The sequence below is a fragment of the Lynx canadensis genome, chromosome C1 (assembly GCF_007474595.2).
Source record: "Lynx canadensis isolate LIC74 chromosome C1, mLynCan4.pri.v2, whole genome shotgun sequence".
Classification (NCBI taxonomy): Eukaryota; Metazoa; Chordata; class Mammalia; order Carnivora; family Felidae; genus Lynx; species Lynx canadensis.
In genome coordinates, this window is record NC_044310.1 from 135,117,268 (window position 1) to 135,261,446 (window position 144,179).

The 144,179-nt window shown below is 39.2% G+C and overlaps 1 protein-coding gene, 1 long non-coding RNA gene and 1 pseudogene across 2 annotated transcripts; 1 reads left to right on the forward strand and 2 right to left on the reverse strand.

The window, feature by feature from the left end:
* Nucleotides 1-4,465: 4,465 nt before the first annotated feature.
* LOC115519837 lies at nucleotides 4,466-5,076 on the reverse strand (annotated as a pseudogene).
* Nucleotides 5,077-29,279: 24,203 nt separating this feature from the next.
* On the forward strand, nucleotides 29,280-114,856 carry LOC115521798. The gene is made up of 7 exons (XR_003971174.1): nucleotides 29,280-29,485; nucleotides 93,062-93,211; nucleotides 98,717-98,891; nucleotides 104,179-104,405; nucleotides 105,377-105,464; nucleotides 112,403-112,503; nucleotides 113,417-114,856. It is a non-coding gene; the product is annotated as an uncharacterized LOC115521798 (long non-coding RNA).
* Nucleotides 76,792-77,004, reverse strand: LOC115521797 (60S ribosomal protein L38-like). The gene has a single exon (XM_032594405.1). It carries the CDS (start codon nucleotides 77,002-77,004, stop codon nucleotides 76,792-76,794), a length of 213 nt encoding a protein of 70 aa, XP_032450296.1.
* Nucleotides 114,857-144,179: the final 29,323 nt, after the last annotated feature.

The window sequence follows — 144,179 nt, forward strand, 5'->3', positions numbered from 1 at the left end:
TACATTCCTGACCCCTTTGTCATAAATTAATTGACCATACATGCATGAGTTTATTTCTGGACTCTCTATTATATTCCAGAGGTCTATGTGTCTATTTTTATGCCAATACATATTGTTTCAATTACTGTGGCTTTATATTAGAGTTTGAAATCACAGAGCCTGATACTTCTGGATTTGTTCTTCTCAAGATTGTCTTGGTTCTTCGGAGTCTTTTGAGGTTCCATGTAAATTTTGTAATTATTTGTTTAAGTTCTGTGAATAATGCCATTAGAATTTGATAGAGATTGCATTGAATCTGTATTGCTTCAGGTAGTATGGATAATTTTACAATATTAATTCTTCCAATCCATGATCATGGAATATCATTCCACTTATTTATGTCTTCTTCAATTTCTTTCACCAATGTCTTATAGTTGTACCTCAGGGTACAGGTCTTTCACCTCCTTGGTTAAATTTATTCCTAGGTATTTTGTTCCTTTTGATGCAGTTGTATATGGAATTGTATTCTTGATTTCTGTTGGTTATAGTTCAATATTAGTGTATGGAAGTGTAACAGATTTTTGTATATTAATTTTGTATCCTTCAGCTTTACCAAATTCATTTATTAGCTCTAACCATTTTTAGTGGAGTCCTTAGGGTTATCTAAACATAGTACCATGTCATCCACAACAAGTAACAAATACTTTTCCTTTCCAGTTTGGATGAATTTCTTTCTTTCTTTCTTTCTTTCTTTCTTTCTTTCTTTCTGTATGTCTGCCTTCCTTCCTGACATTCCTTATCATTACGTCCTACAGTTCCGTTCTTCTATCTCTCTCTCTTCTCTTTTCATTTCTCTGGCTTTCTTTCTTATTTCTTTTCTTTCTTCTTTCTTATTTCTTTCTTTCTTTCTTTCTTTCTTTTTCTCTGCCTAATTGCTGTGGTAGGACTTCCAATATTATGTGGAGTAAAAGTGAGGATGCGATGCCTGGCTGGCTCAGTCAGTAGAGTGTGTGACTCTTGAGGGGTTGGGAGTTCAAGCCCCATGTTAGGTATCAAGATTACTTACAAATAAAATCTTTTTTTTTTTTAAAGTGAAGATACTGGGCATTGCTATTTTATTTCTGATCTGCAGATGTTGAACCATCCTTGCGTCATTAGAATAAATCCCACTTTGATCATGGTGTATGATCTTTAAAAAAAATTTTTTTTAATTTTTATTTTTGAGAGAGACAGAGCGTGAGCAGGGGAGGGGCAGAGAGAGAGGGAGACACAGAATCTGAAGCAGGCTCCAGGCTCCGAGCTGTCAGCACAGAGCCCGATGTGGAGCTTGCACTCATGAATCTTGAGATCATGACCTGAGATGAAGTTGGACGCTTAACCAACTGAGCATCCAGGTGCCCCATGGTGTATGATCTTTTTAATGTGTTCTTGGATTCCATTTGCTAACATTTTGTTGAAGATTTTTGTATATATTTTTAATATCCCAGTACAAGGATCTTGGCCTATAATTTTCTTTTTTTGTATGATGTCTTTGTCTGGTTTTGGTATCAGTATAATGCTGGCTTCAGAGAAAGTGTTTGGAAGGCATTCCCTCCTCTTCAATTTTGTGGAGAAGTTTGAAAAAGGTAAGTATTAAATCTTCTTGAGTGTTTGGTAGAATTCACCAGAAAGCCATCTGATCCTGGACTTTTGTATGTTGGGAGGTTTCTGATTACTCATTCAATCTCTTTATTTGATCTATTCAGAATCTATTTTTTCATGAGTCAGTCTTGGAAGATTGTATATTTCCAGGTATTTATTCATGTCTTCTAGGTTGTCCAGTTTGTGGGCATAGAATTGTTTATCGTAGACTCATAATCCTTTGTGTGTCTGTGGTACCATTTGTTGTTTCACTTGTCTTATTTCTGATTTTATTTAATTGAGCCTTCTCATTTTCTTGGTGAGTCTAGCTCAACGTTTGTTAATTTTGTCTATCTTTTCAAAGAAACAGCTCTTAGTTTTGTTGACCTTTTCTATTTGTTTTTTTAGTCTCTATTTCATTTATTTCTGCTCTGATTTTTATTATTTCTTTCCTTCTACTAACTGTGAGTTTTGTTTGTTCTTTTTATGGTTCCTTCGGTTGTAAAGTTACATTGTTTATTTGAGATTTTTCCTATTTCTTGACTTAGGCTTGTTACTGGTATGAACTTCCCTTTTATATCCTCCTTTGCTACATCCTTAGGTTTTGGTATGCCATATTTCTGCTTTCATTTGTCTCTAGATATTTTTTGATTTCTCTTTGATTTCTTTGATGACCTGTTGGTTGTTCAGTAGCATGCTGTTTCGTTTTCACGTTTTTGTAACTTTTCCAGTTTTTCTAGTTTTATACCATTGTGGTTGGAAAATATACTTGATATGACTTCATTCTTCTTGAGATTTGTTTTGTGGCCTAATGTGATCTATACTGGAGAATGTTCCATCTGCTCTTCAGAGAAATTTGTATTCTTCTGTTTTCAGATAGAATGTTCTGTGTATGTCTATTAATAAAGTGATCTAGTCTAATGTGTCATTTAAGGCTGATGTTTCCTTATTGATTTTCTGTCTGGGTGATCTATCCAATTGATATAAGTGGGGTGTTAAACTCCCCCACTCTTATTGTGTTGCTGTCAATTTCTCCCTTTAGGTCCGTTAATCTTTGCTTTATATATTTTATTGCCTCTATGTTGGGTATGTGTATATTTATAAATGTTAAGCATTCTTGCTGGATTGACTCCTTTATCATTATGCAATGTCTTTCTTTATATATTATTTTAGTTTTTGTTTTTAAAACCTTTTCATTTGATATAAATGTAGCTACATCAGCTTTTTAAAAATTTCAATTTGTTTGCCTATCTTTTTCCATCCCTTCACTTTCAGTCTGTGTGTATACTTCTGAAGTGAGTCCCTTGTAGGCAACATAGAGAGGCATCTTGTTTTTTATCCATTTAGGCACAGTGCGTGTCTTTTGATTGGAGAATTTAATCTGTTTACATTTAAAGTAATTATTGATAGGTATAACTTGTTGCCGTTTTGTTAATTGTTTTCGGGCCATTTTTGTAGTTCCTCTCCATTCCTTTTCTCTTCTCTTTCTCTTTTCCATTGTGGTTTGATGGCTTTCTTTAGTATTATGTTTTGTCTTCCAGCTTGCTGATTAGTTCTGCTTTATTCAGTCTACTTTTGAACCTGTAGTATATTTTTTAGTTCAATTATTATGTTCTTCAGCTCTGTGACTTCTGTTTGGTACTTTTTAATATTTTATATCTACTTGTTGAAGTTCTGTGTTCATCTGTTCTTCTCCCAAGTTTGGCGAGCATCTTTATGACCATTACTTGAACTTTATCAGATAGATTACTTATCTTCACTTCACTAAGGTCTTTTTCTGAGGCTTTGTCTTGATCTTTCTTTTAGAATGCATTCCTCTGTCTCTTCACTTTGACTGATTCTCTGTGCTTGTTTCTATAAGGTGAAACAGTTACCTCTCCCAATCTTGAAGGAGTGGCCTTGTGTAGAAGGTGAGCCACTGGGCCCAGAAATGCAATCCCCTCTGGCCACCAGAGCCAGGGCTCAAGCGGCATTCCCTGTGTAAGTTGCACATGGCTGCTGATGGTTATGGCTGGGCCAGGGCTGTAGCATTGGGTATGTGGGGTGCCTGGCTGGCTGGCTGCCTATGGTATGGCTGTGGTGTGTGCGGGGGGAGGGTGTGCTCACGCGTACCAGCAGGTTAGAGGGAGATTGCCAAAGTGGCACCTGCCAGTGCTGACATTAACAAGGTAGAATGAGATCCAAGAGTGGTGCCTGCCAGAACTTCCATCCCCAGAGACAGTTCCATTGGTTTTCCAGCTCTCCAGCACTTGCTTTAAGATTGGTAAGTAGATCTCCTTCATATGTGATATAGGTGCTTTTCTAACTGCTGCTCTTGTGCTAGGTCCTGGGGTGAGAGAGTTTGCAGGTGTGAGTCCTTTAAGGGCAGGTTCTCTGTTTCCTATAGTTCTTTGGTTCTCTTGGGCATAATCCCCATTGGTTTTAGATTTGGGGGGCTCATCTTTCTGATGCAGGACCCAAGAGTTGGGATGCCTGATGTGGAGACATGAATCTCTTGGTCCTCAAGGAAAAGTTTCATGTTGTTGAGGTCCCTGCTGATTGTGGGTTGCTGGGGCTGAGGTGGGATTTTAGCAGGAGCACATCTCTGCCTCTTCTACCTATCTTGATGTGGCTCTTTTATCTTTTGTTGTGGAGGCATTGTTCATCGAGTTTTCAGAACTTCTTCAGAGAAAATTATTCAATATGTAGCTGTAGATTTGTTATGTCTATGGGAGAAGATGACTTCAGGATCTTCCTAGGTTGCCATCTTGAACCTGAGCTCTCTTTGTGAGTCCTTTTCTTTCTTTCTTTCTTTCTTTCTTTCTTTCTTTCTTTCTTTCTTTCCCTTTCCTTTCTTTCTTTCCTTCTTTTCTTCCCTTTTTCTTTCTTAGCATCCTGATTTTTCCAAGGAGTTTATTTGGGCAAACTTGGGGACAGGGAGGCTCTGCATCTGCAAGAAAGTTTTGGGCCTCTTGGTGGTTAAGCATGGCTTGTGCTGCTGATGTAGGACCTGGTGAGGCAGTGGGAATTTGATCTTGAAGTCATGCAACTGCTTGACTGCCACTCAGCGGCACTTGCTGGCTGCAATCTCCTACATCTTCATGATCTGGATTGAATGTGCCCAGGCACTTGGGCTGGGTGCCCATGTTTCAGTAGCACTGGGTGACAACACCTGCAGTGGGGAGGTTCCAGGACTTCCAGTACATGTTGTAGGTGCTGCTGCAGAAGTCCTAGCACAGCTAGATGCTGCAGTTCTTCACCTTCCAGGGAGGTTTCTCAAACACCTGTCCACAGTAGACCATTTCCTCTGAAGACTTACTCATCTTCTTTAGCTAAGAGACAAAAGCAGAAGCAGAACTTGGTGATAATAGGATTAGGTAGAAAGGTTCACATGCAATAGAGGGGCAGAGTGCAGCATTTGGAGGTGGGCAGGCAGCGCAAGGCACTCTCACAGTGTGCCCAAGACCTTCGTGGCGCACTCTCCACACTTGCCACCATTCAAGAAAGGGATCCCTTTACTTTCAGTGAAATATTTTATGGTAAGCAGACAGGCAACTTGGAAAGCAATGGATCCGATCCTTAAGTACCCAATATGTGGTAGCCAACCCGAATGAGGAAAAGGTAAGAATTTGACCTTGTATGAATAATACTGTGCAGTGCATCTTGTGATATATGCTTTTATGTTAAAATGCTTAAAATTGGTTTAATCTGTACAGTCAGGAGATGTGCTCTTTGTTTTCCAGTTGACTACATGCCTTTGGTATAACTTGCAAGTTAGGGAAAGAAGATGACAATTCTAGTTTCAGTTAGAGGGGTTGTAAATGAATGTAGAACTCTCTCTGGGGCAGAGTTATTTCTTAGTATGCTCTGAACTTTGATAATGTAAAATGACTATTATTTTGATTTTTTACTCCTTACATAACCATACTGTTTGCACATCAACAGATAAGAGTACATGGGTGCTTCCATTTCAGGCCAGTCCTAACTATGTTTTTAACATTCTAGAAGGGCTGTATTTGTAATTTGGTGAGTCCTTCAGTGCAAGCCATAAAATGTTATTGATACAGTTGTCTAGTGTTTAGGTAGAATAAATTGTTCATTTTTAAATTTTTTTATTATATTTTTATTATATTTTATTATTTTAAATTATTTTTTATTATCCTGTTGTCTTCTTCTTCTTCTTCTGATTTTTGTTTAGTAATCTCTTCATACAAACTCTACACTCGAACTCATGACCCCTAGATCAAGAGTCACATGCTCTACCAACTGAGCCAGCCAGGTGCCCGTCATTATCTTGTATTCTTAGCCACAAGTTTTTAATTATGACAGACACTCAGGCGTACTTATGTAATAATAATTTAAGGGTCCATTTTATCAACATGCATATATTATTTTTATTTTTTAAAGTTGATTTATTTATTTTGAGAGAGTGTGGGGGGGAGGGGCAGAAAGAGAGAGGGAAAGAAAGAAAATCCCACGCAGGCAGCCACAGGGCTCAAACTCACAAACTGTGACATCAGAACCTGAGCTGAAATTAAGAGTCGAACGCTTAACTGACTGAGCCTCCCAGGCACCCCCAAGATGGACACATTTTAGAGGTAATACTTCCATAGTGTTTTTAGCTTTCATAACTTACTCTTTTTAATCTTTCACAGTATGTTATGATGTATTTGTTGCATATTAATTTCATTCTTGATAGATGAGACAACCAAAGGCATGGACTACTGAAATGAATCGCAAGGCCACAGTCTTTAGTTAATCCCAAGGAAGGGCTGCTCTCCAGATTCCCAGGTGAATCCTTCCACAGCCTTTCGGAAAAAGAGGTAGGATGTAGGGTTTTAGTTATTAGTTCTCCAGCTCAATGCTTTTTTCTTGAGTTGTGTAAATTAAGAGCATCTTCAGGTAGAGGGTAACCGACAAGCTTTGTTAGGAAGGGGCACCGTGAGTCTTGTCCAGCTATGCTTCCCGGGCACGTCACCATAATAATTACTAATAGACACTGGTCAACTCAATGACTGAGTGAATAAAAGAGTGGGAGTAACGGCTCCTAACAGGAGTTTGCCAGCGGCAACTGGAGCTCTCTGCAAAGCCCGGGAATGGTGGGCCTGTCTGTATCTGACCAATGAACTGACACAACCTGTGAGCACACCACTGTCGAACTGGCTCTCTTGGCCTGGCTTTGCTCTGCCCACTTCACTCATTCTCCTCAGGCCAACTTGAGACTGAGTCTCGTGCAGAGACTACCAGCTTCGATCTGTTCTTCGTCAGAAGAGGTTAGGAGATGTGCCTTGTGTTCAGATGGAGCGAGCGAGTGGAAGGGGACTAAATACCTCCAGTGGACACGGGTTGGGTGTCCTAGCAAAGATGTTATGGGAATTAGCATTAGTGTTGAATTTATGCAGGGCTTTCACACCCTCACATTCGGCATGCTATCCCCAAAGAACTGCCATGACTAAATGCTGCGACCTGGCACTAACAAACGGTGCATTAAATAACCATATGCAGCGCATTGCTCTGCAGGCTGGCAGCATACTGTCGAGGTGACGCTTCCTTGTTCTGTGCTATGCCTTCTCGAGGAGGGCCACAGGGACAAATTTCTCTATGGTCTCAGAACCAGGAATAATTGCGTCCTGCCGAGCAAATGGCATATTCTTTGTGTTAGGGACACTCCGATCCATGCAGTGAATCATATTTCCCTCTTCATGTGGCCTGTCTGAAAGCTCCAGTTCAAATTTATAGATACTGCTGGTAAGTACGTAAGACTTCCTTGCAATAATTTTGTCTTTTAATTTCATTGTAGTTTCCCTTAGACTCATTTTATTCGTCAATTTTAAATTTAGTTTATCTTATTATCAGATGTGTTTTGCGTTGTTTTTGTTTGTTTGATAAATCATCTTAAATCCTTTTGGGAAAAAAATAAAAAGAAATACCAGTATATTCATGCAACACTTTTACTTTACATTTAAAAAAAATGTTTATTTTGAGAGGAGGGGAGGGGCAGAGAGAGGGGGACAGAGGATCTGGGCTTGGGTTGGGGGGGGGGCTCTGCACTGACAGCAGAGAGCCCAATGCAAGGCTTAAACTCAGGAGCCGTGAGATCACCCCTGGGCCAAAGTCAGCCGCTTAACCAACTGAGCCACCCAGGCATCCCTCAACACCTTTACTTTAGTTTTTTTTCAATTCCCCAGGCCTTCATTTTATACCTTTTCTTCTGTAATCTATTGAGAAGAAGAAAATTCGCCACTGTCTAGTGGTATAATCCTTTCTGGGTTAGTTGTAGGTTTTTTTTTTTTGTTTGTTTTCTAGTTTTTGTTTGTTTCTTTTGTTTTTTAAGAGGAATTTGACCATTATATTAAAAGTAAGGTGTTGATAGCTGAGCCCTACAGCTGTTACTTTCTAGCCATGTGAATTTAACTAAATTACTTAATCTTTCTTACTTATAAGAAGAGTAACACTATTTTTTTCTGTGAAGGTTGTGAGGATTATATGAAATACTGTATGTACAGTACATAGTACTGTATTTGACACATAGTAGGCTTTTTGTTTAAAGTCTTCAAGTGGAGGAGTGCCTGGATGGCTCAGTTGGTTAAGTGTGACTCTTGATTTCGGCTCAGGTCATGACCTTCCCGTTTCGTGAATTTGAGCCCAGGTCTGGTCCGGGTCCATGCTGACAATGCGGATCCTGTTTGGGATTCTTTCTTCTCCCCCTCTCTCTGCCTCTCTCTCTGCCCCTCCCCCACGTGCATCCATGCACGTGCTCTCTCTCTCAAAATAAATATATAAACTTAAAAAAAGACTAAAAAAAATAAAAGTAAAAGTCTTCCAAGTGGAAAATGCACTGGACTTGCAGTAAAGTCTCTCTTTTTCTGCTCATTAGCTTATGAACTTGGGCAAATCATTTTACTTCTTTAGACCATATTTTTCTTCTATATAGTTTCATGGCACGACCTACAGTGTCCTTAGGATTCTAGCTTTGCTATTCTTGGATACTTAGGCTTGTCCTGAGTAAGATGTGAGAGTGGGTCCTCACTCTGTTTACACTAGGAATAGCATGAATCTATTCACCTGGGCATAGAGAGGTCTAGGGGAAGAGGATCCGGATCTGAAGCAGGGAAATGAAAAGGCCCATTGTGTTGGCCATTATGTTCTTCACTGATGTTGATTATGGTAATTTGCAGAGGTAGTAGCGTCTTCTGGAATACCCTGAATTGCTAGTGATTATAGTCCTGAATTCAAGTGGATTTCAAAAGACTTGCCATTATGGATGCTGTTCTCTGTAGTGAATGGTTTATAACGGGCTGCTTGGTGAATACTTGGAGTGGTAGCTGTGGGACAAAGGGAGCTGCTGCTGCTGCTGGTCAATGACCTTGTTCACCATTGACCACATTTAGTTCAGTCGTGGAGTCAATCAGAACAAGTGTCTGTGTCCAAGACATGGTTTCTATTCAGGAACTATTGGGCAATAGGAGACCCCCAAAGCAGGAGGAAGCTCACTTATCAAGAAGATAAATAAGGGTTTATAATGGATGATGCAGATGAAGAATCTGCACTGAAATTCACACTCGTAGCAATTCATCAAGATGCAGGGGTAGCTTTGTGGTTAAGGGCACAGCCTTTTTTAGTGTGTGGTTTCAGCCAAGTTATTTAATCTCTCAAGGCCTCAGTTTCCTCATATCTTAGAGGGATAGTGACACCTCATATAGTTGTTCCAAGGAGATAATGTAAATGCTGAGATACTAGTTATTATATTATTATTAAAACTATTAGTGTTGTTATAAACTGCAAATTCACAGTGGGCTTTAAGGTTCTGCCCTAATCTAATAAACTGTACAGACTATAAGAATGAATGTTAACAACAAACCATTAGATGATCAAATGATTGGAGAAGAGTACATAGCAGAGAAAAAAATTCTAATAAATTTTTGAGTCAGTGCATCATGCCCATTAACTTTCTTCCTACCATTTATTCCTGGGAACTTACTTTCAAAACGTAGCCATCTACCTTTGCTTTTGATTGATTTCATTCTTTTTACATGGAGGTGGGATTATAAATTAAAGACACTAGTTTCTATTAACTTCCTTCATTACTCTGTAATTCCTTTTGCCTACTTATTGTGAAGTTTCTGTCTCCTGCCTTTCTGTGGGATGAATATAAATTTGCTCACCCTGTTCAAAGAGAAAGCATTATGACCCTGAATCCTAAAAAGTCTTTATTTTATCATATAATTTTTTAAAAGATGATTAAAAAGAAATGGGTACCTGGGTCGCTAAGTCAGTTAAGCATCCAACTCTTGATTTCAGCCCAGGTCATGATCCCAGGGTTGTGGGATTGAGCATCTCATTGGGCTCTGCACTAAGTGTGGAACCTGCTTGGGATTCTCTCTCTCTCTCTCTCTCTCTCTCTCTCTCTCTGCCCTTCTTCCCTGCTCTCTCTCTGTCTCTGAAAAAATAATAAAGTAAATCAATAAATAATGGTAAAAAATTAACCAGAGTAAAATGTAAAACAAACAAACAAACAAACAAACAAAAAACCCAGGAGAAAGTGAGTGTTAAGATATTGTGAAATTATTGTTACAAAAACAGAGAAACCACTAAAAATTAGTCTGGTTTAGGTTCGAGTATTTTTGTCTGAATGGACTTCAGCTTTTGCTTGGTCCACTGAAATTCATTGAATTCAGTTAAAATTTGAGATTTCGAATGGTAACAATGTGTAGTAACAGAACACAGCACCTGGGAGTGGTGGTTTTCTTGTGTTTCACTCTTTGAATCTTTCAGAAGAGAAGTGAAATTCTATAATCCAAATTTCATTGATTTATTTAGTTTTGACATGCATTTTCATGTGCAGTTTCTCTTATATCATGTCATATGTAAGTCCATTTGGATTTGAAAACTTTACAGATAATCTTGCAGTCAGTATATTCATAGAAAAGAAGTTTGGACTAAAATCCAGGATCTTGGCTGCCTAACACCTAAAAATAAGGATATCCTTAATTCAGTTTTTAAAAGATGTTCTGTAATCGTTCGTTTATTATTGAATTAATGCACTAGTTTTTTTTCAAGCAGTTTTACTACATTATTTTATTTAAACATTTTTTTAACTGTGGTAAAAAAATAACATGAGATTTGCCATCTTAACCATTTTGAGTTAACTGCAGTTCTGCAGTGGTAAGTAGATTCACATTGTTATGCAATAGAACTCCAGAACTTTCTCATCTTGCAAAACTGAAACTCTACACTCATTAAACAAGAACTCCCCATTTTCTCCTCCCCCAAGCTCCTGCTCCATTCAGTTTCTAAGTGAAGTATGTATATGTTTTGTGATTATAGTTTGATGAGGCCAGAGGTCATTCAGGTGGATGCAAACTGTAGGGCACTGTGCTCTTACTTGAAAGTAGGAAACAAAGGTTCATAGTTAGCATTTTTATTAGTTGAACTATAGGATACTACTTAATGGCACATATGAAGTACTTGAAAAGCAGGCATCACACATAATTTTTTTAAAGTTTATTTTTGAGAGAGAGAGAGACAGAGAGAGAGGAAGAGAGGAAGAGAGAGAAAATCCTAAGCAGGTTCTGCACTGGCACGTTGTTCACTGCAGAGCCCAATGTGGGGCTAGGTCTCATAACCCTGAGATCATGACCTGAGCTGAAATCAAGAGTTGGACACTTAACCAGCGGAGTCCCATCACTCATCCAGGCACCCCATCACTCATGATTTTGAGTAGTAAAGTTGAAAATCAAAATCAAAACCAAAACTGGAATAAGGCAGAAAACCTCGATAATGAAGGAGGGTAACTTTTGAAATATAAAAATAATTGAGAAGTTGCAAAATTATTTTCTGTTGAGATTTTTAGAAAGGCAAATATTCATTTGAATATTGTGGTTTTGTGGAGGTACTACCAGCATGCGAAGGAATATGTTAATAGGTCCTGAGCTAGCCCCCCTTTCCTGGACTTTTCAAAGCTATGCTTAAGGAGTCTGATGTGGCCACAGTATAAGGCAAAATCTAGAAGGAGGAAATGTTGGAATGTGGGTAGTGATATATTAGAGCTCTAATTTGCTTGACTGAAAGCAATTTTTAAATACTCAAAGTCCGGGTTGGGAAACGAATATGATGGAAGAGGTAGGTTTAAGTGCCAGAGAGAGTGAGGCCCCAACACCCTGCTGCAATTCTCCATAGTGATGAGATGTCATCTTATTGGCTACCTACTAGCATCATCTTCATAGCCTCCATGCTCTAAAATGATGGGCACAATATGGGAAGTTAATGATATTGATGATGATGATGATGATGATGATGGTGATGATAATGATGGTGATGATGGCATTGGTGTGATCCTGAGAATAGCGGTCACCCAAACTCATGGATGCTCTATTCTTACCTAAGGTATCTTGCCTGATACGTCCCAGATTTTGGGAACTCAATGTTTGATGACGCTCCTTAAGCCTCTAAAGGATTAAATTTATAGATCTCATGGCTCACAGTTGTTTAAAACTTGGTTCTAGTGTGTTTCAGGTACATTTTACATTAAACAGGTTTTTATGTGTCAATCTGGGAACTTAATTATCATTTATAAACTTGTTTCCTTGCTAAAAATGTATTTTGAGTCCAAAACAAATAAATTAAAATTTTTAAGGAAACGACCCTTTTTAAGTAGGAAATTGTTTCAATTTGTTCTTGTAATTCTATATCAGCATTTAATAAAATATTTTAATTTGGTTTTGGAATGAAAGCTATAGCTTAATTTTAATAATGGAGGAGAACAGTAGGGTAGCTAAAAAATGAACAGTATTACATATATTAAGCTCTTGATACATATTGGTTGAATTAATTAAATACAAAGTCATTTGTATTTAGTTATTTGACTTTGAAATGCAGGATAAGAGTTTTTAAACTTCAATGGAATTTTATAATGATACTTTTCTTATTTCTATATTAACATGAATTTTCACATTTCTGAACTCACATGTTTTGCCTACTCTGGCCTTATTCTGTGTAGTGGGGAGAGTTAACCTAAAATTATAAGTATGCTTCAAGCAGTCTACAGATCCAAGCATAGATCATCAAATATAAATGATGTTAATACTATTTAGGTAGTAATAAGCTACAGGAAAATGTGATAGAGAGGAATAAGTGTTTATAGTGAGTCACTTAACCAGATCTTGGTTGCCAATATGCTGTTGAGATTTTTTTTAAGGTTCTTCCTATGGTTGAATGTATAGACATAACCCCACTATTAATTATAACATACTGGCAGGGCACCTGGGGGGTTCGGTCAGTTATGTGTTTGACTCTTGATTTTGGCTCAGGTCACAGTTTGCGAGACTGAGCCCTGCATCACATAGACAGTGTGGAACTTGCTTGGGGTTCTCTTTCTCCCTCTCTCTATCCCTTTCCCACGCTTGTGCTCTCCCTCCCCCCCCCCCTCTCTCTCTCTCTGTCTCTCTCAAAATAAATAAACTTAAAAAAAAGACTAAATATTTTGGTATATGAAATAAAACTATATGTTACATCTCCTACCTCGTTTCTTGCTTTAAGTGATCAGCTGATGTGGTGTGTAGGCCTGGGCTTTTTCCTTTCTCAAAGTCCCATTTGATTTTCTCTCTCTCTCACGGTTGCTAGAAACAGGCTTCCTGGTTGGATGAAGACCATTTTTAAGGCAAGTACATGTGCATGGCTACACTCCTCTATTAGGACCTACACAGAGTTAATACAGTGAGGACACTCTTTCACCCAAATGGTCATATATCCCTTGGGGACATTAAACAGTGTGGAAAGGGTCCAGGGAACACTACAAATGGCACCAGATTAGAACCCTAGAGACCTTGTGGATAGGTATAAGGAAACGATAATAATTTCATCAATATTTACAAATAATTAAATGTTTTCCATGTGCCAGGTGCTATATGCATCATCTTGTTCAGTCCTCACAAAACCTTGTAAGGTAAATCTTCTGATTAATCCCATTTTAAGATAAAAATAACCAGCAGAGAAACTCAGAGGTTTAGAGAAGTTAAATCATATTCCTCAAGCTAATGCAGAAAAGAGAATAGACCCAGAGTTCACCCGAAGATTGTCAGACCCCAACACATATATGTCAGTTATTCTGCTGGTGTTTGCTACCGTGGTGGTGGTGGGGGGGGTTTGAGAAGACAAGGTTACTGTTCTTTGGGTGAACGTTTTGCCCAGTTATTGCCAATTAATTAGGTGTGAAGTTCTTTGCGTTTTCTCACTTGTTCTGTTTTCTTCTTCTTTTTCACCTCTGGTCGTTTTCTCCCCACTTCCCATGTCACTTCCAAGTTGGTAGTGGAGGTCATGATTCCTGTCCATTCTCTCCTCTCACCACAGAACCTGGATTCATCTGGGCAAAGGAGCCAAAAACATGGTAGTCAGTCAGTTTCTCTTTCTACGTGCTTTAGCCTAGTTCTCAGGGTGAATTTAGATGAGGCATACTCGAGGATATCCATGAGTAATAACTATAAGCTTTGTCATAGATATCTGTATCGGGTGTGTTTAAATGTACAACTCTGTTTTTCTATTATTATGTGATATTTCACGTTGACTTGTCAAACTGAAAAATACCCATATTGATTTTGCAGAAAGCTTCACATGTGAGATAAATGCACTCAGAGACTCCTCACAAGTAGCTCTTTGGAGCTTCAGATGTGAAATGGATCATTCCTCAATCTGTAATAGACCCTTCTGTGAAGCTCTTCAATCAAACCTGAGAATTCAAGGTGAAATGGAGGGGAGAACGGGAAACCCCTACAGGGGGATTTGAGCAAACTTGCTGAGAAAGGAACCCGGCGGTGTTCGCTGCCTCTTTTTTTTTTTCAGTTTTTTTTCTTGAGAGTGGGAAGGCTGTCAATCAATTTGTGACCTTACCCACTGCTTGTGTGCAATACCTGGGCACAAGGAGACAAGCTGTGGAGGTGCTTGGATAGGTGCTGTCACATACACCTTTGATTTCTTTCCACCTGTCCTTTTTCTCTGACAGTATTCAGATTATTTTTAAAGCGGCTATTTGATACAGATTTATTACACAGAGTTTCTCTTTCCCCAAAATTACTTATATCATTATATTTGAGAGGGTGAAAATTTTCTTGTGAGAACAGCATTCGTAATCTTTTTAAAAAAGTTAGTGATGTATAATAACCAGTTTAGTTGGAAAGAATTGTCATAGTTTGTGAAGTAGTAGTCCTGGTAAGTGCATCTTATTTAGGAATCGCGTTTGCAGATCATGTAATGACTTTTAATTAGTTTCTTGCCAGTAAAGCAGTAAGACAAGAGTCACCCCTAGTAAGGAAAACAGCATCTTCTGAAATGAGTTTTTGTGCCACATTTAAAAAAATGTATTTGGGGGCACATTTGCAGTTGGACATTTCTAGGTTAATTAAAAACAAAACAAAACAAAACAAAAAAAAACAAAAAAAACAACCCTGAAGAATTTTCAATGGGGAGCAGGGAGTCCTGACACCAAACTTAGAAAAACTATGCTTTGGAATTTATGTTCAAATACAGAATATGTTTGATAACAGTTTCTGATGCTCAAGCTGCTAGGAAATGATTGCTATCCCCTCACTGTATCAGAGTTTTCCTAAGCCATCGAGACGGTGTTGTTTGTAAAGCTCGCATATTAGTATAATCTTAAGAGCATATTAATTGCCCGGGAGGTTTATGTATCTGTTCTGCACATGTGATTAAAGATCACGGCAGCTTATACAGCATAATTTTAGAGATGGAGAAAACGACTATTGTAATACTTGCTACTCTCAGTTTCCTCTACAGCAATGCCCTTACACCTTTCTTTTTCAGGCGTTTTGTAGCATCCTAAACAGAAGGATATTGAAGGGAGCTGATTCTGCTTTGATCCTTGTGCTTGTTGTCAAAGCGCTTGGGATTGAAGAGACTGTTGGCTACAATTGACTGTGACAATTAGGAGATGATCAGAGCCCTAGAGTGGAGCACTTAAAGGGTAATTTACATGTCAGTTTGTCGAATAAAAAAAAAAAGATATTCAGCTAAGATTTTTTTTTTTCCCCTCAGAGCCTTGTAAACTGCAATTTGTGCTCTGGTAAGAAAAACCTGGCAGAGGAGTTAGGATAGCCATTACCATTTGAAAAGAAGCAATCATAAGGCCGCTGCTGAGCCCTTTGTCCACTAAAAATGCTGATTTGCAGGCAGTGAGTGAAAAAGTGGAACCATCACTAAATAAAACCTTGAGCTAGGTAACTACCCCCATGGCTTTTGGGGGCTTTTATTGTTGGTTAAAGGTGTTTTTAAAAAACGTATCTTAAATCCTATACTTATGATCATTATAACATTGTTATTGGTCATGAATGTCCTTTCCTAAAAAAATAACATAAAGGATACATTGAGGAAGTGGTAGGTGGAACACAGGCCAACAGTGAATTTAAAGGCTGATGCTGGCTATCGGTTGTATCTGACTCTCACCCCTTTGTACAGCACCACGATTTTCCTCCAGTCAATCCTTTACACTCTATTTTCCCCCTGCCGTATCAGTGTGCTCCTAGATTTTCCCAGTTTTATTTATACTCCAATTTTAATGTGGGAACTGCATTTCTAACCATCACATAGTTAGCCTATTTGGGTGTACTTGGCTGAAAATACAATGTACTTTCACTCGTGATTTGCTATTTATGTGGTCATCTCTACACTCTTCTGTTAGGTAATCCATATGCACAAGTAAAAAAGAAATAGCTACAAAGTGAAAAGAGTATAATTGCCACTAAATATGATGATAGCAATTACACATCACCCATTTAATTGTCAAATAAGAAAAATTAGTTATTTCAAAAATTTTTGAGTCTTCCCCCTTCCCTGGAAATCATTAATAAGAATAATAGTAATAATAATTAATGGTCACATGTAATTGCAAAAGTTTCATTTGGAAAGTTATCTAAAAAAGAAGTTAATGTGCTCGAGCGTCTGGGTGGCTCGGTTGAGCGTCTCTTGATCCAGGGTCATGATCAGGTCATGATCCCAGGGTCATGGGATCAAGTCCCACATTGGGGTCTGCACTGAGAGTGAAACCTTGAGATTCTCCGTCTCTCTCTCTCTCTCTCTCTCTCTCTCTCTCTCTCTCTCTCCCTCTGTCCCCTGCCCTGCTTCTGCTCTCTCTCTCTCTCTCTCTAAAAATTAAAAAAAAAAAGAATTTCTAAAAAAAAAATTAAAAAGAAGTTAATATATCAACCCAACCATCCTGTGCAGACTTTCTCAAATTTGGTGTGTGTATTTAATTCAGAGATACACATTAACTTTCAATGGCAGATACATTTTATATTCCATTTTTTGGATACTTAGCTACGGTGAAGGGCATTTGAAGAAAGGCAGCCGGTTAGAAATGAGTTTGTCTTTCTCCTGAAACATCAGGCTTTATTCTGAGAGCTAACGGCACACATGGCCTTCAAAAGCCAAACTTTCCAACAGCCTACTGATGTTGGCTTAACGTCCTTCATCTGGACACTCATGTCCGGTTTTAAGGCTATCCTGTCATTAAAGACACTCACGTCTCCAAATAAGAGGGCTTCATTTCTCTTCATTTAGGTCTGAGACCTTAACAAGAATTTTTTTTCCCCCTAAGGGATGCCTTACAAAAGGACTGGCGTTCTACTTGCGGAGGTTTCTGAAAATCACAAAAGTCAGTGTGGAACTGATTGAGAGAAGTCAGTAATTCATACACAGACACTGGCGCCTCCTCTGACTGCTTTACTGGAAGTCCCTGAACTTCTTATCCAGTTGTTTTAACTCTACTTTTCCTTGTGTGCATGCCCCCCTTGCAAAGAAGAACACACAAGCAAGGAAAAACTAAGAATGAATAGATTAGTAAGTGCAAAGAGGATAATGAGAGAGGGAGTCAGGAAAGGTTTGGGCTTCCTTTGCCTGTGTCTGCGGAATGCAGGCAATGGTAAATCTGTATCAAAAATCAGGCACAGCAGGAGGTGTTCGTCTCCCAGGTAATGGGTAAATGATGAGCAGATGAGCCGTCCTTGTATCGATTTAAGCATTTTGTTCCAGCCAGTCACAATTAACTTTGATTTGTTTTTACTTTCCTCTTATAGGTTTGCATTTAAAACGCTCTTGGAGCACTAATTGTATGAAATTCTGGTAGCTGCACATTCTCTTTTTGGAGAGGTAATGAGTGAATGAATGAAAAGGCAGGGATCATTTGCCATTCTAAGAGCGGGGATTGTCAGAATATTTCTACTTGACTGAAATTGTTTTGGAAGGTGAGCTGGAACAAGAATCTTGCAACTAAAATGACGTGACTCTGCATGTGGTTTTGGGATGTTTCTCTTCTCTGCAGAGCTGTTCTGGGACTTGGAAGTTGACTTAGATTTTATTTATAAGGTGAATCCTGTGAAAACATTTTAAAGTACGCATCTTTGAGTCTTAACAAGTAGGCGGGAGTCTTTGGAAAGCTCATTTGGAATTATTTGAAAAGACTTTTCCTGTTACTATCACAGTGTTTTTTCAATATACAGATTGCCAGGTTGTGACAAAATAAATTATTGAAAGCTTTGAAAAGTTTTTAGAAATGTGCCCAAGGAAACAATATGCAAATCGTTAGAGTTAATTCACATGTCAATTTATTGAAATGTTGCTACTACTGAGGAGTCCAAGAACCTTTAGCACAACATTCCAGAACATTTACAGTCTTGTTTTAATGAGTAGCTCTTTCTTTGTACTTGTTTGGACGAAGCAATAGAGTTGCCAGATAGAGCAAATAAAAATAAAGAATTCCTAGTTAAATTTGAATTTCTGATAAATAATGAATATTTTTTCAGATGAGTTGTGTCCCATGCAATGTTCCCATTTTATCAGGGAGCCCTAGGTGGCACTCTGATTGGATAGAAATTGCAACCATGCATTGAATGGACAATCTAATTATTTATAAATTATAAATTGTCACTTATAAATCATTTTACCTTTCACTGTCAGATTAGATAGGCCAACGAGCTTGCCCCTTTCAAACAGAAACAAAAAGGCTTTTTAACTCATTAATGCTGAGTTTAATTTTCTCCATCACATTCCCTGCACAAGCTGTGACTCGTCATTTCAAGTATATAGTAATTTCTGCCTGACTAATACAATGGAGACTTCAGAGGACGTGGCTGAGGAGTCTGGCTTAGCCACATTGGTCAGGCTTTGACTGGAGTGTTTCCTGGTTACGGGGCTAGAGAATGGATGATGCAGTGAGAATATCTTATCTTTGAGCAGCCACATCTTTCCTTTTGTGGCAATAGTATGACTACATAGGTAACCAAGTTTGGGATTCCTGTGACTCTGATCCTAGTAGCATCTTCTGGGAAAGGAAGGATTCTGTATCCTTGAACTGTTATTTTATTGTATTTAACTTGATTTGCTATAATCTGGTTGCCATGGAAGAAGCTAAGCTAGGGGTGCCTGGGTGGCGCAGTCAGTTAAGCATCCAACTCTTGGTTTTGGCTCAGGTCATGATCTCAGGGTTCATGAGATGGAGCCCATCATCGGGCTCTGTGCTGGAGCCTGCTTGGGTTGTCCCTCCCTCCCTCTCTCTCTGTCAAAAAAAATATATAAACTTAAATTTTAATGTTTATTTATTCTTGAGAGGGAGAGAGACAAGCAGGGGAGGGGCAGAGAGAGAGGGAGGCACAGAATTGGAAGCAGGCTCCAGGCTATGAGCTGTCAGCACAGAGCCCGACGCTGGGCTTCAACCCACAAACCACGAGATCGTGACCTGAGCCGAAGTCGGATGCTTAACCGACTGAGCCACCCAGGCGCCCCTAAATATGTAAACTTTTAAAACAAAATAGGAAAGAAGCTAAGCTAGAACTGAGAGAAAATCATATATCTGCTTTCTCTTTGAACCCAGCATTCAATTCTGTCACAGTTTGAGCTGTTATAACAAAGTATCATAGACTGTGTGGTTTATAAACAATAGACATTTATTTCTCACAGTTCTGGAGGCTGGAAGTTTCAGGTCAGAGTGTGGACACGCCAGGCCATAAGGAGAGCCCTCTTCCACATTTGCAGGTGTCCATCTCTGTGTGGCCTCAGACAGTGAAGGGCAGGAACTCTGATCTCTTTAGTCCCTGATAAGGGCACTAATCTCACTGCAGACACTCCACCCTCATGACCTTACTGTCATGTTCCAGAGGTCCCACCTCCCCATACCATCACATTAAAGGTCAGGATTTCAACAAATGGATTTTGGGGGGATGCAGACATTCAGTCTGTAATAATTTTTCACTGTCTTGATGCTTTTCATGGTCTGTCAGTAAGACTGTGGGGCGCCTGGGTGGCTTGGTCAGTTAAGTGTCTGACTCTTGATTTTGGCTCAGGTCATGGTCTCATGGTTTGTGACATCGAGCCCCGTGTTGGGCTCTGCACTGACAGCGTGGAGCCTGCTTGGGTCTCTCTCTCTCTCTTTCTCTCTCTCTCTGCCCCTCTGTAGCTCACACTCTCTCTCTTTCTCAAAATAAATGAATAAAGTGTTTGTTTTTTTTTTTTAAAGAAAGACTATTTGTGCAGAAAAGTTTGCAGTCCTGTCTCTCATCCTCTAAGCCCTCTTTGATTTCAGTTGTAGCTTCGGTGGATATTTCCTCCTAAGTGCAGTCCTCCAGAACATTGTTGGAGTCTTCCTAATTTCTGCCTCAGAGTCTCTTCCAGAACTGCAGAAGCCTGCTCAATGCTTCTTCAAGTTTAGCATGGAAATGCGTGGGAGAGTTAACACCCTCAAGGGCAGCCCAAACTGGGGGGGAGACAGGAGCCTGGGGATCAATGTTTCAGCCACCTACCTTTCAGACAAGGCAGTTCTGAGAAGCACTCGGCATGGTCCTCAGAGGTGCTTTCTCCAACAGCAGGAATCTTAGGTTCCCTTATGGTACGTTGTTTGGATTTTCCACCAACCCTACTTTATTCTCTCCATGCTCTCGAATTCCTTGTCACAGGCTCTGTTTCAGGGCAACCCCAGCTCAGACACCCCTGATGCTACCTCCTTCCCAGCACCATGGCCCTCTCCTTGCTCTGGGTCTAGATACTTTGCTTCCTTAGTTCCATTAAGGTTTCCTTTTCTTATTATTAGAGGAAGACAGTTCTGCCACTGTCCCTTCTATTAAAATAGAGTCATATTGCAATCACATCATGCATATTCACCTCACCCAAGGTCCATTACAATTAAAGTCACTTTTAATTGAACACATACCCCATGTGAGGGCATACGCTAAGGGACCCATGAATATTGTTTCATTTAGTCCTTAGCACATCACCAAGAAAGAATCAGTATTTCTATTTCACAGATGAAGAAACTGAGGCTCAGAAAGACTAAGAGGTTTCTTTCTTTCTTTTTTTTAATGTTTATTTTTGAGAGAGAGAGAGAGCACAGGCAGGGGAGGGGCAGAGAGAGAAGGAGACACAGAATCCAAAGCAGGCTCGAACTTATGAACGTGGGGCTCGAACTCACAATCCTTGAGACTGTGACCTGAGCCGAAGTTGGACACACAACCGACTGAGCCACCCGGCTGCCCCGAGAGATTTCTTTCAAGACCACAAAGCTAATGGGTGGTAGAATAAGCATTAAGTTCTGACCTATCTACCTCCAAAGCCCATTTTTTAAATCATTGTCCTATAGAGCTCACCATATAACACTCTTAGAAATTAAAATTTCCTTGCCAAATACTAATAAGAGCAGCTAAAGAGATGACTGGATAGGAGGGAGGGACAAGAATTGGCTTGTACCAAATAAGGCAAATTATTTTTAAAAAAGCTTCTGCTCTTTTGCTCAGGCCTGTGGTGCCAGAAAGGTGGGAAAGGGTAGTGGTCTTCATACTTCTGGGAAGCTGTGTCACCACCGGTGAGATTAGAAGTGGCATGGTGAATGGCACAAGAAAGCTCATTTGGGCACAGCCCTGAAGGCGAAACCTTTTGGGGGTACTTCCCATGCAAAGGGAATTATATTAGAAAATTGTACTGGAAAAACTAGGGGTTGAAGCCACACAGTCAAATTCTGCCATTAGAAAGTGTGTCAGGGTCCAGCTGATCAAGAACAGGAAAAAAAAATCACAGTCCTTTTCTTGAATGATGGTCGCTGGAGTTTTATTGAGGAAAATAGTGAAGTTCTGGTTGCTAGATTTGGTCACAAAGGTCATGGTGTTGGTGACATTCCTGGAGTCTGCCTGAAGGTTGTTTCATTCATTCATTCATTCATTCATTCATTCATTTGAGAAATAGAGCACAAGAGAGGCAGAGGAACAGAGGAAGAGAGGGGGTGAATCTTCAGCAGACTTCATGGTCAGCGTGGAACCCTATGTGAGGCTCAATCCCATGACCCTGGGATCATGACCTGTCCCGACATGAAGAGTCAGACACTCAACCATCTGAGCCACCAAGGCACCTGTAAGGTTGTTCAAATAGTCAATCTCTCTCTTTTGCCTGTATATGAAACAAGAAGGAAAGACCAAGATCTTAAATTTGGTTCATGAAATATGGCAGTAATAAATATTCATATGCCAACAGAAAGCAAAAAAGCCTCCTTTATCAACTTATGACTGAACAATAATTTGGAGTATTGGTTTCTTCATGAGACCTGGAGCTCCACTACTTTCTATCTTTTCCAGCTCACAGTGCCTTACACATGGCAGGACTTGATGAGTATACACTGAATGAATGAATTGTAGTATTATAGGATATAGTTTAAAGTGACTTCAGACAGCTCCAATTTTTAGTCATCTGCTTTACTAAACAATGGACTTTAGCATCTTTTAAGATTTGTTACCTGAAAAAAGTAAAAGTTCCAACAGTGTCATATAATTTAAGACAGTGTCTAGAATAATGTAATAACATGGTTCTCAATGAAATATGGTGACTTCAGGTAATTTAAGACTATTGGAGGCAAAGGGAAAGGGAAAGATTTCATCTGATGTTACAATATGCACATGATTAGAAAGGTCTGGGTGTGCTAGATTGCAAAGGTCAAGTGAAGCCTCTGTGGAGACAGGGAGAGGCTACTCAGAACAGCCTGGAGAAGATCTGTTCTCCACTTAGAAAAGAATGAAAGGGTTACTAGCCCTTCTTTACAACTTAGCTTGGGGGAAATGGTTCCTCTGTCTGACTGTCTCAATCTTCTCAAAGTTAACATATTTCATAACTATTATAATTTTGACCTCCTTATGAACTGACTACATGTTGGGATCAATTCTATAAACCTATCATCTTTATCCCATTGCATCCATTGATGTAGAGGTGGGGGTTTACCCATACAAATCTTCCCAACTTTTTAGTGGTAGAACATCACATTCTGTGACAGGATGCAACTATGTGACAGTTTCTAAAGACTTCATGAGGTTGTTTAGAACAATAAAAGAGATGTGTATGTGCAATTTCTATTTGTGCTTGTTGGTTAGTTTCTTGTGGCAACTATAGTACCGGTAGGCCCTCAGGTGTGAAAGCAGAAAGTACCACAATCTCAGGGCCATCATCACTGGCAGCATTACCTACACCAAGAAAATAATATCAGATGTACTGGATCATTCCATGGTTACTAATGGAAACTACGTAACAAGAAAAAGTCGGTTTTGTCTATTGGATGGCAGACGATAAAAGAGGAGTCTAGTGTTCTGGCACTCAACATACTGGATGAAACTACTTTCACACAGATTCCATAGAAACTAAAGGAACCTCTCAGTATGGGTATAATGTCTAAAATTCTACTCGAAGGATTTTTTTTTTAAAGTAAGCTCTAGGTGCAAGGTGGGGCTTGAACTCATGACCCTGAGATCACGTGTCGCATGCTCTACTTTCAGAGCCAGCCAGGAGCCCCCAAAGGATATTTTTTTTAAGTTCTTCGTACATGAGAACCAAACTTCTCCTTGCCTACAGATTATTTTGACTGGCTGAATTTTAATGGATAACTTAAAATGTAAGTAACATAAAAGAATATGATTATTATATGTTTAGTTATATACCAGTTACTATGTGTAAATGCTAATTAAGATTAGGATATATGAATCAGTGCAGATAATATGTGAATAAACACGAACTACACAACCGACCCAGTTCGAAAAATTAGACTCATATACACCTTTACATAACTAATGCTAACCGTGGGAACAGACTCCATCCAGAATATTTCTAGACCAAATTTAGGACAGTCCAGGGCATCTTGTCTCAAAATGCCTAAAACCGTATCTGACATTCAGTCTCCCTGTGTTTAAGTTGATCTTTGGTTAATAGCACCCAACCCACTTAAAGGTGTTGGATAAATACGATGGATGATACATATGTGAAGTAAGCTATTCAGTATCGTTATTAGGAAGACATCTGTGAATTTTAACTTTTACTGATGGAAAAGTTTTCTCTGTACCAATGCCTCCACGTTATTTGATTCAGAACTCTTTTTCATCCTTGGGGTTTAAAGGTCTGATGAACCCAAACCCTTTTCCAGCAAAAAGAAACATATTTTCTTCTCACACATACGTTACGTATAACTGCTGGCAGAGTTGGGACTACTACCGGAAGTTAGGGATAGTGGTGACAAGCCATGGAAATCCACCAGCTACTATTCAGACACCCAGACACCAATGAGCACTTTGGGAAGTAGGCCAAGATGCTTGTAGAATAGCCAGGCTGTCCTCCTGTAAACGCTAGGACTCAGGAAGATTGCTTCCACTTTCTTAAGTAGAGATGACTTTACTTTGGAATATTGGCTGTTCTTTCTGTGTAGCAGATATCAAGAAGAAAACAGTGGACAGTAATGAACTTCAAGTTTTAAAAAGCTGACCTTTTGACTACCATGCAAGTCAGGTTTGACTTTGATGTAGAAAAGCTCACTAGTTCTTCCTTAGACGAATGATGAGCAGCTTGGTTAGGATTACAGAGTGTTTTGTTCCTGGATCTCTCTGGTCTAGAGGCCAGACCAACATACAGGGGCCCTGTATTTAGCTGTTCTTTGGTTAACAGCACCCTTACATAACTTCTGCTTGTCACCAGGGACAAGGGATTATATTATCCCATAATTAACTTATAGACCAGTAGTATAGTTATCTTAGTGAGGTGCTGACTTTACATCTAGGCAACAATTTAGGCACTGGTAGAATGTAGCTTATTAATTTTTATATTGTTATACAATTATTCTCTAAGTGTGATGATATCTGAACACCGTATTATTTTATAATATACTTAATATAGTACTTAGAGAATAGGTGACCAATAACATTAGTTCATTCTAACTAAATATTACAAGATTTGCAAACAGAATGGTTTAGTAGAATAAAGCAGGCCTCAGGAAATCTGATTTCCCAGCAATCTAGTTATGTGAACTAGATTAGTTTTATTACTTCTCACATCTCCTTTCCCTAATATCTTAAATAAAGAAATAGAAACAAATGATCTCTTATTTTTTCTGAGCTCTCTGTTCTATGCATTTGCCGAAAGTTGATTAGGAACACAATGACCTCATATATACTCTAACTGGAAAGATATACTTTCATTTTTCTTGACCATTTCAAAGTTTAACAAGTTTTATTTGGGATGAGTACTAACATTTTCTGTGGAACTCTAAGACTACCTTAAGTTTATGATTAAAACTTGTTTTTTTACGGATAGGCAAGAAATAATTAAGAATTTATAAATGTTTTGGCCTTGTTCACATGTGTCAAAAATCCAGCAATAAAGATGAAGGCTTGCTTCATTTAGAGAAGGGTACACAGGCTTTTGTTAGTTTCAGGATGATAACAAGGGGCAGAATCATAGAATGTAGAACTGTCGATTTATGTTTGGTACACTGCCAGAAACTACAGGGTCGAAAGAACATGTCGACTTATGTAGATTCTCAAGATTTTGTTATCTAGTCTCAGGCTGTATGACCGTTTGCTGTGACTCAGAGTCTATTTCTAATTCTTAATCTCGGACTGATACTTAGAATAAAAAATATGATTGATTAAAGGCTAGCTGTGAAATTCAGTAGGTTAGGAAGACAGATGGCAAGAAAGGTAAAACATCAAGAAAAGTTAATTTGTCTGACCAAAAGTAAGAAACAAATTTAGTGTCGCGTATTATTTGAAACACTTGAAACACATACTCATTCATCAAGTCTGAAAATGTGTTCAGAATTTGCTGTTTTAAAAAATTATTAACTTTTATATTTCAGATCCATAGCTTCCTTATTGTTGTATAATTGCTGTATCTTTGAGGTGGGTCACTTTGTCACTATTTCACACTTGGGATGGCAAGTTTCAATATTATTGATGGTCTCAGTAAGTTAAGATTTGACTATTCTGATAGCTTTTATCGAGCAAAGTTTGCAATGTTACTAATAATGTTTTTCAACACTTAAATGCTTTAGGTTCTCTTCTTTTTTTAAAAAATTTTTTTTTTTCAACGTTTATTTATTTTTGGGACAGAGAGAGACAGAGCATAAACGGGGGAGGGGCAGAGAGAGAGGGAAACACAGAATCAGAAACAGGCTCCAGGCTCTGAGCCATCAGCCCAGAGCCCGACGCGGGGCTCGAACTCACGGACCGCGAGATTGTGACCTGGCTGAAGTCGGACGCTTAACCGACTGCGCCACCCAGGCGCCCCCTTTTTTTTTTTTTTTTTAAATTTTTTTTTTCAACGTTTATTTATTTTTGGGACAGAGAGAGACAGAGCATAAACGGGGGAGGGGCAGAGAGAGAGGGAAACACAGAATCGGAAACAGGCTTTAGGTTCTCTTCTTACAAACCCATATCCCATACATATTGTGCCTTTCCATGTCATTATGGTTGATATTTGTCACTAGGAACTACTCATCATTATAATGTGCCAATAATAAGGCAATAAATAGTATTTCTTTAAAGAAAAGAAATTTAAGTTTTATTTATTTATTTTGGGAAAGAGACAGTGCAAGCAGGGGAGGGGCAGAGAGAGAGATTGAGAGAGAGAGAATCCCAAGCAGACTCTGTGCTGCCAGGGCAGAGCCAGATGTGGGGCTCACACCCACCAACCGTGAGTGAGATCATGACCTGAGCTGAAACCAACAGTAAGATGCTCAACTGACTGAGCCACCCAGGCAGTAAACAGTATTAACACCATGCTAAGCATTGTAATTTCCAGAGTTACAAATACCTAAGTGATCTAAGGTGGGGCCAAAAGAAGGAATAGAGGAGACATTCTAGACTCTAGATAGAAAACATTCAAAAATTGGTTTGATATCAAATTTAGGGAGAAAATATGCCAATTAAAATGAATTTTTTAGGATTCAATTCAGCACTTGTTACTTAATAGCATTTGTCATTTTCCAATTTTTTATATGTGGCAAATTAATTTCAAATCATTTTGCTCTTCCAAATGCCTTTGTGTATTGTGTTTCTTTTTTCATATTCTTTTGGATAACATTTGAAAAGAAAATAAGACTACAGCAGTCATTGATTACGGTCAGGATGGAAGACAGTTGTAAGACCGAGAAACAGGTGGAGCATATATGAGGGGAATATTCACTTTTTGTGCCACCATTTTGTAGCTGCTCAAAAAAAATTTTTTTTTAGCAAATGGTGGGTATTGTTTCTTTACAAAAAATGGTTCTGTACTGGATCCATCTGCGAAGTATAAACATGTCATCAGCACTCATTTTCCATCTCCAAAAAACATTCCCCATGTCCATATTTGATTTTCAAGTGCATCTGTGCACTGATGGAAACCCTCCCAGCATGATGCCACACAATTGCAAAACCCACACATTTCTGTCTTTGAATCAAGCTTTCACAAGAGCCTGGCCTCCTCTGGGTATAAGCTTGTTTCGAAGTTGCAAAGGTCCTCCGGGTGACCCCAATAAAAGGAGCTTCCATGTCCATGGTAAGGTTAAATTATTCCTTTTAGGGAGATGATTTTGTCCATGAAGTTTCTCCTACTTTGTTCCAAAACTTTTTTTTTTTTTGGTATCTTAGAATTTCTCTTTTGTGCCCACACTATACTTACCTAATTATTAGCATTATACTATTGAATTTCTCAATGACTAAACTCACATTTAAGAAAGAAAGTTTGATTATTCTGAAAGTTTAAGTAGAAAAAGCAGGGAATTCGTCTCGGAAAGTTGAAAGGCAACCATCCCGAATTCGATGAGTCCCTAACGTTACTGGTAATCATATAACCTGAAAGAGTGGAAAACATCACTGGAAAAACTGAATCTCCTCATCAACACACATTCAGAAGTGAACTCCTTGCTATGAAGGAAATTTTATTTTACCTCATTATTTTCCCTACGCAGAACCAGAGTTACCTTCGCCGTAGAGCAAGGGAGTAAGCCTTGCCTGTCATTTTTAATCAGGTTGTTTTAGGTAATTTTTGTTATGCCCCTCATTACTGAATTGTTTATCAATAGGTGCAGCAAGTGTCACTAGCTTTTCTCATCAAACCAGGTCTGACAAAGCAGCACAGTGCATGGGAAAGAGGCAGCTAGGTGAAACTAATGCCATAGATGTTTGATTCATTAGGAGCTTATTGTTAACGGGGATGTCTGATTGTAAAGGCTCAGTCAAGCAAAAGAGTGCAGAGTAATCAGTCGGATTTATAGTTTGCAGGGCTCAGAAAAAAATCAACATAAACCTTTGGATATAGCAGAAACAGAAAAATCCCCTTTGGGCAGCCCTAACCTGGAACCAGCCAAATAAGGTCATGCTACATGAAGGTTTCCTGTTAGGTGATGGGAGATAGAGGCGGATTAGAGCCATATGGCATGGCCTATCATACCTTCTGACTTAAGATAACAAAGCCAAGCTTTGTGCTTAGCTGTTTTTGACTGACATCATCAATTTTATTTTATGTTGGTCACCTCCGGTAACAGGAAAAAATGGCCTAGGGTTGATAACACATGCTTTTTTTTTTTTTTTTTCCCCTTTTAGTATTAAGATGCCTAGAAGCTAGTTTTGTGCTGTTAAAAATTTCAAAGAATTAGTAGCTTACTCTTCTATCACCCATCCTCCAGCAACTGTCAGCCCCCCTCCCCCTTGTTTTCAGTTTGTACCTTGCAAATGAGAGGCTGCCTTATTCAGAACCAGATGTAAGGCTCCTAGAGAATGAGCATAAGCTGGTGTACTTTAAGCCTAATGGGAAGTTTTATATGCAAGGGCCTTGAACTGATTAGTATAATTCCCTCTTTAATACAGCTGTCCCTCCAGATTAAGGTAAACCAAATGTTGCAATCAGAGATTAGTGTACCTTGCCAGTTATTAACATCCCCGGTGCTCAGCAAGCACGTCAGACACTAATGCTGTGTATTTATTTGCCATTTCCCTACTGTAACTTGAACTTCTGCACCTGTCAAAGCATTCCAGTGAAGAGAGGGGCATTATTGGAAAGCAAAAGTTTTATACCTGTACACCTGTTTTGTTTTGTCACAGCTTCGATTTTTCTTTCGGCTTGCCAAGACTGCCAGGTGCTCTAATCTGCTCCTCTACTGGTTTTGTAAAGAAAGACTTTGTGTGCTAAATTGCATTTGTTGCTTTCATATGCTCTCTTTTATGCAACTGGAGAGCCGCTCACCTAAACTCGTGGCGCACACGCGTGCGTGTTTTCTTTTGCAAAAGAAGCAAAGGGTGAGGCTTCTTTCTCAGAAAACACACCTATGTCTTCTGTGCTCTTCAGATTCTGCAGTGTCTTAAATCACAAGGTGGGTCTCACAGCTGTAATATATTTGGCAGGATATCCTGCCTCCTTGCAACCCAGATGTCAAGAAAGACAAAGTCCTGGCTATCTCAGAAAGATCTGGCTCCGTTTCTTTCCCTCCCCGGCCCCCGCTCAGGGCATGCTTGGACTTGAAGCTTGAGCATATACAATAGACACACCAGAGAAGCTTGGGATGGTAGCTCCCAGTTGTTTCCGGTAACGCTGGTCCAGTTTGGGTGCTCCCTGAACCTTTTCATCGGCGTGGCAGGTGGGTCAGAAAGTAAGGGAAAATAATGGCAAGTTTGATGAAGAGGGCTTATGTTTGTTGAATAAAGTGTCTTTGTGGTTTTTATCAGCATCGTTTATTACTCAGAGATTGAGAATCGGGTGCTTTTTCTGAAAAGTGCATAGTTTGCTGTGTAACTACTCGGGTCATCTCAGGGTCTGATTTTTTTTCATGTGTCCGATTAAAGCAGGTAGCTCTGCTCTTACAGAGCAACCCCCCCGATGGCAGCAGCAGTGGGGCAACACCAGCACCCCCCGTAAATTTTGCCGTAGGCGGCAAGAAGCCACAGTTTTCCAGCCGGCCCATGACACTGGAAGTAGCCACCAGTTCAAGTTGGTATCAGTGCTGGGGGAGACGTTGCTTTCCCTTGCCCCCCTCCTCCTGCGCGGTTCCATCTTGGTGTTTGCACGTTGATTGCCTGGTGCAGAGTTTCTACATATTATAGCTTAATTGCAGATTTTTAAAAAAGACAAAAATATGTTCATATCTTAGGAATTATGTCTTGCAGCCTACTAAATATGCTAATACAACACTAAGCAGGGATAAAGTTCTTGCCATACCCCCCAACAGTTGCGTGGAACCCGCTGCCAAGTGATTGTTAATTGTGAAGCACAAGCAGGCTTTGCAATCCATCTTAATTGTCATACTTACTTCAGGTTTCGTGATAAGGCTCGATGTTCTGTTTAAAGTGACGATGTTGACAAGGGGAAAGGGTGTGGGCCTGAGCCTGTGGTTCTGAAGGGGTTGCGTGCTCTGACCTGCCGAAGGTTGATATGGACGGTCTGCGAGGGGATTTTAGTTGTCATGGGGTCCCCAGGCGGTTGAATGGAGAGACTGTCTGTCCTGCTTTTTCCTGTTAGGATCCTGACACGTGGAGCATTGATGAACTCAGCACAACGTTGAATGGGAGCTTTTTGGCAGCTGAGACACTGGGGCTAAGCTGCAGGTCAGAGATAACACCAGTGCGGATCTCCTCCTGCACACAGTTACCAGCGCGCTTTCTTCCCTCCTGAGTGCAGGAAATGGCTCATGTTAAATACGTTCACTTTTCAGTTTTCCTTTCTTCTAAAATGGAGCTTGACAGATTGGACTTTTCAGCTCCCCCTTTTTTCACCACCTCTGCTTTCTACCTCAGAAATACTCTTCAGGAAGCAGGAGTTAATCTTGGTGAGGAAACGATAAGGTGATGCCTGATTTTCAGGGGAAAGCAGAAGGATATGGCTGCCTGGTTGTTGCACAGAAACTTGAAACTCCCCACCTTTGAGGCTTTCCCCTTCACATCTTCAGGACCGGCCAGAAGGGGCGTGGAGTGAAGAGCCTCCTACCTAGACAGATGGAGGAGAGTGCAACGTAGCGTCACGTAGCATTAGATAGTACTAAGAAGGACATGTTTGGGAGGCAGTGCTGACTTTTAAAGAGGGGCCTGTCCGGTATTGGGTGCGGACAGCAAAACCCTTTGTGTGGTTTTACGTGCAGCTGACTTGCGCAGCGTTCCAAGATGCGGAAAACAGAGAAACCGACAGCAAGGGTGACTTTAATACTCTTTGGCCAGCCTCTTCACAGAAGCAGTACAGAAAAAAATTCTGTCTGGTTTTAGTACCTGCTCTAAATTTGGGCTGCCAAGGCCCCATTTAAAGAAAAGATAGATGAAATTGATCTTTGGGTGGTATTGAGTAGTGACTGTGAAACTGATATTTGAAACCGCCCCCAAACCAAGTGAGATTCTGACTTGGGGCATATGTAGGTGGCTTCAGTGAGGCCTGAGCGCTTCCTTTTCTCTGTGTTGAGTACTCGATGCCCTGTGAAGCACAAGGGATGCAAGTAAGAATGTGTGCATGTGTGTGTGAGTGCCCATGCAGGTAGAGGGGATGGGCTAGGGCAAGGAAGACGGTGGGGAGAGAAGGGCATGGGGATAGGGAAAGGTTTCTGGTCAAGGATCAGTACAAGAGAAAACAAAAGGGTTGTGGGTGGAAGTGAGAGTAGCAGGTCAGCCCGAGGGCTAACAGCTTGGGACATGCAGGGCGATGTTGCTCTTTGATCTGTTACCTCTTACCGGTTCCGGTTCCATGTACCCATTCTGTCTCAGGAAGGCAGAGGCCACAGCTGAGAGAGGTGGAGAGAGAAGGAGATGGAGAGAGCAAGGTAGTGATAGAATAGGAACGAGCGATCTGTAGAAGAGCCAAATATGATGAGCCCATAACCCTGGGGAGAATGATTCAGGCTTGCATCTCCACCAGAATTTGCTCTGATGCCCAGTAGTAGTACCAGGCCTTTTATAATAAGACAATTTTCCAGTCTTCCTCATCCAATTTTACCATGTAGCCTTCATTTTTCTTTAAGTGATTGGGACTAGGTTACTCCAGGACTTCATTCCCTGGCTACTGCTGGTGGGGGACTTCCTAAGGAACTTTGAATTTCCCCAGCTTTAACTTGAGAGAGGGTAGCCAGGACTGAACAGCCTCGCCAAGGACCCTAAAGAAATAGTGGGTGTGACGTGTTCAGTGTAATCGTTGACACATAGTAGGTGCTGGGGTAAACCTGCACTATTCCTCTATGAAGAACGAAGCCAATTGAATTTGTTGTTAAACGCTCTCTTTGGCTGTGTTTTCAGCTGTAGCACTGCCCGAGGAAATTGTAGAGCTTAGAAAGGGCTCCTGTCCTAAATAGAAGGTTTAGTTTTGCTTGTGCTTTCTATCTTGCTTGGTCCAGATCTAGTGTGAAAGTTTGAGTTGACCTGAAACATTCTAATCTTAGATGTATGTGGTCAATTGTCATGAGGTCAAAGGGAGACAAATACCTATATAATGTTATTTAAAGAGTCTGGGAAACCCCATATGCCCTCCAAGTATCTCCCCAATTAATCATGGCGCCAGTTAACATCCTGATATTTCCGCTGGTAGAGTAATTCCTGTGAATAAAAGCATGTTTTCTTGGTTAACCTCTTTGTGTTGCAATTATGATACTTGAGAGAGGCCACTTTTTATTATGTGGATAATGTTGATTTCTTATTTACTATCTCTGTGACGACCGGAAAGAGAGAAACTGGGTACAAATGACAGTTTTGTTAAGGATAATACAATTCCCTGGCTCCAGGGTGGGTCAAGGATGTTACATAGGTTGGGGTTCGTATTCTTCCAGATGATTTTGGAGTGAGGTATGTAGATACTGGGAGCACTTCTAGTCAGCCTGTGGAACAGTTAGAGCTTCATTTCTGGTCCTTTCTTTTTGACAAGACCTTTCACTTCTGATCACCCTGCCAGAGAAACTGCTCAATCCCCTATTATCTTGGGCTTTCCAGAATCCTTTGCCTTGAAGATGGTAGGTTAGGGATTCTCAAACATTTTTCGACTCTAGAATGTATGTTCACACCTCGGACACTATGCCTCACTTGTGTTACAATAGGCATTGTATTTCAACCTTTCTTTTAAACAGGTCTCCTTTTCCTGACATTCTTCTGTGTCCTCTTGGGAAGGCCTGCCCCTTTTCCTTTGTCCATGTTCTGTCATCTTCACATCTAGTCAGTATATGAGAGTTGCTGCCTTAAATGAGTCCTAATGATAGGAGCTTTTTCTTTTTCACATGGTTTTTGTGCCTTTGCCCTTTCTCCAGGAGCCCTACTCCCTGTAACTCTGCATAATATATGCTCATGTGTATATGTTTTATGCGTGTGTGTGTGTGTGTGTGTGTACTTCTTGTTTTAGCAAGAAATAAGCCATCCTGTGTGTCTTGCAATTGATTTAGGTTAATGGTTGTTTTAAACTACAAAGACTGTTAAGTCACCAATATGTGTTCTCTTCTTTACCTGTATAATCTTGTTTCTTTAAGTTTTCTTCACCTATCACGTGATTTTTACCCTTCTTCCCCCCCCCCCCCCGCCCCCGGCTTAAAAAGTATGTGTATTTTTTTTTTTTTCTGACCGCACTAGTCTTACATACGTCTTGGAGAATGTTTGGAAATACAGAAGATTGTGGGTGAGAATAAACTCACCCCAAATTTCACTATCTAGGGTTCTCTGTTATTACAATTTGGTTGTATCTTTCTACCTCTCGGTTTATTGGATTAGACATTGAGAATGCCTGGGTCACTCTATAATTTTTAAATTGTTTTTCTCTTTCCTTTTCAGACTTTCAACTCTCTAAGTTCTCCTCATTCCTTTTATGTTGATGGGTCCCAAGTGGGACCGATATAGTACTTTAGTATCTAAAGCTAGATCTGACTTGTATTCTGGGAAGGTTAGCTCACAGCCTCTACATACTATATTTTGAACTTCTTAATATGCATTTTCCTGCTCTGAATCAGTGATTTATTTTTTGATCTTTGTTAATACTTCTTTTCAAGCTTGAAACAAAAGAAATTATCTAAAAATAACCCAAGACTGTTATCCAAGACTTTAAAGTAGTGTGAGCCAATAGGTTGACACCTTTGATCCTTAGGTAAAAAGTTACAGTTCTTTTGTTGGCTTTCTGCAAAAGGAGGAAGTGGGGGCAAATTACACAGCTGATGCTTTTTTGTGCATGAAGGAACCTACTTTTGACAGCTAGTAAACAAGTTTCAACATTTTTCTGGGTAAAGAAGCTCATTCATTTAACATTTATTTATTGAAATAACCTCTATTATGTGGCAGGCACTGTTCCAGGCATGGGGATTCAGCAATAAATAAAACAGACAGAATCCACCTTACTAATTAGAAATAAAGTAGTTGAACTTTTTTACTTTCTATTTAAATTTCCACTTAAAAAGGCAATTGCATTTCACTTTCTAAGTTCTGAGTCGGTTTTGAAGCAGGTGGGGAAAGAGCTCTATTATTACAATATTACTATATCGAATAATGTCTTTCCTTCCAGAAATCTTTTACTCATTACTCTCCAAGTTTCAGTTTTTTTCAGTAGACAAAAAGGCAAGCAAATGCAGCGGCAAAGACACATTTTGATGACTTAAAACAAATGCACTTGATTTAAATACATGTTGTTTTATTGAGGAGGGAGATTTAAAGAAAACAACCAAACAGGAGGGGTAAGAGTGGATATGATCTTAAAACTACTTTGAGGAGTCAATAGGGGGTGCACAATTAGGAGAGGTTCTCCACTTTCAGATAAAGTTGAACAGTTATGTATTTGAGATTATGGGTTTTGCCATGCAGTTAACTTGGAACAGTAATGAAAAAATAACTATTAGTAGCTAAGCAGAGAAAGAATGCGTGAGGCAGAAAGACATAGGCCAGCATTTTATTTAATTCAAATGTGTAATCCATGGAGACTGTACTGGGTGTGAGTCACTGAAGGTATAAAAACGTATGTAGAGGGGCACCTGGGTGGCTAGTTGGTTGGGCATCCGACTTTGGCCCAGGTCATGATCTCATGCTTCGTGGGTTCGAGCCCTGTGTCGGGCTCTGTGCTGACAACTCAGAGCCTGGAGCCTGCTTCAGATTTTGTGTCTCCCTCTCTCTCTCTGTCCCTCCCCTGCTTGCACTGTCTTTCTGTCTTCCAAGAAAGAATAAACATTAAAAAAAATTTTTTTTTAAGTATGTAGAAACTAAGAACAGAGCATCCAATAGTTATCTTGGTGGTTTTCTTACCCACTTGTTTCAGTGTGGGTGTGTTTTAGGTAGTTTGTCAACCAGACATCAAGAGACGGGAATTTCACTGATAGAATTGGATGGGTTTTTATCAGAATTCAGGATATGCCATAGGCAGTTAGATTGTGACATGGAAATAGCAAGAGTTTAAGTGGATGCTACATGAGAAATTATCCTGGATTCTTGAGGTTGTATGTAAGAATGGAGTCTTTGTTACTTTTTTTAGCAGTTGATGAAAAAAGTATGTGTTATAACTCAACCGAGAAAAGAGGAGTGTGTTTTGGAGACAAGAACTTGCACAGTTAAATAGCTCAATCTGTGGAATAGAATATAGCTGCTGACTAGGGATTGAAGACACAGACTGTCGGCTAGAAGGGTTGGCCAAATCGTTCACAAATGGTGGAAAGAAGGAAGGAAGAAATGAAGGACAGAGGGGTGAACAAAGGAAACAAGCAGATGAACAGAGAAAACTGCAGTGGGTTGTATTGAGGCACAGTTATTCTGGAGGGTTCTTTTTTTTTCATTTTTATAAATTTAGTTTTGAGAGAATGTAAGTGGGGGAGGGGCGGAGAGAGAGGGGGACAGAAGATCCAAAGTGGGCTCTGTGCTGACAGGCTGACAGCAGTGAGCCTGATGTGAGATCATGGCCTGATCTGAAGCTGGACACTCAACCAACTGAGCCACCCAGGTGCCCCTGTTCTGGAGTTTTGATTCCAGCTCATCACTAGGGAAAAATGATCTTTTTCAGGTGGGGTTGTGTGATTTACATCTATAATTATTTAGATATGGGCCAATCTAGGGACAAAGCACAGTAAAATTATGTTTACTAGAAACTATAAGAAATCCTTGCTAGATTAACTGATACTTTATGAAGAAAGATGTAGAGACCCCATGTTTATATTTTAATCTATTTTAGCATGTTGTGTTTAGTTTTTTTTTCTTTTTGAAAAGTAAGCCACAACTGACCCTTAATTTAGTTTCAGATCCACACTTTCTCCCTTTATTTCTCCACTAGACCTTGTCTTTGTCATATTGCAAAGCTTGTCAAGGTTTTCCTGCCTATGTGAGATGAGATGCAATGAATAGTAATTCAGAAACCTATAGAGATATGTTTTTTTTTTTTTTATTATTCACTACAGACAGGAATGATGTCTTTCCTGACATGTAAGACATCATAGTGTTTTCACATTTAGAAAATGTACCCAAAACGCACAGCACAGTGCGTTGCATCCGTGCTCTGTCTAATAAACATTAACTGATGTAGATGAGAGAGCACATGTCGCTAACCAGAACCTCCTGCCTGACTCCGGGTCCTCAGAGGCCACAAGATTTTTGTGAGCAGGAATGATGGCCCGTTGTAATTCCTTGTGTTTAGGATAAGTGAAAAGATAGTTTTCAATTTTAAAAGCAGCATTCCTGGTGAATATAGCCTGATATATGCACTACTTGTTTGTTTGTTTGTTTTACATTTATTTATTTATTTTTGAGAGACAGAGACCAAGCACAAGTGGGGGAGGGGCAGAGAGAGGGGGAGACAGAATCCGAAGCAGGCTCCAGGCTCTGAGCTGTCAGCACAGAGCCCGACTTGGGGCTGCAACTCACAAACCGTGAGATCATGACCTGAGCAGAAGTCGGGCACTCAATCGATGGAGCCACCCAGGTGCCCCTATATATACTACTTGTATTGAACACAAGAGTCTGTTAATTCAGAAAATTCAAATATTTAGAATGCAGACTGTATATAATATATACACAGTATGAATATGCATATATGTACACAATATATGTACACACTGGGAAATATGGAATTTTAAAATAGGAAATGAAAAGATGTTATTTCTACTTTAACAAGAGCCAATGTATTTGGGGAAAAAGAAATGAAAATCCTTAAAATTGTTTATTTTATATTCCACATTCATTCATCAATAACTATTCATATAATATCTACTAAATGTAAAGATCAAGAAAGCACCATTACATTCTCAGAGAGCTTTTAATCTGATGGGTTAAAGGCAACCACAAGACAAAGTAGACTGTTATTTTGATTAGAGAGCCAAAGAATGCTGAAATGGAATAACAAAAACATCTAGCACTGAAGAGTTAGTCCTTACTATGTGTTGGCAGCTACATTATACATTTTAGGTGCGTTGTCTCAATCCTCATAACAATTTTGAGTTACAGGTACTCTTACTTCCTGAACTTCCCCCCACATACACTTGGCAGATAAAGCAGGAGAGATCTATACATATTAATAGCTTACCCTGGGGCGCAGAGCTAGGCCAGGCAGAGGTGGGCCTGTGAACTGAGAGCCTGACCCCAGAGCCCGAGCCCTCAACCATTATACTCCACTGCCTCCTAGGGGATGGGAGGGAGAGATGACCTCTGTTTGGGGAGGGGTCAACAATGGGTTCTTGAAAAGAGGTCCCTTGATCTAGGTCTTAAAGGATTGGCTGGATAGTGTGGCAGGTAGAGCTATGGAGAGGGAAAGTCTGTTAGAGAAGAGTGATGGGGGTGCGTGGGGGTGGGTAGAGCTCAGGCTTGGGTAACACAGGGCCAAGTGGGGCTTTGGGAATACGTTGTATTGGGAGGTGGGCACATGGGGGCTGAAAAAGAGAGGAAGGCTGAAGAATCTGGTCTCAATCCTGTAGGAGCTAAGTATAAAATAGAGTAAAAGATTTGTAATAAAAATGGAAAGAATGGATATTAATAAGGCATAATCATTAGGAGCAGAGTTTTAATCAGCAAAATCTTCTTAGAGGAGCTGGATATTAAACTAGGGTTTGAAACTGATGTAAATGGAGTAGAAAAGCATGCCAGCAATCTAGAATATTGTGATTTAAATAGGACACTAGAACATAAGGAAAGCGGATAAAAGTCTATTTTTCTTGCATTCAAGGATTGCTGAGGGACAAAGTTGAATAAGTGAATGTCCACCTCTCCCACCTAGAAGAAAGAGAGTAGAAGTATTCCCCCCCACCATCATCTCTGTCTCAGTTTATCATCTACTCAACTGTTCAAGTAAAAAAAAAAAATCAGTTGTTTTTTTAGCCCTTTTCTTGTTCTTACTCTAAAATACATCCTGAATCCACCCTGCTTGGATCCTTCCTTAGACTCTGTGGAGTGCAGACACTCTACTGTTTGAAAGCCTCAATCAGATCAAGTCACTTCCTTGCCTGATATCCTCCAAAGGCTTCCTGTTGCATTTAGAACAAATTCCAACCTCCAAGTCCCTCAAATTTCCAGACTTACCTTATTTTGCTTTCCATTATGTTTCAGCCTACTTGCTTCCTTTCTATTCCTTGGACTCACTGAGCTCTTTCTCAGTCTAGGGCATTTTACTCTTTTTTAAAAGTTTTGTTTTTCCTTTTTTTTTTTTTTTTTTTGAGAGAGAGAAAGAGAGAGCATGTGTGCATGTGCAGGGGAAGGGCAGGAGGAGAAGGAGAGAGAGAGAATCTCAGGCAGGCTCTGCACCCAGCGCAAAGCCCATCGAGGTGCTCATATCTCATGGCACTGAGATCATGACCTGAGCAGAAATCAAGAGTCGGTCGCTTAACTGACGGAATCACCCAGGTTCCCCTGCTTTTGTTTTTTGCCTGGCCTCTCTTCTCACAGAAAATCAGCTCAGATATCTTGGCCTTTGAGAGCCCTTCTCTGAACAACCAACCTGAAATGTTATATCCATGACTCTTTTTTTTCCCACACTTGTTAAGGTCACTGTCTTCATATTGAGAAAACTTTATTCAAATTAGTCTTTATCGCTGTACCTAGTTATAATTTTCCTCTTGATGTTATCACTTCCCAAAGTGAACTAAAACAATCTCTGTCTTTTTCTGAGTCTCTAGGAGCATTTTCACTTCAGAGGATGGGACTGGCTCTGTCTTCTCTAGTGCTACAAACTCAGTGTCCAGCAAAGTGCTTGAGATATAGTAGATGCTCAATAAATATTGGTTAAGTGGATGATGAATACATGAAAAGAATGGGTGTGAAGATGGCTTGAGTAATGGGTGGAAGGTTATGTTTTATCCAGTAAATGAAGTAGATTGTGAAATAACTTATGTGGCTGTATTTTCTAATGTGTTCCATTTCCACAATTAACCAAGTTGCTTTCTTCTTTGCACACCAGCTAATCGACAGTGGGTAGGTGGGACTCAAAGCCTTTTGTGTTGCAAGGGGAAAACAAGCCTGAGATTTAAAAGGAGGGGGAAAAAATGGTCTTAGTTAATCCACAGGGTGGGTGAGAGCTCAGCCAGAATGCTCTTTGGAATCCAGACAATTCAGTGACAGTAACACCCTCATACAAGTGTTAGGGAGGTCAGAGGAGATGAGTCTGTGACATGTGCAATCACTCTTGATGTGTTTGATTTTTCAACAGTATTGCATGGTGACATTTAAATTGGGAAATGACCTCCTTGTTCCCAGTTCCTTTTCTAGCCAGTATAGGATTGCTCCTTCAACAAATATCGGTATGTTTTGTCCGGCAGAGTTCTCCAGTATCTTAACAGATGGAGTTTACGAGTTTATTTTCTAGTAGAAATAGTGATTTCAAGGCAAGGAGGAGGTGGTAGGAGCTATTTATTTTTACTTTTTAAAAGGAATACCTTCCTGGCAAATAAGTGAGTACATGAGCAGACTCAACAGCTTTCTTGGAAGGAGTCAGCCGCTGCAGGTATGGGAGAATTCCTTTGGCCAGCCTTAGCCTCCCCGTGCATTTCTCACACTTGTGTTGGCACAGTTGGTGGAGTTTATTATTAGCGGTCTGTCCTACAAGCCATTCATTCATGGAATATGGCCCTGGGAGAGGAATCTTCACGCGAAATAAAAGTGTCCTCGTTTTTCATTGGCTCTGGGGGCGTCTCACATAATGGAAGAACATCCTTGAATAGAAAGATCTCAGTTCAGAAAACAAGGAAGAAAAGGTGAGGAGAGAAAGATGTTCTCGGCGGAGTCAGCTCGGAACCGAAGAATGAAGATTTTGTTTCGTGCAATGCTAGTTGCCTTGGCAGGCTCCAGCTGGCACTGTGGGCTTGCTGTAGCTGCTGAGTCTGAGCTGAGGAGAGGAGACAGTTCGCTTTGCTCAGCCTCACCATGCGTCCCAATATGTTTTTGATTTCGTATTTTAAAAATAAGGTGCATGATCTCAAAAGGAAATCATTGCAGGCGGTTTTATTCTTTGCTTTTTCTAATGGACAATTAAAAAGCAATCCTGGTTCTATTCCAGAGATTTTCTCATTCCTTAGCACAACTGTAATTTGGCCACATATAATAGTGCGGTGGTATTATTAGATATTATCATGTTTATTTTATTCAGGAAAATGCGTGACACACCTTATTTGTATTCTTTTTGAGGAAATGTCCTGGAATGGGTTTTGTCCTAGCTCCTTTCTGTGCCTGCAAGAAGGTGTGTGTTAGGAATTTAAGTTCCTAGGAATAAGAATAGTATTTCTTTTCTGAGGGGGAAGCATAATGATTTTGAGCTTTGTGGAGTTTCAATGGGTTATTGTTGCCTTTTTTTTTTTTTTAAACAAGTCTCCAGCCACCAAGTCCTACTGTGACACTCACTTCCTATCTGCGAAGGCAGATATTTATATTTCAAATTAAATAAAATTAGAATTAATTTTCGTCTGAAAAATTTTTGGAATTTTGTTTTTTTAAGAACTATGAGGTAATTGGAGATATCCCAGGCTATCGCAAAACCAGGGCTGGGAATCACTGCTTTCGTGATTAGCACTTTGTAAGCCTTCAAAAAATATTAAAACCAGGATAGATTGTCTAATTTCTTGTGGGTGGATTCACTTTAGTATAATGTAATGTGTTAACAAATGCTCAGAGAGGAGGATGTGGATCCAGAAAGATGGCTTTTGCAGAAGGCTTTTATCCAAATTAATTCAAAGAATAACAGGAACAGTTGTGTATTGGGGCAGAAGGAATAAGGTGACTCAATTAAATGTTAGAGAAATCTCCAGGAAAAAAAAAAAATGTCTCATGTCAACCCAATACTAACAATAAAATTCTCATTACTGAAATCGATAATCCTGTAATAAATGCATAATAACTTCAAAAAGGATTCTTTTATTAAGTATTTTTATATGATTGGCTATGCACCAAATATTGAAATCAAATACTGCTTTGCTTTACTTTAAGAATGATAAAATTCTCTACTGTGTCTCTAAAGAGAATCTTAAATGAGATGCTTCAAAAGAGTAATTTGCAAATAAATTCACCTGCTGAATTTGTGCCTGAACCTACTATATTTACCTAATTCATTTTTGGCTTTTGCTTAGCTCTAGCCATGGCGACACTGTGAGAAATGAATGTCAAGTTCTCCTGGGTAGCTGGAATGTTTGCACAAGGCGAGGGGGGGGGATAAGTAAGGGTAGTGGGAGCCCCAGGGTTTGGGTCCCACTCAGTGGGGGGTCTTGGGGGCTGGTCTTCCGCAAAGCCTGAAGAACCCTTCCTGTGGTCTGGTTAATTGGTACGGCTAGCCTGTTGCCATTTTGTGGGTCCAGGAAGACATTTCAGTCCTTCTCCACATTGGTAGTCCTGGATTGGGAGAGTTCAGGATCCATATGATACCCAAACCGAGACTGGCTTTGTGGCTTTCAGAGATAGATTGCAGGCATTTTTGTAGTGTTCACAGATCCACAACTCACAGACCTACGACTGTATATGCAGTTTGAGAAGAAATTAGAATTAGTACACAGGTAGACTGAGAGAGAATATGCTGCCCTGAAAATACTTTTGTTTTGGTTTTGGGGAGGGATGTCTGTTTTGAGCTTCCTGTGCTTCTTGCCTGGTGTTCTGTAGAGAATTTTGCATTCCAAAAGATAGGCCAGGCTCCCTTCCTGTGTCTGAAAGCTCCAGGAGGTGCTCTGATAGAAGAGAGGCGTCCCTGGCCTGTTTTTGGGAGATCATCTCTCCTCAGCTGGCAATGCAGGTTGTATCTGGTTGACATGCCAGTGGTTTTGCATAGATTTTTCTCTAGAACCTTTTCTGAGGCATAAGGGTCCCCACTTCCTTGAAAGGAGGATCTCCGTTATGTCTTAGTAAAGTTAACAAGAGTGAGAATGAGAGAAGGGGTATCTAAATTATTTGGAAAATGATCGTTCTCATTTTTAACTTTTCCTTCTCTCTACTGTCTAGACCTATAGCACTAATATAAGTGAGGAGATGCTTTATGGAGACCCATAAAGATGCTATGGTCCTAACAGTCCCAGCCTTGGTACATTTTTCTGTCGTTCATTTTTTTCTTACTGTGGTTAAATTTTCACTCATGTAGTTTACCTCTTAGCTCTCTTATCTTTTTTTTTTTAAGATTTAAAAAAAATTTTAAGTCATCTCCACACCCAATGTGGGGCTCAAACTCATGACCCCAAGGTCAAGCATCATATGCTCTACTGACTAAGCCAGCCAGGTGCCCCTTGCTGTCTTAGTTTTGCATTTACATGTCACATATTCAGGTTTGCTTGGAGTGTAAAATATGTTTCAAACTTGAGAGAGATCAAAACTAGGTAAGTTCATGAAATATAGTGCCTTCTCTCCTATGCCAGAGTTATTTAAAAAGGAGCAATGGAACTTTTTGGATTGGTCCCATTCTGCACTGGGCTACTTAGGCTTTCAGTCTGTGGTTCAGTTCATTGGCACTCAATGCCAAAGGAACTAAGGTCAAGGGTTTGATCCTCAGGTGGGCCAGTTGGCTGCGTATTTTTCCAACAGGTTGTATGGAGATTCAGTACAGTCCCTACAGAAATGCTGGTCTTCAAGGGGTTCTGGTGAACATATGAGTGACTGGGTGAAAATCCAGCCCCATTACTGGAAAAGCAAAGCCCGTGCCCTACTGTCATTTTTGCATCTGGATGGAACGTGCCACTTAAAATGTGAGCTTGTTACTCAACCTCCTTGCATCTCTGTGTCCTCATCTGGAGAATGGAGATAAGATTTGCTCCCTTTCTACCTCACCAGGATCTGTGAAGATTAGATAATGGCTGTAAAGTCCTTATACAAAGGTATGAGCATTATCATAAACAAGGAGATTAGTCAACAAATAAAAAAAAAAATTTAAAGGACCTCCCAAAGTGTATTGCCTAATCATTTTTGATTCGGTATCAGTCGTTTGCAGTCTAACCCCTTTCGAGTTTGGTTTCGCAGCAAAAAGTCAGGTGTGAATGTTTGACCTTTCTATTTATTTATAAGGTTAAAAAATTGTTTGATAGTGAACATTTATATTAATAAAAACAAAGTGGGCTTTGAATCTGAAACAGGTTTTATTTGCAAAAGAAGGTGAAGGCTAAGGTCTCTAGGAACATATGCGCCACTGAGGGATATTTGCATATATTTGATCTGCAGGCACGCTTGGGTGATTTTCACAGTATACCTTGGAGTTTAAGTTGTAGCAAGGAGCCACGGCCATCGCTCAGCAGCACAGTTTGCTCTCTCCAGCTTTATTATGGCACACAGCGACAACTTCATTTTTAGCATTAAAAAAAAAATTCTCTTCACTTAATTCAGACAGTGACCTGCAGGCCTCATTCTGACTGAAGGAGCCATTCAGAATACTTGCAGACAAAAGCAGGGCTTTTTCCTAGCAACCAGATCAAAGCCAAATCTCCCAGAATAGCTCCCTCCCAGGTTTTCTTTGGCGCATAGGTTCACAAGGATTCTAAGGCTCGTGGTATCCAGTTCAAACTACTCTTTCAAACTGAAATGGAAAGGAAAACTCCTGAGGAATTTTCGCAGACTCTGAGAACCGGCGAGCACTGCAAGAGCACTTCATCTTGGGAGAACGTGGTGGTCATTTGGAGCATCCCTAACTTTGTTATCGCCTGCATCTGCATGTACATTCTGTCGGACTTCCACAGAATGAGGTCTCTGTTTCCTTTCTGCCAGTACCTAATATCAGCTATGCCCAGGAGCCGGCTGATGAAGACTTCCTGTTTGTTTTGAGTCACTGTTAGAGTGATAAATATACTTTAGCTCTCTGCTTAGAGAGGAAAGAAACCAGCTGCCCTGAACTACAGAGAAAAAATGCAGAAATTCCGCTGAATGGCCCTGTTATCAAGGAGTTTCAAGGGCAGCATCAAAATGAAAACTATAAGCCAGGGCAAAGTAAATAATTTCCATATTAAAGCATCTTGCTGCATTCATAGACCTAAGTTGTTTGTCTTTAATCATTTAGGCAAGCGTTGCATTTTTCACTCTTCTAAGACTAACTCAGCAATGTTGAGAGATTTTTAAAAATGTAAACTGATGCTACAGAATAATGGTGAGCTATATAAATAAACAATTACAGTTGTGGTTTTTTGATCTGACCACAAGCTTTTAATGCCATTTTTGCATGAGCATAGAATGCTTCTGGATAAACAATACTGTTTACATTGTCAGTGGCATCCACTGTTGCATTGAGTCATTTACATATGTGATTATTTGGATATAGAGTAACCCAAGAACAAAAGAATACTATAAAATGATTTAAAACAAGAGCAACAGGAAATCCTTTACAGCTTAAACAGCACTTCTTAAATAAAGCTGTGGAATTTTTGTGTTTTGATTGCGCTTTTGCCCTTTTATTTTGAACAGGTTTTAGATTTAATGGCTAGAGTGTCCTTTGAGTGGAATTTCTATCTTAACTCTGATTTGAAGGATGGTGAATTTAGGAAGCCTTGTGGATCTGAATGTCTTGACCACTGCATTCTGGCTTTCGTATTTGTTTATTTTTTAAGCTCAGTATAGACTTGATGTCCAGAAGTCATGAGTTGGAAAAGATGGCAACAGCTTGCATGTGCCTGAAGTGGGATTGAATTGCTTATTTCCTTCCAATAGCTATGGTCTCTCAAAACGATTTCTAACAGTAGGAGAAGAATACACAATCATCTACATTAAGTCTTTTTCTCCAGGATAAAGGAAATATTTAATAAGCAAATTTAAAGTAAAGTTAGCATCAACACTTTTAGGCTGTCAAATTTGTAATGCAGTTAGGGAGGCAGGATGGTGTGCATTGGCCTTAGGACAATGTGTCTGGTCATATTTGTAAACTGAGACTTACTTGAAAATGCACATGAATTGTTGTTTGTAAAGAAGTTTCCCCAACATGCTGGAAGTCCGTGATTGGAACATCAACACGGTGCCTTCCTGGATGAGAGAATTATAGTGCTGAAGGCTTTATGGAGATTGGCTCCTTACCTTGTAAAAGCTCATATTAAAAAAAAAATTAATGTGTCATTGGCAGATCATAAAGTAGGCCATGCATTTAGAAATGTTCACATTAGTTAAAACAAAGCCAAATATGCTGTTGTTTTTACTTTCCAAATATGTGGCTATATATGTCTCTTTTACTCATACAACAAGAAGAAAGCATTTAAAAATGTGATTAAGGGTAGAAGGATTAAAGCACTGAATATTTTGTAGAGACTTGGAATAGAATCAGAGAATGGATGGTATTAGGAAGAGAGGGAAAAAATAGTGAAGCCAGCATTTTCTGTGGGTAAGAAAGAAGGGTATAAAACAAATTTTTGAGATAAAATGTATTTGCAGGGGTAAGGATGCCAGGGGACAATTTTCGTGGGCACATGGGCCTCTGTACTTTAAAAAAGAGGTTAGAATTAAACAGAAATATATGAGGGTAGGCGTTTAGGTGAAAAATCTCTTATTTAAAATAAATTGGAACTCTAGCTGGGTGGAACCTATCACTTACCAAATATAAAAAGGCGTGAAAAAAAACCACGCTGTATCTTTTGGAGTGCTATTAAATGCCAAGTATCTAGTGCTGAAGTGAAACTATTATGGTCAGGTTGATGCTGTCCATGTGAAGCCACCATTCTTCGCAGCAATAGCAATTGCTTAGATTGTTTAAAACCAGCTTTGGTTGTGATAGCACATTTATGATCCATCCTTAAGGAACCCCAGCCACTGACAGCCAACATCCATTTCTTCATGATTGAATAAGAGCAAAAAAAATCACATCTTATGTTTGCACCTTACGCTGCCGTTTACAAAATGCTTTTGCTCGCAACGTCTCCCGTGATCCTTGGTTGTATCCGGTTCTGGTTGTAAATGGGAACAGTAATAGTTTGTCATCTGTCCTGTGCCAGTGGTGGTGACTTCAGCAAACTGGTTTCTTTTAAGGGGACAGAAATATTCCTCATGCTTCCTAACTACATTTCAGGAGCATCGTCTTATGAAACAGATGTTGCAAATCCTTCTTTTAAAGTATAGTAACTTGTAGCAAAGTGAAATAAAAGTGCGTTCCATAGCAATGAACCCTGTATCTCCCTGACCTTCTCATGACACCACATTTCTGATCCCAGGAGTTTTAGACAATTCTGTTGGAGAAGGTTAAGCATAGGTATGGGGAATAAGGACTGTGGGACGTTTAGAATCATTCCATCCCAGTAGACGTTTAAAAAATAATAACGCGTTTATTAGAAGAAATGGTGGTGGGAAGGGGGGATGTTTTTCACACCTGTTTTCACACTTCTGAGGTGATAAGTCCAGCCCTTACAAAATAAAATGGCAGGTTTCACACTAAACCCACCCAGGCATATTCCTATAGTCTCCTAACCCACTTATTCTTTAAGCATAAAGAGGCGGGGCTGCCTGGCAGTCTCAGGCAGAAGAGTGTGCGACTCTTGATTTGGGGGTTGTGAGTTCGAGTCCCGTGTTGGGTGGTTGGGTGTAGCGATTACCTAAAAAAAGAAATAAAAACCTAAAAAAGAACAAAGAGCCAACAAGCTCTCTTGCACAAATCAGTGACTGAGAGAGGTCTCCACCATCTTTGCTCTGCCCTCCTGCCTTCCAGATGAATGAGCTATCTTCTGTATATCCTGTATGGATCTTCAGGGGAATGTACTAGGTCTCCAGTGACTTTGGCTCTAGATCAACAATCTTCTTGCCTTTTTAAAAATCTTAATACTCAGTGAATTAGACACCCGAGTTCATGATTTTACCAACTGGGTTCACACACATTTTCTATATGTCCTAGATTCTCTTGGCCACCATTTCTTCCCTACCCCAGTTACTCATTGACATGATATAACTTATTTCTCACCATCTTTCAGCTCTCAGAATGGTCTATCTCATCACAACCTAGAGTCACAGAATGTTATAAGTGGAATTAACCTTAGAGATCATGTAGGGCAGTATTTAACAACCAACTCACAGAACTCTTGATTTACCAACCCTCAAACCTGATCTTCACCACTTTTCTCCAGCTCAGCAGATGCCAACCTCATCTGTGCAGATGTTGAAAAGAAAAACTAGGACTCAACCTTGATTTCTTACTACCTTTACCACCCTATATCTAATCCGTCAGTAAATCTTATCTTTTTGCTGTCTTGAATATATCCAATACTCTTCTTGCCTTGATATGGTAAGAGCCTAAAACTCATCTCCTTGCTGCATATTCTCTCACATTTCCCTGTGCTATTTTCTACCTATTACTTTTTGACTTTGTTGATTTTTTTTTCCCTTTTGCAATTTTCTGGCTTTGCTCCCCTTACTAAGATGTTAAGCTCCAGGAGACTGGAAACAGTGGGTATAGAATACTCTTTAACACATGTAATTGTGCCTGGGACATCATTGGCTCTCAATGAATATTTTTTGAATAAATTAATCTCATCCTAAATAGACTGGAAATATGGACCACAAAGAAGTTACGTGAATTTCTTAGGCTCACTATATGAGTTTGTAAGTTTACAACTAGAGCATAGGTCTCTTGACCTAGGGGAAAGTGGGAAGTAAGCAAACTGCTGAGCACTGCCAGGAAACCTTGTCATACACTGGGTAGATCTGTCTATGGGAAGAGACCTCATCCCAGGACCAGGAGGAACTCTGGTTAGCTGATTCAGGGGAACAATGAGTAATAACATTGGGTTTATTTTCTTTCTTTTCTTTCTTTCTTTCTTTCTTTCTTTCTTTCTTTCTTTCTTTCTTTCTTTCTTTCTTTCTTTCTTTCTTAATTAAAAGAACCAAGTAACCAGAGTTCTTGTAAGTGTAGTTTCTAAGTACTTGCTGTGGGGCTCAAAGCCAAAGATAAGAAAAGCTTCTAGAAATGTACTTGGGTTTTCAACACCCCAAGTGTCTCTAGAAAAGGGAGGCTACTCAGAAATGGAACTGAAGCAAATCCTAGGCTGCGCTCCAACCTATTGCCCTACCGCCAAATGCTCATTACTCTACCTGGTCAAGCATAAACCACTCACTCCATGTTTACTCAACTCATACTTAGTGAATAAAATACCTACTATGGCTTTTCTCCTAGTAGCTAAAAATATTTTTGAGGAAAAAGTTTCAGTGTTTTATTTTAGTCAGAATGCTACCAAGGGCTAGTTACTGAAAATTAAATTGGATCAATCTTAATCAGTTTAGGTTATATGAAGGTCTTATATGAGGTACCATTGACATTTTGAGGCCTCTGAGGTAACTTGGTATGTGGGCCCTCAGGGTTTCACTTGCAACTAGGATAAGTTTGCTTGAATAGAGAATCTATCTCCTTTTATTGTTTTGTATTATATTTATCATCTTCTTATCTTCACTATGTGCCAAACAGTTTTCCATGGAATGATTTATTCTAATAATTAAAAGAAGGCAATATTCTTTTGGTGGATGACTGTTTTGTCTGAGTTATAAAATATAATTTGCTTTTTTCTTTGTACCATTGTTCCAGAAGAGATTCATCTTTAATTAGTTTGAGGTGTACTGTGGCTTACCTTTGTCTCCAAGTAAAAGATTTTTCTTTTTCAAAATCAGATGAATTCTGAGTTGACAAGGTAAAAAATCTGCACTGAGATTAAAAATGCTAGGATTTTCCATTAAGAAGTTGCCTCTCTAAGTTGCTGTAATTTAGCACTTCAGGTACTGAACACCTATTAAAGAAATGCTTGTTTGCGTTATGTTAGATGTAAATTAGGTGACTCACTTTCTCCATCTCTTTCTCTATATTTATTTTTAATCCTGCTCTAAAGCAGGAACTAAGACCAAATGAAATTAAAGCATTCTTTTGGTTTGATTGGTCTAATATTCTTCAACGAGCTGACTATGACTCACAGCCTGTCCCCCTTTTATTAGTAATTAAACTGAGACACTGAGGCATTATGTAAACTCATAATAGCAGATTAAATATCAAGTCTGTAGCCCACTGAACTGCATTGCCATGTTGAAACTGATACTTACAATATTCTCCTCAGATAATTTTAATATTTTACATTCTATGTTTGCCACAGAAAAATAGAGTAATTAAAAACAATCGTATTTTATTTCCGTTTTTGCTAGAACGGCGTTTTCACTTTGAATGGAAAAGAACAGAAGATAATAAATGTGCCTGTAACATTTGTTTGTTTGTTTGTTTGTTTCTGCTGCATTGACAAATGCTTCTATGGTGTGTGGTGGCCATTTCTTCTTTATTTAAAAAAAAAAAAAAAGCTATTTTTCTCTTAACAAAAGTAACTCAGATCCATTATAGAAAACTTAGGAAGTTTAGATATATAAAAGTAAGAAAGTAAGAAACAACCCACAATCCCACAATTAGAAAGTAACCATTGTTAGCATTTTGGCTCACATGCCTCTAAGCACTTCATCTACGCATGTTCTGTTCTATGCACATTAAAGAAAAATGTATCTCCTACTGTAATTTTTTTTAAATCTCTTTTTGTGTAAGAATCTATATTGAATGTATTTCAGTGTCACTAAATATTCTTCCACAATGTCCTTTATCTTGCTGCACCATTATTTATTTAATCAATCCCCTATTGTTGAGTATTCGGTTGTTTCCAATCTTTTCCAGATTATAAATACGATTGGCATAAATGTTGCATGTAGCCAAATATTTGTTCATATTCTTGGCGGCTGTCTTAGAACATATTTCTAGAAGTGGATTGTTGAGTCAGTATGTATGGATTCTAGGCTTTTAGTTCGTATCAGTACCTTTTTCCTTGGAAATATTACTCTAATTCACATGCTAATTTGGTTATAGCTTATTATTTCGGTATTTTAATACAGCTATTCCTTTTATGGCAACCAAACATACTGACTGTGTGGTGCTCTGAACTGCTCATATGAAAAGGTTGAGAAACAATGGACTAAATTCTACAATGCCCTGATTACTTCAGTTCCATTAATTTGGCATAATTCTTTTTCTGGTCTGCTTTTGGCTAGTTGTATCTGGACCCATCATATGTTTTACTATTCTTCTGCAAGAAGCCTCAAATAAATTGAAAAAGGGGGCCTGTCAGCTGCAATCTAATATGGTATATTAACACTCAATCCAAATCCAGGCAAATGTCATCTGTTCATCATAGGCCAATATAAGAAGCAAGTATTGTGATGATATTACCCAGGAAAAGGTTCCAGGATAACTCTGAGGCAGAACATGTAACCTATTCACCCAAGAGGCTATTATACAAATTAACGTGCTCACCATTAAAACTGGCAGAGCTTCTAAGGCTCAGCCAGGTTAGCTGCTCAGATGACATCAGTAGGAAGAAGGCCCGGGCATAATTTCATCTTTTAATTTTGTCTCTTGTCTCTTCCAAGCCTTTTTTCCTTCTTAGATGGGATATGGTAGAGATTAGGCATCATTTACATTTTTCAGATTCCAAATTATGAAAAAACACACATTCATACTGGTGTTTTCATTAGTGTCTCTTAACCTCTCTATAAGGCATAAGGTCTATTCAGGAGTCATGCACCAGCAGAGAAACAATTAAAATATCACATCTTCCCCCGCTTCCACCCCTAAAAATGTTCCTTGGCTCAAAAAGGAACTAGGTTCTCGGCAATTTGAACCTAAAATGCTTCTTCAGCTTTTCTTAGACTCTGGCCATCTCAAAATGCAACTGAAGACAAAATTGTCCCGTAAGATTAATTTTTGGTGATTGAACTTACATCTTAAAAACTAAGCTGTTTCACTTCCTTATGAAAAAACAAATTTCTTGAAGATAGATTTCCATTCCATGTTTGTAATCCCTGAAGCACCTAATCTTTGGTATGTATTGTGGGGAATGAATGAGAATGTCCTACGTCCCCACAAAGGCAAGATATGACTCTGACTGGCAGCATGCGTAGTGGAGAAAATGCCTAGATGTGCAGGGGTCAAAATACCCAACTTTTCCTTCCTGCCCTGCCAGCCGACCGGCTGTGTCACCTTTGACGAGTTAATCAATCTCTCTGAACTTAAGGTTTCATCCTTATAAAATGATGACACAAATGTTCTTCTTTGAGAACAGGCTGTTTTGAACATCAAGGGAGATGAAATAGAATATTGTATAACCTGATTAGTACATTTCAAATGAAAGTTATTGTTATTTTGAAGACGCGTGTTGCTGTTTTCCTCATTGGAATCCTTAATTCTCATTTCCCAGTGCTGGGGATGGAAATGATAACTTAAGTCAACTCTCTTTGTATGTGGTCTTTTATCTTAACTTTTGTAAGTAGAGCTTTTTTCACTAAAAATTACGTGTATAAACACAACTGTATCATTTTTCTCTTTCCTTCTTTTTTAGCTGAAAGGTAACATACTTGCAGAAAAGTGCCCAAATCACAGATGAAGAAGCCCACGGAAACAGCATCATAACCCTGGGACAGCACCCGGGGCCCCTCACACCTTTTCCAACCTGCTACCTAATTCTCCCTGCCTGAAGGAAACCAGGATCCTGGATACCAGGATCCACCCCTATTTAACCTGCTTTCCCATGATGTCATGCCAAAACGGAGTGGGATCAGAGTGCCCACTGAGCCATGTGACATAGCAAGCTGCTCATGGTCTCTCGGCTTCAATTTGCATCTTTAAAAATAAGGAGGTTGAACTTTCAAGGTTTTTTTTTTTTTTTCCATCTTGAGATTAAATGTTGACATTTAAAGAGTCTTCTAAAGGACACTATTTATCTAACTTCAACACCTTCTGTGGTTTGTTAGCTCAGGTGGAACTTCTCAGAAGCCATGTTCTAAACGAGAGGTGGTCAATTAACTTTATCCTCTACCACGAGCACAAACAGACCCTGAACCACATGGACCATATTGTGAATGTGGTTCCAGGAGGAGTGGGGGACAGAGAACTGATGCCTGGAGGGAATGGTCTCCTGCAGCACTGGGAGGCTTGCTGCAAAGCATTCTCCTCCGCTTGGTGTGCTGGGCAACATCACACCACAAGAGCAGAAAATTCTTTATAGTTTGATTGTTCTAAGCCATGATTCAGGTTTGGGACAAATATGGACTCCTGTCATTTGGCAACTAAAGGACTGTTTGATGAGCAAAATGGAAGACTTCAGTAGTAGGATTCAAGTCTCCTTTTGCCTTAGTGATACACTATCCAGAAGGAACCTATAGCTGTACGACTTCTGTCCTCAGAAGCTGAATGAGATGAGGAAGAATGAATTAGGATGACTTCCCCCCAGAAGTCAAAACAGTAGGCGTTGCCTCCAGTCTTGTGACACGTGCTCTGCCATGGGCTACGTTTCCTATAGTTCTAAGAGCCTCCTAGCTTGAGGGATTTATTTAGATGCTTTTATTCTCTAACCTTTCTTGAATGATTTCTTCGAAGAGAAAGATTTGGTTTTTCTAGCAGCCAAACAGGTGAGTGAATGACAATCAACTTTTCAACAGGCGCAGAAACTCGACACTATGCCCCTGAATCGAAAGTGTACAAATCTCTAGGGTTCAGGGGACATATTACCCCAGTACTTCTTGTTCTAGGCTTGAACCAGGACGCACATCTTTCTCTATGATCCAAAGTGAAAATTTCCCCAAGATACACATGTAGTGAGGTGAGAGCTCAAGTCTCTTTTCCTGGAGAGCCACGTGGCCCCCAAGGACAGTAAGAACTTGATTGTTCCCAATCGTGGTGGCTCCAAGCACATTCTGAGTTCATGGTTATGGATGCCCAGGACAGAGGCATGGTGAGCCGCCAGTTCACAATATAGTATTGCCACATCTTGATCCAACTGTAAGAGAGGTGTGAGACACTTTTTCTCCTTTGGACTGTTGTGGAATGTGCCTTTCAGCTCCTCCTGCAGAAGAAACCCATATTCAGCTGGGGATGGCCATGGTCTCCCGGGCAGCTTTGTTGCACGAGGAGAATACTTTCTGCTTACCTTTGAGAAAATTGCTTAAATACAATTACACTCCCAACCAGCATTACCCCCACCTCCTCCGATGTCAAACAAGAAACCCAACCCCCAAATCTAAACACCAGACAAGTAGCTTGAAAAATGAAAATAAATGTTCAAATCCAAAAGCCGTGTGCTTCTGTGATTGAAAATCTTTTTCTTAGCGAGTGGGAGTTGCTTTCATCATTGCTGGTCATATGTTTTTGTTTTTCATTTCTGGTGGAGAAGTTTTCTAGGGTATTTTTCAAACTTTCCAGCTTAGCAAAGCGTTGGCTAAAATTGAAAAGAGAACTAGGCGTTGGGTCGGAGGCAGCGTTAGGTTTGTTCTGGTGAGGGGTGGGGGGGGGGCAGGTTGCTGACACAGCGAAAATAAGACAAAACATTTGAAACTTCTGGCTTTGTACTTCTCAAATGCCTCTTTTAGAAATCGCTTAAGTCGTTATTAACATCCACCACCCACCTTCCCTTTTTGGTCCTGACATTGGGTAATAATAGATAATGTTGACATATGTTCCCTGCTGGTCAGAAATACTATACTTCTGTGAAAGGTAACATTTTCAAGCTATGACAAAATGTATTTTACTTGGACAGAACATTAGTTATTGGACTAATCTCAGAATGTGGGCTGTGGGGTAAAAGTTTTAACATTTTCGTTGTGGGAGAAAGTTTCTTGGAAGAGTAAAAGCATCAGTATGGGGTGTCTTTAGCTTTCACCATTTCTAGAGGTACTGGCTCGATGTCAAACTCTTATGTCCTTAGGAATGTAAAGGAAACATTCCCAGTATGTATGAAAAACATCTGTCCACGGACACAGCAACTTTTAAAAATGATTATACCCAACTTTACTGCAGTATGGATTATGGAATCAAAAAATATTTTTCACTGTGTACCAAAGAATTCTGTTTTACGGGCCAGTTTTAAAGCTTTTAACTGCATGAGACATATGCTGCAGTTCTGTCGTTTGTTCTCCATGTGATGTACTATGAAATGTGTGTGTGAGAGAGAGAATGAGAGGATGCGAGACAGAGAGAGAGAGAGAGAGAGAGAGAGAGAGAGAGAGAGAGAAAGGAGAAAAGCATGCAAATTCTTCTGATCAAATGTGGTCCTCAAAAGTACTTTTGAAACTAATTTAGGGGATGAGTAAGGAAATGCCCCAGCTGGCTCCCATGCTACTGAAGTCTGAACAGCCCTTTGCAAAACTGGAAAAACTGATTTTGTTTTGAAGGCTCACACAGACTTTTGTGTTGTGGAAATTGGACAGAGTTTTTATTGAATCTGGTCCTTTGTGTTTTATGACAGTCTGAATGGGTGTTAAGATTCCACGAATAAATCTCTTGCCGTTTCTGAAATTTCTGATATAAACACGGGCTCCGTCAATTTGTTCTCTGCACAAATGTCTTTTCGAATGTTAACAAACATGGCGCATTGACGGGTGGGCTGGCCAATGGGACAGCAGTCTGCCTTACTTGGTAGGACATATTGGTACGATTTTTCTCTAGTTTCTCAGTGCTGGGGCCATTGAGAAGTAACAGCTGCTGGCGGGTAACGTGGTGGTGGTAGAGAATGAGGACTTCATGACAAAAGAGAGGTTAGACTGCTCGGGGGAAGTGGTGTTAATGGCCGTCAATTGAAAGTCTGGCCAAGACACCACATCAAGGGGATTGTGGCTTGACCCTCAGGAAATGAATTAGTTATCTTCTTCAGGACCTCAGGTGAATCGCCTAGAGGAATGTAGGTAGTGAAGGCAAGAATATATTTTAAAAATCTAGTCTTCCTATATTCAGCATCAATTTGTGATTTTTGAATGTCCTTTAAACTCAAATGTCAAATGGATAATGCCTAAAATTAGTTTCCAAGTGAATACTGTAATTTAAAGCAGGCAAGCAAGCAAAAAAAAAAAAAAGGAAAGAAAGTCTCCATTTTTATAATAAAAATTAGGTCATGCTCTATATAAACACTTTTGAAGAAGAATCACGATTGGTTTTTTCAGGACCTATTATGTTCCACAATTAATGGTAGCAAAAAATTACATATTGTATAATTTGAAGTTTTCTAATATATGACTGTCATTATAGCTATCATTCTGAACCTAGTATTGGGTTTTCATTTTGAAACACAAGTCCAAGTCTCAGTGGCCTAAATCTTATTCTTCAGATATTTAATGCCCAGACTAGGGATGCGATGGCTCCTTTTTCTTGCATCAATAAGAATTTATTATGTGGTTAAACTGCCAAATAGCATCCAACTCTTTACTTAGTTTGTGCATAATTGCCCTTCTAGGGTGGTTATCGGGTATATGGAGCCATTCCCTGACCATATTCTCTCCTACACACTGCCCTTCCTGGAGACTTGGTAAAGGATCTGAGTAGTCATTTTGGTGGAATTTACATTCATGATAAAATCAGCGCACTAATGGGGAAGCTTCGTGGGAGATTTTAATACACTGTGTTATTGGCATGACAAATTGGGCCAGTTACTTGATGTGCTTCTCTTTGTGGGCCAAATTCTGCCCTGTGTTCCTTACTTGAGATTCCCACTGAAGTAGTAATTACCGAGTGGAAGAATACTAAAAATGTTCAGCCAAATGCTGTTCTAAGTTGCTATCATGTAACTCCCAATGAAGTTAATTACGACTTAGTAAGAACCAGTGCTACAGCATCTTAAGGGCTTTGGAATTCTGTGATCTGCCATCCAAGACACAAGGCCAACAGTCTGCCTTTAAATATCTCATTTTAAGAGGTGGATTGACTCTGTTGAAGGTAGACATGGTTGTGCTGTCACTACATATGTAACGGGATTTAAAGAGTAGAATTTAACATCTTTGAACCCAAGAAGTTTGATCTTTTTGCAGCTTCCCTCTTTGGGGGAGGGTTTGTTTTATAGAAACTTTAATTCTCTCTTGCGTCAGAATCCATTGGTATGAGTTACCTCCTATCCCATTTCCCCAACATCCCTTAACTGTAATAATATGTAATTTTTATTTCCATTAATTGTAAAACATTTGCTTAAGTCATCACTGCTTAGCTATTATTTCCTGGAGCTAAACCATTATCTTCCTTAAATACAGATGTTTATATTATGCATAATATAATTCCTGTCATAAGAATTCATTATAACTTTTCAAAATAGTTTGGTTCTCATTTAGCACATGTCTCAGTTTAGCCTTTTATTATTTTTTAATGGGAAAATAAGGGCCCTGTGACCCATTGAATTGGTAGGCTTTTGTCAGTGTGCAAATGGGGTAGAAGGGGCAGGCCATTGGCCATGGCTTTGGTGTGAGCGGAATATACTGCTATTAGTACCATTTACTGGATTGTCGCAGATTGAGATTCTTCTGAAAGTTGGTATGTGGAGCTTGCCAGCCTTTGGGATCCACCAGTTTTTGCCGGAGGCTAATGGTCCAGGGAGTTTCTTGAGGTATGTATTAGGAAGCAGGCAGCTCAGGGAAGGTGGTGGAGAGTGACTAGTTATATATCCTGTGGGAACTCCAAAGTGATACTGGATTCACATTAAAGGCCTTTCTAGGTGAGAGCTGGAGAACAACCAACTCATCCTTAGAGAAGACTGGGCTTGACAAGAACCGATTTTACCTGTCTTCGGGGTTGCCAGCGTTCAAAGCTGCCTTTCTATATGTTGCTAACAAAGCTATCAGGGCATGAGGGGCATTGAGAATTCAATTTCAAAGTTATAAATATGGGATGTTAGGCTAGAAGAAATGCCCTTCTTTCCTCCCTCTTTGTTCTTTCTCTCCCGTCTTCCCATCCATCCTCTCTTACTTCCTCCTTTTTCTTTCTGTACATAAGCATTTATTGAACTCCTAGTATTTGGCAGGCATCGCAGCCACCACTGGGTATAAACAAGAAGAGTCATGGTTCCTGTTCAGGAAGAATTCACATTCGGGGCACCTGGTGGCTCAGTCGGTTGAGCGTCCGACTTCGGCTCAGGTCATGATCGCACAGTTCGTGAGTTCAGCCCCGCGTCAGGCTCTGTGCTGACGGCTCGGAGCCTGGAGCCTGATTCATGTTCTGTGTCTCCCTCTCTCTCTGCTCCTCCCCTGCTCACATGCTGTCTCTCTCTCAAAAACAAATAAAAATTAAAAAAATAAAAAAAAAAAGGATTCACTTTCCAGTTGGGATGATATTTGAGAAAAGCAACAATTATAGAACGTATCTTACATATGAGAGCATTAAGAAGGCATACCCAGGGTGTGCCATTGAAAGGATTATGTTGTAATCCTTTGTAAGTAAACAAAAATAATGTTGAAATATAGAGCCAGTGCAGTGAAGACCAGCAAAGTTTTGATTTTGCCTGGGATAAATATTTATTGCCTTCAAAAAAATCAAATAATTTCAGATTAGCTTTTCTTCCCCCTCAATTGTTTGGTGCCCCTTCTAGATGGTGCCATGAGCACATGATGTCCTGACCCAGGTTGGACTTTCAAAGATTTCCAAGAGTAGATGATAGTTGAGTTGAATCTTGAAGAGGTTGGAGTTATGTAAATTGTAATGAATTTGGTAAGGTACCCTGGCTGGGAGCAGGAGAGAAAGCAGGATTTTGGGGGTGGTGTGTGTTATGAGTAGGCCAAGTCTCTGTGAAAATGCATTGAGAAATGGTGCCCATGGTTTGGAGCACAGAGTTGGTGGAGAACAAAGTGGAGATTTGTGGGAAATAGGACCCATAATGACATATCGAGGGGTTTGGATGCCATCTAAGAGAAATGAGGAAACACTGAAAAATTCGAGTAATTAAACAATAGATTCATATGTTAGAATAAATTACTCATTTGATGGTGTTGAAGAGACTTGGAGATGGGGTTAAGGCAGTTGGGAGGCTATTGTAACACTCCTGACCAATAACAGGAGACCTAAGCAGATATTTTGATGGTTAAATCACCAGGACATATGCAAATTTAAATAATAGGAATGAGAAAGGGGAAAGCTCTCAGAATGACACTCATTTTTCTGGCTTTTTGATTGAGTGGACAGTGATTTTAAAATTAGAATTAAAAACATACCCATAAGGCGAAATGATGTATTCTGTTTAAAAAAAAATTTTTTTTTAATGTTAATTCACTTTTGAGAGATGGAGAGAGACAGAGCATGAGTGGGGCGGGGGGAGGCAGAGAGAGAGGGAGACACAGAATGTGAAGCAGGCTCCAGGCTCTCAGCTGTCAGCACAGAACCCGATGAAGGGCTCGAACTCACGGACTGCGAGATCATGACCCGGGCCGATGTCGGACACCTAACTGACTGAGCCACCCAGGTGCCCCCGATGTATTCTGTTTTATACACCTTGTACTTGATGTCTTTCTGAGACATCGAGAGGAGAGCTCTGTTGGTTTAGCCTAAAGAAAAAAAAAACAAAAAAACAAACCTACACCTCAGACCCAGAAAGTTTGGGTTGAAAGAAGATGTGAGGGCTAATTCTGCTCCATATTAAGGGATTTGAACTTATTTTGTCCTCTATTTCACTTATTCACATTTGACTTATTTATTCAGAGTTTGCAAATCTCTACTAATATATGTGGTTTGCATCTTAGCTAGCATGAATCTCTATTGATTACAGAATATTCTTTATCAGCCACCAAAACTGAGCCTCACGTTGAGCTGAACCAGTCTTTATTTCAGTGGCAATGGTCCAGATTCTCTGCTTTCAGGTAAATACAGAGAAATGTTGCCATTGCCCATCACCTATGGACTGGTAGGTGGCAGGATAAATGGGGGTGAGGCCAATTGTGGAAGTTGGGTCAACAGCAAATGATTACCTTCTTTTTTTTCTAATTTTTAAAACAGTTTTTATTTATTTATTTTGAGAGCGAGAGAGAGAACAAGCTTGGGAGGGGCAGAGAGAGAGGGAGAGAGAGAATCCCAAGCAGACTCTGCACTCTCAGCACAGAGCCTGATGCGGGGCTCAAACTCACGAACCTTGAGATCATGACCTGAGCCGAAATTAAGAGTTGGATGTGTAACCAACTGAGCCACCCAGGCACCCTGCAAATGATTACCTTCTATTCCAATGTAGGTCCAGCTCTGTATAATCTGCATATGCTGGCCTAGATAGATATTTTATTGACCCAAGAATACGAGCTTGGAAACAGGCAAACAGACCCGTTGTTAGATGAGGGGTGCTTAGCTGGGGTCCATGATCTGCCAGAGCCAGACTCACTTATAGGAAATGGTTAGGTACATGCCTCTTGTGATCAGTTCAGGTTTGGAGTCCCAACTTGACCCCTCCGCAGTTGTTAAAAAAACTTTCTGCAATTACATTTCCTTGTAAGAAAACCAGGGATGATAATTTCTACCTTATAAGGTTGTTGCCAGGACAAAATGACACAGTACATAACACAGTATCTGGTACTTAGTGTAAGTGCATAAAATTAGCTAGTATTTGTTTTATGGATGAACTTCAGGGAATCTGTGAATACCTGCAGTTGTATGCATTGTTTTGTGAGAACGTGGGGAGGTGCTATTATTTTTGCTGGGGAGAGAATATATGGCTGTCATTGGAAACTCAAAGGAGCGCATAACTTAAAAACAATAATGCTTAAAAACAAACAAACAAAAAAACAAAGTAGAGGTTAAGAAAGACTGTCCTAGACAAAGTTGTTAAACGGTTGCTTTTTTAAAAACTAGATTTTATTTTTTAGGGCAATTTTATATTTACAGCAAAATTGAGTAGAAAGTAGAGATCCTATATATTCCTTGCCCCTACACCATCACAGCCTTCTCTACTATCAACATCCTATACCAGAGTGGTACATTTGTTACAACCAATTAACCTCCAATGACACATCATTATCACCCCAAATCCATAGTTTACGCTAGGGTTCACTCTTGGTGTTGTACATTCCATGGTTTGGACATATGTATAATGACATGTATCCAACGTGTTAGTACACGGAGTATAGTTTCACTCCCCTTAACGTCCCCTGTGCTCTGCCAGTTCATTCTTCCCTCCCCTCTGGCCCCTGGCAACCACTGATCTTTTTACTGTTTCCATAGTTTTTCTTTTTCCAGAATGTCACACGCTTGGAATCATACAGTATGTAGACTTCTAGACTGGCTTCTTTCACTTAGTAATGCGCATTTTAGTTTTCTCCACATCTTTCATGGTTTAGTAGCTCATTTCTTTTTGGCACCAAATAACATTCTATTATTTGGATGTATCACAGTTTACCTATTTATCTACTGAAGGACATCTTGGTTGCTTCCAAGTTTGGCATTTATGACTAAAGATGCTGCAAATATCCTTGTGCCATTTTTTTTTTTAAATTTTTTTTCAACGTTTTTTATTTATTTTTGGGACAGAGAGAGACAGAGCATGAATGGGGGAGGGGCAGAGAAAGAGGGAGACACAGAATCGGAAACAGGCTCCAGGCTCCGAGCCATCAGCCCAGAGCCTGACGCGGGGCTCGAACTCACGGACCGCGAGATCGTGACCTGGCTGAAGTCGGACGCTTAACCGACTGCGCCACCCAGGCGCCCCCCCTTGTGCCATTTTTTTGTGTGTGTGGACATAGGTTTTCAGCTCATTTGGGTGAAGAGCAAGGAGTGCAATTGCTGGAACATTTTTCCCCTTGTGTTTTACAACCCTTTCTAATCATCCTTTCCTCTGCAGACATTCCTGATACAGCCCATCCTGCTCAGAGAAGTCTATCCTCTTGTTCTTTCATTTTCTCTTTCCTCGTCCAGGTGCCAGGGCCATCCATACTCACTGTTCACCGCTGCCCAAAGTCTCCATTAGTATCCAGTCTCCCAGAGGAGGATTCTACACTGAACACTTTCTATCCTTTACTCTCCACCCAATTCACTTTCTGTCCTGGATCCTGTTTTCTGTAGTTCCGGATCTTAGGGAACTGAGAAATAAATTCTTCCTAAGGAATTGATGGTTGGTATTGTTATTCCTACAAAATACGATACTTACATTTCAATAGGTCAGAATTTTCAGGGCAACACTTTCAATGAGGTGGAAAGGTTGGAGTGGAGATTTGGGCCACCTGGTCTACCGGTAATGGAGATATTTTTGGGTTTGGAAGCTTTATGGACTGCTGAGAAAGCTCAGTTTGTGATTGATTGTTTCCTTTGTCTTGAGTAAGAACCACACCTGTGAATTTTCATCCTTCTGCAGCTACTAGGACTTTGTTAAGCCTCAGGAAAGCGATAAATTTACTTTACCTCAGTTACTCTTTCAGCAAAATGGGAATGGCTTTAGACTTGCTGCCTAAGAATTGTATGTAGATTGATTCTTTTATTTTCCCTTTGTTTAAGGCAACTGGAAGATGGAACGGGCTAAGCGTTCTGAATTTATTAGATTTAAAGTACAAAATATCACTGCATAATGATAGATCAGATTTTTCAAGAAATCCCTTTGGGGAAGTTAAACTCCCATTTATACAGTGAAAGTAATATTTGTCTTGCCTCTTCATGTTATTTTGTAAAATCTACCTTAAAATAACACAAATCAGCAAAGCCTTCTTCCTTAAGAAGAACTTTTTAAAGGGGGTGAAAACATAGTTGTAACATCGCTTTTTGTGTGGCATGTGAAAAGAAAATCCTGGAAACACATGTTTATTTTTTTCAGTTCCTGACCACTGTGTTTGGAAAAACTGCCAAGTGTGACTTAAAACTTGCAAATACAGTAACTTGCTTTGAAATTTGGACCCATAATGTCTTAGGCTGTTTTTTGTAGAAAAGGAATTGTTATGTTAACTTTGACTTCTTCTGATCACTTTGGCTTTCTTGAAATCAGTTGCATGCAGATTAACAGAACAGATTCCAATGAATGAATACACTAAATGTAACTGACAGTCCTTAATATACAAATACTGAACGTAGGACATTATCAATTCTCCAAAGAAGTACCCTTTATGCTTTTTTACAAGCGCTTAAGAACAGATTTTAAAAAGGACATTGAAAACTTGCCAGACCTTCTTTGTATTTTGAAAGCCCACATCAAGAAGGGGTAGTAAATAGTTGTTTGAATATAGGAAAAAGGAAACTATTAGCATTGTTGTTTTTAAAGATAAAAAGACATCCCAAGGAAAAGCTTCATAATCTTTGAAATATGAATATGTTGTTTAATCAGTTTGAAAAAAATGACAAGTTAAAACTTACACATCTGTATAAGTAGACAAAATAGCTCATTACTTGCTAATTAAAGAAAGGTAACTGGCTGTTTTATTGAGGGCATATTTCAAGACAACTATTTCTACTTACATCACTTGGTAAGTTGCAGGCAGAGTGAGATGGACGTTGGGTTTGAAAACAAATATAGTCTAAATTCATCTAAATATATTGTGTTTGTTTTTCAAAACACAGTAACCAATATTTAAACTTTTCTTTTACAGCTACTCATTTTAATCTCATAGAAACTGACCAGTAAAGTCTTAACATTTAATTTTTTTTCATTTGGTTTGCAGACAAACAGCCCTGCTGCACATTTTTGACCAGCACGAAAATATAAAAATATTTGTAAAATTGTCTGTGATCCAATAATGGCACGGTATGCTGAATTTCTAAAGCCTGAGGGACTGCTGATTTGTCAGTTTTCTCTGTGTAACAAGAACAAAGTTTAAAAAATAACATTTCATATTTCCTAAAGATTTTGATATGTATTATTCAAGTTTAACAGTGGCCGATACAGCAGGTGTTATTATTCCTTTTACACAGATGAGGAAAGAAGATAGATAAATTAAGAATGGAGGTAGAGATTCATTTTCTCTCTCTCCCAGTTCCTGCTGCCTTTAATAAGCAACCAACAACCATACTCATATATCAAAACCATCACTTCTGTCCTCTCTTGGAAGAATTCAGAATGAGGAAGCTGCCCTATTTCTTCATACTACTGGCACCTAATAGGAAGGAAGAAGGATTTATTTGTCTGATTGCCAATATGACAAGTCTGATAACCATTGGTCCACATATCTGTGGTGGGGTTAATGTTCTAAGGATTATTTCCTAGGTGCTACTGAAATTTTTAAATGTGTGTGGATCACCTAGGCATCTTATGAAAATAGTGATTTCAATTCAGTAGGTCTAGTGTGGGGGTTAACTTTGCATTTCTAAGAAGCTTCCAGGGGTGATGCTGCTGGTCCAAGGATTGAACTCCGAATAGTGACATCCAAAAATGTCTTGTCTCCCTTGACTAGAGCCGCCCCTGTGGATATACCATGTTCTCACCTTTTCCTCCATGTGGGAAGGGTCTATGATTTTCCAGGTTTTCTGCCTGCCATCAGTGAGTGAATTTAATTCAGGGGTCAATTGATAGAGAAGATGTAGAGTCACCATTTTGCCTTGGATAGAAGCAGGATTCTCCATTTTTTTTTAATTGGTTCACAGCTGGGAGGGAAGGGGATCATGATCAGGCCAGCAGGACATTTTCCAAGAATCTGTTTTCGTGCCTTTGGGAGTTTGCATTCCAGAGAGACACAAATAGTAAACAAATAAAATGTATGATATATTGGGCTCCTGGGTGGCTCAGTTGGTTAAGCATCTGACTCTTGATTTTGGCTCAGGTCCTGATCTCACGGTTCGTGAGTTCGAGCCCCTTGTTGGGCTCTTCGCTGAAAGCGCAAAGCCTGCTTGGGATTCTCTCTCCGCCCCTCCCCCACTCATGTTCTTTCTTTCTCTCTCTCTTTATTTTTTTTTAAATTTTTTTTTCAACGTTTTTAATTTATTTTTGGGACAGAGAGAGACAGAGCATGAACGGGGGAGGGGCAGAGAGAGAGGGAGACACAGAATCGGAAACAGGCTCCAGGCTCCGAGCCATCAGCCCAGAGCCCGACGCGGGGCTCGAACTCACGGACCGCGAGATCGTGACCTGGCTGAAGTCGGACGCTTAACCGACTGCGCCACCCAGGCGCCCCTCTTTCTCTCTCTCTTTAAACGAACAAACAAACAAACAAACAAACTTAAAAAAATATATGGTACGTCATTGGGTGGTTTCAGTTTTTTGATCGGTTGTCAGAAAAACTCTGACTGAACAAGGGACAGCAGAAGATTAAGACGATGAGGTCAAAAGGGACTCATTTAGGGCCTGATGAATGGCAGGTGCTGAGAAATAATCTTTCCCCTTCCCTCTACACACCTGAAGGGGTGGCCTGTATTTGTCCCTTGTATTCAGGGCTGGGAAGAGTGTTTCCCTGTTGGTGGGTGCCCGTGTGTGTTGTGTCTCCTAAGTGATATTTTGGCAGTCTAGTGGCATTTGGGAAATAGTCAGCTGGGACTTTACCAGGTCCGCTGGCCTCTTCGCTCCCGTATGTCACGGGCACTTTCCATAGGAGTCTGTCACCAGTGACTGATGATTATCCTCCAAGGGAAATTCACTCTTCACTAAATAATTAAAGGGAAAAATCCAGGAAGGTTTACCATTACACAGGTTAGGAAAAAACTTCCAGTTCCTTTATTGATCTACCTCTTCTGGGCTCCTTAGACTCTCCAAGTAGACAGAATGAGTTCTAAAGATTTATGGATGAGTAATTTGATGACGTGAATAGCACAGTGCCTGGCGTGTGGAATAATTATTTTTTGAATAAATAAGAGTGGATGATTGCCTGTTAAACAGACATTATCTATTGAGTGAGGCACGTAAGCTTCCTCTCTTATTCTGGGCTAGCCTAGCTAAAGACACTGTTTTGGGAAACATGGTAGTGGTGATGGTGGGAAGTATGTTTCTAGTTTAAATGAGTGACATGAAGTTGTTGTTTTGATCATCACTTACCAGCTTTGGTTTATTAGTATGTATAACTTGGTCTTAAGTGAAGACTCTATTCCAGTTTTTTATAATTGCAGAGTAAATTAGACTTGCCCCACTCACATGTGAGTTTCATAGAGGTCATCAACTAGTCACCAAAGAACTTACTTGAAAACCACTGTAATAGCTATTTGTTTTAGGATTGACTCTTAGCTATTTGAATATGTCTTTCACTTTGTTTTCATTATAAATGTATTACACATATTTCTAGGTCAACATTAAAATAATCTACAACTAACTGAGCTAATTGGGCACTCTGACATACAATGTCCTAAAATGGATGTGCTCTGAATTTGTTGTTCCAACTGAAATTCTGTTGACTCCCTCTTTGGTTTCTTCATCTGTAAACTGGGCACTGTGTTTTATTCCTACAGAGGAGGCTGTGACCATCAATTAGGTATTTGTTGTAAAGAGCTTTGATAGCTTGCAAGAATGACCTTTTATAAAAACAGGATACATTGTATTTGTCCTTACAGTATTTTCTTGATTTTAATTATAACTCATCTTTTTCCCAACCATAGAAAAAGAACGGAAAAGGGAAAATGTGAGTACAGAAAGTGGCACTGATTTCCATCACATAAAGAGATTCTACAAAGCTCTTGAGGCAAGTCCGCACCACAGCATAGGCTGATCCTGGGTGGGTCTGGTGTTAAATTTAAATGCTGCCTTGAAGTCAGATAGCAGGGACTCCTTTAGAGTACTGACTTAGGGCTGAAAAACAAAATCCACAGTTGGTGTGTATTATTATGTATTTGTAAACTTAAAAATTCATAGTTTGTCATGATTAGAAGAGCCTTTTTAGATCTTCTACTTTAACTTCATCCTTTTACAGATGAGGAAATGGAGATTCAAAAAGTTTTTATAACTTGCCCCAAACTATAGAGAGAGAATTGGTCTCCTGATCTCAGACCTATGGGCTTCCATTTGCATATGACCAAGTCTTAGGATACTATATGCATCATTTTCAAAAGATATAAAAATATTGTGATGAATCCTAGTACACCAAACTGAGACTTAGGGATCTATTTCACTGGGGCATGTAACCATGACTTGTTTGATCTAAGCTTCTTTAAGTTAATTTCTGTCTATGTTATCAGTGGTTAGGGCACATATCTCCCTTGGTGTTCTTGGGTTTCAGAAGTGGACTCTGATTACCTTAAATGGAAATAAAGAAAAATAAATACATACATCAATAAAGTAAGGATGTTATTAGAAAGACGTGATGTAGCCTACAGAAGAAGAGGCCAAGTAATCAGGTTTCAGAATGCCCTAGACCAGCATAGCTACAGAAATTCAAGTAACAGAACCTAATGGAGAGTATGCTCCTAGCCCCGTGGTGGACAAAGCAGCTCCAAGCATTGCTCGTACATCTTACCATCCCAGGAAACCTACATGTTTCAGGGTCAGAGGATCTGATTTGTCTGTCTTGGATAACATGCCCACACCTTGGCTGGGCATGTGGTGGGTGGCTTGGGAGTACATAGAACATTTTGATAAATAGATTGCTAAGCCTGGATGTATAAGGAAGGAGTAGTTCCCAAAGGAGGAAAAAGTGAGCAGCTGTTACCAAAAAGGGAGGCATAGATTCAGGGCAACAGAAACATATATATGTCCTCGAATCCATTTCATACCTTAGATAGGAAAGAATGCCACGTGTACACATTCTTACTTTATAAAATATTTTTTTATATTTATTTATTTAAACTTTATTTATTTTGAGAGAGAGTGAGAGAGTGAGGGGGTGTGCAAGTGAGGGAGGAGCAGAGAAGGAGAGACAGAATCCTAAGCAGGCTCCATGTTGATAGTGTGGACAAGCTTCCCCTGATGTGGGATTCAAACTTATTGTGGTGAGATCATGACCTGAGCTGAAATCCAGGGTCAGAAGCTTAACCGACTGAGCCACCGATGTGCCCCTGTAAAATAAATTAGAAAAAAAAAAAGTCAGATGCTGACATTCAGTCTTAGTTGATACTTCTCACTTTATTCATTTATCTAATTCTGATTACATGTAGATTTTCATATTCCATTCAAACCAACTACAGCAAATATCATAACAATTACAAGGATTTTGTTCAGCTGGGTTATAAACATTCATTCACTTGGTCACTTCATTATTCAACACAGATTTATAATAGGATTTGAAAATACAGGATTCAATTTCTGACACTAAGTTGGCAGGAGGGAGAAGCAGAGGTTTTTTTTTTTTTTATTAAAATATTTTACACAACAGACTAAACTAGTGGCTTTTAAAGCAGCAACTTAAAGGTGCCTAGAAGTTCCCAGTGGTCTTTGTAGACAGTGGGTAGATAGCCAACTGGTTGGGGTCCAATTCCTCTCTTCCTCTACCTCTCCTTACCTGCTATTGTCTTTTTTTCACCCAGTCCTCTCCATTTACTTCAACTGGAAGAGTTTCAATCTTGTTTGTTTGGTATCTGAGAAAGATTTCCTTTTATGAAAAAAGAGAAAGTTTTAAACTTACTAAACAACATGTTACTGTGTTACCATGTTAACTGTTAGTATACTTATTAGATTTATTAAATAAGTATCTTTCTAGTCCTAACCCCAGATAATAGGGAACATGTCTCTGTAAGCATGGGAAGCTCATCTTCTTAATTAAAAAAAAAAAAAAAAACAACACATTTTGAACCTATCTGCAATTAAATAAATAGAGAATGTTCACTGTAGATGAGGCTAGAGATTATTCCCTCTGAGGGACTATTAAGACAGATAAAAGACAGCTCTTTAGCTTAACTTAGTTGGAAAGACAGACCAAACCTATAAAATAATAAAAACTCAACAGAATAACTGGTTTTAGCAGCCAGCACCAAATAATCATACACTGGATCACCTCACCTCCATCTGGAGGGAGTTCTAGGAGAGTTCCTGTATCACCAGCCCAGGCCTTTTGATGGGGCCTTTTGATGATGGAATGTTCTGTTTGGGTTTAAAGTTCTATGAGTCTAGGGGCACCTGGGTGGCTCAGTTGGTTAAACGTCCAACTCTTGATTTCAGCTCAGGTCATGATTTCATGGTTTGGGAGATTGAGCCCCAAAGCCAGCCTTCAGTCAGTGTCTGCTCTGGGTATGGAGCCTGCTTAAAGATTCTCTCTCTATCCCCCTCTGCCCTTCTCCACTTGCTCTCTCTCTCTCTCTCTCTCGCTCAAAAAAGTTCATGAGTCTAAAAATGTTTAAAAGTATATCAGAAAGTCCTTTTCTGTCATAGATTATTTCTGCATCTCCAAATTGTCCAAGTTCTTAAGTGGCTTTTGGATTTGGGGGTAAATACAAAAACAATATTTAAAATAATCTCATATTCCCTCTCTGCCTTTAATCTGACATTTCCAGGTCTGAAATGAAAAGCAAAATTACATAATTGTATTCCTGTATATGGAGGGTGAAATGTTTTTATTTGGGCTGTCAAGAGGAAACAATGTTAAATTGTTAAAATAGAAATCAAAACTGCACAGAAAATTGGAGATTTTGTAGCTACAGATATTACTTTGAGTTTGATCGCTGTCGTCTGCTGGGTGAAGTCTGACTTTATGGTTGTCCGTTATGTGTGCGTTTGAAAGCTTGGTTCTGTCCTCCCTTCATTTGAAACATTCCTAAAGGCATTTTCCAGTGAAATCCCACCCAGTGAATTGACTCACATCAGAAGAATTCCAGAAACAAGAACAATTGTGCCCTTTCTGTCATTGATGTAATGGTGTTTTTCAGCATACTTTACTAGTCATGAGCGATATTTTGGCAGGCAGCTGAAATAACCCTAGATATCTAATTGCATTACTTACTTCCACCTTCCAAAGGGTACCTCAGGGGAAGAGACATTATTTTAGGAACATTCTTTATTTTTTAACTGGAGGATACTATCTGTTAACAAAATGGCAGATTAAAAAACAGACTTTTTAGGTTTTTTGCTTTGTTTTGTTTTTGATCCTGTTTTTGAGTTTTTTAATGTTTAGTTACTTTTGAGGGGGGTGAAAGGGGTAGAGACACAGAATCTGAAGCAGGCGCCAGGCTCTAAGTTGTCAGCACAGAGCCCGATGTGAGGCTTGAACTCACGGAGTGCAAGATCATGACCCGAGCCAAAGCGGATGCTTAACTGACTGAGCTACCCAGGCGCCCCTGTTTTTTGTTTTTTATTTGTTTATTTTTTTTGTGTGTCTGAGGAATACAACATATGTTCAAAACGCCCAAGTTCCTTAAAATAGATTGGCATAGAGCATTTTGAGAACTCCTGGGCTTATCCTTTTATGACAGTTTAAAATTGTGGGAGTATTGAAATGTTTACCAACTAAAGTGGCAGCATTGTCTTAAAGATATAAGTTTACAATTCTACACCTTACTTTTATGTGAAAATTTTTCTAGAAATTATGCCTTCCTAAAAATTGAAAGAAACTCTTAATTTTGCTTAGTTTTGTTTCATTCCATATTAAATACACTTTGTAAAAGTTTCTATTTTGCATATTTTGTAGATCTCTTGAGGAACATTAAAACGTTTTTTTTTTAATGTTTGTTTATCTTTTGAGAGAGAGAGAGCACAAGTGAGGAAGGGGCAGAGAGAGGGGGAGATACAGAATCTGAAGCAGGCTCCAGGCTCTGAACTGTCAGCACAGAGCCTGATGTGGGGCTCGAATTCACAAACTGCGAGATCATGACCTGAGCCAAAAGTCTGACACTCAACCCATTGAGCCACCCAGTTGCCCCTTGAGGAACATTTTTTGATCTAGGATTTTCTTTTAGACCAGATAATTTGAAACTGAATGTCTTATGTTATAAAGACTCTGTATGTTCTGTATAGTTTGCTTAGTTTCACTTCTCAGGTAAAAATGGTCTTTCTTTTGAGTTGGCAATTTGATAAGCTTCATACTTGTTTGAAACTGAGGTGGGTTTGTAAAGCAGATTGTTTTACTTAAAGTAACCAGTGTACCCTCTTCTACCTGGTATCTGGAAGAATTGCCAAGAGAGTCCCCAACATTTCATTCAGGGGAAGAGTGTATCAAACTGTTAGTTTTATTTTTTAATTTATTTTTTAGGGAGAGAGTGTGAGCCAGGGAGAGGGGCACAGGGAGAAAAAGGGAGAAAGAGAGAGAGAGAGGGAGAGAGAGAGAGAATCCCAAGTAGACTCTACACTCAGCGTGGAGCCTGACACAGGGCTTAATCTCACAACTCTGGGCTCATGACCTGAGCCAAAATCAAGAGTCCGATGCTTAACCGACTGAGCTACCGAGGTGCCCTAAACTGTTAGTGGTTTGTTTTTTGTTTTCTTTTTTTTTTTTTTTTTTTGAAGTCAAATTTGTTTTTTTCATAGTTCTAATGTTTTCTTCATTTATCAAGAGATCAACTCTAGTGGTGCCTGGCTGGCTCAGTCGGTAAGACATGTGACTCTTGATCTCGGGGTTGTGAGTTCAAGCCCCATGTTGGTGTAGAGGTTACCTAAAAAAGAAAAGAAAGAAAGAAATCAATTCTAGTCTCCTGGCCTCATGTTTTGTGCTAGTTTTAGGTTACGATTTAGTTTAAATTTTAGTTTAAAATTCTTTTCTGAAAGAATTTTTTCTTATAATTATGGTGTAATTACAATTGATTAAAATAGTAAAAATCACTATTTTTTTTTTGGTCAGCGTTTAAGACAGTATTTTATGTATTTTCTCAACAATAAGAAACTGAAATATTTGCCCTAGAGAGAGGCAGTGAAGATCTGAACAAGAGTTAAAAGATAATAATCATCTGAATGGTAATTACCATCAGGAATGCTAAACTACCTGAAAATAATCCTTGGCTTCCACCAAAAGTAAAGTGACCCACAAGCCCACCCATGGTGGGTCATTATCAACTGTTTTTAATGGAGCATAGTGCTTAAAAGCAGATGCTATGGAGGTAGAAAATTCTGGATCAAACTTCACACTGCCCAGACTGATCGTTTGATACTGAGATAGCTATTTCATCTCTTAAAAACCTCCGTTTCCTCATCTGTGACATATTACAATGGTACTTACAGTACGGCAGATCAAAATGGTACGCGTAGCACCTAATTCAAATCAGAGCTACTTTCACAGTCAGAAGTTGCTATAGTCTGGATGTTTGTGCCCTCCACAATTTATATACTGAAATCCTAACTCCCAGTGTGAGGGTATTAGGAGGTAGGGTTTGGTGAGGTGATTATGTCATGAGAGCAGAGCCCTCAGGGATGGGATTAGTGCCCTTGTAAAAGAGACCCCGCAGAGCTCCCTCACCCCTTGTAGCCTGTGAGGACGTCTACAACCTAGAGGTGGTCCCTCACCTGATTATGCTGGCACCCTGATCTCAGACTTCTCCAGAACTGGGACAAATGTCTACTATTTATATGCCACCCAGTCTGTGGCATTTTGTTACAGCAGCCCAAATGGATGAAGACCGAAATAATCACCATTAACATATTGGCAAATTCCATTCTATTTTTTTTCTATGGATATGTTTTTTATCATTGGAAAAGTGGTCCTTATAATGTGTATCTAGCTTTTAAATTTCAGTGTTCTCTTGTGAGAAATTTTGTTAGATGAGCTTTAAAAATCACAATTTAAGAGACTAATATTCTATTATACAGAATAAGAATGTGACTTATTTAAATATTCCCCTATTATCAAATATTTAAGTTGTTTGCACTTTTTATTCATTATAAATAACATTTCCAAGAATATCCTTCTACCTGTATATTTAAAAGTGTAATGAATACACTAAAATATATAAATATTTTAAAAGAATTTGAGGTATTCTAAATGCTTTTCTGAAAACTTGTAGCAATTTACTGGCCCATCAGTATTGCCTTATAGATTTGTGAAGCCCAAATCAAGACTTTCTTTTTCATTTTGATCTATAATAAATGGGCAAATTCTCACTAATTTCCCCCATGGTTAACACACAGACAAAAATCTGTCCTAGCTCATTATGACGTTTGACTGCATATCTTGAATTACATTAAAGTTTCAATAGTTATAATTCATTTCTGAAGGAATTTTAAGTGGCAACAGAAAAAGAAAGGGATTAAGAGAGTTGTATTATTGGCTATAAGAACTATGTGGACTTAACTAACAATGGCTAATCATTACAAGGAACACAAGAGGCAGGCAAAAAGTTCTTGTGTTTTCTGCCCTCATTTCAAAGGGGAAAGATAATGAGGAGAAGAGACTGGAGCATAATTTGCCCAACTGCTTGGTCCTTCATGTGGGGCATGTCTCCTTTGCATCATTATCCAAAACTAGCTTTTCAGCCAAAATATGTTTACTGGATGTCAGGTTTAGTGGAAATGTGTCCAGTGGAATTTATGTGAGAGGAGAACATCACACATGTGGCCCGAGTCTAGGATTCAGTCATTCATTCTTTAAATATTTATTGAGGACCAACTGGGTGCTGGGCCCCATTCTAAGCATATCAGTGAGCTAAAGAGATAAAAACTCTTGCCCTTTTGGAACTTGTCCTTCTGTAGGAGAAGACAATAATAACATAAGAAATCCATTTTATAGTACATTTGGAAGTAATCAGTGCAACGAAGTGAAATAAGGCAGAGAATGGGATAGCTTGGGTGGGAGTGGATGTTAACATTTTTAAATGGGTAGTTAGGAAAGGTTTCCCTGATCAGATGACTCTTGAGCCAAACTTGAAGGAGGTGAAGAAATGAGACATGCAGATGCCTGGGGCAAGCACCAATAGGGGTCTAGGCATGTCTGGTCCATTGGAAAATTGGCTCTATGAAAGTATTTGTGAAGAGGGTCCAAGATATGTGAGACAGAACAGATACTGACAGAGAAAAGAAAGCTGTATGCATGAGAAGCTTGACTCAAGAACCACTGAAGATGAGAAGAAGAAAGATCCTACATGGCAGTTCATGCTTAAACTTGGTTCTGAATATGTCTAGAACGAATTTTGCTGCCCAAGTACCACTGAGTTAACACGGAGTGTATCACAGTAGGGGACGACCCATTTCCCTTCCTCCACAGACCTTGCAGCAGAAAGGACTATGCCCCTTAGGGTGCAGGGTGAGAAGAGCAGTCACAACTATGGTATGATATCCCCCTCAGGGAACTTGGCCCCTAGCAGTGGGCTCTTGAATTGCGGATGCTGGTGGGGCTTGTTCTATCTTGTGGGATAAAGAACAACACCAGTGAAAAGTACTTTCTGCATCAAGAAAGCTAGAGGAGCTAAATGGTCAGGATGGCAAGAATTGTAAGTTAGAGACAGAATATGGCAAAGTGTGGTAGGCATACAAGTAATGGAGTACAAAAGAAAGAGATCCCTTGGGAACTTCTAGGTGTGTGTGTGTGTGTGTGTGTGTGTGTGTGCACGCGCGCGCCCGTGCATGTGCATGTGCGTGTGTGTGTGTGTGTGTGTGTATGTGCACACACACACTTTATAGGAGATCTAGGTCTGTGAGAGTAACTTATGTATGAAATTTATTTTTTCCAAGTTTTTATTTAAATTCTAACTAGTTAACATACAGTGTAATATTAGTTTCAGGTGTAGAATTCAGTGATTCATCATGTACACACAACACCCAGTGCTCATCACAAAAAGTGCCCTCCTTAATGCCCATCATCTATTTAGCCCATCCCCCCACCCACCTCCCTTCCGGTAACTATCAGCTTATTCTCTATAATTAAGAGTCTGTTTATTGATTTGCTTCTCCTTTTTTCCCTTATATTCATTTGTTCTGTTTCTTAAATTCCACATATTAGTGAAATCATATGGTATTTGTCTTTCTCAGACTGACTTCATTTAGCATAATACTCTCTAGCTCCAACCACGTTGCAAATGGCAAGATTTTATTCATTTTGCTGTCTGAGTAATATTCCATTACCATATATTCCATACCTATCTCACATCGTCTTTATCCATTCATCAGTTCATGGACATTTGGGCTCTTTCCATAATTTAGCTATTGTTGATTGAAATTTATTTTAACATAATTTGTCCACACAGGCAAACCTATAAATTACTGAATATTAGTATTGAACCAAAGTTTTGCCATAAATAGTTTCTCATTAATTTTTTTCCTTCTTTAGGTCAATTATACCAAAGATCAACAGTCAAAGCCAGTACTAATCTCTAGCAAGGAAGTGTGACTAGCACCACAAATCTGTAATTTAGCAAACTCACCTAGAAAAAACTGAATGTAAATGACCGCAACTCTTCTGTTATTTTTACCTGGTCATTTCAAGGCCAAATCAGCAAGAGAGATTTAGATAAGATACAAAGGATTTTATTATTCACACCTTAGGGAGCAGTATAAACATCGGCGTATTTGGTGCCCTAAACCCTCCATTCTTACTGTGCGACCCTAAGGGATCCAGGTGATGCCCACATGTATAGCTAAGTTGTATTATAGGATAGAAATACTGCACTTAGAAAATCTGAAAGTTGTATACTGAGAAACCAGCTTGCTGGCCCATTACTTGGGACGGGGATATCGTCTCTATCTTCCATGAGTGTTCACTACACAAATATCCTGGTGCAGATAATCAGGAACAAAAGAAATCAGTGCTTCTGCTTGCAAGATAGGCAGAAAATGAGAGACCCACAGAGAATTGTTTCCCAACAACATTAGCACCGGTTTCATGGAAATAAGCCAAAAACTGGAAAACAAACCTAACACCTTCTCTTTTTTGAGTCTACATCATTCCTGAAAGAAACCCTGTCACTACTAATACATTCTCAAATTGCCATGACCTTCAGATTGCTAGCCATATCTTCTGGGGCAGTGTGGCCTTTTCTTTTGTGCTATTGAGGGACAGCCCCTGTGGGCATGTAACCAGTGCTCTTCAGGCATGTTAGGTGAGTATCTCGTAGAGACTGGTCTCTCTCTCATTATTTCCTTGATACACGCTGTTTCATGTTCTGCAGAACCTATGGCATTTGGTCCTCAATAGGCAGATCTAGCTCTCTGGTTACCTAGCGTCGTGGGATGGAGTCTGAGATGGGGAAGAGATTGTTGGAAGGGAAGCATGACACAATGGCCAAATCATAAACCATAACTCCATTAAGTCCTATTTTCGTATTGAATAGGCAATGAAATTGTATTACCTGTCTCTTACAGTGGGAAGAAAAATCAATATGGGCTGTTTCTTCATGTGATGAATGTTCTTCTCCATCGTCCCTGCTGTCACCCCCCGCAACATTTAACATTAGCATGATAAGAAACATTGCAAAGTGTGGGATGGGCCTGTGTCTTCAGAAGGTGATTTCTCATATCAGTCAGTGAGTATAGTTTTTAAAACAGCATTTGTCATTATGGCTAAAAATGTCTGTAATCAGGAGGGAGTAAAGCAACATTAAATTATTGAACAAAGATTTCTTCTACCTCCCTGTAGGATATCTAGAAATAGCAGTCAAGTGTGTATAATATAATAGAAAAAGTGCTAGAACTGGAATTCACTTCAGCTCCACATGGATTAGTTATGCGGTCTTGATGAAATTTAACATCACTGACTTTCAGATGTTGATATTTTGAATGGGGAGGATAATCTTTATTCCGTTCTCCTCATAGGTTCATAATAATTATTAAAATTAACAATGTACTATAAGCATATGAAGATGCTTCAGTAATCAAGTCTGATGTAATTGTGAAATGGTATTCCAATTATGGCAATATTTAAAGCAAAGTAGAATCTGTTCATAATATAGACATTGAAGAATGAGATTAGTATTCCTGTGAGTTTCATTTTTTTGCAACATAGGGAAAATAGTATGATTGATAACAAGATCAAATCCATGTAAGAATGAATGACATTCTAGAATATGTTAGGGTAATCTAAGTAACACCTTTCCATCATTGTTCTCATTTTTCACTATCATTTTTCTTAGTTGTTCAATCGCCATATATAATCAAGTGGTGAACAAACTGCTTATTCAAATTTCCTGGAGTCCTCTACCTTCTTCATCTCAAACTTCTGGGATAACATCACCCTTAATTTATGATTCTAGTCATAATGCTGGTGTCTTCTCTTTTTGACAACTGAGAAATTTAATAGGAATCGACAAATAAACTGGGGGTGGGTAGTAGAGAAAGGTCTTTGTCTCTACATGTGACTAGAGCAATTCAAGCAAATCACGACCTACAAAGCAACCTACAATATCTGCTTTTGTTTTAATAAAACATGGATCCACAGTGATTCCATGGAAATAAGCCACCAACAGTGGGAATCAATGCGCACAAGTACTAGCTTTTTTTTTTTTAAAACTAATTCACTCACCACTAACTTATGTAAGTTCTCATCTTGAAACTGATGATGGCTGACACAGAAATATTTCTAGGATCAAAACTGAAAGCAGGTAGATGCTGTGGTTGTGATACTAAGAATATCAAGTCTGCCTGAACTGAATACATGTTGAGGTTGCTGAGATTTGGTTCATTGAACAACTGGGTGACAGACATATAGTTCAGATATGACTGCGCACTTGGAATTTCTTTCAGCAACTTAATAGATGCTGTGTGTGTGTGTGTGTGTGTGTGTGTGTGCGTGTGTGTGCATGTGTGCATGTGTGCATGTGTGTGTTTGCAGGACTACTACCCAGCAGTTTAAAACCCAGTTAGTTTAAGAGTCAGGTGTTAGTTCTTTTCTTGGATATCGGGAACCAGCGGTCTCGCTGGAGTGGTATCAGCTGCATTGGAGGGAAAAACAGAGAGTGACAAGAAAGGTAAAAGGAAGCTGAGTGAAGAAGCTTGGTTGAGTCCCATTTCTTGGATAAACTTAGGTCAGTCAAGCATTCCAGAGTATCTGCTTGCTAATACTCAAGTTGGGCAGGTCTGAGTCACCCTTTTGGATATTATATAATGCCTAGACTAAGTATTCTTTTTTTTAAATAGATTTTTAAAGTTTTAATACAGTTAAATCAGTGCCAGGGTCATTTTAGCTCCTTTATTGCCAACCTGGGGGGCAGAGGCTGCTTCAGTTTCACTGCCCTTTCTTTGGCTGTGAAGACCAAGATATCAAAGTATCTGCTGCATCGAACTTTAGACTTCACATTATTCTTATTTTTCTTGACCTTGACAGTGTTGGCATCGCTTCTTCTGGCTTTGAGCAGAAGGTCCTTGATTTCGTCAGTTTTGTGAGGCATGGCTATGGGGAGCGCAGGAGAGCATGTGCCTGGCGCAGTGAGCTGCAAGGCTGGGGTAGACAAAGTATTCTTGAGATCACCAACTTTCCTGAGCAATGGAAGATCATGGTGGAATATGTGAATGGTTTAAGTTGGTAGCTCTCAAATTTTAGCATGTGACAGAATCATCTAGTGAACCTTTAAAACAGATTGCTTGGCCCTATTCCCAGAGCTTCTGTTCAGCAGGTCAGGGGCGGAGCCTGAGAATTTACATTTTTAACAGGTTCCCAGGTAATATAGATACCACCGGCTAGAGGACCACACTGTGTGACCCATCAGAACGGCCCTGTTTCCATGCATGTATGTTATAATAATCCTATCAAACTACGTATTCAAATCACTATGAGTAAGCTCCATTCCAACCTCCAACCCCTGCCACCCTCAAATAATAAATGGGTGTGGAGTTAAGTATAGCTTTTGAAAGTGACGAGTGGAGAGTCATGGAAATGAAGTCCATGCTCAGAGGGAATGCTGTTTTTAGTTGAGAACCTAGCTGGCTTATTTTGGAATGAGCTGAATTCTAGTGTTCGTGGTAGAGACTATGAAAACCAAGGTCCTTTGATGACAAAAATGATGACAGCCTAACCCCCCACCCAGATGATTATCTTCACTTTTAAGTATACCATGTGGAATTGAGTGGACTCAGAGAAGAAATTAAGAAGGATCCTGCAGGACAAAGTGGAAAGCCTAGACACCAGGCAGGCGCATATCCCCTCTCACTCTGCAATAGACTCCAGAACTTTTCATTCAATCATTTATTTACTCATGCAATCATACATCAAGTGGTGGCTGAGTGCCTACTACATTCCAGGAATTGATCTAGATGCAGGGATCACAACTGGTAACAAGGTAGACATAGTTTCTGCTTTTGTGGGGCTTACCTCTTAGTGTGGGTGGGGGGAGATGGAGAGAGGAAGAGAGAGGGAGAGAATGAGCATGGATTGAGATTGAGGGAGGGAAGAGGGAACAGAGACAGAACATGAGCAAATAAATAATCCAGAAAAATATCACATAGCGTAAATAAAGTGCAGAGAAATAAAACAGTGATTTGATATCAAGAGACAGGTTACAGAGTGGCTATTTTGGATTGGATGTTTGGGCAGGTCACTCTGGATGACATTTAAGCTGTGATTTGAATGACAAGAAGGAGCCAACCCTGTGAAAGGTCAAGGGCAAAGAGTCTTTCAAGCAGTGCAGTGCCAGTGCAGTTAGTGTAAAATCCTCAAGGTGGGAGTGAGCTTGGTAAATTTAAGGAGTGAAAGATCACTGCGGCTGGATCTTCCTGGGACATAGCGTGAGTGATGCCAAATGAAAGGGAAGGACAGGGAGGGGCTACTCTAAAGTCATTGATGGGATCTGATTGTAGGTGTGATAGAAAAAAAAAAAAAAAAACTTTGGCTAGTTGTGATCTGATGTGATTGGTATTTTAAGACTGCAGTGGACACAACATCCTACAGAGCAGGGGACCAAGTGGAAACAGGGGAATGGTTGGGAATCTATGTCCATAGTCCAGGAGACAGATGATGGTGGTACTGACTAGGTGCTGTGAGTTGGAAAATAATCAGATTCTGAAGAAATTTGGTTGATGAAGCATTACTGATAGAACATGTGTGGGGAATGTTCATTAGGGAAACAAAGGCACTAAGAGTTACCTCGAAGGTCCTTGCTATTCAATAATGTGATTTGAGGACCAGCAGCATCACATCATTTGTAACTTATTATAAATGCAGGATCATATGTTATAACAGAGACCTACAGAATTAGAAGACCTCCAGGTGATTCATATACATATTAAAGTTTGAGAATTGTTTCAATGTCCAGGGAGAATAGTGCTACTTACCAAGATGGAGGTTTCTAGGGCAAGAGTCAATTGGAAAGGGGAAGAAGGAACCACACTTTCTCTTTTATGTGTATGAGTTTTGAAAGATTTATTTGGCATATAAGTGAAGACCTCAAGAAACAGTTTATTATATAAGCTTGGATTTCTGGGAAATGATCAGGGCTAGAAATAAAGATGTGGGATTCGTTAGCATTTGGGTGGTGCTCACTATCCAATAAGCGAATGGGCGAGCTCACCGGTGAGAGCGTGTAGATGGAGAAGAGGGCCAGGAAGGAGCTGACCACTACAAAGTTTAGAACCCTACATTTTTTTTAAGAGGAAGAGACAGAAAAGGAGACTGAACAGAGTAAAGCCATGAGAGTATGGTGTCATGGAAGCCAAGAGAAAAAAGCGTTTCAAGGAAAGGCAGTCAACTGTGCCAAATAATGCTGAGAGGTTGAGGGAGAGAACACAGAGAACATGGAGGTCAGTGGGGACTTTGGCCAAAGCAGGATCAGCATGGTAGGAATGGATGCCTTTGGGATACACAGAGGAGAGAAGTTGAGGTAGGTGAGTAGAGACAGTGCTTATGAATGGTGTTTTCAAGCTTCTGGGAGATAATCAGTTGTGTTTATTTCACTTGTGCTCAGAAACCAATAATCACTCTTTGTTTCTCTTTCTACCATAGCAGAACTCCTAACTCTGTCCTTCTAGATGTGGAGTACAAGTACACAACATCTTAGCTACCGCCTTCAGGAAACTCCTGATCTAGTGAGAGAGATGCACATGACTAGTACAACGCTCTGAGAACTCTGTATTAGAATTGCTGGGATTTATGGGGCTGGGAAGAGAGTTCATATTTTTGCTGGTATCGTGCTAGACACATTGCATGTGTTATTTGATTTAATCCTCACTACATTCCTTTGAGGTTTTCCCACTTTTATCCATGGGGAAGTGGGAGCTCGAAGAGGTTCAAGACTTGGCTTTTGTGTCAGAACTAGTTAATGGCGAAGCTAAAATTTGAATGGTGATCAAATTTGAAAATTTGGTCAGTTCTGCTGATCCCAGTGCTATATTCTTTGCAACATCATGTTGTTTTGCATGGTGGGGGAGGGAACAAATAAAAATTATGCTTAGCAAACTGTGAGTCATCCTTCACACATTGCAGTACAAGGACTCCTTACTATAGCAGAGTTGCACATTGTACAGTGTTTAGGGATAAATTTCCAAATGGTGAAAATTTCCCCCAAATCCCATTATATCACTCACATGTCCCTGGGGAATGTTCACACTATGAGAGCCACTTGGGTATTGAGATCAGAGGAAGACATGTCAGAATTGTGTCTCCCTTTTCACTCAGAGAAACGCAATTATTGAAGGAACTCATCTATAATACTATTATTATTGGCTATGTACCTATGGTTTTATTACTGTAAGTTAAATATATATATGTCAGTTATACCTCAATAAAAAAAATTGAAAATACATGGGGCACCTGGGTGGCTCAGTTGGTTAAGTGTATAACTCTCGGTTTTGGCTCAGGTCACAATCTCATGGTCCTGAAATGGAGTACCTTGTTGGGCTACACTCGGGGATGGAGCCTGCTTGAGATTCTCTGTTTCTCTCCCTCTGCCCCTCCCCACTTCATAAAAAGTTTTTTTAAAAAATAAAAAAAATAGATAACATGCAATCTAATAAGAGTTCATTAACATTAACTGAAAACTCACTATATATAGTCAGTGTACTAGGAATATTACATGCACAGTCTTTTTTAAAAAATGTTTACTTATTTATTTTGAGGGAGGGGAGGGCAAAGAGAGAGGGGGAGAGAGAATCCGAAGCAGGCTCTGTACTGTCAGAGCAGAGTCCCACGTAGGGCTTGAACTCATGAACCATGAGATCATGACCTGAGTCAAAATCAAGAGTCGGATGCTTAACTAAGTGAGCCACTCAGGCACTCTTATGTGCACAATCTCATTCAAATTTTAATTGACATACTAACCTGTGAGGTAGGTATTTTTATTCTACCTGAAGGAAAGACTAACTTTCCTAAGGCCATAGAGCTAGTTGCTTTCCCAGCCCCAAAGAACTCCTATGTAAGTATACCTTCCACTTTGCACATGCTCTTCCTGGCTGACCATCTTCTGTGGGGCCAAGCAGATCCTCACTGTTATTTAACTCACAGGTTAGGGCTTCCTAATCATGCAGCTTGCCCAGTTCTTGCTAGCAGTAGATTTTCCCTTTATCTGCATCTCGAACATTCACCCCTTTCTTTACTAAGGCTAAGACTCGCTTTGCTTCTTCAGTCCCCACTGGAGCTTATTACTATCCATGGATCAGTTAGGGAGTTTGCATGACTGAGTCTGTGAGTAGGAAACAAACTTCTTCTGAAGTCAGAAAGTATTAAAGACCGCATGATCTGATTTAACATAAATATAACAAACACATTCCTGTCTAAATAAAAATTAGTTATTTGCCTTCAAAGTTTTCAGAGCAATAGTTTTATAAGTTTAATTTTTTAAATGTTTATTTATTTTAGAGAGAGAGAGAGCAAGTGCAAATGGGGGAGAGCCAGAGAAAGAGGGAGAGATAGAATCTGAGGCAGGCTCCAGGCTCTGAGCTGTCACTACAGAGCCTGACATGGGAGTCAAACTCATGAACCGTAAGATCATGACCTGAACTGAAGTTGGACACTTAACCGACTGAGCCACCCAGGCATCCCAATTGTTTTAAATATTTAGTTGTTTGCAAGTACCCTCTGAACGGCTCAATCAAAATACTGCTTAGCTCAATTCAGGTATAATTTGATATTTGTATTAACATAAGCCCCAAGATTCTGTATAACTTCTGTTTTTCCAATCCTCTCCAGTGGCTCTCTTTGGACAGTGCCTTATTTCTGCAGCTAGCTAGTGGGAATTTATACTGGTGCTTACTTGGATAACGCAAACCTGAATTTCAGGGTTTTACCTAAGGTTTTTTTCCCCAACCCTCTTTGACTCTAGCTTTGGTTTTGAATGCCAATGTTCTGTTTTTGGAAATGCCCTGGGCATTGTGAGGGACCATTGTCTCCCAAGTTTCTTTCTTGGTGGAAAAGAGTATATGATGTGATTTAATTCACTTATTTCGAGATCAAAGCGTAAAACAAAAGGGAATCAACAACGAGGAGAGGAGGGAAGTTGGAGATCAGTGGACTGGAGTGACTTCTGAAACTTCATTTGTTCACTCTCTTGTATTTGGAGCTAGAAAAAGGTAGCGATGACAGTTATGTATGGGAGTGCATCTAGTGAGATTTGGCTTGGAAATTAATTCTGACAAATTGTTTTGGACCAGATAGGCTAAGTAATATTGTAGCAACAAACAACACTAAAATCCCAACAGTTAACCAAAATAGTATTATTTTCAGTCATGCAAACCTTCTGCTGGCCCAGGCATCTCTCCGGGGGGTCCTCCGTGTGGAAACCAAGCATTCTGGGCTGTTTCTATCCCGTGACACTTTTCTCTCAAAGTGGGGCTTTAGGGTTTGTCTAAGCAGGGAAAGAGAACATTAGGGATTATGCATTGGCTCTTAAGTGTTTCCTCCTCAAAGTGACCTCCGCATCCCAATCCACTGTTCAGAGTTAGTCACAGCCCCGCTCAACTGCAAAAGGGGCTAAGAAACATACTTTTCTATAGGTCTAGGAGTGGTTGGGAAACGAAGATGGACACTAGAAACATCTATTACGGACATCTGAGGGAAATATTCCTCCATGCCTCATATTCTTTGACCTTCAGATGCTTAGGGTACATGACGTATGGCTTTAGGTGGGAGAGTGTGTGGGCAGAGTGATGAGAAATTTATCCTATTTTGAAGACACCCACCGATGTCTTTTTCCCTAAGCCTGGATGACGAACTTGCAAAAATTTTCTTGTATGCCATCTTGGCACAGAGACCATCAAAGAAAAACAGACTAATCTCCTTATAGCCATGAGTAAATAAATACACTTTTACGAGATATTTTATAAGGTAGTCAAGGACTTTGAATTGAGAGCCTAGATCGAGAGCCTCCTAGGTTCAGAACAGGCAAGTGCGGATTTATGTATGTATTTTCAATTCTCTTTCTGTTTCTTCCAAGGTTTGTTATAGGAGTTACACATTAAAATAGAGTCTACGCAGCAATGATGAATCAGAGAGGGAATGTAGAAAGCTCAGGCACATGCACAAAGGATAAACCATGAAGCTGTGAACCTTCTCTGAAGGGCAGGAGTGGGATCTTTCATTTAACACATCTCAGTTTGTTATCCTGGGAGCAAGTTTGATACTAGCTTCTCATTATGGGATTAGTGATCGGGCCCCACTGCCTTACAAAACATCATATGTATGGGTATACAATCTCACCTCTAAAATTTCAAGGTAATAGAAAGTAATCTAATTATGTGGATAATTAAAAAGAACCAAGTGCAAGTTTAAAACTTGTACTTTTATGACTGCAAAGGAGGCTATCAAAATGACAGGGTGTCTGGATGTGATCGTTGCACGCACTCAGATTAAATGAGTGCATTAGTTGATTGTTTCTGGTATGAAGATAAGCAGAGAAAAGTATAATAATGTTGGCATTTAAGTGGACCTAATTAGGCTTCAAGTTTAACACTCCATTAAGATGAATGGGGAAGGGTCACCCCTGTTCAAGCTGTGGCATTGTCTTAGTGTGTCTGGATTTTGCCTCTGAAGACAACAGCCTGTCAGCATACGTTCTCACAGTTACCCCTGGGAAGCAGACTGGAAATTTCATTCTTTTAAAATTAAATCTCAGATTCTGAAGGCCACAGTGAAATCCACAAGGAGACCTTAAATCTTCAAGTTCTGCAACTATAGTAGTCAAAAACAACAGCAGTAATGATGATACTTTCCCTTGTCTATAGGAACTTTCCTGTGCAGACTTTAGTGTTTCCTGAATATGATCTGGTAAGACTAACTACCTCCAGTTTACCACTAAAGGACCCTACCCATAGAAGGAACGAGTGACTTGGGTAAAGTTACACAGCATATCACGGGGAAAGCCAGAAATAACGTGGAGGGACCACTCAGGGTTTGTGGCAGTAGTTTGTTATCCATCAGGGAAAGGGAATAAGGAATACTGATCTCATCTACTAAACTGAGTGCGCAGGCATTTGAAAGAAACCCCAGGAATCAAAGCAGAGAACAGCACATGTTTATGGGGGAGATGCCCAGGTAAGTCCTATCATCCCGCCAAACGGAAATTTGGCTCTCTGGTGTGTGAGTAGGGGAAACATTTAATTATGACAATGGCCAAGGTGCATGGATGTGATCTGAAAGTCATGAGACCCTGGAGCCACATTCACAATCACCAGCCAAACAGCCACAAGGTTACCCTGTGCCTTTCAGTGACTGGATTTGGAAACTAGATGTCTAGCTATTGCATAAGGAGAGGTCACATATGTTTTGCGTTGAGTGGTTGGTAAAGGTTGTCATGGTTTTCTGATTCTTTGGAAGTAGTGTGGCTACATCTCTACTGCAATCTCAGGACTGGCAATTTATAATTCTGGTTGTGCTATAGACTTGGTGCATGTCATTGAACAGTTTTTTCTTGCTAAAATTCAGTTGTTTCTTTTTAAAATTAGTGAGATGATATATAGCCTGCTTATTCAAATTCTATGCCTTGTGGTTGTGTTATTCAGTTAGATTGTAGAAAGGAAGTTTGGGTGTACGACTGGTGACTACATCCAACCCTTTTCTAAATGTGAAATCATTATAAATTTTGGAATTGCTTAAATGGTTCTAATTATAATAAAATGATGGCAGTATGTTTTTACTAAAAATAAACTGTAGAATCATCGACCTTTGGCTTTAGATGGAAGGAAATATGGTTCCTTAAGCCAAATTCTTACCAATGCTGAGGTTCATTATTTCAGATCCCTGACTGATGATATGCTTTAGCTTGAACACCTCTAATAATGGGGAGTTGAGAATGGGGCAATCATTCCATATGTTGATCATCTTGAATTATTAGTTCTTCTCACTCTGGCTTGTGATATTCTATAGCTATTGATACTAATCTGGACTCTGAGAATACAATGTCTCTTCCTTCCTTTGGATACCTAAAGCAAGTGATCATGTTAGCCCCTTGGTCTTCTCTTTTTCATTCATTATAGGCACACAGAAGTTTCCAGAAACTTTGTTTCAAATGTTTCCCTCAAACTTTAATATTACATGAGGATTCAGCCTAGCTTATAAATGTTCTATCGTATGTCATTAATATTTGCTTATTTGCACTCATTAAGAACAGATAAGTTAGTATTTGGAATGTGTTTTCTTTATATATATTTCAGTTTTTTTAATATATATTTCAGTTTTAAGTTACTTTTGCTTTAGAGAAAATCAAATTCACTTGGGTTTATCCTAGTTAATTAAAACATTTATTTGTAATAATTATTTGTAATAAATTTGCTTCAAAATGAATCACTAAGTATCATTTCCAATAACGCACTGACAAGATAAAAACCATGTAAATGGCACAAGGAAATAAAAAGTAGAAAAATAAGCTAGAACTGGGTAAAGTTCACCATATAAAATACAATCATGATGTTATTATATCCTTATTTGTGGTGGGTCCAAATTTGATTCTGAAGTTGCTAGCAGCCAATTCAAAGAGAGAAATAAGAACAGTTAGGAGACTAATAGCATCTAAAGTGTTTCGAAGACAATTGAAAGAAGCTCGATGATTCCTCACGCGGAGTCCTGAGAACATATTCTCCTGAGGGTGCAGACAGATGGCTCTCTAGGATGAAGTAGGAATGTCTTCAACAACATTTTTGTTGTGAATTCCACAACAGATTTCATAGAACTTTTCCACGATACACTGATAAAATTCCCATGTGCAAGTGCCTGGTACTTAGTAAGTGATTGTGATGGGTTAAACTGTGTCCCCCAGCTAAACAACGTAAAAGTCCTAATCCCCTGTACCTCTGAGGGTTACTTTATTTGGAAATAGGGTCTTTGCAGATGTAATCAGGATAAAATGAGATCATACGGAATTAAGATGGGCCCTAATCCAATGTGACTGGTGTCTATAAAAGAGAGAAGAGAGACAGGGACATAGAGGGAAGACAGCCAGGTGAAGACAGAAACAGAGATGGAAGTTGTGTGGCCAAATGCCAAGGAACACCTGGGGCTATCGGGAGCTGGAAGAGACCAAGAGGCATCCTCCTTTAGAGGTTTCCGAGGGAGTGTGGCCCCGCCAGCACATCGATTTTGGATGTCTAGCCTCCAGAACTATGAGAGAATACATTTCCGTTGTTTTAAGCCACCCGATTTGTGATACTTTGTTACCTAGGCAGCCTTAGGAAACTGATAGAGTGCTCAGTACATATTTATTAAAGTTTGGGTGAATTTTACAGACCACTTGACTAACAGGAAAGGGCCGCTCAGAAATTTAGACTGTTATAATCAACTAAGAAAAAAATCGACATAATCTCACTGGCTATTTTTACATCCATTTTTATTTTTACTAAAGTCAGTAATTCTGCATGGAAGATTTGTTTATTGTGGAGTTATAATTAATCACCCACAATCAGGAGGTTTAATGTGTAGATTTGGCCACTACCTGGTACCATTTTATCTCCCATGACACACAGCTCTTCTTAGAGCTTTGTGCGGCATCCAGCCTATAGTAGATATTCAAGACATGTTTATTGGAATTACATGGTGAACGCTATTATTACATGATTAATAATGAGGGTAGAGGAAGCTCCTGTCCCCAAGTGCCATTGTTAGAAAGGAGGCATATTACACCTGTGTATTTAATTAGCAGTGTCACAGGAGTCCTTTTATCTACCCTTGTGAATTTTACTATGTATGGGTGTTTCTGCTGCTTTTTCCTTAGTCCTTTTCTCAAAACACATGACCATGACTTCAATCCTTATCATCTCCTACTATCTTTAAGAAGTCAGATGAATCAATGACTCCTGAAACACTGAGAAGAAGAGAAAATGAAAAATGAGCCAACAGGCAAAACAATGTCCTGATTCTGGTTGGAACACAGTCTACCAAAGTTGTTGGAAGGCCAGTTTCAGTCTCTTGAGTACTGGCTTCCTTCCTACTCTATCCTCAAGGCAGTCAAATGTTATGATAAGATAATGACAGCCACTAATGGGTCATATGCCCACTACAAATTATGAAAGCTCACCAAACTCTATGATGAGCCAATGTGGAGAAAAATTGTTCACGTTCTTTTCAGTAACCTCATATTTTATTTGAAATGATAAAACTTCCAAGAATCATTGAACTCTCATGAATCATGATACTGTCGACTTAAAAAAGCAGAGATGAAGCCTCTCAAGTTTTCAATACAAGAGTCATCATTCTGGACCTGAGAGGAAGACATAAAAAAAAAAAAAAAAAAACCCAAAGAAACAAAACAAAAATAGAAAACCAAAAATGTGGTGGGCAATCTCTAGGGGACCCATGGAAAAACGAGTGCTTGAATGCTCCCGTGTTTGCAGAAAGTTCTTTTCAGTTCATCTTTCCTAGGTTTATCCCAACGGCGGCTCCCCCCACCTCGTCAGAAATAGGATAGAGCACAATCTCCTAACTGCCCTGCCCTTGCAACATTCCCAGGTTCTCTCCCCCACCACCACCAAATTTGAGCTGAGGCACTTTTCCTTTCTAAAGAGCAGCATCTGGCCTCTTCGTGCGCTCATTTGCATGCCAATACTGGATTGCTCTCCCAGCGCACAGCTATTTAATAGTGGTGCTGGTGTCCGAGCTCTGGGAACAAACCAAATGGTTTGGGTGTGCTTTTGTGTGCAGTGTGGGTCGTTGCTACAGTGTGCTTATTAAGAATAGTACACATTCATTATAACAAGATTGCTCTTTTGCTCAGGGGCCATCACGGCGCATTCTGTAAATGAATTAACAGTAGCATGCATTTGTGTATTATGGGCCCAGAAGATGCATTTGTTTATTAAATAAATCTGCAACACAGAAAGTATAGTTGAAAAAAAACCTAGAAAATAGAGTGCGCATGTACAGTAGCTATTTTTTTTTTAAACCTCAACGTCTTGGCGAGTTTTCCTCCTTTGTTTCTTTTAAATTACCAGACATCACAGGCCACGCTATAGACTACCAGCCTGCAAAAATTGATGTTAAAAAAAAAAAGAAACCAAATTTAAGTTACAGGAACACAAAACATTTCCAGAAGTGGTTCTGTAAATAATCACATACCTTTAAAATGATTTAATATTCTAATTCTTTTGTTTCTCTTTAAATTCTTTTGTTTTTCTTAAAATCATTTATTATTATTATTATTATTATTATTTTCCTTAATTTTTATTTTTGGCTGAAATTTAGCATGCACCACATATATAATTTTCCCAGTTGAATTCTGTTCTCTGCTGAAATACAAACTCTGCTTTTGGGGGCATTCATCTACTATTGATCCATTTATTTCCAACCTTTTGGCCCAGGTATGGCTACTACAAGTATATTAATATACATGAGTCAGGCTGCTGGATTTTATTTCTGTTAACTAATGATTTTTTAAAGCCCAGTGGCAGTCCACAATTGCACTGAGAACTCAGAGTATGGTTTTAGATGTTGCTATTTGGTATTTCTTTCCATTTATATTTTGTATCTTGCTGTCTTTAATACATAATCTGATATGTTGCGCACTGCAAGTAGACAGAAAGAAAATGGAAATATTTTAAAATCCGAAATGCTGAAAGAGTCTAAAGCCACAGCAGGGAGAGTTGGAAATCTGTTAAAAAGAACTGAGGAAAAAAAAGGAAAGAAGAAAGTCATATTCCCAAATTTTTGAAATACTTATGTTATTTAAAGGACAACTGTGTTTTCAAAGGGTAAACTAATTTCATATTTGATTTCTTGAAAAAGTTTGTATAAAATCCAGGGATAGTAAGTAAGTGAAATTTGACCAAATACTTTAAAAGGCAAAGTGTGGTAGAATGAGTGGATTAGGATTTCACAGATTTTTAGTTTAGCAAAAGATCTATGACACTATTAAAAAATACCCAGCTAATTAGTACATCTGCAATCTAAAAAATGTGTTTTGTAGGAAACATGGCAGGACTTATAAAAGATCTTCCGTGTGTGGCAAAAATACGTAGCTGGTTGAAGCAGGATTCCACTTTTCTTTCACATGGAATCTTCAGTGCTTAGCATTTTGTCCTTAAAGAATAATATTCAGCTGTGCTCTTTACTGGGGAAAAACCCCCCAACAAACCAACAACCTACCATTGATTGTAACAATTGACTTGAGAATTACGTAAGGGAGAAGAAAAATATTCGCAACTCGATTTCTTTTCTTTCATCCTTTTTCTTGGGGAGGGGAGGGTAAAAAGCTCTATTTTCCAGAGCATTTTATTTAGTCCACTGCAGCTTTTAGAGAGGCCAGCCAATCAGAAAGTCTGTAAGGGCCCAGGCCCAGACTCAGTGCTGAGCTCCAAATGTGATTCCAGTCCTGACAGGGGGATTATAGGAAACAGATGACTTACGCTTCTAATTTGTGGCCTTAAATTGCAAACAGAATTTCAGGAGTCGAGCAGAGTAATAAATGGCAATAGAAAAAGCCACACACAGCCAAATCAGTATGTGGTGGTTGTAGGTTAAACTAAATGGGAAGAGACAGGTTATGATGGTTCAGTGTATTACAGAGAAGAAAGTCTTAAATTACCAGTGCTGAGAGGTATTGCTGTACAGCCGACAGCGCTGCATTGTGCAGTCTACAGATATCCCAAGCAGAACAATAAAAAAGCAGGTTGAACGTAGAACCTGTTGCTGGAGGAATCATTTTTCCCCCCTCTTTTAGAAATGGAAGCGGTGTTTTATGTTTGTTTTGACCTCTGCTGTATACTTGGCCCCTTAACATCTGTTTTTGACCGTTGCCGTTTTTCACACCAAATTAAATGTCGAGGAGTCAGATAAAATAAGTCCAAAATATGTCCAAATTATTTTTGTTGACTTCCAACAAATGTCTTAGTAACTCTTTTCACATGGAACGATACCATTTAAATGCCAACGTAGGAAATTATTTTCCTTTCAACATTTTAGGAGCTGAAGAAAGGAATTTGGAGGTGTGCTTAAACTCGGGAAATATTGCATTGGCCTTTTTGGTAACTTGCACGACTGTTTCAGGCTTGCTTTGAGGCTATTCTGCCGTAGGAAGTTATGTGCGTTTGTTGGGTGGAAATTCCAGGGAAATTGTTTAACAACGGCATAGAAAAAAGCCATTATTCAGAACTGCTTCAAACCGTAAATACCAGTTAGAATCAAAAGCGATCTACTGTTTATCATATGGAAACCAACATGTATTTGTTTTCCTTCGTAACCTCTACGTGTATGTTTCTGTGTGCATGTGTGTAAGAGAAAGAGTCAAGGCTATAATGACAACTTTTCATCGTTCTAAGAAGTTTGACAATGTTACACCACGGTTAAGTCTGTGGTGTAAGAATTTAACAAATGGCATCACATTTTCGGCATCTAATCTAATAAATATTTTAATAGAGGTAAACTGTGTTGGGAAAGAATACCATCTTCTTTTAAGATCCAACGTGTCTGTATATCAGAGATTGGCAACTAATTCATGATAAAGATGGATTCAAAAATAATTACCCCATCTTATATTATTTACTGCCAGTATATCAAAAGAACACGTTCCCAAGTTAACGATGGAAATAGGGTTCATGTCAGTCCACGAGACTGTGCTCAAAGTGGAGCCATGTAATATCTACAGTTTCTCTTCCTCTGTTCTATAACAAATTATCACACTAAAGTTTGCATTTTTTAACAGTTACATTGCCTTTAAACTTGAGCTTTTTGTTTTATATGTTGAAAACAAGTTGTTATCTGATGGAGAGGTAACCTGGGGACATGAACTATTTTCATTGTGCTCTTAAGCAAGTCTGTTGATAATTATTGAAGATGACCGGCTAAATAGATTTTGATTAATCACTTGCAAAAATGATGCTTGTTAGAACCACTTTATATTCCGTGTCATGGGGATGATATCAATGTAGGTTTTAGCTATTTCTTTGTAGATGGTGTTTTTTTTTTTTTTTAAAGCACCTGGCAAAAAGAGAAAACAAACCTTAGTTGAAAGCTTTTGTCTCCAACAGAAAACTCTTTTCATGCCTGCCTTTTTTTTTTTTTAAGAAGTGCTCAATTATTATTTGTGTCATAGTGGGAACACTGGGTCTCTATAGGGCCTGAACCTTTTCAAACAGGAGATAGCTTTTGTTTTTGTACCCCATCAACACGGATTCACCTAATTAAATCCAGTATCTCTGGCTGAAGCAAAATGATTTGTAATAGTTCTTTGGAGTTTACTTAATTAGTTTCGATGTCTTCCGTGTGGTAAATGTGGTGATATTTTATAAAATGGAACTGAAAAAAGAGGAGGCAAAATGCACTCTTACAAGGGATGAGGGAAAGGGAGGTGAGAGGGAGGGCAGACCAGTACGACCAAACCATGAAAGCAAGGTGTAGCTCCAACGCGTGGGCTTGTAGACCCGAGTCATTCATTAGTTGAGATCATCAAAGCAGATCTGACCTGGAAAAAGGCTTCCTGTCAAACGTAGGCCTGGGCATCTGTCAGGGCCTCAGATTCGACACCTTGATCAGCCCAAGACACTGACACCATTTTCTTTAACAAACACCAACAGCTTTTTTCTCCTTCATTTTAACATCTCTCAGGGGTTGGATTCCCTTTCTTCTCCCGCTCTGTGGAGAGTAAAGGGAGCTTGTTAACTTGCTTAGATATTTTGACTGTGGATGCTCTTTGGCCACTTGCCTGTGGTAACAGTGTCAAAGCATAACTTGGTATAATTGCGAGATTTGCAGTCAGAAGAGTGTTCTGTCTTTATGTTCAAGCTGCTGAATAAAAAGAAGTGTCACTTTGGAAAATCGTGCAAATTATCCTCAAAGTTCAGGCAAAATACATAATACAAAATACATACCTGGTATGTCTTGTGTTCATTGCCAAGACACGGAAGAGTAAAAGAATGGGGTTTTAATTATGTGAATTAAAAGCTATAAATTCCCATGTTTGTTATGCTGAGACTGGCTGGCGCACAATAACATAAAATTAAACTTAAAATGAAAGCAGTAGAATGGGGCTCTTTACAATTTAAAAAGTAACTGAAAAGCATTAAAAATTTTAATTATCCATTGTGTCACAATTTATATACAGTATGGATTAGAAATGACAATTTTTGATGGACCTTCATTTAATAGAGACGTGCATAATTTACAGACATTAGCAATACCCATTCTGCAAGTGGAAATTAGGATTGCAGTGGAAGGTTTATCTTATTGATGGGTAATAAGAGATGGCAATCTAAAACCAGATTTATTAGGAAATGCACTTTTAAAGTGACAGAGTTGTGTTCACTCTGTATTTTCTATGTTTCCAGAGTCGTTTTAGTAGGGAAACTGCAAAATGGGGATTTGCGGGGTTTTCCCCCCTTAGTATATAACGATGTGAAATTTGAAGTGAACAGGGACTATAGATGTCCCTCTGGCCTTTTCCATGCAAGATGCGGGTGTGCACATCTTCGAGGATAATCCTTACAGAATGAGCGCCAGCTGATCAGTACGTAACACTGGTAGGCACTGGGGCTGGGGCTGCCAATGCTGGCGCTTAGTACGAGAAAAACGATCCTTCTGGTTAAGTAGACCTTTTCTGTGTCTCACAAACTGTACAAAACCGCGTGCTGCTGGCAGGTAATGGCTAGTAATTAGCGTGGCAGGCAGGTAATGACTTGAAATCACCTGCTAATTGTTTCTGAGTGTTTGCTCACTTTCAAAACTCTGGATGAGCAGGGAAAGTCGTGGGGGGCTTTACTGATGGGAGTGGAGAAAAGGGGAGGGACACAACCAGGGAATCTCTTTCTGAACAGGGTATCTCCCCTTTTGTTGCTTATTTTACCCGCAGGGCCTCTCTGAGGGACTCCGGGGAGGCACTGAGAATTGGCAGGTTACTTTACCAGCCTGCTGCTCCTACTGGGAAAGATGGTGCCTGTGGAGAAATCCTTTGCTGCTCTGGAATCCAACCAACCTTCTTAGTTTCAGCCTCTGCACTAGAAAATTGGGAGGGAGAGAGTAATGGCAGCTTGTTTGTAAAGAAAAATGAATTACACAAAGCCAGATTTTACTTCCCTGACATAACCTACTTCTTTCTCTTTCGTGAGATTTCCCCAGCATCATGGAGAGCCCTTGGTGCTGATGCAAGAGCGACCGGGCAAAGAGCCTATGCCAAGTTGAGACTGGATCACTTGGTCTAAGGATCCTATAAACGCTTCAGACAAGCGCTCACACACAGAAATCCATACAGGGCACAAGTGAGTAACATAACTGAACATTTTGAGAAGGGGATGGAGGGAGGGGGTCGTGGTGAGCCGGAGAGAATGTGGCTTCTCTAAACTTGAATGAGGGGAGCTTGGGTGGCTCAGTCGGTTAAACATCCGACTCTTGATTTTGGCTCAGGTCATGGTCTCCCAGTTCTTAGGATTCAGTCCCGCATTGGGCTCTGTGCTGACAGTGAGGAGCCTGCTTGGGATTCTCTCTCTCTTTCTCTCTCTCTCTCTCTCTGATCCCTCTCTGCTCATGCACATGCATGGGTTCTCTCTTTTTCTATAAATAAATAAATAAATAAATAAATAAACAAACAAACTTTAAAGAATAAAAAAAATAAACTTGAATGAAATGCATTCTGCTCCAGCCAATTGCTGGGATATGGATATGGGGAAGAGAGGTCTCCCAAATACTTTTAAAAAAGTTTCTGAGTATAGTTGATGTACAATATTATATTAATTTTGGTTGTACACATAGTGATTCTCTATAAGTTATGCTATGCTCACCATAAGTGTAGCTGCTATCTGTCACCATACACTATTACAATATTATTGACTATATTCCCTATGCTGTGCCTTTTATCTTTATGACTTACTCATCCCATAACTGCAAGCCTGTGTCTCCCACTCCCCTTCACCCATTTTGTCCATTTCCCCTTCCCTCTGGCAACCAGCAGTCTATTCTCTGTATTTATAGGTCTGATTCTGTTTTTTATTTGTTTGGCTATTCATACGTTATGTTTTGTTTTTATATTCCACATGTGAGTGAATTCATATGGTATTTATACTTCTCAGTCTGACTTATTTCATTTAGTGTAATACTTCTGGTTTTATATATGTTGTTGCAAATGGCAGATCTCATCCTTTTTTATGGTGGTATAATAGTTCACTGTGTATATGCTTGTGTGTGTGTGTGTGTGTGTGTGTGTGTGTGTGTGTGTGTATGTACATACCACATCTTATTTATCCATTCGTCTATCAATGGACACTTAGGTTGCTTCTGTATCTTGGTTACTGTAAATAATGCTGCAGTGAACATAGGGCTGTATATAGCTTTTTGAATTAGTGTTTTCATTTTCTTTGGGTAAATAGTGGTAGAATTATTGGATCATATAGTATTTCTATTTTTAATTTTTTGAGGAACCTCCACACTGTTTTCCACAGTGGTTGTACCAATTTGTATTCCCACCAACGGTATACAAGTGTTCATCTTTTTCCACATCCTTGCCAACTTGCAATTTCTTGTCTTCTTGATTTTAGCCACTCAGATAGGTATGAGATGATATCTCATGGTGGTTTTGATTTGCATTTCCTTGATGATGAGGGATGGAGAGCACGTTTTCGTGTGTGTGTTGGCCATCTGGATGTCTTCTTTGGGAAAGTGTCTAGTCATGTCCTGTGCTCATTTTTTAATTGTGTTGTCTGTTTTTTGGTGCTGAGTTGTAGAAGCTCTATATATTTTGGTTATTAACCCCTGTTGGATATATCCTTTTCAAATATCTTCTCCCATTCAGTAGACTGCCTTTTTGTTTTGTTGACTGTTTCCTTCACTGTGCAAAACCTTTTTATTTTGGTGTAGTCCCAATAATTTGGTTTTGCTTTTGTTTGCCCTGCCTCAGGAGACGTGTCTAGAAATACGTATATGATGCTAGGGCCAGTGTCAGAGAAATTACTGTCTCTGTTCTCTTCTAGGATTTTTATGGTTTCAGGTCTCACATTTAGATCTTTAATTCATTTTCAGTTTATTTTTGTGTATGGTGTTAGAAAGTGGTCCTGTTGCATTCTTTTGCATGTAGCTGTCCAGTTTTCCCAGCACAGCCCATTAAAGAGACTGTCTTTTTCCCATTGTATATTTTTGCCTCCAGATTTCCTAAATTCTTAAGAGGAGCCAGAAATCTGGAATTTTATGGGAAAATATCCTGTTTTAAAGCTTTGAAACTAATTAGAAAAAATAAAATCTTTGTGTAGGGGAAGCAAAACCACTGGCTTGATTTTAGGTCACAGGCTGCTAGTTGCTGACATCTATTTTAAATTATATATATTTTTACTTGGTACCTTTTCTTTTAGTATCTTGTTAGATGGCAAAGAGGAAGAAAGCAAAGGTGGGCTTACATATTCAACAAGTGTTATTTGGCTGTTAGAATTTTCTTGTGTTTCTTATGCCCAAACAGTTAAAGAATGACATCTTAGGAAATCGTCCCACATGATGCCTGCCTGGTTTTGAGCTTTTCCCTAAATGCTGAAGGCCCCCTTGGGCCAACTCTCTCGGGCTCTTTCAAACATATTTTAGTGGAGAACTTCTCTGAGCACGGACTCACTGGTTCTAATAAGTCATTGTTAAGGAGAATTGACTGACTGTCCCTCATGCCGGCAGTCCAGTAGGCTCTGAAGAACATAGCCGAGGAGCTGGAAAGGCCTAGATTTCATTCAATTTGGGCTCTGCCTACTTACTAATATAACTTGGGCAAGCTCCATCCAACTCAGCCTCCATTTTGTCACTGGTAAATTAAGAGTAATGTACTTACCTTGTGGAACTGTGTTCAGGATTAGAGAAAAATGCTTAAATTATCCCTTTTATGAATCTTTCATATAGCACACATGAATAGATTGTGGTCATGAGACTTAATAGCCAGATACATACTTTACACTGGTTAAAATCCAAATCATAAATATGCTTTATATTGATTTGAAACCTTCTATGCTTTTCCAGAATACTTAAAGAAAATTAACAAACTTCCTGGGAAAGTTTATTTCCAGATTAAACAGTTTCAAATGAACACTAATGTAATTATGTGATGAGTTTGAAAAAAGTTCAAAAGCTAGAGTCAAGTAAATTCAGGTTTTTTTTTTTTTTTTAAACCAGGTGGTCATTTTTATGTATACAAGTAAGAAATCATCTAGCAGATCGAGGTTAATAGAGATTGGTCATACATAGGATTTACTAGGTTAGTATTGGAATGGGAAAAAGTGGAGCTGGTCACCGTGCTGAGGACTAGAAGAGAAAGAACTTGCATAGGTGTCTTTTAGTAAAGAGCCAGATTTTGGAGGTGGCCTCAACATAGTCTGAAAAATCATCAGGTCTACCTTGGATTTTCTTTCTACGCAGTTACTGTCATTTCAGAAGAGTGGTTTCTAACTGCATCACATTACATCAAATTGAAAAAGTACCCTCTTATTTGTTCTTATTTGTTAGGTGGGTCTCCCCCCTCCCCACCCCCCACACCTCCAGGGGCAGGGGATAATATAAGTACTAAAAATTTTATTCTCAAACTGAAAGAGAAAATTGAATTTATACGGAGATAAAGGTGCAGTTGGCTTAATTTGCCCCTTTTCCAAATGCTTTTTATATATAGTTGCCTAAGCAGTTTGTGACACTTATATCCTCTTTCTACCAGCCATCAGTTTTATACATAGTTTCTCTAAAAATAAAGATATTAAAATCAGTCTCTTATTCAGTCACTAGCTTCCAGTGTTCAGAGTTTGATTGTTCAGTTGTATAGTAATTAAGAAGAAAGTCTAGCTCTGAAGCTTTTTGAAGTTTTTTTTTCCCTCCCTCAGGATAAAATAAAATAAAATAAAATAAAATAGGTACCTAAATTGTTTGAAGACCCAGTTTAATTTAGAAAAGGCAAAACCAAAATGTAAGTATAGAGAACTATGAATCTTATCTGAATGTATAAGTTGAGCTACATGACCTATTTAAAGACAAGAGAAGTTATGTTTTTTATTGTATCATTGTTACTTTTCTTGAAACATCTGACTATAACAAAAAGAACTTAGTAATATACCATGATTTTTACGTAGCCCGATGGCTACAGATCCTGAGGTGTCACTCACCTCCTTCATCTATTTGCTGTTATATGTGTTCACCTCAATAGTCAATAGAATATTAAGTGATAGATTTCATTCTCTATAAAGTAGTACTCTAATAGAAAACAATAGACTTTAAACAGAGAAATCCAAACATACATTATGAAGAGTTACGTATAAAAAGTGCAACACTTAGGGAGTTTATCAGTATGAAAATGAAAAGATAGCTCATTATAACTATGTACAATCATCATCACTATGTTACATTGGGAAAAAAATCCTCTTAAGGTCAGATTGATTGTGTTGCTAAATAATCAGAATTTTCTGTTGTAATTTGCGAAACCTTAAAAATGAGAAGAATTGATATCATGCTTTCAAACAAAAACTTAAATCATTTCAAGCCAGATTTTTATGAGTCATTGCCAGAGTTTGTGCGTTTTCTCTAATTAAATTATTTTCTTTTAAAAAGCCAGCCTTGGTGGGGGTGGGGTGGAAGTCAGCAGGCGGAGGGAGAGAAGGGAGCTCAGAAGATATACACATAAATTGTCTTAATTTCTGAGAAATGGGGGTCTGACAATCACTTAAGACAATATAGTTGATATGGCTGTCAGGACGGACTCTTTTCAAAAGAATGTTTTCATAGAATATTATCGTGACACTTTGCTCAGATGGATGTCTTTAGCAGTATTTGATTAATGTAACGTAATAAAAGAGATGCACACCAAAGTGTCTGTACGTGTCTTGTTAAGTATGTTTGATTCATTATATGTGGTTCTCAGTTCTTTCCTCTTTCCGCAGTTCATTTTTTATCATTTCAATAATATATCTATAAATATGAAAAAGTTGGCACTTTCAAAGTCTTTGACATATATGGCTATTAATTCATAACTCTAAAAAATTGTATCTTTCAACTTGTCATTTTAAAGCTCATAGAGTTTATTACAGTAAGTAACCTGTGTTAGAAATTAGATTTTGAACTTTAGCAAGAAGATAAATAAGCTCATGAACCTAAAAGTTAAAGATACCTAGACATAGATCTAAGATAGAATTACATGAAAAGATCAATTATTAAAGATTACAATTTTAAACTCCCTGAAGATATCATTGAGGTTTCTTTGGTTACTAGTTTCCAACTAATTTTGTTTTCCAACTCCAGATATCAAATATGGAGCAAGTTTGTAATTAACAAAGCTATCCAAATTCACTTTTATGATCATCTTAGTTGTAATGGGTTAATGGGTTAAATGTCATGGTTTACGTATTAATGACATAGATGGTTTTAAGACAAGGTATTCTGAAGGCAAAATAATGGTATACACACACACACACACACACACACACATATATATATACACACATATATATATACATATATATATGTGTATATATTTATATTTTCTTCGTGTTACTGTTTTAATAAGAATAAGCCATATAAGGTAGATGCTATTTTACTGACAGAGAAGCTGCGACAGAGGTAACATGGCGAAGATCACACATATGCCAAGGGGCAAAGCAGAGCTGGGCTTGGAAATCAGAAGTCTGGCTCCAGAGCCTTTGACCACCTCTAGGTGAAGCTACATGTGGAATATCTTCTTCTCGGTGCCTTTGGTCCTGCTTCATACCCTGTCCTACGTAAGTAACAGCGTGTCCCTCTCACTTGCCATGTTTCTTTCCATGATTCAGTGAAGAAGATAATCAGGGATCAAGATGGCAGAGGAGGAAGATCCTAAGCTGACCTCCCACGGACACACCAAAACTACAACTACCTATAGAACAGCTATCTCTGCGAATGACCTGAAGACTAGCAGAACAGGTCTTCCACAACTAAAGACATAAAGAAAGAGCCACATCATGACAGGTAGGAGGGGCAGAGATGTGGATGGGTCGGGATGCACACCCCTGGCATGGCGACCCACAAGGAGGAGGGTTATTACCAATGTGGAGGTCCGCCCTGATGACTGAGGGGTTCACACACCACATTGGGTACCCTAGCCATGGGGCTCCCACTAGGAAGATGAGTCCCCATAATACCTGGCTTTGAAAAACAGAGGCAAAGTCCAGGAGCGCTGGAAGGCTATAGGAAACCAAAACTCTACTCTTAAAGGGTGTGAACACAAACTCCCTCACTCTGAGCATCACTGCAGAGGCAGCAGTTGGAAAAGCACTTGGGCCATATGTGAAAGAGACTCACTGACGAATTTTAGGGCAGGTACCAGAGGCGCAGGATCTGTAGGAGTTTTCTTTGGGAACAGAAGTACTGGTGGGCACCACTGGTTTTACTCTCCTACCTAGCTGGTCCGGTGTTGGTGGGTAACATTTATGACTTCCCCATCTACATTGCCATCACTGCTCTCTCCTCCCCCATATTCCCCTGTGGAACTGCTGGGGCAGGCACCCCCCACCCCCAACCAGGAGCTTCAGCCCCTGCCATTTATATGTGGCATCTAAAAAATAAAACTAACAGAACAAAACAGAAACAGTCTCATGGATACAAATTGGTGGTCGCCAGAGGGGAGGTGGATGGGGAGAGGGATAAAATAGGTGAAGGAGATTAAGAGGTACAAACTTCCAGTTATAAAATAAGTCAGGGGCACCTGGGTGGCCCAGTCGTTGAGTGTCCGACTTCGGCTCAGGTCATGATCTCACGGTTCGTGGGTTCGAGCCCTGCCTCGGGCTCTGTGCTGATAGCTCGGAGCCTGGAGCCTGGAGCCTGCTTCGGATTGTGTGTTTCCCTCTCTCTGCCCTCCCTTTACTCTCTCTGTCTCTCTCTCTCAAAAATAAAAATAAGACATTAAAAAAATAAAAATACATAAGTCATGTGGATGCAAAGTCCAGCTTAAGGAATATAGTCAATAATGCAATTAATTTGTATGGTAACACATGATAATTGGACTCACCAGGGGTGGTCATTTCATATAAATGTTGAATCACTATGTTGTATACCTGAAATTAATATTATATGTCAACTGTACTTTAAAAAGAAGATAGGGGTACCTGTGTGGCTCAGTCGGTTAAGCAGCTGGCTTCTGCTCAGGTCATGGTATCACGGTTCGTGGGTTCCAGCCCCGCATTGGGCTCTGTGCTGACAGCTCGGAGCCTGGAGCCTGCTTCGGATTCTGTGTCTCCCTCTCTTTCTGCTCCTCCCCTGCTTGCACTCTGTCTCTCTCTCTTTCTCAAAATAAATAAACATTAAAAAAAATTTTTTAAAAAGAATAAAAAAGAAGATGAAATAGCATCTTGAAGCTTGAAAGAGAGTCTATTTAATTGATGCAGCTAGAACAAAAGAAAAACCTCTAGCACATGCCCAATGGTTCCTCTCAGTTTTTATCCAGAAATACTGCGTGATTATTGATTAAAGTGAATCCTTTAATAATAGAATGCCCAAGTGATGGGTTTACTCTGGTTAGTGGAATGTTGTGAAGAACTGAAAATGAACAAGAAACCCATATTGTTGTTTATTTCCTCATTTTCTGTTAAAAATACATGTGAAAATATGCATGCATCCATTTCCCTCAAAAAGTGAGGGTCTAGCAAAATGAATGAATTATTTGATCAGTGAATTCCATCGTAGCTGAGAGACAGAGAGAGAGAGAAAGAAAATAATGGCCGACCATGAGGATAGCAAGTCTGAAGTGTTCCACATAATGAGGTCTGACTCACAGATGATCTGCGGGTTTCGAGTGCCAGGCTAGCACATCATGTGTGAATAAGCCTGTGGCAGGGGCTGAGGGTGAGGCCTGAGGACATGGTTTATGTTGGAGCCTCACGGTGTTCTGGGTGACTCATGTACACTAAACAGCAGAGTCATGAACCATTTATACACACCCAATATCAGGTTCACTTCAAGGCTGTTCTCCTGCAGCCATTTTACAGCTCTCTCTAAAAAGCACAGAACTTATTTCGGCCTTTTCCAGGAGGATCACGAAGAGGAATTAACAGAGGGCCTTAATGTCTTGATGGTCCTTTCCTGGGGAGATTGTTCTTCCTCTGAGCCCCGAAAGACACTCCCATGGTACTTTTTCTCTCTATTGTGCTGTGAAAGGAGTGGGTTTGGGGTCAGCTAGAGGCCTAGCTCTCGGCAATGTCCTCACCACCTCTGAGACCTTGGGCAATTCGCTTGTTATTCTTGGGTATGGTTTTCTTGGAAAACTATAAACCTTACAGAATGGGATGGCAGAATTTTATGCATTTATGGGAAATTAACAGAGAAGAAATGTTAACATTCTTTTCAGTGGTCACTTATCCAATTGCTTCAGCTCAGGAATGACCGATGCCAGAGCACTAATTAAGGATGTTAATGTTCAATTTTGTATCTGTTTAGTGTCAAGAGAGAGGAAGAGAGGGTTTTAAATGTGCACTAGTAATTTTTTTATAGGTATGTACAAGGCTTTTTGAAACTATCAATAAAGTCAAGGGACCTATGCAAGGACTAAGAGAAAGTCAAAAGAAAAGAAGCATTCCACATTGTAGGCTGAAGGGGTAGATGGCTTCTTCTGGGTGAGAAAGCATGATCTATCGTGCACTGCTCATGGAACGACCTGTCTGTGGCTGGGCAGCGCCTTCAGGCCTCTGAGTCCTGCCCAAGCCAGGACCTGCCTCTGCTCGTTGTCAGTGCTATCACTCGATGCCGGGGAGCAGAGGGGCCCCAAGGGAGTCAACGATGTTGTTTAGGGTTGTCCATTTTGGGGACACATTGGCTAGAACGAATCATACGTTCATAGTCTTGAGGGGTCCTCCGTTTTTAGAGAATTAGAAAGAAACACCGTGTTTCTCATTTTAAAGTGCCCAGGTCTGGCACTTCTATTCAGCATGTACTTTGGGCAAGTCCCCTCACCTGTTGGGGACTAACTTACTGCCTCTGAGAACTGAGGGAGCTGGACCCAAAGGTCTCTAAGGGCTAAAGTTTTCATGCCACTGACTCTGGACTTCTCTATGTAAACACTAAGTAAACTTACAGTAACTATGGAGAAGGACTATGTCCTTGCTGATAATTGTAAATGTCCATGATGTCAAAATGCAGGATGGTAAAAAGTGAAGTTGAAAAATGAGGAAGAGGTGTGACAGGGTGCAATCTAAATAGTTTTGAAGGGTGTGCACTTTTTAGGCTGCCTAGGATCAGGGCATGTCTTCTAGCGAATTTCAGAGTTGACCAAACTACATTTTGGTTCGGACCTACCTTATCGAGCAAGAGAGAGGATGGTAATTAAAGCAACGATAGCCCCATGGCTCACATGACCCCTTTTCCTGATTGAGGGAGGAGGCAGAGGGGAACACGGGAAAGAGAAAACACTTATATTAAGCAATTATGTCAAATTCATTACTGAAACATATATTTCAAACATACACAAAAATATGCTAAAGAGTATAATGAATCCTCATGTTCCTGTGAACATTCAACAATCAATTCATGGACAATCTTGTTTCATCTATATCTTCACTTAATCTTGTTTTATTTTGGGGCAGATCTCTCACATAATTTTATCTGTAAATGTTTTCCAATATATCTCTAAACGTTAAGAACTCTTCATTTAACAGGCAATTGCAATGTCATTAACACACCTAAAAATTTACCCCAAATTCCTTACTATTATTCAGTATCAAGTCAGAGTTCAGATTTCTCCAATATTCTCATACACGTAGATATTTAACAATTTGTTTGAATCTGGACCCTAATAAGTTCATAAATAGCTATTGGTGAGTATGTCTCTTCAGTCTCTTTTAATCTATAGGTGTCCTATCTTTCTTTCTTTCCCCCCACCCCCTAATCTCTATTTGATGAAGAAACTGGGTTGTTTGTTGATCAGAAAATCATGAATTCTCTGATTTTGATGTTTAACTTTCTTTTTTTTTTTTTTTTTATGAAATTTATTGACAAATTGGTTTCCATACAACACCCAGTGCTCATCCCAAAAGGTGCCCTCCTCAATACCCATCACCCACCCTCCCCTCCCTCCCACCCCCCATCAACCCTCAGTTTGTTCTCAGTTTTTAACAGTCTCTTATGCTTTGGCTCTCTCCCACTCTAACCTCTTTTTTTTTTTTTTTTTTTTTTTTCCTTCCCCTCCCCCATGGGTTCCTGTTAAGTTTCTCAGGATCCACATAAGAGTGAAACCATATGGTATCTGTCTTTCTCTGTATGGCTTATTTCACTTAGCATTACACTCTCCAGTTCCATCCACGTTGCTACAAAGGGCCATATTTCATTTTTTCTCATTGCCACATAGTATTCCATTGTGTATATAAACCACAATTTCTTTATCCATTCATCAGTTGATGGACATTTAACTTTCTATGTTACCTCTTCACATGTTCTTCAGTCCCCTCAGTTTCCTATAAATTGATACTTAAACGCATGATTAGATTTCTTTTCTTTTTTTTGACAACTCTTCATAGATGTGTACTGTATTTTTATCAGGAAGCAAATAATGTCTCATTGCCTCCTTTTTCTTGTTCTATTAGTAGCCATTATTGATTACTGTTTAATTTCTTCATTATAGGTTGTCCTATATTAATTTTATTAATATAATCAATTCCTTTTCATCCTAGTAGCTGAAATATTTTTATTAAGAGAAACTTCCCCTACTTGAATACTTGAAGAATTATATATTCATTATAATTTGTACATAAAACTCAGGATAAATACTGGATTTAACCCTCTCTTTACCAGTTTCAGCTTATTTTCTAGCATTCTTCAAAAGTGACCAATGAGAGCTGTGTGTGTGTTTAAACTGTTTATTTTGATCTCGTGGATTTAAAAAATATTTGGAACTCGAGCTTGTAAGTCAGACGGATGTAGGTTTGCATCCCAATTCTGCCCTGTTACACCAGGAAGAATTTTCCCTCCTTTCTTCCCATGATTAAATCCTGGTGACCTTTAGCTCTCCTCCACAATAAGACTTTCTCTTAACTCTCCTGACCAGGTTAACACCTCTCAAATGCACAATTTCACATTCATTTGTGTGGACGTTGGTTTAATGCCTGATTTCTTTGCTAGACTGTAAGTTCCCTATGGGCACGGACCATGTTTTGCGTTAACTAACCATCAGATCCCCATTATGAGGGTGTCTGTAAATATTTGTTCATTGAATGTTGAAAAACTTGGCTAAATTAATCTCTGAGCTTTAGTTTTCTCATCTGTCAAATAGGGGTGATAATACTGATGTCACAATATGAAGATTGTGAAGATGTGACAATATGAAGACATGAAGATGTGAAGATTAAGTGAGACAATGGGTACAAGATACCTGGTCTATCGTAAGCATTCTCAAGTGGTAGCCGGTTTCATATCTGATGACCTTGGACACTACGCTCCTGTCATGAATTACTTGGCTGACACCTCTGATTGTATTGCTTGGGAAACAATTATCAAAAAGTAATTTCTGCTTCTGTTTATGAAATGCTAAGTCAGATGCAAATCAACAGAGTTCTAAAGTGTTCTGAAAGGGAGAAGAGAGAGAAATAGCATTCAAGTCTCCTGCCTCCAAAATTGGGGGGGGGGATGAAGGAATAATTGAGAATGATATCAAAATAGTTATAAAGAATTATATGAACCGATGAAATCTGAGGGGATGGATGGAGCAGCTTAAGTTAGGGGAAGGAGAAGAAGCACAGTCTCTGGAAGAGGTTTTGTGAGTGGAAGAGAAATTCTGAAGTTAGGACTGGTCTCAGTGTCAAAAAAGGAAGTTGTCGCTTTAGGAGGGCTGACTAAATGTCCTCCGAGACCCCCTTGACTAAAAATATCTCTTCCATTGGCTTGGGGTCATTCAAATCAGAGTCTATCCTTATGCAAATGTTAGGACTTTAGATATTTTCCTACTCACACCACACTGTGTCCCCACCTCCGTAATTTTGCTCAGGCTGGTCCTTCCTCTGGAGTGGTCTTCTCACTTTACTCACCATTTTTGTATCGTGTCAGGAGTCACTTCTTCTGGGCGTCTTTTTCAGGCTCTTGCTCCAATCCACCAGGTGCGTTAAGGACTTTCATTTTAGCAAATTCAATAAGCTAACAGTGTGGAGGCCAGAGACCAATTAGAAGAATGCAGGCAATAGGGAGGTCATAGTCCAGGTAGATGATGAGGCCCTGAACTCGGGCAGGAGGCTTTGGAAAGAAGAGGACAGATGAAGAAGCAGATTCAGGAGGTAGAACTCATAGTGGCTGACTAGTGTTTTGTCTGAGGCGGCTCCTAACATTCAGCACACAAGTAACTAAAAATGTTGGCCCCTTAGCGCAGTCCAGACCTTATGATTCTTGTATTATTTATTTGGCGTTTAGACTTAAGACTAAAAGGCTCCCATTCCTTTTCACAAAGCTGAGTGACCCTGATTTTCCCCCTGTTTTCTCAGGACATCCCGTACATGTCCCTGTCACCGCATTTACATTTACCGCGGTGTTTATATCTGCTGACTTCACTAAACTGTGAGCACCCGGAAGGTGAGAACTCTCTTATTCATCTTTGTAACCTCGGCAGAGTGCTCAACACATACTTAGTGTTTAAGAAATAACAAATGGGTGATTGAGGTCTTATCTAACCATTGTACATTTACATTTAGATAAGATATTTAGTTACCTGGAAGGATAAATCAGTAACGTGTTAACACATGAACCTAAGTTAGTTTATCTGATTGACCCCTTTTCAGCAGCAGGAACAGAGTGGCGGAAAATCAGCAAGCTGATTTGGGGGGAAGGTCAACAGCACCTGCTAACTTTCAGCCCTGGCTGAGATGGAGGGAAAGAGCAAAGGTGGTTTGTGTGGACCCCCTTAGCATGATCCCTGTGTGAGAGAGTAGGAGAAAGCAAGAAGTATTTAGGGGAGAGCAATCACTATTTTAGTATTGGCGAGATTGTAGAAACTGAGCAAAGGCAAACTGGATTGAGGTTCGTGGGGGTGGGCAAGTGTTGGAGAGCCTTACAACATGGTCATGACAGGGTAGTATGTAGAAATATCCATCAACGAAATGCATAATAGTCTTTCCAGAAAAAAGCCGCCTTATATTCTCAGTGTTTTGTATATTTGCACAGAGAACTTGCTCATTTATCTAGGTTCTTAAAACACTCAGTTATCTGCCCAAGAGATGCTTTTTGACATAAACAACTATCTACCTGGTGTCAGAATTTCTCAACAGATAAGACATGCTTGTACTCAGGAAGGAACTTCTGCAGTAAGATAGCACACCAAACTTTTATTGTTAATATGGGAAGAAAGGCGTGTGTCAGAATAACAGGAAAACCCACTCCGGTGTATCCGAACCTGATGTGGGGGAGGGGTGGTCGTTTTTATCCGGCACACTGAAAGCAGCCTTTCTTGCAACATGGACTGTCCTTAGAATTCATTGCTTTCTGAATTTTTTTAGTACCAGCAGAGATTAAATGAAATCCAGTATTTTTTCAGACCCAGTTAGAAATGAACAATAAGACATTTATCATTAATAATCAGACTGAGCTTATTGTATTTCATGGGATTTAGCATGTGTCTGTGTTTGTCCAATTAAATGTTTCCATCCATAACATGTGTTTCTTCCCTAGGTGGAGGGATGGGCAGGAGTGGATCTTTTTCTATGAGCAAATTTTCCTTCTATCATGTTTAAATACATAAAATATCATAGCTATTTCCAATAGCTGTGTATTTGCTAAAAAAAGTTGTTTAAGTATAAAGATTTACAGGTCACATTTTGACTTCTGATATATATGGAATCTTAAGAAATTATACTAAATACACTTGTAAATTATATCGATTAAGAAGTCTGTGAGAAAGACAATTTACAGAAACGCCAACCGGACTGAGACTAGAGCAGAGTTGTTCAAATATACTGGTTCTGGCCTCCTTTGGATTTTTATTTGTTTCCTTATTACCGTCAGGTAGACTTCCCCTGAGAAATTTAGGTGGAGAATTTAAAGGAGATGTGTTTTCAGGAAGACTTAGTGGCAAGACCAGAAGGAAGTCTTAGTGAAATATAGCAAAGGTCATTATAACGTGGCCTTGTCTCATAACTCTGGAGGAAGTAGGTAAGAGGTAGTGTCAAAAAGGGAAAGATACAGAGGTGTTTCTAACGCGGGCACAGGAATATGTGGCAATGATAGAATATTACTAAAGTTTTCCTCTAGAATGAGTCATTGCCAAATATAATTTGAAGCTTTATGCAGCTTCAAGAAAATATCAATTTCTATGATTTTTATGAACTTGCACTTTAGAAAGGTTGGCAAATTGATAGACAATGAATAAATGCGTTCAGAATTCACAGTTGAAGCTCATATTGTCGCTTGAATTTAGCTAGGTACGATACCAAAGTTAGTGGCACATGGATGTCTTTCTGATGGTCTGATTTGTTAAAAACAATGCTGACAGATCAATATAAATATAAATAAAATGCCAAAATAATTTGACAGATAACTAGGTATTATAAGCTTAATTGGGAAGTACGTTTTACATTATAGTTCAAGACTAGACAGTAGTTTTTCAAATCAAGTATCTAACCACCCTAAAGAAATGAATTTCATTGTGAAGCTAAAATGATTACGTACTATAGCCCCTAACTTATTAGAGACAGATGTATCCTTGGTCTAACAAGCTCCATATTGTTAAATGGCAATGCTAGCATCTCCCTTCTTCAGTGTTATCCAAAATGTAATCTTAATACTATTTTATTGAATCTACGGTGATATCTTGTTATTTCCTTTTTGTTCTTGTGTTTGTTTGGGTGGTAGTCAGGGTGTGTGGTGCGGTGGGTGTTCAGAGGGTTGGGGGTCAGTTTGTATGTATTTCCAGTGAATAACACTGAAATAGTTGGTGGACTTATAACCGGAGTTCTGTGTCCTCAACATTTCATATCCAGGAAAATTTCCTACATTAAACAAAAATCAAAACAAAGAGACTGATATCTGTTCCCACATGAACTATTTTCCTATCAATATAAAGTACAATAAAGTGTGATAAGAAGCAAAATTTGGCATAGTTTTATAGAAGTTTGATATTGTAGGTGCACATACATCAGATATTCAACTAATTTAGTATAAATAGTCTAGCACTGTCAAATGAGAGGCAGATAGGATAACTTCCTTAGAGAGCACATAGTTAAAATAATACTTGGAAATGACCAATGGTCAAATATGGGCATAACTTTTCATTTTAGAGATACCTTGTTGTATAGACCAATTTAGTAATAGTGTGTATTTTACTCCTAAGAATTTGCTGACCAAAGTACTTTGCCTTCCCCCTAGTGTTCCGATAATAAGATTTCATATTCTGTGAGCATTGCCTATTTCTCCATCCTATGAGCCCATGAACAGTCATCAGCCCTTACATCTCTACTCTCCCAAGATACTGCTAAAAAGGAGAAGTCCAGTTCCTTCCACAGGCACTGCCACTACCACATGGCAAACTTGGCCTCTACCATGGAGGACTGTACCATGTTCAGTGGTTATTTAGTCAAATTGAAACACCACCTGTCTGCAGCCCAGTTCGACTTTCCCATGATTCTTAGGAAGGCCCTGGCCTCCATTTTGAAAACAGAAAACAAAACCACAGATCGATGAGGGTCAAAGAAGAAGTTAAGAAAGCTGTAGCAATTGTTAAGACGTGGAGACTTTTTGTTTAATTTTTGTTCATTTCCCTTGTATTGACTCTCAGGTAGACACACTAATGACCTATAATTCTGTTAGGTGCTTTATGAAACAGAGGGAAATGGTATACACATGTGTAGAATCAGAGCCACAATATTGGTAATTAGCTCAATAGAACAAAAAATTGATGTTAGGCTATTTGCTAGAAGTTTGGGTGCAGATTTGACAAGGCAAGGAAAACAGATTGCACTCCAGAGAGAACCGGCTTAACACTTGAATTCAGAGAACTGCAGATTCCTTCCTTGTTGAGTCCTGCAAATAGAGAAGAGGGTAAGAAAGAGAAGTAATTCAAAAGGCGGGGAGGTTAGGAGAGTAAACTGATTTTTTCCATGGAAATAAGATGGTTTTTTTAATGTTTTTTTTTTTTTTTGGCCCCTTTTAAGCCATTGCTTTCAGTTTGCTTCAATGCAGTCACTGAAATAGCTTAGAAAGAAATCTTTGATATGCCAGATCAACCAACAGTTTTAAAATATCCTTTTGTGCCTCCATTTATAATGCAAATAGTCAGTTGGCATTTTGGGTTCATCTCACCATTGTCTCTGAAGTGGGTTAACATACACAGAGTGAGGAAGAGAAGGGAGTCCCACAAGAGAGCACCTCTTTGATAGTTCAATAATAGTAAAATGTATTTAGGTCTTTTCTAAATACCTTTCACCTCCTAAGAATATAAAAAAAAAATGAGAGGAAGAGATCTAAGAAGAATAAATTGTGGTTGCCTTCTACGTTAGCTGAATGACTAAAGATATTGTTCTATGAATTACCCAATACTTAAATATTCCGAAGTCTGGCCTTTATGAGCTCATAAAAGACTTTGCTTATGTATCTAGGAAAGCCAGTATCTTTATATACTGTTAGAACAGAACTAGCATACTGTTTCAATATAAGTTTGAAAACCAGCAGAGATTTTGTTATATAAAGCAACTGGGCAATCACCTTAAACCCACGTTTACATTTAGTTTTATCGTACATAAACATTCCTTAGCTGAAATAGTTTTAAAAACTGGTAACCTATGTTTGAGAATGATGGAAAGAGACTGAATCCTAGTTGAAATATTATTGCCACTGTAGTGTTTTATTCATGGGAATCTCCAATCTTTTTTTCAGATATACTAAAAAAGCCAAAATTCATTAATGTCAGAAACACAAACGAGGGTTGGCAGTGATCATGCATCCATGCTGGGAGGAGGGAAGGCTGGGAGCCCTGTACAGCGTATAAACCCCAGATTCTACTTTTTCATTTGAGTTCCTCCGTAAATCCTCTCATGCATTCTGAAGCTCGAGAATTTCTTCTAGGCAACTGTTGTCAAAATACATTTTCCGACAAATACCCCCAAAAATGCAACCAAGAGCAACAATATTTCAGGAAGCTTCAGCTCAAGTGTGAGTAATAACCATTGGGTAAACAGAAGTTTTACCATCTTCTGTTTCATGATTGAGCTTTTCAAATGTAAACAGTTTGTAAGGAAAAAAGTGGGCCATGTCAGATTGGAGAAACAGAGGAAAGCTTGACAGGAGGTGTGCTTTGGCAGGAGAGGTAGTTAGGATACATCTGTGATTCCAAACTGGTTGAAATATCTTGTCTTTGAAGTCATCATTCTTTCTTCTCCCTTTCCCTCCCTCATGGGCACTGGCATGGACTTTTTTTTTTTGCCTTTGCTTCTCTCAGGGACATGAGTTCAAACCCTTCACATTCTCCCTTCTCCTCTCATTCATCTCCCCAGACCCTTCTCCCACTTGGGCTTACTAAGCAACCATTACTCTCCAGGTCCTCTCCTTGCCTCAGCCTTGGTTAAGTATCTCTTATATATATTTCTTAATGTCTATATTTTAGGAGAAAAAAGATCTCCTGGTGACTCCCTTTCTTTTTTAATCTGAGCTGAATTACATTTTACAACTCTGATTAAAGACAAATCTTTATTTTTCTACACTACTCCTTCTTCTGTCTCATTTAACACAGCTGGTGTAAAAGTGATCAATGCTGAAAAGCTTAGCGTATCAAGACTTCTTTGCAGAAATGATGATAAAATACCATGAGAAAGGATGCTACATGTACTCTGTAGTGGAACCCTACCCAGGATCCTCTTTAGTGGCTGCTACGTGCTCTCCTGGCTGTTTGAGTGTGGCTGGTAAACTCAGCGCTGTCTCCTTCTCTGGAGAATTGCCCTCTGATCAATGACTGCCTGGGAAGGAGGAAGCTTGCAAAGGCCAGCCTTTCAGCCTCAAGGTGGACCCAATGCTGGGTTACGATTTGTACTCCAGAGCTTCTCCATGGTGTCAGCTGAGCTGTTCTCTGGCCGAGCTTGTCTAGTGTTCTTTCCCTCTTTCTTCTCTCTCCTTCTTCTACAAATGTTCCTCAAAAAAAAAAAAAAAAATCTTTCCAACAAGAATTCCTATCTCAGTCTGTGTCTAGAGCAGTCACCTAAGACATACACCTTTCAAAATAAAGAGGGGAGCCTGAGTGGCTCAGTCGGTTAAGCATCCAATTTCAGCTCAGGTCACGAACTCCTGATTCATGAGGTCGAGCCCCGTGTCGGGCTCTGCACTGACAGCTCAGATCCTGAAGCCTGCTTTGGATTCTGTGTCTCCTTCTCCCTCTGCCCATTCTCACTAGTACTCTGTCTCTGTCTCTCACTCCCCCAAAAATAAAATAAAAATTAAAAAAACATTAAAAAATTCAATACATAAGAAATGACTAGTTTTAAGATGGATGTTGATATGTATTTGGAAAAAACAGAATGAGAACTTAAGATGTTTTCAGTTGTGGCAAAGCTTAAGAACTATAGAGATTCTATCTTTTGCCTCATAAAAAAGAGGAAATACTTTTTAAGGAGTTGCAAATATTTAAAATGTTATTAGCCCAGAAAAATCCCTTGAGTGGGGCTGCAGTAGTCTTCTAAGTACTTATTTTATGACCGACTTTATAATTTCCAAAGTAGTTTCAATTACATGAACTAAAGTCAATCTCATGGCAGGCATGACAAGCAGGGATAATTATTAGCCCCATTTTCCACATATGAAGACTGTCTCAGAGAGGTTGAATGACGCCATTATCTCCTAGGTAGTAAGTACCTGGCCTGTAGTTGGTGCTCAAAGCCAGGTGTCTGTGTGAAACGTGAGTGAGATTTGCTGATTAAGTCATGTTCTTAAGTTTATTATAGGCTGGATCTTCATAATTCTGTTATTAAATTTATTTGGGCTGCCTGAGCAATCCACCCACTAATCTTGAGTTAATCTGGGGCAAAGTGGTCAAATTCATATAAATGTGTATATTGGTTATCCATTGATGTGTAATAAATTATCTTAAAAAATAGCAGCTTAAAATAAGAAATATTTATTATGTCATAGTTTCTGTGGATTAGGAATGTGAGGGGTGCTTGAGTGGTGCTGCTGTCTCAAAGACTTCTCAAAGCTATAATCCAGGTGTTAGGCAGAGTTTGCAGTCTCATCTAAAGGCTCAGTTGAGGGAGGATTAACTTCTAAACTTACTTAGGTAGTTGTCGGCAGGGTTTAGTTCCTGGGGAGGTGTTGGACTGAGAACCCCATTTCTTTACTGGCTGATGGCCAGAAGCCATCCTCAGTCCCATATTACATGGCCCTTTCCATAGGGCAGCTCACAATATGGCAGCTGATATCCCTCAGAGGGGGTAAATGACAGAGAGTAAGAAAGGACAGACAAGGTGGAGGCCAGAGCTTTTTTTCTAACTTAATCTTGAAGTGCTATCGAGTCACTTTTACTGTGTTCTGTCCATTAGAAGTGAGTCACTAGGTCCAGCCCCCTACCAGTGGGAGGGGATGATACAGAATGTGAATATCAGGAGGCAGGAGCCATTTGAGAAGCTGCCTACCATCACAGGTCAGTTGGCTTTCTTATGTAGGAAGCTATCCCACTTGATCCAACCCCTTCTTCTCTCTATAAGGAGACACGGGATTATTTTCAATGTGTTAATTTCATGGATTTAGGTGTACGTGCCCTAGTTGAGTTCTCTTCTCATTTCTTCTTCCTCCTACCTACTCTTCAATTTCTCTTCTCTTTTTGCTCTTCCCTTCTTGCTTCTCCTGCCCTCTTGCTTCTGTCTCTACTCACTTCTCTTTCAGACTCTTTTTCTCTCTCCCTTCTCATTCTCTCAGCAATTTCCTTCCTTTTGGGATCCAAGTCCTCCATATCTTTCCTGCTCCTATGACCCTCACTGTTTCTCTGCTCATGGGGACATGGACAACCAGCAGTTTTAGATGCTGGCTTTAACATTTCTAAACAAAGTGATTTAATTCAACTGTTGGGTCTAGTCTTCCTCCCAAGTTCCTCTAGGAACTTCCTCACCATGATGAGGTGAGACAAGATGCTTTTATAGAATGTTGAAAATTCCATTTGGGAGGAGGATGGATTTTTTTTTCCCATTGCTTCATGTATAATGTCAGGTCTCAATTGTATCTAGTGTCCAGTTTTGTTTTATGTTAAATTCTTTACTTAAAGAATTTAAACATAAGGTGATCATAATAATGATGAGATGATGATGATGATGATGTCTAAAGTACACTATTACATTACTTATCCAAGATAACCTGTTTAACTCTTGATGGCAGGGACTTTTTCCAGTATCTAGCACTATCCAAGTGAATAAATGAATGCAACACTTTGGCAGAACTACAGTAGATTGGATAGGTTAGCTATTTAAGCTGTTAAAGTTAGGGTGGAAAAATGGTTTTACCAAATCTTATGTGAAATTCTGGGAAAAAATGTTAATGGGATCTGTATTTCTATTTTTCAGCATGAGAAGATGCTTTCAGGAAAAAAGCGACTATTTGACCCAGCAGAGAGCATTTTCCCGATGTAGGGGTGATGTGCAGCAATTAGCTTGTTTTGGTCTGGGATGACTGACAGCGATTTCATGGATTGTTTTGTGATATTAGACAAAGGTTCTCGGGGCAAAATGTGATTAGAATATGTTCAACTTGATGACATGTATGTTAAGCCTGTTGGCACGTAGCAGCCAATTTCATTGTATGACCTACTGGCTAGAGACATCGAGAGTAAGAGTCAAATCATTTGGAGAAGAGTTGTTTAGTGAGTTAGAATGAATGGAGTCTTTAGTGAGTGTCCGCATCAAATTCTGTCCCAGTTTGTTGCTTGTCATGCCCTATTCTCCATCTGGGATGCCCAAGGCACTCTTTTTCAGGACATTTGACCTACAAGTCATATTTCAGAAACTACTGATTTGGTGCTTGCTGATGGAGTTTAGACTCTGAGGAGTCCGCCTGCTGGATTACGTACAGACTAATGACCCATCAGATGCTAAAGGCAAAAGCTTAAAGTGCACTTGTGAATTAAACCACAGTATTGTCAGAAAGGAAGAATTTATTATGTCATTAAATTTAATTCAATAAGTTTTGCTTCTTTAGATGCACTGCACTGAGGGAAAAGTAAGAAATTAATTTTAAACAAGTGTTATTTTTCTTCTGCTTATCCAGGTAAAGGATATTCATGTGAAAGAGACAGAATATTTTATCGAGATTTTAAAAAAAGCCATTACAACAAATGATAAATTGTGAAAACTGGGCATGACTGCCTAGCCAGGCATGAACTTCTAAGATCAGAGACTATGTGCTTCAGTTAGTAAACACAGAGGAAAATCAACCTTGCCTAATTTAATGACACCCTGGGTGAAGTTTTCGGGCTTTGCATAAAAATCACAGAGGCTCATTGATACAAAGATGTCAGCAGTAATTGTGGTTGATGCTTACAGTTTAATCTGAAAGTTAGGATGGGCAGAAAATGAAAATCAAGATGGAGAATTTTTGCTTCAAAACTAGAAATTATTATGATATGAAGAAAATTCTCATAGGTTAAATATTATAATAAAACATAGAAGTGTGAAATATGTGGTATTGAATCTTTCTACATACATCTCATGATTGCTTTAGAGCAACAGAGAAAATGTTGATAAATAGTAACTTAAAGGTAAGTAAGGAAATTGCTGAGTGTTTGTACCTTTTGTCGTTTACCAATCAAAACAATATGATGATCTTACAGGGGGTCTAGAATGAAGTCCAGTGATAAATACAAAAATTAGACTTTCCATTGTATTGATAGTGCTCATTCTAATAAGTGAGAGACTTTTAGTATTTGTATTCTAGGTAATAAATTTTCTATTAGTAACTATTATGTTAGCGGAATAAAAGCAAGAGTGCAAATCCTCAAAGAACAGATTCTGGTCATTGTTTTAATTCAATAAATTCCATAGCAAATGGCTTAAGTCAAGTAAGAGAAAAAAAAACAGTTGACCATTGAACAACACAGGGGGGTAGGGGTACCCATGCCCTGGGCAGTGGAAAAGCTGTGTAAAACTTTTGACTCCCCAGAAACTTAATTATTAATAGCCTAATGTTGACTGGAAGCCTTACCAATAACATAAAAAGCTAACCAACACATATCATATATGATGTATGTATTATATATTATATTCTCTATAATAAAGCAAGTTAGAGAAAGAAAATATTATTAAGAAAATCACCAGAAAAGACAACCTGCTGAAAGGGAGAAGATATTTGCAAATGACATATCCTGTAAATGGTTAGTATCCAAAATATGTAAAGAACTGATACAACTCAGTACCCCAAAAGCAAATAGTCCAATTAAAAAATGGGCAGAAGACATGAACAGGCATTTCTCCAAAGAAGACATACAGACGTCCAACAGACACATGAAAAGATGCTCAGTGTTACTCATTATCAGGGAAATACAAATCAAAACTACTATGAGATGCTGCCTCCCACCTGTCAGAATGGCTAAAATCAAAAACACAAGAAACAGCAAGTGTTGGCAAGGATGTGGAGAAAAAGGAACACTTGTGCACTGTTGGTGGGAATACAAATTGGTGCAGCCACTGTGGAAAACGGTATGGAGTTCGCTCAGAAAGTTAAAAATAGAACTACCCAACAATCCAGGAATTGCACTATTGGAAATTTACCCCCAAAATACAAAAAAACTAATTCAAAGGGATACATGCACCCTGATGTTTATAGCCACATTGTTTACAATAGCCCAACTATGGAAGCAGCCCAAGTGTCCATTGATAGATAAATGGATAAAGAAGAAATGGGACATATATACAATGGAATATTTTTCAACCACTAAAAAACAAGAAACCTTGCTATTTGCAACAACATGAACAGATCTAGAGGGTATTATGCTAAGTGAAATAAGTCAAAGACAAATACCATATGATTTCACTTATATGTGGAATTTAAGAAACAAAACAAGCAAAAGAAAAAAAGAGACAAACCGAGAAACAGACTCTTTTTAAAAGTTTATTTATTTATTTATTTTGAGACAAAGGGAGAGAGAGAGAATCCCAAGTAGGCTCCACACTATCAGTACAGAGCCCAATGTGGGACTTGAACTCATGAGCCGTGATATCATGACCTGAGCCAAAGTTGGACATTTGACACACTGAGCCACCCAGATGCCCCACATATGGTGCACTTTTTTTTTTTTTTGCTTTTATTCATGCATTGTTAAAGGTGATGATTTTAATTTTTTGAAGACAATCTGATTTGGAATTTTCCCCTTCCTTCCTTCCTTCCTTCCTTCCTTCCTTCCTTCCTTCCTTCCTTCCTTCCTCTCTGTCTCTCTGTCTCTATCTGTGTGTTGTGCTGGAGTCATAAGGTTTATTTTAGTTTTATTCTGAAATTATTTTAATCATGGACCATTACCAGGAATAACAGATAAAAAAAATCCCACCTTCTAGTTTTTCAATATGTTTAGTAATGCAAAGAATATTTTAAAAAAGAATAGGTTGGTGGTCTCACATTTCAAGGTAAGGCACACCTTGTCAGGAAGGGAAAGCTGAGATGGGAAATTCATCTGCTCTTTGTGGAGCTTGCAATTTTTCCAAAAGTATCCTTCTCCACAATTCTGGGATGAGTATCTTGCCTGGTTTCTGTGTCAATTGTGTTTTTCCCCCAAGAATGGAAGGTTTTAAGTGAGGAATGACAGACCAAGGTCACCATGGATGTCCGCAGAGTTTTCCTAAAGAACCTTTGTGTGCCCATTAGTGGAGTGTCAGGAAAGAAACCAATTCCACTCATAATACCATTTTGAGCATCTCTTACATATGTGAAGCAGGTTTTTGCCTGTGTCTATAAAACTGTGGTCTTTACACTTACCTTATGAGTTTATTGTGTGGGTTAATTAAGTAAATGCATTTAAGCTCCTATAAGAGTGTTTAGAATACAGAAAGACATTCTGTACTTTATATATATTTATTTGTTAGCTCAGTGTTTCTCCAATTTTAGCGTTCATAAGAATCATCTACGATCTCGTTAAAATGTGGATGATAGCTCAGTAGGTCTGGGTTGGGGTCTGAGATCCTGCATTTCTAACAAGCACCCAGGTGATGTCAGTGCAGCTGATCCACAGACTGCACTTTGAGTAGCAAAGATTAGGCAGTGAGTTATCTCCTTGGTTAGATACAACTGTGACTAGAGAGCAATGAAGTTTTAGTCCTGATGGAGGGTTATCCTACTGATGATCCAGAAGCCTCTGAGAAGTGGCACAACACTATTTCATATGTATATCTTGCCAGTAAACTCTCTGGAAATCTGAAGGATTCTATAATGTATCACAGAAGTAATTATAACATGTAATTCATAACCTAAGGTCCAATGAACTATAATCCCACCAGCCCATTTACACTTCGAAGACCGTTAACGGCATTTGGGAGAAATGAGTGCTCTAGGGGAGTAGAATTTTATTTGGTAAATTCAAAAACCATTTTTGGATTACATTACAGAGAATCTTCAAAATGAAGTGTACTTGCTGTGTTGCTGGGAAACCTCTCAAGGATTTCATTTCAGGGATGTTTTTTAGCAAGATCCAGGTGCTTGCCATGACCGGTGACAGGTTGCTGTGGAACATTAGTTGCATGGTCATTCATCCTGTATACAAGGTTTACCTACCGACCGACCTTGCCTGGGCTGTTACTTCAGGTATGTGGCTGTGAACATTGTTGTCTGTATTCGCTCTGCTGTGCTTTTCATCCCTGTGACTTATATCTTTTATACCTGGAAGTTTGTACCTCTTAATCTCCTTCACTTATTTCGCCCCTCCCCCCACCTGAATTTTGTTTTCAGTCTAAAACAGTGAATGGATTCTGAGTGAGAAACAGGGGGCTAGAAATTTGAACTTCATGGGTGTTTTATCTTTGTATTCATACTCAAACTTTGTACGGAAAAGTAAAACTTGCTTTTGTCCTGGAATGAAGGAAAATGGAATGAGGGAGTAATTCTGACTTCAAGCCCGAGTTTACAAACTCCAAGTGCTACCGACAGTGACAAAATCTGTGAGTTAATATTTATCCCGCACCTTGGTACCTTCAGATGAAAAGAACTACACAAATATCAAGCACTGTGAACTCTGTAGAATTTTCAGTCCTTACAATTTGCTAACCGCAGGGTCCTCAGTGGTTCCTTCTGGAAGGTGTTCCTTTTGCAGGACCTCAGCAGCACTGGTTTACACCGGTGTCTGAACTGATTAGTAAAATCACAGTTCTCACCTGTTTTCTTTCACAGACTTTCTGAGCTTTAATATGGCCGATGCCACAGGCTACCATTTTAGTCTAAACTATTTTAGCAGCAACTTGATGTCTGAATAGCCAGAGTAAAAAAATATGTTTGAAATCATATTGGATGAATTCTACATAGTGTATACCACCTTATGTTGGTTACATAAAACGAGGTTTTTCTTTGACGTTTGTGTCCAAGACTAGAGGTAACTGCCTCTCAGACGTGAGTCTCTCAGGTGTGCAATACATCTTTTTTAAACTGTCAAGCACAGACAGGAAGAGGCAGCTTGAAGGGATCTTTTACTAGCTGGTATTATTGGAAATGAGATGCTGATTTACCTGTGTATATTTTTTAACTGCAAGATAATCTGTAATGTGCAACACTGTTCTGAATGCAAAATGCTATAAAAGAAGGCCTTTCTTTAGGAACTTCTGGAACAGTTGCATTACAAAGTTACATTCAATGGTATATTTTTAGAAATTCAGCGTTTTAATGACCACAGATCTACCGTGTAGGAAGTGGTCCATCAAACTGAGCCCGTGGATTTTGATAGCACTCTCACAAAAAATATGTAGAATTATCTGGCGACCTCAGTAAGTGGAAGAAAACCAACAACATACTCTCACACGCACCCATACTCACTCACACCCACACTCAGCTACGCATACACAAAGTCACAAACGCACTGGTTCTTGCCCCAAACTTCACATGGGAAAGTCTCACGAGAAATGACAAGGTTGTAAGACAAGTTAGAGTAGAAATATAAAGAGCTGATAAATAATTGGCAAGTGGCAAGCCGTTGTATAAAGAGGTCTGTTGTATAAAGAGTTGTATAAAGAGGTTTAAAGACTAGACCAAAATGTAAATGCCAGATTCCCCTTGTGTCTGTTTCAGTCACTGTGCCCGTTCCCCATCCCCAACACCTAGGAGGCTGAATTATTTTCTTCCCTCAGACTAAAATAATTTCCATACACATGGTCGAAATTCAAGAAATGGGTATTGGAAGGTATCAGGAAATTAGGAGACATAACTGTTGAATTATGAAGTGTAACAGTTTACCTAATGTGTGTGGCAAACACTTCCTTATTCTCCCCACCCTCCTACTTCCCTCCCACTGTTCCCCACCCCACCTGGTGTCATACACACAAATTCAGAGGCTTTTTGCCATCCTTGCTTTACAGGAATCCCCAGATCGTGATGCTTTCAGACGACAACTTTTGACATTTTTCGTTCTTTCTTTCTTCCGATGATTTTTTACCAACAACATTTGAATGTAGAGTTGTTGGTCTTGCAGGCTGTGATACATATTTTCGTCTCCAAATCTTTTGAACATTGTAAGGCTGGTTGTTGAAGCTTGGAGTTACCCAGGTGGTAGTTATTAACTGACGTGTCATGGTTCACGGTGAACAAGCTAGGTCAACAAACTTGTTTTTCATCATGGCTGGTTTTAATTTGAAAGGGAGCTTGTTACCTATTCGATAATGCTTCACTGAAGTTCACCTATTTCAGGTAGATTAATAGCTTGTTCAGGGATGAGAAGCCTAGGGGCCCTGTTGTAACTGTGTGCTGCAGGTTCAAGGTTCAAACTTCAGAAAGCAGAAAAGTCCTTGTTTTTCTTCTACCTATTTGCCAGTGCATGCCTTAGTGAACCTTTATACTTGGTAACACTTGAACGGTCACAGGTTTGAGATCTTATAGTCATATTAGGAGCCGTGTTATATAATCAAGAGAGAGTTGTGCTCTGGTAGTTCTTCCCAAATTACAAGACTTTTCAATTTCGAAGATCATGGGGTTGGCGGACATTTAAAGAAATATGTGTATATAGTTGCCTGGTCATCCGTTAGGAAGAGAGATTTAAAATCTCTTTAAAATGGAATATTAAATTTTGTGCAAATCCGGATCCTGTAGGGAGGTATTAGATTGAAGTAAAAATGGAGAAAAGGCTTTTCATGTTTGAACCAATCCATGATGGTGACATATCAGTAGTCCCTTAAATGAATGTCTAAGTACATTTATAATATGTGAAAAAAATTGTAGTAAATTACTCACTCGAAAATTTGCTTCTTTTCAAAAAGGGGAGTTTCACCCTATTTGTTTTCTTTTAGCCATTCGCGTAATAGTTCCTTGCACACAAAAGATGTATCAGCTAGCTCTGTCAATCTGGAGAAGAAAAAAAAAATTAAACTGCACTTTCTTCCTCACATGATTCTTATGAATCTCAGTGTAGCTGAGGTTCCCACTCAGATCTTGCTCCTGGAGCATTTAAATTCAACACTACTATTTGAAGATTAAACCGCAATGGAAATATTAATGATGTCTCTGCGCTGAAAGGAACTTGGCAATCTCTTCAGTTGATAGGTTTCTAAAGAAACTCTCCATTTCAAATAAAGATCTGATATCTGGATCTCCTAACCAGTCTGAAACGTAGCTCACCTACATGGATTGGCTATCTGGGAGCTTGTAAACAAATTCATAAAATTGTCATGCTGATTATAGTGTTGGCAAACACAATGGCTGATCATGTTATAAATGTTTATCAACACCCGCACTCACCCACCTGCTAAGAGGTGCTACGCTTTAATGAAATTGTTTGAATATCAAGGCTGGTTGCTAAGATACAATGTTCTTGTTACTAGGGATGTGATGCTTGCAGATTTCTGTTATCAAATAATGATTAGAGATGTGCTAACCTCAAGGTGCTCAGTGCAGTGAAAGGTTTACCGAGCTACAAATTAGTAAACTGTCTGCTTGAGCAGGCACTGGCAGAAGAAACATGTGCCTCGTCCATACACGACTGGCATTTGAAAAGAAGGGAGGACAGAGGGAGCACAGCCATGAATGACGGGTCCTTGAAAGTTTGCCACGGAGGGTTTACCTACTCTGCTGCCCAGCATGATATATCTTTAGCCAGCCAGGGAATTTGTTGAAATCCATTGCCAATAACTCCTTCCTTTCTTATGAAAAATCCATTCTTTACATTTCCTTTTAATTGATTGTTATGGAATTATTATTGTTAAACACATCACATCTCTTATGAGAAATAAAAGCACACAGAAGTGTAATGCTACAAAATGGAGATGTATGTTACCGTGTGCACATTCTTAAGATAATGCCAGGTTTAAGAGACTTATTGGCATAAATGTCATATTTAGCACGATGAGTTCTGCAATAATGATGCAGATTTTTTTCTATTGAGAAGGCAATATTCCATGATATCTACTACAGTGTAAGATCTTATGTAAGTGCTGGACTGCTTCTCTTTCTTTTCGCGTTACCTTAATGTAATGGAGATGACCAAAGCCCTGTTGTCTACAGTAGTCTGTCTGGTTGTTCATCTTGTTAAAGTAGGAACGGCGTTGCTGTGCTGTACCTATTCTGGGGATGTTTTGAGCACAACATATTCACACTGAAAACATTTCTATGATTCTGTGACAGGCTTTGGAATTCCCAAGTGCTCTACTCATGGCTAGTAATATTTCAGAAACGTGTGGGCAACTGTACTTCTGGTGTCATGTATAATTTTTACTCTTGTTACTTTATAAGAAATCTCAATTATTAGGATCGCAGATCTGATGGGTATTAAATTGACTCTTGAAAGTTCCCTTAATAAAAATGGAAACTGTGGATATATTTTAATAATGAAAGTGTTACAAGAGAATGATTTTCAGATGTAACATGTGGCCTTCCATTAGATCATGACTACCATGAGAGCAGAGAGTGAATCTGTTTGGGCTCACTGTTGTTTAACCATCCTCCAGAAGGCTGCCTGCATGAAAGAGGCACCTTAGGAATCAATGAATGATACCTAAATCCAGAAAACTTTGTAATATCTGTAGCAGATACACAGGCATTTGTAAGTGGAATTTTCCTGCCTTTTGTGCGGAGTACAAAGAGATGGGAAGAAAAACGTGACAATGCCTCACCTTTGTGAAATAGATTTTGCATACCCTAATTTTACAGATGAGGAAAGCAAAGTTCAGAGGAATGCGATAATGAATTACTCAGTGCCACACAACCAATGTGAGGCACAGCTGGGGCATCGGTAAATCTAGTCCTATTTCCCAAACCCCAACTGCCTCTTTGATATTTGTGAGACCTGAGTGGGGATAGTTAAGTGGGCACAGATGGGGGGCACGTTTAAATGCAGCCAACGTTATGTGCCTATTTTGTGCCAAACATACAGGCAGGTATGTGAAGGGTAAAAAGGAATAATTTATAAAGTCCTTGGTCATAAGAAGTTTCAGTGTTGAAAATGTTGAAATATGATAGGGTCACTTTAAGGAACTTGAAGACTAAATGTGAGTTCCAAGGAAAATATATTTAGCCTGAGCATGGAGAGTTCTCATGTAGGTGAGGTTAGGAGACGGCATTGAAAGGATGGGTCTTTGTTTGAGAGATGTGGTTTTGTTACCAACAAGATCCGGTTTGAATTCTTGTTCTGCACGTCCTGGCTAAATTGGGGTGAATTTCTTAGCCTATATGTGCTTTTCTTTCTTTCTTTCTTTCTTTTTTTTAACATTTTTAACGTTTATTTATTTTGAGAGAGAGACACACAGAAAGGGAGTGGGGGAGGGCAGAGAGAGAGGGAGACAGAATCCCGGCAGGCCTCAGGATCTGAGCTGTCTGCACAGAGCCCGATAAGGGGCTTGAACTCACGGACCATGAGGACGTGACCTGAGCCGAAGTCGATGCTCAACCGACTGAGCCACTCAGGCACCCCCGTGTGCTTTTCTTGTTGCTATTATAATTTGCTCATGTGGATTAAATTGGTTGTAGTAAGGTAATATGCTTAGCACATACTAAGCAGTCAATACATGTTATTTTTAAGACCTGCTCACCGTGCCCTACAGCACTGAGCAACATTACATTTGTTTTAGCCCAAAAATTGTTTCTGAAGCTTAAATTTCACCTCTTTCACGAGATACGTACCTTGTTTTTATACAGCCCAAAGGCTGGTTCAGTGAAACAGAGTCATATTTATTGATGAATGCAAGAGATGTGGCAAAGATGTCTTTATGTTCTTTGCGACTTTGGTGCTTCAAATAGATTTATAAGCGGCACATGGTTAATTATAGCTGGACAGACACACGTGGAAGTGTTGCTTGGGCAGGAGTGTGATGTCATGCTGGGAGTGACTAGTGGTGGGTGGGCTTATCTGGAAGAGATTTGCTTTCTTCCTACTCAAAGGGTTCTTCGGAGGCTTAAGTGAGAAGATAAATCTGCACGTCAAAAGTGGCATCCAAAGTCAAGGTAATTCAAATGATAATATTACACTATCCTCCAAGGAGGAAGGAGTAAACAAACACCAATCCCTCGCTGTTCTCAGGACTGTAATGCTTGCCAGTGACACCGTATATACGGAATTTTGTTGGAAATTAACTGTCGTGGTATTCAGGAATGCCATCTCTCTCTCCACTTTTAGTTTTATCCTAAGTCACTGCTCTTTCCTTTATTTCTGAGTCTTCTTAACACCCGCACTTGCCTGGAGTGTTTTATCTGTAGCCTAAATTAGAATACTAAATATTTGGCCTACTGGCTCAGAAGCCAGCATGTCGCAGCCCAAATGGTCTCTACTCTCTAATTTTGAAGGCTAGAGTTTAAAATTATTCACTAGTGTGGGATGCCTGCGTGGCATCCGACCTCGGCTCAGGTCACGATCTTGGGGTTGGTGGGTTCGAGCCCCACGACAGGTTCTGTGCTGACAGCTCAGAGCCTGGAGCCCGCTTCGGATTCTGTGTGTCTCTCTCTCTCCCTCTCTGTCCCTCTCCTGCCCACACTCTGTCTCTCTCAAAAATGAACAAATGTTAAAAGAAATAAAAATAAAATTCTTCGAAAAAAATTATTACAAAGAAATGTGAGGTCGGCCCCACTTAGAGCATGTATTCCATGCACCCAAATGCTCCTGGTTCAAATTTAGAGATGTCCCTAAATATAGTTGTGCTGAACTGCCTACATATAATGCAGACCATGTCGAAGCACAAAGCCCTCTCAGTGTGGGGTAGTGTGGGCATTTTGTTATCTTCAGCAGCTGTTGCCTCTTTTTGAGGAGAAAAACCTACTCCCGTTTAAATTTATGTTGCATCCAGCGCGTTGTATTGCTTGCGATTATCTGTGGCTCAGCTGTGTCACGTGGGGTGACCTGCTTTAACCTGAGTTAATGCAGTCCACATGTTGTGCTGAATGACACACATTAAAACATTCCACTTCTCCACGGAACTGTGTGAGCAGGTGATTTCTCTAAATGGCAGACACTCCCATGCTTGTATTTTAAACCTCCACCACTTTAACTAAAAATATCTTCAAAAGCCCACCCCAAACACTTCCCGTGGTTATTTTTGCAAATTGTTGGGTGACTTACAAAGAGCAGGGAGGGATGCGCGAGGGGAAGCTTCGAATTATTTACATAATTTGATGGGATGGTGCCTCCTTTGAAAAGTCCACTCGGTGGAAGTCACAGATTTATTTACTTCGCATACTCAGAGTCCTAGAGAGGCGACCTAATCATGTAATTATTAACTTGCTGCTGCTTGGATCCCAGCAAGTTGATAGTTATATTTCTCATCAAACTAAACTTAAAAGAAACTTATTTGGAAAGTACTAGGTCCCAGCAAACAGCCCTCATAGGAATGCACACTAGTGTTTTACCGAGATATTTACTTCTCTTCTGTGAGAACAATGAATTCGACTCGAAGTGTTTGGCTGTCAGTGATAAAATTTTATTGCGGGCCATTCGGACGGTTTCGCCCGATTCCCTGACCGACGCAGGAAGCACAATTCTAGCACACTTAGGGCAGAACTCTTCTTTTCTTGTTAAGCCAACGGACCAAACGGGTTTCTAACGCATAGTCCTGGTTTCTCCAGCATTGTGCTCTAGCCAAGTGAGGCAATCAGCCAGGCGTATGGTGAAGAACAGAGATCCTTAGAATACAGGTCCGGGAAGCCCAGCTCCATACTGTTCAAAATCCCAAATGCACACACTAGCTGGGTGACCCGGTACAGGGCACTCAAACTCTCTGAGTTTTCCTCTCTCATAAAATGGGCCGATGGTAGCATGTGCGCTGGAGGGTGCTTTTATAAAGGAAGTTAGCTAACTTGGGTGAAGTATCCTGTGAAATGTTTGATACATAGGAGGTGTTTGAAGCAGGAGAGCCACTGTTAGGTTTGTGAAGTTTAATTAGAGGAAGATAAAACCAAAACTCTCCACATGTAAACTGAGTAAAATAAGTCAACACGTTTAGAAGACACTCCAAGATCTCCTGTCCTTCTTTGTTTTCTCGAAATGTTCAGGGCCCCAGTGTACCATGCAAGTCAATTTTTCTGGGCATTAGTTTTCTGGGACGTTGTGTTATGGGCTTTAGAGCTTCTTTTTCTCTTTAATTAAGAAGACTGTTTATCTAAAGTATTTGAAAATATGAAAGGCCAGAAGACTAAATGCCACAGTAAAGGCAAGAAATAAAACTTTTGCTTACCTAAGACATTAGTTTTCATGATGTAATATATACATTTTTAACCTGGTGTTACCAAGATCTCCAACAGTGACTCACTGAAGACAAAATGTCAGGTTAATTGAGCCTATCAAGAAATGTAATGATTTCTCAGTAGAGTATCTATTAATGATTGAATAATTTATCAGTTGTCAAGTGCATTTGTACGAAGATATGTCCATATTGGATAGAGCATAGGAAATAATACAGCAAAAAATAAAATTCTAGTGAATCACATTTGGCTGCTATCTGACATAAAGGAAATTTTGGATGGGGAAATGGCTCTACAGTGTTGGAAAATTTACTTTTTGCCCGTAAAGCTAAGATATAACTAAATGAACAACTATGGTTATTTCTTTCAAATAGAATACCTGTTGATATGGGATGTTTTTCAGTCATTTCTCAGGACATGACTTTACCCAAATTATCAACCATGATTTTCTCTTCCCATGCAGATCAAATTAACATCTTTCCCACTCCAAGTAGTTTCCCTTCTTTTCTTCCGACTTTTGGGGTTTTTTTTTCATTAAATTAGATAAAAGGATTTTTATGCGTTCCCTCCATAGTTAAACGTTCTTTGAGTTGCCTATTTGTTTACATTTATATAGCAGGTTCTAAAAGTAAAATCATTTTGTGCATATCATCTAATATGATAAAATTGAAACTGAGCAGCTGGTTGGCTGCTCATTCACAGTAGATGCTCAGGAACTTCGTATTGGATGGGTGAGTGGATGGGTAAGTGAAGCAATGAATCAAAGCAAGCAAGTATAAAGGAAACAACTGGTTTATCATGAATGCTGTATACCACTGTAGTTGTTATTATACTTCTCACAGTTATGGTTTGTGCTGTTTTGATTTTAAGGTTCACTTGTGACACGTGACTTTACATTAAACATAGGTATTTCCTAAATACAAATCAAAGCGACAATGAGATGCCACCTTACACCTGTCAGAATGGCTCACGTTAACAACTCAGGCAACAACAGATGTTGGCGAGGATGCGGAGAAAGAGGATCTCTTTTGCATTGTTGGTGGCAATGCAAGCTGGTGCAGCCACTCTGGAAAACAGTATGGAGGTTCTGCAAAAAACTAAAAATAGAACTACCCTACGACCCAGCAATTGCCATACTAGGTATTTATCCAAGGGATAAAGGTGTGCTGTTTCGAAGGGACACGTGCACCCCCATGTTTATAGCAGCACTATTAACAAGAGCCAAAGTATGGAAAGAGCCCAAATGTCCATCGATGGATAAAGAAGATGTAGTATATATATACAATGGAGTATTACTTGGCAATCAAAAAGAATGAAATCTTGCCATTTGCAACTATGTGGATGGAACTGGAGGGTATTATGCTAAGTGAAATTAGTCAGAGAAAGACAAAAATCATATGACTTCACTCATATGAGGACTTTAAGAGACAAAACAGATGAACATAAGGGAAGGGAAACAAAAATAATGTAAAAACAGGGAGGGGGATAAAACAGAAGAGACTCATAAATATGGAGAACAAACTGAGGGTTGCTGGAGGGATTGTGGGAGGGGGGTGGGCTAAATGGGTAAGGGGCAGTAAGGAATTTACTCCTGAAATCATTGCTTCACTATATGCTAACTAATTTGGATGTAAATTTTAAAAAATAAAAAATAAAGTTTAAAAAAACCAGGTATTTCCTAGATTAATAGTAAATTTGATGAAGTCTCCATTTAAAGAATTTGAATCCATCTTCCACCCATAATACACGTGGACTGAATTAAGTAGAAGCTACAATATAAGGAAAGGCAGGATGGTTGGCGGGATGGGATTAACTTTGACTCAGGTCTTATGTGAGCACATGATTTTCCTCCTGGAACATTGCACATAGGTGGAAGTCTGAGTATAAAAAATAGACACCATTGTGATTTTGGGTAACAAATCATATTTATTGAAACACATGTGTTAAATATATCTGGGTAGGTTGATGGAAATTTGCTTTGGGAAACTGGCTATAATTTGAAAAGAGCTTCTGTTAATGTCTGTGTTTTCCATACTGCATCTACTGACCCTTACCGATCATGTGGAAGATGCTGAAGGGAGAAATGTCTCTGGGTGGAGAAAAATCTGGATTACCCTGGCTGCAAAAGTGCATGGCCACAGTTACTCTTGTTTTCAGAATTACTTTTTCTTTCTAGAAACACAATTTAAAATCTACAAGAATAAGCATTCTGTTTAGGTAACATCTAGTCTTAATCCTTTTTTTTACAGATGAAGAAACTCAGATGCTTGTCCCAATGGCACTAGTTTATTGCATAGAATGTCAACCGAAGTCTCCTAACTTCCAATTCGATATAATTTTTTATTATAAAAACAATCAAATAATATCATTCCTGAAGATGGAGACATAATTATCATGGCATAGATTTAGCATGCTCAATAGCTATGAAGCATTTGTACTATACTGTGACAGACATATCAGCACTGACGAGAAAGACTGGAGAAATAAAACAAACAACCAAGCAAACCTAAAATACAAGAACTTCTAATGTGACCAGGATTGACATAATCATCTGGTTAGAAAACAGTTCAAGAAAGGACATACCCAAAACTAACTTTTGCTCACAGAAGCTAAATTGTGCAATTCACATTGAGAGAGGATTGGGCTGGTGGGGAAGTGAGACTTCAAGTAGAAAAGGGCTTTAGAAGGGAGAGTAATGTTTGCATGGTTAGGGAGGAAGAAGGACATCCAGTTAGGGGGAAAAAACCTGATGTGAAAGCGTGTGTAGTACAAATGTGCCTGTTGCAATGATCCATTGTTGGCAGACATTATCCAAGGGTTTGGAAACGGGAAAATGGGTTTTGTTGTGTAGGGATAGGCGAGGTTAAGCTTTGTAGTACATTGGGAAGCACATAGACTTTGGAGTCAGGTAGACCTGAGTTTAAGGTAGCATCTGTTATTTAATAACTTGGCAACTCTGCTCAGGTTACTAAACTCTCTGAGCCTTGGATTCCTCATCTGCATCACGGACATAATGTCCGCAGGGTCACGTCAAGTGAGACAACATATAAAGCGTTCAAAGAGCCTCCCACATCCTAGGTATACAGTAAGTATGTCCCTTTATCTTCTTTTTTCCTATTGGTCCCTCTATAACACATAGCATATAATTCTAAAAACACTGAATCATCTCACAGATATATATATTAATTGTGTATGATGAGTCAGTTACTACGTTGGCACTGGGAATATTTCAGAGAGGATATAGAGAACTGTCTAAGATCAGGAGTATGTTCTACGGCAGAGCTACAAAAAGTGAATACCACCAGGCCATATAGCTGGAGGATACACACATTTCATCAAATTAATATTCTGTCCAATTGAACCAAACTAAATGTTAATATGAATTTGTGGAGAGAAATGTCTGATTGATCTTTTATTGTAGCCAAGAATTATCTGCAGAGCGTGACACAAGTACTTAGCCAAGAACTATCTGCAAAACATAAGTATTACATTACGCATCCAGAAGGTGATATTTAACAATTCCAAGTACATGGATTGTTTTTATGGAGTAGTCAGCTTTATGGGCACTTAAAGTCTATGAGGTATATCTTTGAATATTCTTTGGTTGGTACAGTTTGCCTAAGTCTTGCTTTTTTTCTAATTGGAAAAGTGTGCCTAAGGAAATAGGACTTGTATAATCGGTCCTATCTACTTCGGAACTTATTTGAGGAATGTGTACAGAAAAACATCAATTCAGGTGGACTGGGGTCATGGGAATAGATCTGGTTGAATTTAAAGGTTCTTATAATTCCACAGATTAGCCCAGTCTCTCTCTTTTGGCCGGTTAACATCAGTCAGGGTTTGATTGTTGATGCTGCCTGTTCTATGGGGACACTCACTGCAAAGCGTTCATTGTCTACATCATAACTGACGACACTTTAAGGATGTGGATGACACCTATAGCCTGTTGATATACAAAGAACAGTTTTCCCATGGGTTTGGAAATACCAGCTTTTAGGTACTTTCAATTATTCTTATCTATGGCCGCGGACCTATGTTTTCATAAAACGGGGCCTATTATATAATCTTCCTCTTTTCCTTTTAGAGTAATGGAAGTGTTTGAACCCAGTATCATAAAATAGGTATTAATACAATCCTGCCAGAAACTGACTTCTTATATCCGAAGGCTAAACTTTAACACGGATGTAAATGCAACTTACATTTAAAAAGATGAGAATTAAGAAGTTCAAGAACGGTAAACTAAAACAAATTAAAAGCATGATTTTGGTTTAGGAAACTTTAATACAGAAAGTTTCTCTTGTCCCTATTATTCAGTTTCCCTCCTTTCATGATACACGTTTTTGTTGTTGTTGTTGTTGTTTTTGTTTTTGTTTTTTGTCTGTAACAACGGGGTCATTCAAGGTGAGGTTTACCTATGTGGAGGACTTTTAGCTCCATGCTGCATATATATTCTGCATTTTCCAGAAGTTACAATGTGATTCTGTGTTTGATAATCTGGTGCAATAGGCATTGTTGTGGTAAGAATCTTGCCCTTGATGGAAAGTAATGAGACCACATTTGTTCCTTTTTCACTTTTCATTTGGAAGATGTAAATGCAGGTGGTGTCTTGGTTCTTGGGGGCTTTCCTCTCTGGCTCTGTGTGTTGAAGAAGTCATGTTGATTTTTTTCAATTTTATTCAAGATTTTGACACTCAGGAACACAGCGGGCACTTATATGTTGTATTCCCAGAGTGTTTTTAATTGAGGAAGGACACAGCTGATGAGAAAAATATAAAGAAATGAATGCATTAAGGAACTAAATAGTCAACTTTTTCAGTTTTTCTTTATTTAATAGTGAGAGTATACATGGTGAGAACTCCTGGGCTTGAGCAGAGATAAGAATCTCTCTATTTTTTCATTGCATTCATTTTCCTTGCTTATTAGTGTTTTAAAGATATTTTTCTCATAACATTTTTATTTTCCTTCAAGATTTTCTGTATGTATTTTCTCTTCACTTTCTAATGTCTTCTCTACCAGGTATCCTCTGGTTAATTTCTAGACTGACAGATACTCACTTTAACTCAATTTACCTTTACTGCTAAATCATTATGATTAAGAGGAAAAGAAGCTGAAAGAAGGATCAGCTAGGTTGTGCTGTGTAACAAAAATCTTCAAAGTTCCATTGGGTTAAATGACAAAGGTTTATTCCTACTCACGCTCCTTGTGCATTACACATCAGCAGAGGGTTTCTGCTGACTGATTACTCAGAGCTCCACGCTGACGGAGCCACCACCATTTTGAACATTTCTAGGTTTAATGTAAGAGGGAAGAGATAGTTCTGAGAGGTAGTGAACTAGAAATTAAATATTCCGTCCTGTGACACGTTCGCTTATATTCACAACGCATTGGGCAGAACCAGTCACATGTTCCTGTGTAACAGAAGGGGAGGAGGAAGTGTAATCCAATCTGATCTTGCGCCTGCAAGGGGTTGGAGTGGAACTGCATTAAGTACCATGACGGGAAGCTTGCCAGGCTGCCTTTGATCTTAGTTGAATGTTATGGATCACAGATGGAGAGACAGACAAGTTTGGCTTTATTCACAGATGTGAAGATGACTGGCATCTGACAATGTCTGCCACGTAGCCAGTTAAACCACACCATACCTTGGACAGTGTACTTTGAACTCCAGTACTTGGTGCCATGCTAGCTCAATTTTAGGAGTGGAGGCAGTATGGCCTAAACCTGTGGTCTATTATAAACACAGGCTTTGGGGCTAGGGCCCCAGATTGGAATCCTCAAATCTGTCATATGCTGTCAGTGTCTTCTTTGGAGCTATTGAGTTCTCTGAACATTACTTACTACGTCTTCAAAGGAAGGATGATTATGACAAAATAAACAGACTTGCTGTTTACCCCTTTTCTTACCTGCCTGAAATGTCGGTGTTATGAGAGCAGAGATTTTTGTCTGTTTTTGTCCCTGAATAACTGCTAAATTCTTGGAGCACTGCCTTATACATAGAAGGCACTTAATAAATCCATGTTGAATTAGTACATGTATGTATAGGATTTTTATTAGCATCAAATGAGTTCATGTATCCGAAGTCTATTACATAGTGGGTGGTACATTTTTAGGGATCAATAAATGGTAGATGTTTTTTATAAATCTGGAGGGCAATTAAAAGATTAATTGAGGTCTGCAAATAATAGGGGAAATCTTTCCTAGGTGTATTCGTAGCAGACTGTGTCTCCGGGAAGACCCAAGGACAGAGTAGACTTTGGTGGGTTTAGAGGGCAAATTTGATTTTAAACTAAATGTATTTCTGTCCTAGAGAACACCCAAATAGGGGGCATTCTTATAACTGGCATTGTTTTATAACTGGCATTGTTTTATAACTGTCATAAGTTTGTAGCTTTTCTTGGGGTCAAGACAAATTGTCGTAGCGTTGCATTGGTTGGGACTTCTCCAAAAGCTGTGGGATTGACATTTGTAGTGATTAGGCTTCATAAGTGTTCCTGTGATCCATCCATCCATCCATCCATCCACCCATCTGTCCATCCATCCACCCATCTGTCCATCCACCCATCCATCTAGTTCAATAAATATTTTTTGAGTACCTACTTCATGCAAGGGAATGAAACTTTGCTCTAAAGTGTTCTCTTATTAGTATTTTATTTTCTGTTAGCAGAGATTTTAACTCCAGTATTGCCAGTAATGCTTATTAAAGATCTGTAGTTCAGATTATGACAAGACCTTCCTGGTAACCAAAGTGTCATATTACATGAGCGCACAGTCTTGTCCACAGAATGATGATGTATTTGGAACGGTTTTCTTGGTAAATTAACATGAACCAGGGGCGCCTGGGTGGCGCAGTCGGTTAAGCGTCCGACTTCAGCCAGGTCACGATCTCGCGGTCCGTGAGTTCGAGCCCCGCGTCAGGCTCTGGGCTGATGGCTCAGAGCCTGGAGCCTGTTTCCGATTCTGTGTCTCCCTCTCTCTCTGCCCCTCCCCCGTTCACGCTCTGTCTCTCTCTGTCCCAAAAATAAATAAACGTTGAAGGAAAAAAAAAAAAATTTAAAAAAAAAAATAATAAAAAAAAAAAAATTAACATGAACCAGAAAGCCAGTAAACATTTTAGCAAAAATGGGATGATTATGATGCTAGCCCTCCAATTGGCATCACCTCTAGATAAAGGGCCTGATCTGATTAGCTCCACTATTAAACTTTTGGTGCTAAGTGTAGCTAAATGCCATTTCAAGAGTTTAAACTTGAGGAATTTTAGGAATGTGTTTTTCCTTTTATTTTGATTATCTGTGGATGGTTTGGCACAAATACCAAAAAAAAAATTCTCTGCTGTATTTATTTATGATATGTCTCTGTTGGGAAACAATAATCTTTCTGCTTCTTAATCTAAATTGAACTGCAGTATACCAATAAAACAAGTCACAACATACAAAGTAAATTTTCTCCGTATAAATAATTAACTCCTCAAGATTTATTGGCCTTTCTCTATTTCCCCCTTTCTCTGAGTGGTGTAATCCAAATAAAATGTTGCATTTATTCTGATCTTATAAAATATTCATAAAAGAAACCACTACCTTTGAATTTGGATTAAGAAACTATGAAGAAAATATGATTATAAATGTTGACCTTTGTCTAAGTACTACCTAAAGCTTATTAGCAGAAAACAACCATCTGCAGGGAATCTCCTTTTACTTTACCTTTATTTCGCTCCTGGGTTCTTATTGAAACTTTCATTGGCTTTAAACTACTACGTAATGATTCTGAGACAAACAAAAGCGAGCGATCAGTTTGTCTTTCTGTCATGTACACACGAGGATAAGTGCGTCAGGATTTGGCTAGAAGACTCTTGGATGATCTGGGTGGCTTTGGAAATAATGAGGACAATGAGGAAAAAGGATCTGTGTCCCAGATGAGCAGATTTTGCTGATGTAGAAGTGAGAGTTGGAACTGAAATTTTATCTTTTATGGTCATTTGTTGCTCTGTGCCTTATGGAGATAAAATGTATCTGTACCAATCCTCAGGGTAAACTTGCCTCATGCCCCTTGGTTTTTTATGTGTCCTGGGACAACACATATCTTGGTTTTGGCTCTCACCTAGTCTGGAGGATTCCAGCAAGACTGAAAGGACACTGGTGCTTAAGAATTTGAGTTTACTGTGAGACAGGTTCTATTGTGAACATTCTAAAAACTCAAAATTCATGATGATGGATGTAATGTTCTCAGAAGAGGTAGATCTCTGATGCTCCTTTTACCCTCCAGAAAAGATTTAAAATGGATTATCAGAAAAGCAATTCCTTGATTGTTCTCTGGAGTATATCAATCCTGGGTGAACAACTAAATGTTTGTGCTTTGGTTTGTTTAATGGCAAATTCCTCAGTTCAAGAATGAAACCACCTTAGCCTCTGAGGGAAATTTCACCTCTCAGAGAAATCACTAGATATTGGCTGTTTCAGGAACTCTGAAATACCAGTCCAAGGATCACCTCCATTTGGGGATAATATTTTCAGTGGATAGTGTCACACATATGTTGCAGTGTAATTAAAATGATTTTTCTTGAGAAGCCCGATATTTCATTTTGGGATCACGCCCTCCTAATTTTTTCACATGAAAATGTGCTTTCTTTTATAAAATTATGATGAGAATAAAAGGTAGCAAAATAAAATTTTTAACTCCATAGTTATCTTAATTTTCACTGCATATGGGCCAATAAAATGGGAAAGTCTGGAAACCGGTGAACTGAACAACTTCAGGTCTAGAAGGGGCCTGTCATTTCTAAGGGCAGTCAGACTTCTGTCTCCTAATTTCAGGGGTGACTGTCCTGGTGAGGTTCCATGTTATCACCTGTCCTGGTCCAGCCTGGCCAAATGCTGTTGGAAATGTTAGAGCTCATCTTTACTGTTTGTAGAAAGCTGAGTTAAATTCGACTAGAACAGCAAGCCCAAAGAGGATCTGAGTCAACAGGAACTGACATGGCCTTTACAGCTGAAGAGTCAGCGTTTGACGGCCTTGTTGTGAGATAGACACATTTTAGTGTTAGTGTCAGGATTTTGAGCAATACTTATTTTTCTGACGTGGATGAGGCCTTAAGTCTTTCAAAATAATTTCCTTTCAATATTAAATAGTGATTGACTATCATCGGATGGTGTTTCCTTTTCCTTAAGAAGTGATTGCATTTAGTGGCTTCACTTTCTAAACCCTGGAGAAAGATGCAGAACTCTGCCGATGAGTATACATTTTATATTTTTAATTATGTGTTTATTGAGGAAATGTTAGGGAATTTGAAAACACATGAATAAGAAAATGAAAAAAAAAGTTTACTCACCACAAATGGCAACTGTTAACATTTTGTAACCTATTCTTTGATCTTCTCTATGCATGTGTTTATTAACTTGGGATCATATTATACGTAACATTTTGTAATCTGATCTATCCTTCATATTTTATAATATACAGTGAGTGAATATTTGATCATTTGTCACTCTTCAATATGATCTTTAATAGCTACATGATATGCTATTTTATAATCCCATCTTGTTGCATATTTAGTTTTGATGAGCATACTGCATCTCATATGTATACATGTATCTTAATATATATATTTCAGGATGGCTCTGAAAAGGTAGAACTACTAGGTTAAGGATACAAATATATTTCTAAGGACATAGATATTTTTATTCAAAAAATTTTTTTAATGTTTTTATTTATTTTTGAAACAGAGAGAGACAGAGCATGAGCAGGGGAGGGGCAGAGAGAGAGGGAGACACAGAATCTGAAACAGGCTCCAGGCTCTGAGCTGTCAGCACAGAGCCCGATGCGGGGCTTCAACTCACAAACCGCGAGATCATGACCTAAGCTGAAGTCGGATGCTTAACCGACTGAGCCACCCAGGCGTCCCCCAATTTTCTTTTAATATTTATCTATTTTTGAGAGAGAGAGAGAGAGAGCATGAGCAGGGAGGGGCAGAGAGAGGGAGACACAGAATCCGAAGCAGGCTCCTTGCTCTGAGCTGTCAGCACAGAGCCCGAAGTGGGGCTTGAGCTCACAGAGTGTGAGATCATGACCTGAGCTGAAGTCGGATGCTCAACCGACTGAGCTACCCAGGAGCGCCAGGACATAGATATTTTTAAAATCTGAAGAAAGACTTGAACACTTTATGAGAGGGGACAATAAAAGTCAGGTACTGTTTTGAGACCTATAAATCACAATCCAGATTAAATGTCTGGCCAGCAAACATTCATATTTTCTGCTGAAGATCCTGAGAATGTAGGGAAAGAATAAAGAACGCAGCTGTAACGTCAGTGTGACCAGATAGGAATGTGGGAGAGCAGAAAATTATTGATTTGCTGGTCCCTGCAATGAGGTTGGAAAATATTCATATAGATGATCACATTTGGTGGTGATATCTATGTTTACATGATTAAGAACTACCCCATATACATTTCTTTTCAATGTTTATTTATTTTTGAGACAGAGAGAGACAGAGCATGAGCAGGGCAGGGGCAGAGAGAGAGGGAGACACAGAATCCGAAGCAGGCTCCAGGCTCTGAGCTGTCAGCATAGAGTCTAACCTGGGCCTTGAATTCAAGAGTTGTGAGATAGTGACCTGAGTCAAACTGAGACGCTTAACCGACTGAGCCACCCAGGTGAGAGCTACCCCATAACAAAGAGTCCAACAAAGTGGACACAGGACTGTTTAGTTCTTGATTGTATACATTAAACTTATATATACTGAGGAAATATATAAACTTATATATACTCAGTATATACCGAGGTATATACTTTCTACCTGTTGAGTTTTTGTGTTTCGCACAATATATTAACTACAGATTTGGTGGGGGGGGCAGTTGTTAATTCTGAGTTCAGTTGACAAAAGTTTTATTCAAGAGGTACCTGGAGATAAAATGCATGTCAAATATCAGGTTTCATGTAATTTATGCCTTATGTGTTTGCAATTTAACCTGCAGTTTTTCTACCTACACCTTAACTGGTGAAGCAAGGTAAGAGCGCGACATGCTGAGTGAGCATCGCTCCCCCATTCACTGCTCGATATGCAATTTGATCACACCTCTGGCTTTGTGAGCTATAGGCATGGCTCTCAATTAAATTACCAGACTGCCATAAATCTGATTTTGGACTGAATCTCATGTGTTCAAAGTATTAAACCACTGTTTACCAATCCCTAATGAGAAGTCATCAAATAATTCAAACAGCAGTACAAATACTTCTATTTAACTCTAGGTAGAGCCAAATTAAATAGAAGCTCATCTTCATGGAAAAATTTGTGCAAATATAGTTTGAGAACATTCGCTCCGTTCTATTCCGTAAACAAAGTCAGGCTAACGTGAGTTTATTTTAAACACCTTTATTAGGGACACGCTTGAACTTCAAAACTAAATTTATAGCCTATTTGACCCCAACCTCCTTCAAGCGGCACCTCTCCTCTTGAAGGTTTCCTGGATCACCAGGAATAAATCGCCCCTTGCTTCTTCATCCAGCCATAACACCCTATGCATTGCACTATTGCCGCTTATCTGCTGGTTACTTGTTTCCAGGAGTTCCTTTCCAGTTAGTCTGTGGATCTGGTGAGATCTGGTTCTGAGTCTTTAGTTACCTGTTTTCCTGGCTCCTGGTACAAATAGATATTTGAAACTTACCTATTGAATACACGCTACATTCAGAGGTTGCTATAATCTAAATGCACTTGAATTCCAAAAATATTCGGTGATTACTTATTTTCCTTTAATCTCTTATCTATTTTCAAATATAGCAGGCATCGTACTCTTCTAAATTGCAATAATGTGCACTACGCATTTGCAATTCCATGTTTTGGAGTTAGGAAGGGATATAATGAAACTTTTATTAAGATCTTTCCATGACACAGTACACCTCACTAGCTCAAGATACAAAAACAGTAGGAGGATCTCCTTAAGATACAAAAAGTAGGCCTCCCTTAAGACCTGGAGAATCGAAAAAAAATATATAAATACAATTTTTCAATTTGTGGTAAGAGATTCTGCTGTTTTTTTCCTAATAGCCACAACAGCCCCATCAGATGTCATCCAGGTTTGCCTCGGTACAAAAAGATAGAGACCGGTAATGTTTCAGAAGTGACACATGTCACATTCCCTCACAGTTCAGTGGCCAGAAGTAGTCACATGGCTTCAGTTGGGCTGCAACGGGGAGTGAAACATCGTTCCCTGTGCCAAAGAAGGAGATATCCTGGAACTGGTGAACATTAGTGACTTTAAAGTCTTAACAATAAGAGTGGTAAATGCTTATGTAAAAATTCAAGCAGTATAAGATAATGTAAAATCATTAACAAAATCCTTCCCCAAATATAGCCACTTTTCATACAGTTTTGTGCATCATTTTAAGAATTTTTTTATTGTATTTACATGTACACACATACTTTATAAATCACAGTGTAGATGATATTAAAGTAGGATCATAGATGTTTTTGTGGAACATTCTTTATTTAAATAGTCTATTATGAACATCTTTCTCTAGGATCATATATGGATCTACCTCATTACTTTTTATGACCTCTACCTGCAGTGTTTTCCATTTGTGAAGATAAAATTATATAGACAAAGCGTTGCTCTAATGGTGATAATAATGATGACGAGGAGGATATAGGCAGTATCCCTTTAGGATACAACTTTAGGAAGCATGAGGTAGGTACTATTATTATTACCATCTCACAGAGGGGGAAACTGAGGCATAGCGAGGTTAAGAAACTTGCACAAAAATCACACAGCAAGGAAGTGACAGAATCACGGTATGATTCACTTCTTTCTGGATCCAGAGCAGATACTCATAACCACCGGGATATATTGCCTCTCCGGGGTGTAAGACTTTACATTTTGAAGTATATTTCAAAATTACTTTCTAAAAACGTAACGTCGTATGAAAGTCCCAGCAATAATAAAGAGTGTCCATTTCCTCACACTTTCATCAACCCTGAGCTGGTTTCAACTCTGCCATCCTGACATGTGAAGAATTCTCATGTTCAATACTGTGTTCGTTTGTGAGGACTTCCAGAGCAGTGCATTGGAACATGAAAAGAAGCAGGAAAGATGCTAGACACTTCTGGGAAATGATACTTGTTTTCGCAAGAATCTCTTACATTCATACTGTCTGAGAGGAAGGATTTGACAAGATGATTAATTTGTCTTTTCTCTTACCTAATTGTGTAGTTGCTACTCATTTGAAGCAGTTTCCTTCTAATGTTAACGTCAACCCAATCCTCAAGCATCCGCAGTTACATTTTTGTGTGAGGAATTTAGAGAAAGGAATGAGAAGAAGCATTTGTCTGGTTTCTAAAGTGTGTAAATTATGAGAGTGGATATTCAGCGTTATGGGTTGCACCGTGCTATGTGCTGAAAAGTCTCGCAACAGAGTGTCTGCATGTTCTTAAGTTCTCTTTTGTGTGTGTGGTGGTGGGGGGTGGGTGGGTAATGGAGGGAGGCTCTAGAGAATAGGACTATAACAAGGGCCCATCTTAGCCAGATCTAAGAGCAGTACTGTATACAATTATTTAGTGAGCACCAACTATGTGCCGAATCGTATGCTAAGCACTAGAAATACAGTGAGAACCCGAAGACAAATGGTTTCTGTCCTCATAGGGGATATCACCTGGGTCAAGGGGCAAACTAAAGTAGTACGTGATACTTTAAGAACCTGTGACTAGTCACGAATGTCTTCCATGAGGAACTGATGTTTGACTTAAGATCTGAATGATGAGGAACCATTAAACATTTTTCTTTCAGAAAGGATTACATTTGCTACCTTTAAGAGATCTGGTTGAAGACAGGTCAGATAGTGCTAGGAAGCTTATTGTCATTGTCCAGCAAGAGACAGTGATGATCGAGGTTCAGGTGTTGGTGGAATAGATGGGGAGGAGACACATACAAGAAATGTTTAGTAGAGGAAATGGATAGGACTTGTTGACGGCTTTGATATCAATGGTAAGGGAGAGAATAGTATCAGAGATAATGCCAGGTTCCTGGCTTGCATACTTGGTGGTGTCTTTCTTAGCTATGAGAGTCACTGAGGTAAGACTGAATTTGAGAGAGTGCATTATGAGTTTGGTTTTGGAAAGACTGAACTCTTAGTGTCTTTGAGATATCACGAAGACAAAAGTCTTATCTTTCTTATTCACTGCTGTATCCCCAGTGCCTAAAGTGGTATCGTGCATTTTGATAGGTACTAAAACGGGTGGGTTTTTTTTTGTTGTTGTTAATTTCATAAAGACATATCTTTTTCTTTATTTAAGTTACTTTACCTTTCTTAATAACATTCTAACATTTTATTCATGTAAAAATCTTAATTTTTTTAATAACGTTTCATTTTTTTTGTTACTGTAACAGGATCCATCCCCCAACCCCTTCTACCTCCACCCCCCCACCCATGATATTCTCTAATGAGTTGTTTTTTTCTTTAAAGGAATGCTATTTACTTTTTAAATTAATGCAACCAGCTACTTTACTTAATTCTTAGAGTTTTCTAATAGATTTTCAATCAATTCTCTAGGTTCTTTTAGTTATAGATTTCATTATTAGAAAGTAAAGATAATTTTGCTTTCTTATTACTTCCTTTAAAAAATACTTAAACCTATATTATTTCATTTAATCCTTCCCATGACCTAAGTTTAAAAATTCCTATGAACTCCTTCTTCTGGATAAGCTAATATACAACTTCATAGTAGAATAGTAGAGTAGTTATATTTCATTTTATTAATGGATTTGTCTTAAAGAAGTTTCAAAGTACTGTTTCTTTCAAAATGTACAATGTGCCACCTCATTAAGAAAAATCAAACATAAATGATGAGTCTATGAATCCTATAAATGAAGTCAATGCCTAGAGGCTCATTCATTCATTCATTTATTCACACATATTCACTGAATAACTGGGGCATATCAGGAAAAATTCTATGTTCTGGGGATACAGTAGTTAAAAAATAAAGGTAAAAATATCTGCCATGATAGAACTTATATTTTGGTGGGGATAACAGATGATAACTGGAATAAATAAAGAAAATATATGTTTTGTTAGGTGGTGAAAGTTGCTAAGGATAAAAGTGGAGTGGAAGAAAAAATATAAAGTATTAGGGAGGGATGGTAAAGTTTTAGATAGGATGTATAGGGAAGGCCTCATTGAAAAGATCCCGTTTAATAAGAAGAAAATAAGGGGCAATTTATCTGGTCATCTGAGATGTCATTCCAGGCAAAGGGACACATTTTGTGCAATGATCTGTTATTGGAACAGTGCTGTGGCTAGTGTGCCTCGAGCAGAGACATGAGGGAGAAATCGGGGAGTTCAGAGAGGTAATGGGTATGGGTGGTGGGGTAGAGGCCCTGTAGGCCACAGCAAGGACTTTGGCTTTTCTTTTGAGTAATATCAAAAGCTATAGGTGAATTCAGATTGAAGGAATGACAGGATGTGGCTTATGCCTGAAGAGGGTCACTCTATCTGCTAGTAAGACAGGACTGTGGGTGGACAAGGAGACCTGTTAAGGCCTATTTCAGCAATCCACACAAAAGGTAATGGTAGCTTGGGCCAAGTTTATAGCAGAGGAGGCAATGAGAAGTGGTTGGATTGCGGACATATTTTGAAGGTAGGATGAACAGGGATTTCCTAATTGATTAGCTATAGGGTATTGGAGACAGGGAGAAGTTAATGATGCGTGAGATTTTGGCTTGCATAATTTAGAATGGTATTGCCCTTGATTGAGGTGGATAGACAGCGGGAGAAACAGTATTTTTATCTGGGGCTTGGTTATTGGGAACTTTGTAGTTCTATTTGAGAGGCAGAGTTTTAAGGATAGGCAGAGAGGTTTCACAGGGGTGTACCATCTCATTCTTTCCCCAGTTCTGACCCCTCCAGCCATGGCACTCCACTGACAAATATGTGGTTTCCCAGCAACATCAGGCTGAAGAAAAGCGGGGCGAGAGAAATGGGGCCAATTTCAAAATGGGCAAGGGAGAGCAAAGGGAGCCTGGCTACCTGCACCTATGTTAAGAGATTTCACTATATTTGCTTACCATGTTGTGTTTGTTTCTGAGCTACAGAATGCATTATTATACAAAGATACACTCTTTATAAGACCTACACTTCCTTGCCGTTTTATTTATTTAACAAATACTTACCAAGCATTTCATCTATGCCAATTTCGGTGCCAGGAGTTGGGGATGCGGGGAAGTATAAGATTTGGTCATTTCCCTGAAGCAGCTCACAGCCTAGAGGGCACATATACATAAATCATGAGAAGTATTATAACAGAAGGTCGATCCCAAGCTATGAAACTAGAGAACAGGGGACGATGAATTGTCAGGTAAGCTAGGCTGTGTATTTCTCTTTTGCAACTTAATTCTGGGATTCCATCTTATTAGTATTCTCATTTTCCTGTATGAATCAGGGGTTTAACTACTAAGAGATTGCAGGGTTCTATATCATAAGACTCTTCGTTGCCTGAGCTGAATTTCCTTCAGGACTTGCAAAATCTTGGGTCATGGGATTCCAACTTAAGATTTAAAAAAAAAAAAGTCCCAAGTTTCTGTTCCTTGTTTGCAATTCTCCTAAACATAATTATCTAACTTCTTCTCCAAGTGCCGTGACAAAGCAAAGTTTTTTCGATGGGGGTACCTATGTGCAAATTGAATGTGTTGTTCATGGTCTCCGTAACCAGGTGCTTGCCAAGAAGCAAGACCGATATGCACAAGTGAACAGCTTAAAGGAGAATTTTTATTGATGGCGGAGAGTTGAAGATACCTGTATATGTTGTACTTCTGTTGTTCATCCTTTTGAAAGGAGTCTATGAGCCCAAGCATTCATTTCATGGAGTACGTACTTCTTTCTCATAGAAATTTGCATTTCTGTTTTCAGTATAGACCAGTGTGATCCAATGAGGTTAGGTAGACTCGACTGTTGGTTGTTGTAGGATAGTTATAATGCTCTCACTTACCGTAGCAAGGTATTACTTGAAAGACACAATCTAGCTTTCTACCTTTAAATTTATGTAAGTATAGCAATTGCATTTACGTAAGCATAGCGATTGCTTTACAAAGGATGGCTTGTACAATTTTCTACTGAGTCCAGTGTGGTCTCATCTTTGAGTTACTTTTTTTTCCCAGAGTCATCTATTTTTATGGTCAGAAGATAGGGAAAATAAGGGAAAAAAATGGGGAAAACTAAAATGATGACCAAATGATACTTGTTCATTTATACGTACAACAGTTGCTTCTTAAGTGGCCAGTCCCTGTGGGAGTCATTTTGCATGGTTGGTTTGTGAGGGCCAAGCAGTAGGTTTGTGCCTGGGACAGGTTAAGAGGAGACTTCGCCACACTGTGTTTGTGTTTGGGGAAGTGTGACTTTGTTTCAGTGCCCCACCGCCCTTATGGAGCCCACACCCCTGCAGCTACCAAGAATTATAGAAGTAGTGGCTTAATGTTCTTCCTACCCAAAGTTCTCCTCCCACCGTCTCCCCATCTGGCAGCTCATCGATGACTTCTGCTGTACTCTCCACTCAATCTAACTAGTTTGGCTAGCGTCACCTGATTAGAGCCTGTTTGTGGTTACTTCTAATGAAATCATTTTGCAGTAATAAATAAAGTTTTCTAAAATGCTAAATAGGGCAGGAAAGGGTTACATCAAGAAATAAGATCTTTTACCTTATTTTTAGAAGTTTTACTTATTTATTTTGAGAGAGTGAGAGACAGCGTGCGTGGGGATGCACTTGTGCAGAAGCAGGGGAGGGGCAGAGAGAGAGAGGGAGAGAATCCCAAGCAGGCTTCGTTTGCACTGTCAGCGCAGAGCCCAACATGGGGCTCAATCTCATGAACCATGAGATCATGACCTGAGCCAAAATGAGGATTCTGACACTTAACTCTCTGAGCCATCCCGGCGCCCCCAAGAAATCAGATACTTAAAAATGTCTACAAATATTCTTTATTCTGATAACCAATGAACTTGGGATATATTATAAACTGAACCAGATCATGGTGTCTCTGGACTGTTTTTCCAAAAAATTGATTTAAGATCTTCTACTTTTTATTTCCAATTTTTAATCTCAGGTGTAGTCAAAGAATGTATTCGGGGGTTCCTTGGTGGCTCAGCTGGTTAAGCGTCTGACTTTTGACTTCAGCTCAGGTCATGATCTCACAGTTTGTGGATTTGAGCCCTGCATCGGGCTCTGTGCTGACAGTGTGGAGCCTGCCTGGGATTCTCTCTCTCTCTCTCTTTCTCTCTCTCTCTCTGTCTCTCTGTGTGTATGTGTGTGTGTGTGTGTCTGTTCCTCCCCTACTCTCTCTCTCTCAAATAAATAAATAAATAAATAAATAAATAAACAAACATTTAAAACAAAACAAAAAACAAAACAATGTATTCAGCCTAGTTTAATAAACAATTTTTAAGCCCTACTGCATGTTGGACACTATGCTGGATGTAAAAGACATGACTGAGACATAGTACTTGCTCTTCAGGAGTACATGCTCC

Excerpts from the sequence above, each read along its gene's own strand:
- LOC115521797 (XM_032594405.1), bottom strand. The coding sequence starts at position 77,004 with ATGCCTCACAAAACTGACGAAATCAAGGACCTTCTGCTCAAAGCCAGA.